Here is a 135,494-nt window from a genome sequence, read left to right as displayed (position 1 = left end):
GTTCTTTTCTTTTTGCAAATTGTTGATTTATATTGTGTTCAGGGTGTTATGTTATATGAGATTTTCCTTTATTTTGATTGTTTGATCTGTTAAATGGTTATTTTTATTTTGTTTGCACTGTGTTGATTTTATTTGAAAACTGTGTAATTGAGTGTTTGGGTTGTTCACTTTTTATTTTGGTCCTATATTGTATTGATGTGTTAAGTGAAGTGTCGTTTTAGAATTTGTTATCGACATCGTATCCTCTCTCTCTCTCTCTCCATTCCTTCTGTTCTTTTAAATTGTATTTTTTATTAAAGACATAATTGATTGAATTATCCTTGTTTGTACATTTGTCCTATCTGAGATCGGCTGTCCAATTGAAAAGAGCCTGGCCCTGGGTATTACAATTTGGCGTAGTCGGCAGGATTGGACTCTTTTTCTGTGCTGATCTCATTTAGGATAGGTGTAATATGTCTAATGAGGAAGCGGGGCCTAGTATAGCTTCTGGGTCAATGATGATGTTCCCGTTTATGATGGGGGCTTCATGGGCCCAAAGATTCAAAGGGGGTAATTGTAGTGTGGGGGATGTGAGTTTAGTAGAATGGAAGTCTAGTCTCGAAGCTATGTTCAGAATCTATGCATTACCGGAGACTAAGCAGTTGGATATTGTGCTCTCTAGTTTAGATGGGGAAGCAAAAAGGGAAATGCAGATTTTGCCAGATGAAAGCAAACGTACAGTAAAACAAGTATTTGAGAAATTAGAAGAACTGTATGGAGATAAGACAACTGCCTCGACCTTACGCTCCCTGTTTTTCAGCTGCAGGCAGAAATCAACAGAAAATATTAGGGAATTCTCATTACGTTTGCAAGAATTATTCTCCAGAATGAAGAAACGGGACTCCAGAGGGATTGGTGAGGAAGACATTTTAATTCGGGACCAGTTCTTGAGTGGTTTGCAGGACGTGATGTTGCGGCGAGAACTACGAGCAAAGATCTTGTTAAATGATGGGTTGTCTTTTACAGATATCCGAAGAGAAGCAGTGTTGCGTGTTGAGGCATTTGAGGGAGAAGAATCTACCGTATTGCAGTGTCAAAGCTCAGTTCAGCAAAAGTCTCAGACTGTGGCGGAAGAAATGCAATTGTTGAGAAGAGAATTGCGTGCTGAACTGCAGAGTGACATACAAGGTAAAATGAATGAACTGACCCAGAGTCTGTTAGGAGAATTGCGTGCGGAATTGCAGAGCTGGAGATCGACATCTATCCCTACAGAATCAAGAGCAGATGGAGTGAGGCCCTCTCATAATAGGATAGAAAGTCAGTATTCCACTAACCGTCGACAGTTTAATAGTTATGATTCCCAAGGAAGGCCAATCTGTAGACGTTGTCATCTGCCAGGACATATAGAACGCTATTGCGGGAGGCCAGTAAGTTCATCGACTGAGCCTTTAAACTAGCCCGTCCCACCTTGTTGGACCGAACGGTGGGCCATACTAGTCAAGGTCCAGAAATACCATTGATGGAGGGAGTGATTGGGGATAGCCCTATGGTGGAAGTTTTAATGGAAGGAATTACAGTACCATGTCTGCTGGACACAGGTTCTCAAGTTACCATGTTACGACAGAGTTTTTTTGAACAACACTTTGGGAAGCATGGAAAATATCTGCAAGACCCTACCGCTTGGCTCTCTTTACGTGCTGCTAATGGGTTAGCAATTCCCTATGAAGGTTGGGCTGTGATGGATATTGAGATTGGAAGTGCAAGAATTCCTCAACGAGGCATTTTGGTGGTACAAGATCATTGTTTGCCATCTACACCTGCCTTGTTAGGTATGAATATTATTCAGGAGTGTTGGGAGGAATTGTTCCAAAAGAAACAGACCAGTAAGCTTCAAGGACTGACATGTCTGAATGATTCTGGAAGAAAAGCTTGGGGACAGGTCTTGAAGGTATGTGCTAAGAGGGCTGGGTTTGCAGATAAAATTGGACGAGTTGGTTTTGTTCGTACGACTAACCGTTTTCCTCTCAAGATTCCAGGATTTAGCGACATGCTCATCCGAGGCCGAGCTAGAGCTGGTCCGGGAGGGCAGGATTACAGCTGTCTAGTGGAACCCTTGGTGGAGCAGCAGTCTTTACTGGTAGGCCGCAGTTTGAATACTGTGGAGAATGGACGACTATTTGTGCGGGTTAGGAATACGGGCAGCGAACCAGTTCTGTTACACAGCCATCAGAAATTAGGGGAATTGTTTTTAATTCAATCTGAGGAGGTGACTGAAGAACATGATGTTTTTATGGCGCAAATAGAACCAGGAATAGTAGACGTACGCCTGCTACAGACTGAAAAGGTTGCGTCAGGAGAAAGTGATTGTAATCATGATGCTTTTGATCTTTCAGATGTAGAATTAAGTGAGGAGCAGCGGATCCAATTGAAGCAGCTCCTGGATAAATATCGAGGCATTTTTTCCACCCATGAAGAAGATTATGGACGGACAGGCGCTGTGCGACATCAAATACGGACTGGAGATGCTGCTCCAGTGCGAGAAAGGTATAGACGGATACCGCCCAATCTTTTCGGAGAGGTGAGAACCCTGTTGCAGAGTATGCTAGGATCTGGGATAGTAAGGGAAAGTAGCAGCCCTTGGGCTGCTCCAATAGTTCTGGTCAAAAAAAAAGACGGGACTCTGCGATTTTGTGTCGACTATCGCAAGTTAAACCTAGTAACTCACAAAGATGCGTATCCTCTGCCCAGGATTGAAGAGTCTTTGACATCCCTGAGGAAAGCTTCTTGGTTTTCTACATTGGATCTCGCTAGTGGATTCTGGCAAGTAGAGATGGATCCACGAGATAGGGAAAAGACTGCTTTCACTACTCCCATGGGATTGTTTGAGTTTGAACGAATGCCTTTCGGCTTATGTAACGCCCCGGCCACATTCCAGCGGCTAATGGAGTGCTGCCTTGGAGAACAGAATTTTGAATCTTTGCTTATATATCTTGATGATGTTATAGTTTATTCTCCAGATTTTGTTTCCCACCTTAAACATCTCGAGTTTGTATTTTCTAGGTTGCAACATAATGGATTGAAGCTTAAACCATCTAAATGTTGCTTACTGAAGAAACATGTGCAGTATCTAGGGCACATTGTGTCGGAGAGTGGTGTTCAGGCTGACCCAAAGAAGATTGAGGTTGTCCAGCGTTGGAGTTCTCCGACAACTGTAAAGGAGCTTCGTTCATTTCTAGGCTTTGTGGGATATTACCGGCGTTATATTAAAAATTTCTCCCGGGTCGCAAGTCCCCTCCATGCTTTATTGTGTAATGTGTCGAAGAAAGGAAGAAAACCAGGGTCAGGGTTTGTTCCGTGGCAGTGGACCAAAGAGTGTGAAACTGCCTTTCAACAACTTAAACAGCTACTTACTGATGCCCCTATCCTGAACTTTGCAGATTTTACAGCTCCGTTCATTCTTTATACGGATGCGAGTAGCCAGGGTTTGGGGGCCGTGCTTTCCCAGAAACAAGATGGTTGTGAGAGAGTAATCGCTTATGCGAGTCGGAGTTTGCATCCCTCTGAGAAGAATGACGCCAATTATAGTTCTTTTAAGCTCGAGTTCTTGGCCCTTAAATGGGCTATTACTGAAAAGTTCCATGAATATTTGGCGGGCTCTCACTTTACCGTCTTCACTGATAATAATCCTCTGGCCCATCTACAGACTGCTAATTTGGGCGGAGTAGAACAACGGTGGGCAGCACAGCTGGCTAATTATAACTTTGATGTTAAATACCGACCAGGTAGAAGCAATGCTAATGCCGATGCTTTGTCCCGATACCCACCTGCTTCAATATTGGCTGAGATGGAAGATCGAGATGGATTGGAGGTTCCGGCATTTTGTCTAGTTGTGCCTGAAGTGGTTAAAGCTTGTTGCCATGGGGTGTCAAACTATGGACGGTCAGATAAGATTTTTTGTGGGGAAGTAGGAAGACAACTTTTTCCCACATGGACTGAAGCGGAGTTGCGAGAGGCTCAAAGTAACGATCCAGTGTTGAGTAGAGTGCTTTATTTTTTTCAGCGGGGTCATCGTCCGAATGCAAGAGAGAGATCTCAAGAGACGGAAGATGTGTTGAAGACCTTGCGCCAATGGGATCGATTTATTTTTAGAGATGGCATTTTGTATAGAACTAGGAGGGACCCTCGGGAGCAGGAGTTAAAGCACCAGCTTGTGTTGCCTGCCGTCTTTCGTCCTCAAGTGTGGGAGGACTATCATGAAAAGGCTGGACACTTTGGCGTGGACAAGACTTTTGCAGTGGTGAGTGCTCGTTTTTATTGGCTCAATTCCCTTCAAGATATTAATGATTGATGTGCGGCATGTCCTAGATGTCAACAGAGGAAGATGCCTGTAAGGCCAGATAGGGCCCCTCTTGTGTCCATTCAAACTTCCGCTCCATTAGAACTGGTTTCACTAGATTATTTGAGTTTGGAATGTTCATCCGACGGGTGTCAGAATGTGTTGGTTATTACTGACCATTTTACTAAGTTTGCTTGGACAGTACCCACCCGAAATCAGACTGCAGTAACAACAGCGCGGGCTTTGTGGAAGTATGTCATTCAGCCATTTGGATGTCCGGTCCGTCTACATTCCGATCAAGGGGCGAACTTTGAATCTCACCTGATTAAAGAATTGTGTCGTTTATATGGAACTGTGAAAAGCCACACTACCCCTTACCATCCAGCAGGTAATGGAAGTTGTGAACGATTTAATCGGACCCTGCTGAACCTTTTAGGGACTTTGGAAGTGGAAAAGAAAGAGCATTGGACAGAGTACATTCAAGAGATGGCCCACGCCTACAATAATAGTGTGCACAGTACTACAGGCTATACTCCTTTCTTTCTGATGTTTGGAAGACATGGAAGGATGCCTATGGACCTGGTGATAAATCAAGATGTTGCTACAGGGCGTGGTTCATCAGATGAGTGGGTAAGCCAACACTATAAGCGACTGGAGTATGCGTATGTCACAGCAGGGAAGCAGGCGGAGAAGGCGAGAGATCGGCAGAAAGAACAGTATGATAAGAAGATAAGAGGGGTCCCATTGTTACCCGGAGAACGGGTGTTGGTTCGTAGGCAGGGAGTTGCAGGTCGGGGTAAGTTAAGTGATTATTGGGAGAGTAATCCATACTTAATTGTTAAACAATCAAATCCCGATATCCCAGTTTATGTTCTTAAACCTGAACATGGTGAGGGTAGAGAGCGGGTTTTGCATAGGAACTTGATTCGCCCCTGTCTGCCTCAAATAGAACCATCTGTGGAGAGAGCACTGGGCCCCGTTGTCCAGGGTGTTGAGGGTAATGTGTTACGGGAGGGGAATGTGGGGGAAATGTTTGGGGGTTTCTTCCCTTTCTTAGGACTCCCAGTTGCAGAGCCTCCTCTGGATGGAGAAGTGGGGGATACTGGCCAAAGAATTGGAGCTACATCTCCCCCAGTTGACCCTGGGCCTAGTGTTGGAGGACCTGTATTGGCTGCGCGAAGGTCTGAACGTACAACAAAGGGGTTATTACCCTCGCGTTTCCGGGATTAGACTTTGATTGGTTTTTTGTTTTGTTTGGGGTATGTCTGTAGATGTGGTTATAATTTAATTGGTTATGTCGTGGGGACACTGACTAATCAGCAGGGAAGGATGTAAACGGTGCTTACTTATTATATTAGTTTGGGATTCTACCTGTTGGTCCTGGTATTATGACGACTTTATTGAAACCAATGAGCGCAATATGTTCTGTCCGGAGTCTATTGGATAAATGAGCTGTCTTAATTGACGTGCTGCTTTAAAAGCCGGCTGCTGGATGGTGACGGGGTGTGCCCTTGATAGAGAGAGGTTGTGTTTGTGAACGCCAGGAAAAGACAGAGCGCCTTTGTTTGCTAAATTTAGTTAAGTTTTGTTTTTAGCGTTTATTTCGGTTTGATTGGAAAGTGAAATGTTCTATCCACGAATGAGTCGATCCGCGGAAGAGTCGTGATCCGTTAATGCTTGCTGTATGTGGTGAGAATAAAGCAGGTTTGTGCATCCGAGAGTTTATGGTTAAATCGACGCTTGTAATATATTGGCTCTCTGTTTTTTCCTCGCGTAGGGCTACTATCTATTGTTTATGGGTTAATTGATTTTATGATGTATCTATTAATAGAATTGAAACCGGTAATTCTATTTTAATTATTGTATTAATTGTGCTGGTGGATATGTTTTGTCTGGGGGGTTAATGGAGTGTGAGCTTGTCTATAGGATTTATCTTATAGTTATTCTTTATGGCACTGTCACTTTGTATACAGTTCATTTGTAAATTGTGGACCTTTTCATTTCTCAACCATTTTGCTTTGCTGTGTTAATGTTGTTTTTGTTCTTTTCTTTTTGCAAATTGTTGATTTATATTGTGTTCAGGGTGTTATGTTATATGAGATTTTCCTTTATTTTGATTGTTTGATCTGTTAAATGGTTATTTTTATTTTGTTTGCACTGTGTTGATTTTATTTGAAAACTGTGTAATTGAGTGTTTGGGTTGTTCACTTTTTATTTTGGTCCTATATTGTATTGATGTGTTAAGTGAAGTGTCGTTTTAGAATTTGTTATCGACATCGTATCCTCTCTCTCTCTCTCTCCATTCCTTCTGTTCTTTTAAATTGTATTTTTTATTAAAGACATAATTGATTGAATTATCCTTGTTTGTACATTTGTCCTATCTGAGATCGGCTGTCCAATTGAAAAGAGCCTGGCCCTGGGTATTACATATGCATACAGTACTTTTCTGTTTCTAGAAGAAAAACCTTTTTTTATTGCACAACTAAATTTCTCATGATCATAGTTTGGAAGATTGTTTCTTTACTTCCTTGGAGGTAGATGTTGAGGTAGATCATATGAATGCTAAATGTTTGGTGGGTTGGTTAAATTGTCATAGCTGATAAAGGATTCCTGGATATCGTTTGGACTGGCTGGACTCTCTCATTCATCGCTGGATCAAGGACTCTTCAAGCAAGCGGATACCCAGGAGTGGTGAGATCGTTTCCATCCATTTTTTTCACTGGATTGTTTTTTTTTTATTTTATTTGCTACTTTGTTTTGATTTAGTGTTTTCTTTTCTTCTCTGTGGTTTTGCTCAATATACCTGTTTGTCTTGATCAAGGCTGAAGGGCTCATTGTCTGTCTGTACACGATGTGTGTGTGTGTGTGTGTGTGTGTGTGTGTGTGTGTGTGTTCGCCTATGAAGAATCAGAAAATGTATTGTCTGGTTTAAATGATCGATTACACTATGTAACACATTTTTTGTTCCTGGGTAGTAAGTGTTATTTCCTAATTGCTTATGCCTCAAAAGTATAGAAAATGGCTATTATTCCCCACAAACTTTGCTTTTGTGACCAGGACAGTGATATTTTGAAATTGACCTATTTCCAATGAGAAAACGGGCGAATTTGTGTCTTTTTGTTCACATAAAGTCAGAAAAAAACAAAATATGAATCCAAATTAACATGTATTTATACTAAAGTAATACAAAAATGACTACAAAAGATTTAGAAGTGAGTAGTTTTTCGAGATTTACGATTATACTGTAAATCACTTTCACGAATCAGCCCCCAAATGTAGTCTACCATCATGTTCTCGTTATACTGTCCTTGGTAGCGGCGTTCAAAGTCCAGTATATCCTGGTGGAAGCGCTCGCCTTGCTCCTCCGAGTACGCTCCCATGTTCTCCTTGAATTTATCAAGATGAGCATCAAGGATATGGACTTTGAGGGACATCCTACAGCCCATTGTGCCGTAGTTCTTCACCAGAGTCTCAACCAGCTCCACATAGTTTTCGGCCTTGTGATTGCCCAGGAAGCCCCGAACCACTGCGACAAAGCTGTTCCAAGCCGCTTTCTCCTTACTAGTGAGCTTCTTGGGGAATTCATTGCACTCCAGGATCTTCTTTATCTGTGGTCCGATGAAAACACCGGCTTTGACCTTTGCCTCAGACAGCTTAGGGAAGAAGTCTTGAAGGTACTTGAAGGCTGCCGACTCCTTATCTAGAGCTCTGACAAATTGTTTCATAATGCCCAATTTGATGTGCAGTGGTGGCATCAGCACCTTCCGGGGGTCCACCAGTGGCTCCCACTTCACGTTGTTCCTCCCCACAGAGAACTCGGTCCGCTGTGGCCAGTCCCGCCTGTGGTAGTGCGCCTTGGTGTCCCTGCTGTCCCAAAGGCAAAGATAGCAGGGAAACTTGGTAAAACCGCCTTGGAGACCCATCAGGAATGCCACCATTTTGAAGTCTCAAAATGCGTCTGCCGGATGTTTGCAGCCTCTTGATGCCATCTCAGAAAAATGCAGATATGTATCCACTTAGGCAGCTGGAACTAAACTGAACTGGTGGGCTTAAGGCCCCTGTATTTATACTACTATTTATATTACTGGAAAGTTCTAGAAGTTACTCCAAGTTTACTCAGCACTGAATCTATCTGGAATGTTCTGGAAAATAGGTAAATTTCAAAATATCACTGTCCTGGTCACAAAAGCAAAGTTTGTGGGGAATAATAGCCATTTTCTATACTTTTGAGGCATAAGCAATTAGGAAATAACACTTCCTACCCAGGAACCAAAAAAAAAAAAAAATTGTTACACGGTGTTATTTTGTTTGGGGAGAAAAGCTGAAGAATTCTACAAGTTTGCTTAAACCCTAAATTTGGTCCCTTTCTATCAGGTGACAGCTTCCCACTTTACCACATTTCAGCAATCAGATTTACCCAAACAACACACTACTCTCAGTGTATAAACCCTTAATCATGAAAAATAATCTCAACCCTCAAACTAACATTTCAGTGGTTACTCACACGCACTCAATCGGCACACTTCACTGCAACAACTGTTTTTTTTTTCCTTGGTACAATTTACACGGTATTTCTTTCTTTTAGTATTTCAGTCTTTTAACCTTTGTTATTTAAGTTTAGAAAAAAACACTTTCTTCAATGCGAACCAATGTCAGTTTAAAAATAATAATAATAATAATAATAATAATAATAATAATTAGTTAAATGGCACACGCAGTAAATGCACACGCAGTAAACTCACTCTACGCTTAGAACTCCAGTCCTGCACACGCAGTAAACTCGCTCTACGCTTACACCAGTCCTGCACACGCAGTAAACTCGCTCAACACTTACAACTCCAGTCCTGCACACGCAGTAAACTCGCTCTACGCTTACACCAGTCCTGCACACGCAGTAAACTCGCTCAACGCTTACAATACCAGTCCTGCACATGCAGTAAACTCGCTCAACGCTTACAACACCAGTCCTGCACATGCAGTAAACTCGCTCAACACTTACAACTCCAGTCCTGCACACGCAGTAAACTCGCTCTACGCTTACACCAGTCCTGCACACGCAGTAAACTCGCTCAACGCTTACAACACCAGTCCTGCACATGCAGTAAACTCGCTCAACGCTTACAACACCAGTCCTGCACATGCAGTAAACTCGCTCAACGCTTACAACACCAGTCCTGCACATGCAGTAAACTCGCTCTACGCTTACAACACCAGTCCTGCAAACGCAGTAAACTTGCTCTACGCTTACAACACCAGTCCTGCAAACGCAGTAAACTCGCTCTACGCTTACAACACCAGTCCTGCACATGCAGTAAACTCGCTCTACGCTTACAAATCTGCTCTCTGCCCCCTCGACAATTTTGACAGCGTTTCCTCAGCAACTACAAAAAAGAAAATATCATAGGGCAGCCATCCAAGATGATTATCGGCACTATCGATGGGCATTTTACAGCAAACATAGCAGACGACTCAGTGCCGTTCACAGAGCGAAGGAATATCAACTAGGCTATTCTTTTGTTTTTATGCTTTTATATTGAAACAAACTCAACAAAAATATACATCACAGGATATCAACTCCTATCAAGACAATACAACGATTAAACTGTATACATTGCCAGGGGCAGTATCTATTATAATCCTAAAATAAAATGATTCACAAACAGCACACAATCTTTTCTTTCTTGTTTTTTCTTGTTTTTCTGGTGTTGATGTAGTGCTCCGTCTCTATTTTAAATAAATCAACATTTGGAGTATAATTTGACCGTTTCATTTTATGAATATGATATCTTCCAAAAAGCAAATGCATAGGGGCATCAAACTAAGAGTCAGGGCATCAGGCGCCTTGCATCAGTGCGCCAGGGAAATTGCTCCAGGGCATCGGGCACCTTGCATCAGTGCGCCAGGGAAATTGCTCCAGGGAATTGCCGATATAATGGCATTGTTATGTTCAGTTGTTAAGCGCCCATACGCTTTGGGGTTCAGACTAACCATAGACATTGGAAACTTGACATTATGCATGTAAAAAAAAAAAAAAAAAAAAAAAGTTTATCTTGCCTTCCACTGAGGCGGTTCGGATGAGATGTAAGGATTCCAAAGAATTAAATATTAATGTCCAGGCTTCATTTAAAAAAAAAAAAAATCTCTTTCAAGGAGATGGTTTATTAAAAAGGTCAGTACTGCCCCTTGTACAATCTCAGAGCAGGCTCCTATCGCAGTAGGTGCTTCTAACAATCTGAGAATAAGGGGAAGAATACTATTCTTCACAAGTAGGCCTTTTGAAAAGTAAATCTTAAAATACTGAAATCACATTCCAAATCAAAACAGAACTAATGATATATATTATCTGTACCATCTATCCTTGATTAATTAAGAACAATAATTTCAGCCATCCCACACCTACAGATAGGTGTCGCCTTCTAGTTAGGATTAAATTATTATAAATTTGGAGCCGGATACCTACCCAGTGATCCATCCTTTCACTTCCACCCTCCCCTGGATTTTACTGAATGACAGATAAAGCCTGTTCCTTCATAATGCAAAATTCAGAGACAGGAATTGAAATGAAATTCAAGAGATTGGTAAGCTAAAGTAAAATGCAAGTTTCTAAAACCAATGATCTGTCTTTCTATTTCCTTTCTTTTCTTTGTTGAAAACAAACACAGAGTACCTTTTGTAACGGAGTCTGAATCAGGAGAAGACCTTAGCACACAGCAACCTAGTATCCTAAAATCTTCTGTTCGACATACCAATAGCATCCCCTTTTATAACAAGCCGAAGTGATCGAATTGGAACGTACCCAAAGAATTTACATAAAGGAATTGGAATATATCCATGTGGCAGGCTGGCGCAAGGGATGAGGCCCAGAGACAGACTGCAGTTCAACAAAAGAACTTTTATTTATAAAATAAAACACAAAATAAACGGCACGAGGGCCAAACAAAAGGTTTCACAAACACAAATAATAAAAGTAAAGCAAAACTTACAAAAAACAGAGTTCCAGGCTGGGCTACCACCTTCACTGGGGTACAAAACCCAGCTTGCTTCCTCAGCTCCCTCCTCCTCAATGAGGAGCTGAGGCCTCCTTTTATGTCAGGTGACTGGGTGCTGATAGATCGTTAATTACTCCAATCAGCCCCCATCCCTGCCAATATTTACAACGGCAGAGCTCTGATCTGCCACAATCCAATATATTTTACATTAGGAGAAAATTTAGCCTTGATTCTAAACACATTATTTACGTTTGGTAGGAACAACTCATACTCATGACAATAGCTATTTCCAGCTAGTACAGTCTTTGAGGGGACACAGACTCAGAATACAGAAAAGTCAAGTTGTTTAAAATCCAGGGTGTTCTTCGCCAACAGATCCAGTTGTATCGCAATCTTTCTTCCGGGCCTGCCACTAGATCCAGCCAGTCTTGCATCTCGTAGTTATCAATTATGATAAATGATTCGCTTCCATCAGAGACAGAATCTCTTTGATTATTGATGTCTTCAGATGATTCACTCACATTTGGCCCAGGATCCTCTGGGTCATTTATTACTCTTGGTGATTAAACATCCAGTCCGAATCCCCCCCTCCCCCCCCCGTGTTTCAATTCCATCTATCTATTCCTGTACCTTCTCTCGGGTGACAGGGTAACAGGGGAATGGATCAGGCTGAACTGGTGCCTCCTGGTTAGGAGTAACAGTTACCCATTTCCCCTTAGTAGAATCCTCCTTGAAGGAAATAAACCTATAGGGAAAACAGGTGTGTGGAGGCGCTTGGCTCTGATCTATGGCGTAAAAATACTCGTCTCTGCTTGCTTCTCCTCCTAATCCTGTTCGGTCTGATTCACATCTTTGACATCCTGGCGGTTCTCCAACTCCACACCTGGAAGATCCAGGGGCTCCGATTTTCAAGTTTTTTTCTGGAATTATATTGAAAACAACACCAGCACGTACACACCATTAGCACTTGAGATCGTTTTCTGACTAACATTCTCTCGGTTAGCCAAGCCTGGTGGGTCTGTCTAACTCTAGCAGAACACAGAGACATTTTCTCAGGGAGAATTGGAAGTAACTTCAGTGCCGGTATTTCCCTGTTGTGAAACATATCCTCAAGCATGATTTCGGGTCCCCAGTCCTGTTCCCAAGACTGATTTCCATGCCATATCTGGATAGGGGGGAAGCCACCACGTATAAAAACATGAACAATATTTTATACTTTTATCATTTAGCATGGTGTCTCTGTTTAACTATTTACGCTTAGTATTTTCATTAACTGTACCTTCATGTCATTGTTTGCTGGTTGTTATTTTACACATTACAGTCTATTTACAATAACTATTTAATATGCATTTCAAAAAATCACAACTCTATATATACACACATTTCTAATCATGATACTAATGAAATTCTATTTACAAATAAAATTAAAAAATCAATGTAACAGAGATTCTATCTGTACTAAATTGAAGGCACTTATTGTACAGCAGGCCAGATAGACAGACAGACTCACGGCCCTACTCCGTCTCACAGGGTGCAGAGATGGAGACACACAGACAGGATGTAGACAGAGATGCAGAGCTTGAGACAGACTCGCGAGACGATTCCACGTCTTCTTGTTGACACATCTCATCACTTTCATGTCTTTTCCTTTCCTGGGGTTTCAATAACTTTTTTTTGTGATGAATTGTTCCGAGCTCTCTTTGCATCACTGAGGTTACAGTTATGAGCAACATGTTTCATAAGCAGCAGCAACAGCAACTAACCTACAATAAACACAAGCGCAAGAACTGCTACTATAACAACCCAGTAGCACGGTCCTTCCAGATTCAGAACAACCGGTTGTGTGCGCACCGCTGGCTCAGGAGCTGCTGTATATTCACCTGGAACCGGGAGTAACTCAGTCAGGCCCGACCCATGCTTTTCAGGAGTGTGAACTTCACACAGGTAAATTCCCACATCCTCCTCTCTAACTCTCCTCAGCAGCAGTGACGCGCCCCCGTGCGGCAGCAGCTGCACAGACTCGACCAGGCTGGTCCTGTTCACGTACCGAGGGAGCTGCATGTCCAGCTGGTCCCTGTTTTTATGATAATCGTGAACAACCTGAGGTTTGTCAGCTCTTGTCCAGGTCACAGCTGACAGCTCGTCCCAGCCCCCCGCAGCGATGTAGTTGAAGGTGCAGCTGAGGATGCAGTCCCATCCCACAGTGCAGTTCACAGAGCGCGGGAGGTTCAAAAAGAGAGAGAGAGACTTTGACTTTTAACAAGCCTTTATTAACAAATTTTGAAGACAATAAACAAATCAGATAAAGAAAACTAACAAAACAAGAAAGCTCCTCTCATAAACATTAAATAGCTATAGATTATGACTAAAAACTACTATAAATACACAATAAACCCTAAAAAATCATACAATTTAAAAGAGCCTTTATAAAAATAAAAACAGTTCCTCATTTTCAATATCACAGAGCACACCACCCACACCCCAAATCAAGATGAATTTGTCCAAGTCTTTAGTCATTTTATAAAAACAAAAATCAAGTTTAATCCTGGACATTACGAGAGTCTTGAACACTGAGACAGCGCTCTGTGCATTTCCATGCTCAACCTGGCTCTTCCTACTTTTCAGGATAGCCAGCTTGGCCTGCCCTAACAGAACATTTGCCAGTTGGCAACGGTACTTATGCTTCTGACTGTACTGCACCCCAAAGATGAAAACAATGCGAGAGAACTCCAGGGAAAAATCAAAGAAGATTCTCTTCAGTGCAGCAAACAACGTCTGTAATCTATGGCAGTAAAGAAAATAATGAAACACTGTCTCTCTCTCAGTGCAGAACAGACATTGATCTCGCACTTGAGGGTCCAGGATATTCAAAAAGGCGTTGGTAGCAATGGTGGCATGGAGGATCCTCCACTGGAGATCCCCTGACCTCTTGGGGAGCGGCAGTTTACAGAGGCTTCGCCAGGCAGGTCTCACGTTCTCCTCCAGTGAGACGCTCTCTCCACGGGTGTCAGGGAGAGACTGCAGCTGTGGAAAATGTTGTACTTTTACACAGACTTCGTACAGCTGCTTTTTATCCACTGTGGAGAGAGAGAGACTAGACAGGCTGTTAAGGTTCAGTAGGTGGCCTGGTTTATCAGGATCCTGAGTAACAGAAGGGGACACTAAAAGAGAGGGGAAATTAGTGTCACTGTCTGGCCAACAATGCTCGAGAAAAAACTGATTTATTCTCTCTATTGCTGCAAGAGGGAGGGACTTTCTGAAAGAAAACTTGTTAAGACTCTTACAGATCTGAAACCTAGACAAGTAGATAGGGTGTCTGCACCTATTAAAACTATTAAAGCTAAAACTATTAAAATCAATAAAATCCCTCACCTTTCTTAAGCATGCTGTAATTAGTAAAGAAATAAAACTTTTAGACTTTAAAAGCTCTATTCTTGAACTGGGATTAAACACTAAGGGATCTTCTAAAAACCAAAAACAATTAAAATCATTAAAATTCCTAGAAATCTTTAAAAGCTGCCAAGCACTGAAAACACTCCTATAAAACCGAGGGAGCAGAGTCAGATCCAAACTTGGTGTATGCAAAACAAACAAGTGTCTATCGTACCCAAGTCTCCCCATCCCCACGCACTGCAGCAGCATCCAGGGCAAGGGGGGGTCAGGGGGGGTACAGGAACCTCTGGGCGACCTGCAGACGAAACGTTGCGATCCTGCTGCTAATGTCAATGAGACCCTGCCCCCCTTCCTGTACGGGCAGGTACAGAATCCCCTTCCTTACCCAGTGCATCCCATGCCAGAAGAACTGCAGCAGCATTTTCTGTATTTCTTTAATAAGCACAGGCGGGGGATAGAGACACGCTAATTTGTGCCACAGCATGGAGGCTACCAGGTTATTAATTACTAGAACCTTTCCTCTGAATGACAGCTGTGGCAGGAGCCAGTGCCAGGCTTGTAACCGACCCCTCAACTTCTCTATCAGTCCCTCCCAATTTCTTTGGAGATCCCTCTCCTCGCCCAGGAAGACCCCCAGGATCTTAGGACCCGAGTGGCTCCACTGTAGCCCTACCGGGAGGTCAGGGGGGCGAGCGTCACCCCATGACCCCACCAAATGGGCACTACTTTTATTCCAGTTAATCTTAGCAGAGGAGACTTTCTCATACTGACGTTGACAGTCACACAGAGTCTCCACATCCTGCCTACTGGACACAAACACTGTCAGGTCATCTGCATAGGCAGAGACCTTGACAGCCTGGGAAGGGTTGGCGGGGATCGGGATGCCAGACAACAACTTCCTAATCCTATGTAGGAGGGGTTCAATTGAAAGGGAGTAGAGCATACCAGACAGGGGGCAGCCCTGCCTGATACCTCTCTGTACTGGAATGGATTCACTCAGGCCACCATTAATCTTCAGTACACTGAAAACGCGACAGTACAACAATTGAACAAACTCTATGAAGCGCGGGCCGACCCCTAAGGCCTCTAACACCGTAAACAAATACTGGTGATCGACCCGGTCAAAAGCTTTCTCCTGGTCCAAGGAAATCAGACCGGATTTAAAGCCGAAAAGCTTGGAGGCTGCCAAAAGGTCTCGAATTAAGTAAATATTGTCAAAAATTGACCTGCCAGGAACACAATAAGTTTGATCTGACTGGACCGCTGACTCCATGATTTTCTTCAAATGGTTCCCCAGGGCTTTCGACAGGATCTTATAATCGAGACAGAGGATGGACACTGGTCTCCAGTTCTTCAAGTAACTCAGATCTCCTTTCTTGGGGAGCAGGGTGATCACCGCCCGCCGACAGCTCAGAGGCAGCAACCCCTCCTTGATGCTCTCCAGCAGCACCATGTACAGCTCCCACCCCAGCAAGACCCAGAATTCTTTGTAAAATTCCACGGTGATCCCATCTAGTCCCGGCGCTCTACCGTTTTTTATTTGCTGCATTGCATCAGTGAGCTCATTATATGTAAGCAGGGGTTGCAGGTCTGCTGCCTCCTCCTGTGGAATCTGTGGGAGATCATGCAGGAACAGTTTGATCTCTTGTGCATTTCTCTCAGCTTCTGCTGTGAATAAGTTTTTATAAAAACTTGTAGCAAACCTACAGATCTCCACTGGGTCCTCCATCACCTGACCTGCAGGGATTTTCAAACAATGAATCACCCTGCTCTTTTCTGCTTTCTTCTCCAAACCGAAGAAGAACTTTGTTGGCTTGTCCACCTCTGTCAAACCCTGGAACCGGGCGCGGACCAGTGCTCCTTGTACCTTCATGTCCAGTAGGTCAACTAATGACTGTTTTTTTATATTTCAGGTCTTCTAACAGCCTGCTATTTGGTTGAGATTCCAGATCTTTATAAAGCCCCAGAATCTCCACCTCCAGCTTTTCCATAGAGTCATTCAAGCTGCCTGTAGCATTCTCAGTGTACTGCTGACAAAAGATCTTTATTTGGATCTTGCCTATGTCCCACCACTGCCTCAGGGATTTAAAACAAGATTTTCTTTTTTTCCCACTCAGTCCAGAAATATTTAAAACAATCTTTAAAATACCCATCCTGTAATAATCTATTATTAAAGTGCCAATAGGCACTATGCATTTTTACAGAAGGAAGGAATAAGGACAATGTAATGAGGCAATGGTCGGACAGGCCACTGGGGGAGATAAAACAGCCTTTAATCAAAGAACAGTAAACACATCACTCCTGTCCTGAGCATTATTAGGAGCATATATATTAATAAAAATAAAAGAGTTATTTTTATAATTGGACTCCACCATTAAAATTCTGCCTCTAAAAAATCAATTACTTTAAAATAATCAGGTTTAAAGAATTCTGAAAATAAAATCGCTACCCCTGCACTTAAATTAGACCCATGACTAAAACAAATTTCTCCCTTCCATTCTTTCCTCCATTCAATTTCATTAGAAATATCAGAATGCATCTCTTGTAAGAAAATAACAGTTAGTTTTTTCTATTCAATAAACTTAGACTGCCTCTCTTTTATTTAAACCACGAACGCCATTTACATTGAGACTACCTATTTTTAAAGAGTTCATGAAAGCAAAAGGGGAGAGAGAAACAAGAACAAAACATACAGTAGATAACAACAATACAACAGAGAAAAAAGGGAGTTTCAAAAAACTAAACATGGTACTTATTTTAAAACACTACGGACAGTACTTAACCATTTCTTTAGTCTGTAACATTCAGCTTCACTAAACTCAGCTAACCCGGCATTCTGCAATATCAGCTTGCCCATCGATTCAAATTGCTTCAAATCAGGAAAAAAATCCTCAATGACAATTTTTCTTTTTCCTTTAGTGTCAGTTAGAAAAGCTTTTATGCTTTGAGCGCTATACATTCTGCTATCATCAACTTGCGAATCATCAGTAAAATCCCCTTCCCCTGCACTGTCAGAGTCTGTCTCACCAGCTGCAGAGCTCAACAGAGAGTCCTTGCGAGAGACCTGCATGCTCGCCGGCCGAGGAGACTGTGCTTCAGTGCAGGCAGACTCCTCCGCCTGGGCAGGAGCCTGCGACAACAGAGCGCCGAGATCCACTGCAGCCCCATTCGTCTCAGCTCTTTGCTTATCTATGCCGACCAGCGCTTTTTTCTTTTGCACTGTCAAATTTTCAGATGATTTTAACGTTCTTTTCTTTTTCCTAGTTTTTGGCATCTTAAACCCCTCCTGATCTTCATCTATATTCATCATATTACTGACTGGTACATTTACAGCGGGGGTTTTCACTGCAGTCTCCCCTAACAACTAACTTTTCCGCCAGGGTCGCCCCGCTGCTCTCAACAGGAGCGGGTTGTAAGTCAACACTTTCAGCTGGGGAATTCACTGCAGTTTCCCCCGCTGTCTCACTAATAACTAACTTTTCCGCCAGGGTCGTCCTGCTGTTACCAGTAGGAGCACCTTGCAACCCAGATGTTCCCTCACCCAGGTCAACATTAATCACCACCTTTCCTTCACCTCACTCACGGTGAACATCTTCTGTGTTCTCCGACCCTGTCTCCTGCCTGTCCGCCCCACCCTCCTCTCTGCTGCGGGCTCCAGCCTCCCCTTTCTTGCAGTTCCTCCTTATATGTCCCTGCGCTCCGCAGTTAAAGCAGCGCATATAATCCGAAGAAGCAAAAACCATATAGTCTATGCCTTCAATTTTATACTTCATTGCAAGGTTTAAATCATTTTCTAAATCATTTAGAATCATAAAAACCTGTCTACGGAATGACAGAACATGCTTTAACTCCGGAGCGCTGGAGCCGAGCGGGACCCTACGTACTGCCAACATGATTTTACCATGCCGGCTTAGTTCATTAATCAGTAGTTCATTTTTTAAAAAAGGAGGCACATTTGAAATGGTTACTTTAACAACCGGAGAGGCAAGGGGAAGCACAGGCAGAAAACTGCCTTTCACAGTAACCCCTGTGTGGCGGAGTGTCCCGCCCCTATTTATTATTATTTGTATTTTTGTTTACGGCGCGGGTAAAAGCGCCGCGTCTTTTATTATTATATTTAAAAACCCCGTGAGGATGCATGGCTGATCAGCTACTGATTATTTAACTAGCTGACAGTCATGCATCCTTACCAAACGCGTGCAGACTCTGGCCGAGGGATAATAAGATAATTAACTACTAGTTAATCCCTCGGCCAGAGTATATAAACCTGCAGCTCTCTGCACTCTGTGTTGGGTGTACAGAGGAGAGTACGGGGAGTGGAGAGAAAGAAGGAAAGTTAAAAAAACAATTGCTAAAACGTGCTGGATTCTCCAGCACGACACTTACTTGTTTGTTTGTTGATTCGTTTGGCCCTCGTGCCCTTTTGTTTTGTGTTTTGTTAAATCTTTTGTTTTGTTTATTAATAAATACGCTGAGTGCCGCAGCATTCAGCTTCACCCGCCCATCCACTGTTTTGGTGTCAGTTACTTCCTGGTCCGTGACGTCATCCACCTCACCACTGCGAGCCAGACTGCCACACCCTGTCTCCACAATATCATTAACAAGAGCTTCAGTCTTTAAAAACATCACAATACTCTTGTTCATTCTTGAGGCAGAGATGATATTCTCGAAACCTACCTCCTTTCCTACGGCCAAAGCACAGTCCTCTACCGACACCTGCTCCTGCGACACAATCTTAAACCCATTTCTCCTGGTCAAAGAATCATATGAAAAGCTGGGAGGTGATCTGCCTCCCAGCGAGGCCATAATGGCCCGAAAACAAAACAACTAAATAAAAAACAAATACTTTAACAATAAACAAACACAACAAAGAAAAAAGAAAAAATATAAATTTCATGCACAGCAAAACCGTACACAAACTCAAACACTCCCGCCACCACTCACTCGCTCACCACAGACTCCCAGCATGCAACGAGAGAGAGAGAGAGAGAGAGAGAGAGAGAGAGATTGATTTTGATTTTAAATCCCTTTATTGAACAACACAAAAGAAAAACAACAAAACATTAAAATAACATAAATAAAACTAGTAAATTCCAGCACTGGTCATAATAGAACAAGAATAAAACACAGATAAATAAATGAAACATTCTAAAAACACACAGAGCATCATCTACACCAGTGCTAGATAATCTGTTCTTACAGGATTTTAAAATCGCCAGCTTTGCTTGACCCAGGAGAAAATTAATCAGGGCACACCGATGACGATATTTAAAAGAATACTTAATACTTAAAATTAATAACTCTTTAGTAAAACGCACCCCGAGGTTCATCAGCAGGCCTTCTAGAAAAATAAAAAAAGGCCGGAGTCGTGGGCAGTCTGTAAAAAGGTGAAACACAGTTTCCACGGCAAGACAGAAGGGGCACTGCTCCCCCACACCTGGGTCAACTCGGCTCAGCCAGCGGTTCGTGGCGACAATGCCATGCAACACTCGCCACTGCAGGTCCCCGGAGCGCTTGGGCAGAGGCAGTTTGTACAGCACCCTCCAGGACGGCCGCACAGACTCCTCCATCGCCAGGTGAGCCCTCCACTTGGTATCAGTCAGGTCTTTAAGTCTGTGATAATGCCGGGTCTTAATCACAGTGCCGTACAGCTGCCTCTTCTCTGCAGAGTGAAACTGTAAATTGGTCTCTTCATCCAGGGATAACAGCATCCCGGGTCGCTCCCCCCCCCTCCTCCTCCTCCTCCTCCTCCTCCGGCAGTGCAGGGGAGAGCAGCACTGAGGGGAAATCAGGCTCACGCTCCGGGGCCTGCCTCTTTGAGAAGCACTGCGCCACGAACTCCAACACTGCTGGGCTCAGGGAGGCTCGGATCTCTCTCAGCACCCTCCCTATGAAGCGCACCGAGCGCAGACCCAACACAGCAGTCAACTCGGCCCCACTCTTCCATCACCACTCAGTCCAGTCTACCAGGTGACCAAGGGTGGTGACTCCGGCCTGTAAAAACACTAAAAAAAGCTGTTTTGAATTAAAAGCATCAATGTTAAAAATTCTATTAAAAAACAAAGGCTCCTCAAAAATAAAACATGTACAGAGGCTTTCATCTGTCCTTAAAATCTTAATTAACCCCCAGGCATTTAACATGTTACTGTAAAAGCTTTCCAGCTCAGTTCTAATAACTTTACTGGGGGTCATTAAAAACAGCTGTCTGTCTAAGCCAAGCCCCCCAACCCTCTTGAGGAGGGACAAAGCCATGCCTCTCCAGCTCAGCTCAGGGGTGTACAGCAGTCTCTGGGCTGCCTGCAATCTGAACGCAGCGACCCGGGAGGGGATGTCAATTAGTCCCTGCCCTCCTTCGTCTCAGGGCAGGTACAGTACTGCTGGTTTCAGCCAGTGGTTTCCATCCCAAAAAAAATTAACTAGTTTTTTCTGGACCTGCTCCAGCAGCCCTGGGGGAGGGTCCAGACACATTAATCTGTGCCACAGCATGGACGCTACCAAGTTGTTAATCACAAGGACCCTCCCCCTGAAGGAGAGGCGGTTTAGCAGCCACTGCCAGCTATGTAGCCTTCCTGCTACCTTCTCCAGCACCCCCTCCGAGTTTCGCTGTATGAATGCCTCAGTTCCTAAGTACACCCCCAGCACTTTTAATCCAGTTCTGTTCCACTCCAGCATCTGTGGCAGGGACGGAGGAGGCTTTCTCAGCCAGCTCCCTGCGAGGAACGCTCCACTTTTGGCCCAATTCACCCGTGCTGAGGAGGCTCTTTCAAAGCTCCTCATGCATGACTCCAGCACCTCCACGTCTTTATCGCTGGTTACAAACACATTCAGGTCATTATTATTATTATTATTATTATTATTAATTTCTTAGCAGACGCCCTTATCCAGGGCGACTTACAATTGCTACAAGATATCACATAATACATTATTTCACATTATACAGTTATCACATTATTTTTACATACAATTGCCCATTTATACAGTTGGGTTTTTACTGGAGCAATCTAGGTAAAGTACCTTGCTCAAGGGTACAACAGCAGTGTCCCCCACTGGGGATTGAACCCACAACCCTCCGGTCAAGAGTCCAGTGCCCTAACCACTACTCCACACTGCTGCCCATGTCATCAGCATACGCTGAGAGATGGACGGGCTGGGCGGAGGGGAGGGCAGGTATGGCCAGGCCAGAGAGACGCTCCCTCAGCTGGTGTAGCAGCGGTTCAATGGAGATGGCATAGAGCATCCCCGACAGAGAGCAGCCCTGTCTAATCCCTCTCTGCACTGGGAAGGGCTGGCTTAGACCATTATTAATCTTGACAAGGCTAAAAATCTTAGAATATCAAATTTTAATATAAGAAATAAAAACAGGACCAAACCAAATGCCTCTAGGGTGCGAAATAAAAAGCCATGGTCTACCCTGTCAAAAGCCTTCTCCTGGTCAAGCGACACCAGCCCAAAATCTAAGTTAAAAAGCTTAGATACATTAAAAAGATCTCTGATTAAAAACAAATTATCAAAAATTGAGCGTTTTGGTACACAGTATGTCTGGTCACTGTGCACCACAGTATCCATACACTCCCTAAGACGGCCGGCCAGAGCTTTGGAAAAAACCTTATAATCGCAGCACAGCAACGACACAGGACGCCAGTTCTTCAGCTCACAGAGGTCTCCTTTTTTGGGCAGTAAAGTCAGTACTGCCCTGCGGCAGCTCAGAGGCAGCTCTCCCTCCGCCACACATTTATTCAGCACCTGGTATAGATCAATTCCAATGCAACTCCAGAAATGTTTATAGAATTCAGCAGGCAGCCCATCCAGCCCAGGTGCTGTTCCATTGGAGAGCTGTGTGACGGCGGTTGTGAGCTCCTCCAGTGTGATGACGGTGTCCAGGCCGCGGCTTTCCTCCTCACCCAGGTGAGGGAGACCTTCCAACAGCTGCTACGTCTCCTGCTGGTCGCAGCCCTCAGCCTGGTACAGTTCTGAATAAAATGTCACCGCGGCCTGACGAAGCTACGCAGGGCTGGAGACCTCTCTCCCCCCAGGCAGCTTCAGAGTAAGCATTTGTTTTCTTTCAGCTTCTTTCTTCTCCAAGCTGAAGAAGAAGGTCGTGGGGGAGTCCATGTCTCTTAATTCCACAAATCTTGCTCTTACCAGGGACCCCTTGACCTTCTCCTCCAGCAGGCTGCCCAGGCGCTGTTTCCTCTCTTTCAAGCTGCGATAAGCCCCTTCCGTGCTCTGACCGCCCAGCTCTCTCTCAATCTCTAAAATCTCATTCTCTAGCTGGCTGGCCACTGCATTCAACTCACTAGTGACGTTCTGGGTGAATTGCTGACAGAATATTTTAATTTGGATTTTCCCCACATCCCACCACTGTCTCAAATTAGAAAAAACATCTCTTTTCTTTTCTCCAGTTATTCCAAAATAGTTTGAATGTTTCCTTAAACTGTGTGTCTTGTAATAATTTAATATTAAAGTGCCAATAGGATTTGGAGTGCTGTGCAGTGGGTAAACACAAAACAGCTGTGATGAGGTGATGATCAGATAGAGACGTGGGATGAATACTGCTGCCAATAATTCTATTAAGGTGGTGCTTTTGGGTGTAAAATCTATCTAACCGTGCTCCAGACAGTTGACCATTATTTAATTTAATCCAAGTATATTGTTTAGATCGATTATGTAAATTTCTCCAGATGTCAACAAAATCAAATTTTGTCAGCATGCCAGCCAGCTCTCTCGCAGATTGGGGATTGGGTTCATCATGATTTCTGTCATAATTAAAATCCAGGGTACAGTTAAAATCCCCTCCCACCAAAATAAAATGCTCTGGATCACACTTCTCTAAAACCTGGTTGAGTTTTTTAAAAAATAAAATCCTGTCATTATACAAATTAGGAGCATAGATATTAAAAAGATCAATAAAAACACCATTTAATTTTAATTCAATTTTTAAAAGCCTCCCTTGTACAACTTCCTCTACAGACACCATGTCTACTCCCAGCCCCGGAGAGAATAAAACTGCCAGCCCCGCACTAACATTAGAGCCGTGACTTAAAATCGCCTTCCCCTTTCACTCTGACAGCCAGTGCGCTTCATTGCTGCTGTCAGAGTGGGTCTCCTGCAATAGAATAAAATTGGCTTTTTTAAACTCAATAAAATTAAAAAATTGGGCTCTCTTAAAATCATCACAGCAACCATTTATATTTAAAGAACTCACTAAAAACTTATCCATAAAGGAAGAAAAATAAAATAGCAATAAATAAATACAAAAAACAAGGGTAAAAGCTTTAAAATTGAATTGATCCATTAAAAACCTTTTGATTGCTCAACCATTTTTCTAGCAGTGCTTACAAACTTTTTCAAACGAAACCTCTTTTTCCTGTCAAATTCCTCTAAACTCGCTTTTCTTAACATTACATTAGCAGAGGCTATAAACAATTTCAAGTCAGGAAAGAAAAGTGGAATTTCAACTCCCCTTTTACCCTTTGTGCAATCCATAAAATTAATAAACTGATTAAGCGAATACAGTTTCTTTTTTTTGGGCTGACTGACCTGGATGTCGGAGAGCATCGAGGTGTCAGAGAGCTCTCCCTCCTCATCCTCGTCGGAGGATCCACTACTGTAGACTGCTCCTCCGCAGCAATCCTCTTCTTAACTCGGGGCGCAGGCACGGGCATCTCCGCTGACTCCTCCACCTGTGCTCCCCGAACACCCTCAGCCTGACCAACCCCCTGCCTTTCAGCGCTGCCCTCCGCCGCAGCCACTGATCTGAGCTTAGGACAGGCTTGCTTCATATGCCCTTCTTCGCCACAATGAAAACATTTCATTGTGTCCGAGGTTGCAAAGATAACACACTCCTTCCCCTCTATAATAAACCTCCAGGCTACATTAAGATCCTGCCCTGGGTTATGCGGCAATACAAACACTTGTCTACGAAAAGACATCACATGTTTCACCTCTGGGTTCTTACAGCCTAGCGGAATCATTCTAAGCCGGGACATGATTTTACCGTATCTTGCCAATTCTCTTTCAATCACTGCATTTGGAATAAAAGGGGGGGCATTTGATAAAACCACTTTCCTTAGAGGAGTTGAAAGAGGTAAAGCAGAAATAAAAGCACCATTGACAGAAAATCCTTCCTCTACAATCTTATTTACCAGTGTTTCTTGACTTAAAAACACAACAATGGCCTTATTCATACGTGAAGCAGATTTTATATTGTTAAAACCAATTGACTTACCGACCGATAACAGTACGTCCTCCACGGAAACTTCATTGTCGGGCACACACCTGAACCCATGTCTCCGTGTCAGTCCCTGTACACCGCCGGAATGTGAGCCCATTTCGGGCTACACAAACTAACTTAGCCTCCCAAACGGCAAGGCCAACAGATAGATAAATAGAAAAATAAACAAACAAATAAATAAATAAATAAAAAATGTAGATGATATAAATATATATATATATTTAAAAGAAACTTATAAAATTCCTTTTAAATTAAGCGTGTAAAAATAGTAAAACCAAGACTGTAAGAACAGACCTGCACTATTCAAACACACTGCTCTCAGCTCACAAGCCCCTCCCACAATCCTGAGAGAGAGAGAGAGAGAGAGAGACTTGACTTTTAAGATCCTTTATTAAACATTCCAATTAAAATCCATTAAAAATCAATAAAGGTAAAACACAACAAAAATAAGACTTATCAATATTAAAAATCTTAAAATACATCATGTTCTCCTTAAAAATAGATTTTAAATAAAAAAGGATCATAAAAAATCAATTGAAAAAACAGATTAAACCAAAAATAATAAAAACACTGTAAAACAATAAAAATAAAATTAAAAACTAGAACAAAAACTGGAGCTCCCCCTCCTCACTCACAGCACACAAGGCGTCTCCCACACACCACCTCTCCTGGAAGCTCTCCAGATTACTGACCAGTTTAAAATACTCAAACTCTACTCTGATCTGGCTGACCACAAGCACCCTAAGCTGACCCACCACACTGGTCAATCCAGAACCAGAGAGCTGGTTTTTCCTTGTCTTTAAAATAGCCAATTTTGCCTGTCCAAATAAAAAATTAATTAGAACACACTTGTTTTTCATTTTAAAACTGTACAGAACCCCCAAAATAAAAAGCTCCTTACTAAAAACAACCCCTAGAACGTTCAGGATTCCCTGCAGTAAATTAAAAAGTGGCCGCAGCCTCTCACACTCACTACAAGCATGATAAATGGTTTCCTCTGCTGAGCAGAAAGCATACTGCTCACTAATACTGGGGTCCACTCTGTGGAGAAACCTGCCCGTGGACACAATGCCGTGGAGAATCCTCCACTGCAGGTCCCCAACTCTCTTAGTGAGGGGCGGCTTGTACAGCACCCTCCACACCGGCCTGCGCCCCTCCTCTACAGATACGTGAACTCTCCACTTGGAATCTACCAGACCCCTTAGCCTATTGTACTCCATGGCTTTAACGCACAATTTATATATAATTTTACTATTCATTGCATGAAAAACAATTTCCTCTACACTGTGCAACGTGAGCAATGTCCCTCCATTCTCTCCACCCCCCTCTCCTACTGCTGGTGACACAATCACCCCAGGGAATAAGGAACACTGTCTCTGCTCTGTGCCTCTGGACAGCTCCTCCCTCAGGACCTCCCTGAGCCGTGGGGAGAGGCAGCCCCTCAGCTCAACCATCAGTCTCTCTGCGAGCCTCTCGGAGTGCCAGCCCAGCTGTGCAGCTAGCTGGGAGGCAGTTAACCAGCAGGAGAGCTCAAGATTGAACAGATGGATCATCCTGGTTATACCTACTTTTAAAAACCTGGCACAAAGCGTCATCGACTGGAGGAACTTAACTGGAAAAAGTGGATTAAAAAATAGGGGCTCATCAAACAGGGCCTGCCCGGTCAGGGACTCTTCATCCCTTTCCACCCTCACCAGCTGCCAGGCACTTAAAATATTCTGGTAAAAACTAGGAAGTCCTGCTTTACAAAAACTGGTGTTCTCAATTAAAAACAGGTGTTTACCTAACCCCAGCCCCCCAACTCTATTTAGGAGGAAACAAGCCAGCCTCTTCCAATGAGCCTCCTCCTCAGTGTACAGGAGTCTCTGTACCGCCTGCAGCCTGAAGGCTGCCACCCTGCTGGCAATGCTGACCAGCCCCTGCCCCCCTTCATCACTGGGGAGGTACAGAACTGCCGGCCTCAAACTGTGTCTCCCGTTCCAAAAGAACTCCAGCAGCACTTTCTGGATCTCCTCCACCAGGCCTCGGGGTGGGTCCAGGCACATTAGCCTGTGCCACATGCTAGAGACCACCAGATTATTAATGACCAGCACCCGACCCTTGAAGGACAGTTGGGCCAGCAGTCCCTTCCACCTCTGCAGCCGCCCCCTCACCCTGTCCAACAGACCCTCCCAGTTCTTTCTCATATAATTCTGCGTTCCGAGGTACACCCCCAGCACTTTAATGCCTGTTCTGTTCCATTCCAGCCCTTCAGGCAGGAGAGGAGGGGTGCCCTCATCCCAGCTGCCAGACAGGAAAGTGTTGCATTTTGCCCAGTTTACTCTGGCAGACGATGCTTTCTGGAACTCATTTAAAGTTTGCTGCAGTGCTTGAACATCAGCATCCCCACTCACAAACACAGTCACATCATCTGCGTAGGCAGACACCTTCACTGTGGCAGTGGAGGGTGTGGAGGGCAAGGAGGGCACTGTCCATCCAGCCAACCTGCCCCTCAGCTGGTGCATCAGGGGCTCTATAACCAACGAATACAGCATACCAGACAGGACACAGCCTTGTCTTATACCCCTGCACACTGGGAAAGGTTGACTCAGCCCATTGTTAATCTTTAAAATACTAAAAATGTTGGAATATAAAAGCTGAATATAAGAGATAAAAACAGGGCCGAATCCGAAAGCCTCCAGGGTTTTAAAGAGGTAGGTGTGGTCGACTCTATCGAAAGCCTTCTCTTGATCCAGGGAGACCATTCCTACATTAAAATCACAAATATCATTTACAGATAAAAAATGTCTAATAAAAAACAGGTTATCAAAAATGGAGCGACCCGGTATACAATATGTTTGGTCCATATGTACAATAGTTCCAATTACTTTTTTTAATCTGTTTGCAATTGTTTTAGATAAAATCTTTAAATCGGAGCATAAAAGTGACACAGGTCTCCAATTCTTTAGCTGACAAAGGTCTCCCTTCTTTGGCAACAGTGTAATCACTGCCCTGCAGCAGCTGAGAGGCAGTTCCTTGTGGCTGAGGCTCTCTCTCAGAACCTGGAGCAAATCCTCCCCTATTATGTCCCAGAAAGTATTATAAAATTCTGCTGGCAGTCCATCGATCCCTGGAGCCTTTCCGCTGGAGAGCTGCTTGACAGCAGTGGTCAGCTCCTGGTAGGTCAGCGGTGCGTCCAGCTGAGCCTGCTCTTCATCACTGAGGCTGGGTAACCCTTGGAGCAGCTGCTCAGTGTTCTTTAGATTGCACTGTTCTTTATTGTAAAGTTCCTTATAGAAACGCACCGCCTCTGTGCTGATCTCCTCCTGGGTATGCAGTTCTTCCCCACCAGGAGTCCTGACACAGCACAACTGTCGGTTGTCTGCTCTCTTCCTTTCCAAGTTGAAGAAGAAACTGGTGGGGGCATCCATATCCCTCAGCTCCACAAATCTGGAATGCACGATCGCCCCCTTCACCCTCTCCTTCAGCAAGCTCCCCAGCGCAAGTTTCTGCTCTTTTAGGTACTCCAGGGTCTGCTCTTTAAAATCTGAGTTTAGACTTTCCTCTAGGAGGAGGATTTTTAACTCCAGCTCTCTCACAGCTGCTCCCTCCAGTTCCTTAGCACCGGCCTCTGCCGCCTCCTCCCTTTCTCCAGCCACAACTGTTACAGGCAGCTGAGATTCAGCCAGCGGAGAGTCTTGCACCGCACCCGGCTCGCCCTCCACTGTGTTCTCTTCCCCCGCTTTATGAGGGACTGGCGCCCCGGCTGGAGCTTGCAGTCTCCCTGTCAGCGCGGGCTCGGAGCTCTGCACCTGCTGCGCTCTACCATCCGGCAGCTCTGCAGCCTTATGTTTAAATCTTTTCTTCTTAACTACTTCCTTGAATGGTTCTTCACCATTCTCAGCAGTTGCTGTATTTTGCTCCGAACCCGTCACTGACAGGCTCTGGCTCACCCTCTTTGTACGAGGCCTTGGCGTTGGTGGATCTGCTCCGGTCTCCTTCCGCGATTGAGTCGCCTCCTCCTCGGTCTGCACGGGCTCTGGCTGCGGCTGCGATGCAGGAGCCGACTCTTCCTCCCGCTCACCCCCAACAGCCCCTACTTCCTCCCCGCCAGCATTGCCCTGCTCCTGTCCTGTCTCGGCTCTAGCCTCCCTTCTCGGGCAGGTTTTCCTCTGGTGTCCCTGCTCACCGCAGAAAAAACATCTCATCGTTTCAGAACTAACAAACACCACACAATTAGTCCCTTCTACATTAAAATTCCAGGCTACATTAATAACTTGATTGGGATCATTTAATAAAACAAACGCCTGTCTTCTAAACGACATTACGTGCTTAACACTGTTGTTTTTGCAGCCTAGAGGGATATCTTTAATTGGGAACACAAGTTTACCAAACCGAGACAGATTTTTTCTAATAACTCGTTTTTTAGAAACGGGGGCACATTAGAAATAATCACTTTAGTTACTGGAGTCACCAAGGGAGAAACCTGAACAAATTCACCTTTCACAGTGAAACCTTCCTCTACCAGCCTGTTTACAAGCGTCACCTCCGCTAAAAATATTACCAGCGCTTTGTTCATTCTTGACGCTGACCTAATATTTTCAAAACCCACCACCTCTCCTACTGCCAGCAGGCACTCCTCCACCGACACCCCGGGGTCAGGCAGGCACCGTACGCCGTGTCGGCGAGTGAGAGCCCCCGACCCTCCGGAATGAGATCCCATAACAGGATCTCCACACACACACCACTAACCTATAAACTAACTAACTAACTAACAAACGAACACACACACACACACACACCCCACAAATAACAACTATGTATATATATATATATATATATATATATATATATATATATATATATATATATAAATAAATATTTTTAAATTTCCCGGTCCTACCGCACCGGCGTGCCTCCTCTCCGCAAGCTCCTCCCACAACCCACAATCCTCCGAGAGAGAGAGAGAGAGAGGTTACCAGAGAGAGCAGCAGCAGCAAGATGAGCTCTTAATTTAAACTAAAAAATTGTTAATCTAGAGTAAATTTAATTGTGAGAATTAAGAATATAAATCAGTAAGGACAAATAAAAAACAAATGGAAAACTTTTACTACAGAAATAAGACATCCAGGAAAAATTAAACAAGAAAGAAAGAAAGAAAGAAAGAAAGAAAGAGAAAAAGAAATAGAAAGAAAGCAAAAGAAAAGAACTGAACTGAAGAGGAAAAGAAAAGAAATGAGACCTCCAGGAAAATTAAACAAGAAAGAAAGAGAAAGAAAGAAAGAAACAGAAAGAAATAGAAAGAAACAGAAAGAAATAGAAAGAAACAGACAAATTGAAATAAACAGAAAGAAAGAAAAAAAGAAAAGAACTGAAGAGGAAAATAAAAGGTAAGCCTTTTTAATACAACAAATTAACTAAAACCTAATAGCTAAAAACTCTCAGTCACTGAAAGCAGCTAAAAGCGGTTGGTTTTTGGCAGTTGGTTTTTGGCAGTTGGTCGGAATGGATAAATGTATCAATTTAGCCCTGCAGAGTGGGAGGGGCCAGACTAGCAGTGTAATCCGATACCCTGATGAGGTCACCAGTGCAAAGGCAAAGAAGCTGTATAAGAACAAGCTAATGAAGGAGTCCCCAGAGACACTGATAGCAGACTGCAGCCTGGCTGGGGGCAAGAGGACCAAAACCAACCTGCTGTTCTATACAGAGCACCCCACTGCCTGGCACACAGCCCTCTGCACAGCACATAGTAATATCAAGCTGGGAGGGATTTGCAAAGGAAGGCAACTGCATATAGGAGATGAAACTGACCCTGACAGCACAAGGCTCAGCATCAATGTGTATTATAATGGCACTATTATGATTCAGGGAACTGAGGCCAGCCTAGAACTATTCGAGAAAGATTTCCAGGCTCTAAAAGAACTGGCTGAGAAGGAGAAAAAAAAATCCAGAGGTACTAGACCCAGAACAGCAGTCAGCTCCCCACATCGTAGACACTGCCCCCTGCAGCCCCCACACTGCAGACACAGCCCCCTGCAGCTCCCCCACTGCAGCCCCCCGCACCCCCCCGCTCACCCCCAGACTGCCCAGCACAGTGCAGCACTTGAAGGAATGCCTCTCACTGCTGGAGGTGGAGTTTGCAGAATTCAAGGAGTTCACCCTGACCACACTGACAGAGAACGACCTCGTGCAGCAGATAAGAGACGAGGTGAGGCAGGTGAGGAACGAGGCCAGGGCTTCCATCAGGGAGCTGGGAGCTGAGATGGGAGAGCTGCGGCAGGACAACGAGGCCCTGAGAAACGAGCTGGCCAAGCTGAGAGAGGAGCTGCAGCGCAAAGAGAGGAGCATACAGAGCCTGAGAGAGCAGCTACTCAGAGTCACACCTCCTCCCCCCCACCCAGAACAGCAACACCACAGCCAGCCCAAGAACACAGGAGCTACAGCAAGCAGGGCCTGTCTGACTGACACCGACACCGATACACACACCACATCATTCCACACACACACTGATCCAAACACACACCCCACTCCCCCAGCACACCCCGACACCGAGACACTCCCCCCCACCACACACACTACCCCCCACTCCCCCACCACACACACTACCCCTCCCTCCCACATCACACACACTGCCCCAGAGACACAGACTCACTCGAGCAGACAGGCTTCTAAAATATACAGCTCCAAGGTAGCCATTCTTATCGACTCCAACGGGAAGTACCTGAACCAGCGAAGACTCTTCCCCAGCAGCCGGGTAGCAAAATTCTGGTGCCCAACTACAGAAAGGGCGATCCAGCTGCTGTGCCAGTCGACCCTGAGAGACCCCGAGCACATTATCATCCACACTGGCACCAACGACCTGGGCTCTCAGGGGTAAGATGTGGCCGAGTCGGTAAGGAGAGTAGCGGAGAAGGCCACAAAGGAGTTCCCTGGTGCAAAGATAGTGATCTCCACCCTGCTGCCCAGAGAGGACGTCCCCCAGCACACTATTCAGAGGATCAACAGTGACATCTCCAGAGGCTGTGCCCTTCTGCCTAATGTCCACTTGGCACACCACCCCACCCTGAGCACGCTGCACCTGTACGACCATGTACACCTCGACCAGGAAGGCGTTAGGATCTTCGCCAAAAACCTAAAGGACACTGCCATGGGCCGAGACCCCGCCAGCCACCCCCGAAACAGGAGCACACCGAACCACCACCAAGGACAGCGCAGCCCTGTGCTTACGAGGAGACCCCCCCAAGAACACCAGCCTCCGCAGCCTGGACATCGGCAGCACACACTACAACAGACCAGCAGAGCCCAGCCCAGCAGAGCCCAGCCCAGAGGGACCCAGCCCAGCAGAGCCCAGCCCAGAGGGACCCAGCCCAACAGAGCCCAGCCCAGAGGGACCCAGCCCAACAGAGCTCAGTCCAGAGGGATCCAGGAACAGCAGCAGCTCCAGCACAGCACTCAGACAGAGCAGCAGCAACACAGCTATGCAGCAGCTGCTTCCAAACCAGGGACCCTAGCCAGCTCTGAGATGGGGGAGATACGGCAGCTCCTGAACTTAATTTTCAAAATCATGAGCTAAGTACACCCCACTCTAAATGTATTAGAGAAGAAATGTACAACTAATAATAAGAATTAGAATAAGAAAATAATACAAATAATAAGAAAACACTTAATAGTGTAAAACATGTTACTGATTTGTGTTCAATGTTTCTGACATTATATTTTATTCTAGATAATAATTATAAATAGCTTAAATTATAAATATGAGATCGCTTACAATTAGCTCCTGGAATATTCAGGGTTTGTGTACGTCAGTGTTTGGGCTGAAGAGCACAGACCCTGAATTCATCAGAAATATAAATAACATAGATATAATTATTCTCCACGAGACGTGGTGCCGTGCTGATGTGTCCACTCACTGTCCCTCAGGCTACAGGGAGATTATAGTGCCCTCCCAGAAACACTCACACGTAAAGCGTGGCAGAGACTCAGGGGGGATCATTGTGTGGTACAGAGAGGAGCTCACCGACTTTATTAGACCAATAAGAACAGGAGAGACCCACCTGTGGCTAAAAATGAGTAATAGTATTGTCACCTGCCAAACAGATATCTACCTGTGTGCAGCCTACATCCCCCCATCGGACTCCCCTTATTACAAGGAAGACACCTTCCATGATCTCCAGACAGAGATCTGCCACTTCCAGGCCCAGGGAAGTGTGCTGCTCTGCGGTGACTTTAATGCCAGAACAGGCACTCTGCCTGACTCCATTAACACACAGGGGAACAGCCACATATTCGGACAATCCCCTCTATACCACACGCACATGACTACAAACAGGAATAGCCATGACAGTGTGGTAAATAAAAATGGGAGACAATTATTGAATCTCTGTCAAGGCCTAGGCCTATATATCATGAATGGCAGGATCAGAGGGGACTCTTTAGGTAGGTTTACATACAGCTCAGCTCTTGGTAACAGTGTGGTGGACTATGCCATCACTGACCTGGACACCTCCTTTACTAATGCAGTCACTGTCAGACCACAAACCCCCCTGTCAGATCACAGCCAAATCACTGTGTTCATAAAAAGAACAGAGCAGATCAACAACACACAGACACAGCCCTGTAAGCTGTACAATCTAAACCATTCCTACAGATGGGCTCCAAACAGCACAGAAATATACAAAGAAGCAATTGGCACCAATGAACTAGAAACCCTAATACAGAGGTTCCCAAACTGTGGTACGCGTACCCCCAGGGGTACGCGAGACGTGTTTAGGGGGTACGCGTGACAAATTGTGTAATGGCGTACATTTTTTTTTAGTTTTTTTTTTTTTTTTTTTTTTTTTTTGCATTTTCATAAGACTTGTCATACTCACACAAAACTTTAAAACGCATTGGAAATTCCTTTCAATTTCTGCCGTGAAATGGAGAAACAAACAGAGAGCCGTGCAAGACAATCTCGCGGGCAACGGGACACTTGGGATCAACGCTGAGGTGTGCTCGTTTTGCAAACCTCCAAGTGGTAACAATGAGAACAAAGATACACAGGGACAGTGACGTACAGAACTCTCACCACCAATAACTGCACAACGCGAATTAAATGTATTATATTTATGACGTATGTTTTTAGTTTTTTATTAATTACATTTTTTTGGTGGTTATGGTGAGCTATTTTCGATTTTTATGTAAATCGTTTTTTCAGAGCTTTCGATTTTTATGTACTGTATGAAATTGTTGTTTTCTGTTACTGTACTTTACAAAATGCTTGTTTTTTTCTGTCACAAAGTAGTAACTGTACAGTACCACACTTTGTTCCTTCTTTCCTTTGTTGTCTTCCACAACGAAATCCTTGTGGTCACGGACACATTCTTCTGGGTTTTTTGTGTTTAGGCATTTGTTTTACATTTCGCCACAATTTGCAATTCTGTTTTAAATCCTACGTATCTTAACTGTAATATAGCTTTAAATCCCGCGAACAAGAACTAATCAATACAGGTTAGGAAAAGGTAGTTTGTCTTTGTTTTTTATGTATTAGGTTTTTGAGTTATGTGAATTGAGTATATTTCCAGTGTTTTTCTGGTGTTCATTATACACAGATTTTTTTTTATTTATTTTTTTTGTATCAGGGGTGTTTTATCGGTTAAACCCTAAAATCAGAAGCCGTAATTATATTATTATAGTCATTTATATTGTAAGTATATTATTGTGTATGTGTATAAATCTGTGTATTATGAAAGCATATATTAAAAACAACATGAACATATAAATCTGAATGCTAGGGGTACGCAGACAGGTGATAGGTCTGGAAGGGGGTACGCGGCAATCAAAAGTTTGGGAACCTCTGCCCTAATACACACATTTCAAAACACACAGTATCAACACACAAAAACAGGAGTAACTCTGGCTGTAAAAGATTTGAATAACATATTTAGAAAAGCAGCAGAAAAATCTAAATTAAAAATAGTAAATCGGAAAAACAACCAAAAGAATAAATTCAAAGAAAAGTGGTTTGATGAAGAATGTAAAACTAGAAGGGAAAAACTAAGACAGCTATCCAATCAAAAACATAAAGATCCAGACAGCCCAGATTTACTCAGATACTGTGAGGCACTGAATCAATACAAACACACTCTAAGAAATAAAAAACAAGACCATATTAATAAACAACTCAGCGAAATTGAGGAGTCAATAAACCAAAATCATTTTTGGGAAACATGGAACAACCTAAAATCAACAAAAAAAGAAGAATTGGCCATCCAAAATGGAAACATTTGGAAAAAACATTTTGAAAACCTTTACAAAGAAATACAAAACAAAGAACAAAAAACTCAAAATGCCATTTGTGAAAAACTAAAAAATTTAGAATCCTGTATTAAGGACAATCAGAACCCCCTAGACACCCCAATCACGGTGGAGGAGCTGAATGATAAACTCAAGGCCCTCAAATAAAAAAAAACAAGTGGACCTGACAGCATCAACGCTGAGATGCTCAAACACAGCAGCCCCAAGCTGCAGGAGGCCCTGCTCAAACTCCTCAATCTTGTACTGAGAGCTGGGTATTTCCCTGAGACCTGGAACCAAGGGCTTATAACACCCATATATAAAAGTGGAGACAAATTCGACCCCAATAACTACCGGGGCATCTGTGTGAGCAGTAATCTGGGGAAGGTGTTCTGCAGTATCATTAACGCCTGGATACTGGCCTTCCTTACCGAACACAGTGTCCTGAGTAAGAGTCAGATTGGATTTCTACCAAAACACCGCACTTCTGATCATGTTTACACCCTACACACCCTAATCAATAAACACGTCCATCACCTGCTTTGTAGACTTTAAAAAGGCATTTGATTCAATTTGGCATAAAGGACTATTTCTTAAACTTCTTCAAAGTGGTGTAGGGGGTAAAGTCTATGACATCATAAAATCGATGTACTCAGAAAATAAGTGTGGTGTGAAAATTGGCAACAAAAGAACAGAATTCTTCACACAAGGGCGTGGGTTGAGACAGGGCTGCAGTCTGAGCCCAACACTGTTCAACATCTATATCAATGAGCTGGCCACAGTGTTGGAGCAGTCTGCAGCCCCTGGCCTCACTCTACATGACACTGAAGTTAAATTCCTGATCTATGCAGATGACCTGGTCCTGCTGTCACCCACAGAGCAGGGGCTGCAGCAGAGCCTGGCACTGCTAGAGCAGTACTGTCAGACCTGGGCCCTGACAGTAAACATGAACAAGACCAGAGTCATGATATTCCAGAAGAAAGCCAGATCTCAGGGAAATAAGTACCACTTCACTCTAGGCAACACCACCCTAGAGCACACCAGCAGCTACACATACCTGGGTCTGACCATTAACCTGGCAGTGAATGCACTAAAGGAGAAAGCACGCAGGGCTTTTTATGCCATAAAGAGGAGGCTTTACAATATAAATCCCCCCGTCAAAATTTGGCTTAAAATTTTTGAAAGTGTAATTCAGCCAATTGCTCTCTATGGCAGTGAAGTGTGGGGTCCAATCACCAACCAGGACTACACAAAATGGGACAAACACCCCACAGAAACCCTGCATGCAGAGTTCTGCAAAACATCATGAAATTACAAAGAAAAACACCAAACAATGCATGCAGGGCTGAATTAGGCCTTTATCCATTGATTATTAATATCCAAAAAAGAGCATTAAAATACTGGATTCATCTAAAAACAAGTGACCCAAACTCACTCCATCATAAAGCCCTGCAATACCAAGAGCTCAGCCCAGAAAAGAGTCCCCTCGGCCAGCTGGTCCTGAAGCTCACTGAGCTGAGCAACACTGACATCAGTCAGCTTCAGGACAGCACTGCAAAAACAATTCCAATTAGTGTAAACCAAATTACAAAACACCTGAAACACTCCTATCTGGACCATTGGGATACAAATACTAAAACACAAAACAAACTAGAGTGCTATCGGACCCTAAATAGAAATTACACCCTGGCAGATTACCTGGTAACTGTCAGAAACACAAAGCAGAGGCAGATCCTGACCAAATACCGGCTCAGTGACCACAACCTGGCCATTGAAAAAGGCCGACAGAGGCAAACCTGGCTGGCCAGGGAGAACAGGCACTGTGATCACTGTGAGACAGGAGAGGTCAAGACAGAGATTCACTTCCTGACACAGTGTGAAAAATATAAAAACATAAGGGACATTTTCTTCCCCAAATTCTGTGATTTAGTCCCAGAATTCCCAAAAATGTGTGATACCCAGAAGCTGTCAATCCTGCTGGGGGAAGACAAACACACAGCCAAACTGGCTGGTCAATACGTGGAGACCTGTCATAGCCTGAGGGACAGACCGTGAACACGTCACACTAGCGAGGGAAAAGAGAGGGAAGGAGGGAGGGATTCTGTTTAATATAGAGAGAGGGAGGGAGGGAGGGAGGGGGTGTTCTGTTTAATTGAGGGAGGGGGGAATCTGTTTAATAGAGGGAGGGAGGGGGATTCTGTTTAATTGAGGGAGGGAGGGATTCTGTTTAATATAGAGGGAGGGGGGATTCTGTTTAATAGAGGGAGGGAGGGGGGTTCTGTTTAATAGAGGGAGGGAGGGGGGATTCTGTTTAATATAGAGGGGGAAGGGGGTACTGTTTGATATAGAGGGGAAGGGAGGGATTCTGTTTACTGTATTAATATAGAGGGAGGAGGGATACTGTTAGTATTTAAAAAAAAAATTATTTGTCTGTATATTTGAGTTGGTTATGCCATGTATGTGCTTTGGCAACACAATTATTTTTATTGTCATGCCAATGAAGCCAATTTGAATGAGAGAGAGACAGACAGAGAGAGAGAGAGACAGAGAGAGAGAGAGAGAGAGAGAGAGAGAGAGAGAGAGAGAGAGAGAGAGAGCGAGAGAGAGATGAACTCGACTTGCAGGGACTGCATACGACTCGACAGTCCGTCACAGACGCGCTGTGCAAACACGCCTTTGAGGCGAGCAAACACACCATTGAATGCGGAACTAACGTGAACTTGACGAAGAACCCGCTGAAACGCGTAGTTTCGCATTCCATTGATGGAATGACATATACGTTTTTTTTATAGACAAACAGGTCTTTTGGACTTCAATTTGTAAATTCGAGTCGGTGGACCCATCTGCGAAGTGAGGGTAAGACCAAACAGACTTTGTGTTTTTTGGTTTAATATACAATGACTTTATCGGCACCTCATTCAGGTAAACCAACAGAGCCCGGATGTTCTTCTTTTGAGTTACGTAAATATATATATCTGTATTTCTCAGTAGCTCTTACATTAGCCTTTACTCGTATATCTCGTACATAAGCGCGTTACTCTTATTGTATATCTCGCACATAACACACTAACACCATACTAATATGGTACTAATATCGTACTATTTTGTACTATTTTGACCCACTATTTTTTATTTTTTTTACATGGTAAAACTAGTAGATTCTATAGTTTCTATTCACTGTTTATAGAATCATTTCCTATAGAAACATATATGACCTGTATATAGGCATATAGGCATATCTATCTATCTATCTATCTATCTATCTAATATATATATATATATATATATATATATATATATATATATATATATATATATATATATATTACAATGCTTTGCAAAAGTATTCAGACCCTTGACCAATTCTCTCATATTACTGAATTACAAATGGTACATTGAAATTTCGTTCTGTTTGATATTTTATTTTAAAACACTGAAACTCAAAATCAATTATTGTAAGGTGACATTGGTTTTATGTTGGGAAATATTTTTAAGAAAAATAAAAAACTGAAATATCTTGTTTGCATAAGTATTCAACCCCTGTGCTGTGGAAGCTCCCAGTTTACACCAATGAAGAAACTGCCCTAACGAGGACACAATTACCTTACCATTGGCCCCCACCTGTGAACCATTAAAGTTGCTGTCACATTTTCTGGATAAAAACCCCACTGTTGAAGGATCATTGGTCAGGCTGTGAATCTGAAGGAAAATGAAGACCAAAGAGCATTCTACAGAAGTTAGAGATAAAGTAATACAAATGCATAGATTAGGGAGAGGGTACAAAATAATATCCAAGTGTTTGGATATCCCAGTGAGCACAGTTGGATCAATAATCAGGAAGTGGAAGCTGCATCACACCACCCAGGCACTGCCAAGAAAAGACCGTCCCTCAAAACTCAGCGCTCAAACAAGAAGGAGACTTGTGAGAGAAGCCACAGAGAGGCCAACAATCACTTTGAAGGAGCTACAAAGTTCAGTGGCTGGGAGTGGAGTAATGGTGCACCAGTCAACCATATCAAGAGCTCTGCATAACACTGGCCTGTATGGGAGGATGGCAAGAAAGAAGCCGTTACTCAAAAAGTATATCTGGAGTTTGCCAGAAAGCTTGAGAGTGACCCAGCTGCGATGTGGGAAAAGGTTTTGTGATCACATGAGACCAAGATAGAGCTTTATGGCCAAAACTCAAAACGCTATGTGTGGCGCAAACCTAACACTGCCCATGCCTCAAGACACACCATCCGTACAGTGAAGTATGGTGGTGGCAGCATCATGCTGTGGGGATGCTTCTCATCAGCAGGGACTGGGCATCTTGTTAAAATTGAAGGAAGAATGGATGGAGCAAAATACAGGGAAATACTGCAAGAGAACCTGCTTCAGTCCGCTAAAAATCTGAAGCTTGGGAGGAAATTCACCTTTCAGCAGGACAATGATCCCAAGCACAAGGCCAAAGCAACATTGGAGTGGCTCAAGAACAAAAAGGTGAATGTCCTACAGTGGCCCAGTCAAAGTTATGATCTCAATCCCATTGAGAATCTGTGGCACTATTTGAAAATTGCGGTCCACAAGCATCGTCCAACCACCCTGAACAACCTGGATCAAATCTGCCAAGAAGAATGGGCCAGAATCACTCCGACACTGTGCAAAGCTGGTACATACTTACCCCAAAAGACTTAAAGCTGTTATTGCAGCGAAAGGTGGCTCTACCAAATATTAATGTGTGAGGGCTGAATACTTATGCAAGCAAGATATTTCAGTTTTTTATTTTTCTTAAAAATATTTCACCTTACAATAATTGATTTTGAGTTTCAGTGTTTTAAAATAAAATATCAAACAGAAAGAAATTTCAATGTACCATTTGTAATTCAGTAATATGAGAGAATTGGTCAGGGGTCTGAATACTTTTGCAAGGCACTGTATAAATATATATAAACTCTATGAAATGTCTATCGAATTTCTATAGAATACGTGATTTCTATCACACTTCTATATATCTTTCTAGAATGTTGATAGAGCATTTCTGTATGGGACAGGGCAGCACTGTGGTCTATTGCACGTCCTGTTTTCTTCTGTCCTCTCTGATGTTGGCTCTATGCTGTCCACGTGTAAGGAATGCTTTGACAATGTGAAGGCGACACAGGCGATAATAAAACAGATTACCAGCTATAGGAACGTTAGAGATGGCACACAAACAATGAAGTGCAAAAGAGACCATCAGTAGCTTCGAGCTATAACTCGCGTTCAGTGTAGTTATTATAGCTCCATATCTTTAGCGTGCATACACTTACAAGTAAACTGTGATGGAACCTTCAAGAGCTTCTAAGAACCTTTGCTTTTTTTTTTTTTACCGGGATTCTAGATTCTCTATTGCAGACCAGCGAGGAATGAGAGGCTCCCAAATGAACCCCCTTACTGAGAGAAACAAAAGTCAGTAATGTGAGGGACTGAAACCTGATTGATTTATTCATAGTAAATATAAATATCTATTAGCAGTTTGAGGGTTCGAAGTGCTCCCCCACCCGGCTGCTCCCTGCTATTTCACCTCCTCCTCCTCATTATTCTCAGGATTACCCTGCCGACCTAAGCCCTCCCAACCCGGGCGGCACTGGGTCAATTGTGCACAAGCTCCCTCGAGACTCCCGACCAAGGTCGTCGATGGCATAGCCTGGATTCGAACCTGCGATCTCCAGGCTATAGCGAACCAGGATGTGCCACTCGGGAGCCCAGTGTTTTGTAGAGTTTTTTTTTCTAAAGGTGTGCGTGCGATGATAAATAAATAAAAACCCATTTCTCTTTTTGAAGGATGGAGTTCAGTAGGAGACGATGCTGCTGCCCAGTTGCCAGGGTTACCGGCGTGGTGCTGCTGCTGTCAGTCCTAGTTTTCCGGGAGTCTGCAGTGCTGGTGAGGGGTGGAACATGACTCTGTCTGTCCCGCGCTCTGTGAAGTGTCCCGTGGGGCGGGACTGCATCCTGAACTGCACCTTCGACTACAGAGCTGGAGAAGGAGGAGGAGGAGGCTGGGACGAGAGGTCAGCTGTAAGCTGGACAAGACAAGATTTACTCAGGAATGTTCATGGTTACTACAACAACGAGGACACGCTGTCCTATCAGCACCGTCAGTACAAGGGCCGGACGTGCCTGTTCGTTTCTGAGATCCCGCGCAGGAACGCGTCACTGCTGCTGCGGAGAGTGACGGAGGGGGACGCAGGGATTTACGAGTGTCTGGTTTACTCTCCTGAACGGCATGGGTCTGGTCTGACTGAGCTAGTCCCGGCTCTACCCCAGCTGAAACCCTCCTGGCCGGTTCCTCTTGTTGTTGCTGTTGTTGGTCTCCTGGTTCTTGTAATCGCAGGTCTTTATCTGTATAAGAAACGTGCTGCTTGTTGCTGGAGACCCAGCGGTGCAGCTCAGAGCACTCGCTACAGTGCAGCACAGACAGGGACAGAGAGAGATCAGCACAGTGCAGCACAGACAGGGACAGAGAGAGATAAGCACAGTGCAGCACAGACAGGGACAGAGAGAGATCAGCACAGTGCAGTACAGACAGGGACAGAGAGAGATCAGCACAGTGCAGCACAGACAGGGACAGAGAGAGATCAGCACAGTGCAGCACAGACAGGGACAGAGAGAGATCAGCACAGTGCAGCACAGGTAGGGACAGAGAGAGATCAGGACAGTGCAGCACAGACAGGGACAGAGAGAGATCAGCACAGTGCAGCACAGACAGGGACAGAGAGAGATCAGCACAGTGCAGCACAGACAGGGACAGAGAGAGATCAGCACAGTGCAGCACAGACAGGGACAGAGAGAGATCAGCACAGTGCAGCACAGACAGGGACAGAGAGAGATCAGCACAGCGCAGGACCACCAGAGACAGAACGGGACAGTGCATAACCAACCAGGACAGAGAGAGATCAGGACAGTGCAGCACCCACAGGGTCAGAGAGAGATCAGCACAGACAGGGACAGAGAGAGATCAGCACAGTGCAGGGCAGACAGGGACAGAGAGAGATCAGCACAGTGCAGCACAGACAGGGACAGAGAGAGATCAGCACAGTGCAGGGACAGAAAGAGATCAGCACAGTGCAGCACAGACAGGGACAGAGAGAGAGAGAGAGAGATCAGGTTCCACTTTTTTTCTCTGCTACGTGTAAAGGTGTTACCATGAATTCAGTGCCCCCTAGGATTCATGTATCCCCAGTGGATGTGCGCATGCGCTTGCAAAAACCTTGCGATCTGCCAACGGGAGCGTGTGATTCCTCGCTCACGACGCAAAGCGCGTAACCTGTCATTGTAATCCATGACTAGACTGTAGAGCAGCGCCTGCTGCAACGTGAACGTGCGGTCAGCTGAAAACGGGAGCGAGTTTATTGCTTCTGGACGGAAGATGTTTGTGTAAGCTTGTGATTTCAGTGATTCTACATCCAGAATAGATTGTTTAAATACACTAACAACAACAACAACAACTATATATTGTGTTTCTTGAAATGTGTATAAATGAGCTAGTTACTTACTCTTATTAGGACAGAAGTATTGTATGTACTCTTGCTGTATTGTGATGATCGAACTGTACGTGTATATATTTTAGTTAAAGTTGCTTTTGCCAGGACTGAAGTTATTGTACATTTTACCTGCTCTTACTGTATTGTGAAATATGTATATTTTGTGACAACTGTAAGTCTCCCTGGGTAAGGGCGTCTAAGAAAATTAATAACAAAAACAACACAACGGTAATTAAATGAAGTCTTGTGACGAATTGTACCAGTATGTTTCACAGACCACAATAAACAAATTGAAACACTCTCGTTTATATTTATTTATTATTATTATTACTACACAACCATGTGTAAATGAATCCAGTTATTTTGTAATTCAGTTAAATGCAGTACAATCTTCTAAATGTTTATTTACTTATTTATTTGTAAGTAATTTCATTCCTGACAGCTTTTCACAACTGTCACACACACACAGATAAACCAATAACAGAAACGTTCAACTTGAAAGGAGATGTGGCAAAGTGGTAAGTGGTAACAGGTGTATAGCAGGTGCAGTGCGGATACAGTGATTCCAAGAACGCACAGACAACAAAGTACGGGTGAAAATGATTGTTTTAATGGTTTATAATCCAATGGTCTGATGACCCGCCAGTAAATAATAAAGAGCTGGCAATACACAACTATGTGTATGGCACAGTAATAAAACGAAGGGTTGCAGTCCCGCAAATAATAGACACGGTACAAAACACACACAATTAGACACACACAATCACTGTTCCAAAGTGAGTGCTCTCAATGCTTGTGGTGAAATACAGTATAATACGTGCTATTAGTGAAACAAGTGCTGATAACAATGTTTATTTGTGACGGTAGTGCAGTGATGATCCGGTTTCGTGCTGGCCGTTGGCGACAGCTCCGGATTTGTGTTTAGCTGTCTAGTGATAACTAGACATAACTACCACCCATAACACACCCTGCAATAAGATCTAGAAGTTATTTTTTTTATTATTTTCTAGCTTTTAAACTCTCCCCAGCCATGTCAACCCTGCCCTTCCATACTTACCCTGCAATACCACACCTTGTCATACTATACACATGTACAATTTTAGTAGTATTATGTTAATATTAAGTCTATGAAAATGCTCTTACATGCAGACAATGTATACTTTTGTGATGCTCCAAATGTAACATTGACAAAACATACATTTTTATTATTCTGTTTGGGAACTCAGCTATATTATTATTACAGATTGCTAAAGAGTCTCAAAATAGCAATGTCATTAATGGCAAAATGAAAGATTTACCTTGCTGTCTCAAGGCACTTCCTCACTTTTTCCTCTCCCAGTGGATCCAAGAAAATAGTCTTCTTTTGGGATGGATCTATAACCTGAAAATAAATGAACTTTTTTAATATATCACACACATGCATGCACATATTCCAGAGACTGGAAAAAACGGTGCCCCCTTTTTCTTTCTCTGCTACGTGTACTGGAACGCCAATAGACGTGTTAGTCCAGTGTTCTCGTGCTGAGCTCCTTGACGTCATTAAACTATTATTGTAGCGTTTCTTTAATTGTTCGATCTTGTCATACTGAGTTTGTATACAATTTGTGTATAGGCCAAATATCTAGATATATTTGTGTACATTTAAATAAAAACACTTTAAAATGTACAGGTTTCATTCATTTTCATTTCATGCAAGTTAACGTAAAGATTGCAATGTGTCCATGACAGAGGCTGAGGCGGGATTTCATTGGCCGTGTTGTTAAATATCGGACAATGATGTTAGTACTGTACAGTAGGCTACTGTAATTATTTCAGAGAACAAAAAGCCCCCTGTCAACCATACCAGCCTAAAACCATCTGCCCCGAGTTAATATGTAACTAGTCAAAGTCAAACATGGCAGCAGCTGATTGATAATACTTAACTGATCAAAGTCATAGACTGAACATGCACTGGAAACAAAAACAAAACCCCCTCAAGTGCATCGAAACGTACAGTGAAAACAGAGTTTAATCTTTAACAAGGAAAGAACAAGGAGAGTGAAACAGAGAGAGATGTTGAGCTGCAGTCCAGTACTCGAGATACACGGACTGGATTCGACACGACAGTGAATTACAGACCCGATGTCCAAACTACAAGGTCAAGTGTGTGTGTAATTAATATATATACACTATATATATATATATATATATATATATATATATATATATATATATATATATATATATATATACACACACACACACAGTATACGTGTGTGTTTTTCAGTGTTGGGGGACTAGCTCGCCAATAGTATCTCGCAACTGTTTAGCAGCTTTGCAGAAGCCAGATGCTTTTAGCTCGTGTTAGCTTTTACAACTAGCGAGTTGTTATTGTTATTTATTTTCTTAGCAGACGCCTCCCTTATCGGGCGACTTACAATTATTACAATATAGCCTATCACATTATTTTTTACATACAATTACCCATTTTTACAGTTTAAAAAAAAAAACACACACACACACACACACACACACACACACTGCCCCGCTGGTCCAAACACTGAGTTTCTCTCAATTACTTCATTGAACCCTTAACTGAACTGATAATAATAAATTGGGGGTTCAGTGAAGTAATTGAGAGCAGCTCAGTGGTTGGAACAAAACCCAGCAGGGCAGGCAGGGGGGTCCCCAGGACCAGGGTGGAGAACCGCTGCTGTATTTTGTACGCTTTTGTAACCATGGCAAGATGGCTAAGGGCGTCTGCTAAGAAACAAATAAAATATTGTTATTGTTGATGTTTGTTGTCCTTGTCTACCAATTACCACACAACGTTTACTAAAACGTTGTTACAGACTTAAAGGCTTTGTTAAAAGTAAAATAAATATACAAATATATTTTTTAAAGTGTCTCTCTCTTTTTTAAAGGATGGAGTTCAGTGGGAGACGATGCTTCTCTGTTGCCATGGTTACCGGGGTGCTGCTGCTGGTAGTCCTCGTGCTGGTGTAACGTGGGGTTACCAATCACGAGACCTGATCACAAACCCCCACGTCAGTGACAATAAAACTCACCTTCAACAATAAGTGTACGGAAACCTTACATCCAACTCAAAAGTTGTAAACCAAAATTCTTTATTGCACCATAAGAAAAATAAAACTTGATTTTCTTGGTGCGGTTTTAAAAAAAAACACATTCATTATTTTGTTTGGGGAGAAAAGCTGAAGAATTCTACAAGTTTGCTTAAACCCTAAATTTAGTCCCTTTCTGTCAGGTGACAGCTACCCACTTTACCACATTTCAGCAATCAGATTCACCCAAACAACACACTACTCTCAGTGTATTAACCCTTAATCATGAAAAATAATCTCAACCCTCAAACTGTAACATTTCAGTGGTTACTCACACGCACTCAATCGGCACACTCACTGCAACAAGAATTCACTGTTTTTTTTCCTTGGTACAATTTACACGGTATTTCTTTCTTTTAGTATTTCAGTCTTTTAACCTTTGTTATTTAAGTTTAGAAAAAAAACACTTTCTTCAATGCGAACCAATGTCAGTTTAGTAATAATAATATAATAATAATAATAATAATAATAATAATAATAATAATAATAATAATTAGTTAAATGGTAACATTTGCTTTTAACACAGTTTGTTTTCAAATAAAACAATTTCAATTGCAGTCCTGTTGCAGCACAATAAATAAAACAAATCATTTGTAGAAAATCGTATACTCTTCAAGAAAGATTCAATACTTCAAAATGCAAAAAAATGTTAACAGTCACGTTCCCCAAAAAACAAAACCGTTCAAGGCAGTATAGGTACACAGACCCTGGTTTGCTTGCACAAAATATTAGCTTTCTAGCTGGAATAACTAATAAGGGATAAAAATAAAAAAAAACAGTTTTATTTATTTTTTTATTTCCTGGCATGTTCTTTTAATAGACGGTATAACTCTAAATAGTTCACTTTTAACACTCCACATTTAACACGGTAAACCTTTCTTCCAAGTCAAAAAAATGTATCTACTACAAAAAAAAAATCCCAAAGCCTCGTTTCAGATCTAGAAATCCCTGTTTCCGTTTAAAATAGCTAATGATGCTGCTTTGAATGAAGAAATAGATCTGACAGTCGGTATAATAAAGCTCAGTGCTTTAGCAAGATAATTGTATACATGCAGCAAAAGTTATTTAACCGGTATATTCCAACTTCAGTGTAGATTCGGTAACCTGCTCCCTTATTACCGAAGGATCACCGTCCCGAATCTCCACACTACACAGCTCCCGCTGGTCTTCTGGATGAACTGCTGTTGAGTCTCCAACTAGCCTTACTGCACACCCGAATTTACCAAACACCGCAACAGTTACTTACCCATCTTGCTTCTCTCTTTAACCTTCTTGTCCCGCCCCTCATTGGCACTGATTCCGGAGATATCATGTCCTCCCGCCGAAAACGGAGATAATACAGTTTTTCTTAAAGAGACGGTGATTAGTTTTGTACCTAATACATGAGGTTCATGTTCCTAAACACTGTGGGATTGGCCGGACTGAGATAGTCCTGGCTGCAGCTGAACCCTCAGCAGCACCTGTTCCAACTCTGCAATGCTCTCTCCTGCTCAGTGAGAGACGCACACATTGCCAACTTTTAAAATGAGGGGGACCTCTGTGAGGTCGGGTCTGAGTTTACAAGTGCAGTCTGTTTATCACACCAGGTAATAATAATAATAATAATAATAATAATAATAATAATAATAATAATAAGGCTATTTATCATAAATATATCTGCATAGTGTTACATCACTGGTAAATGTAAGTTGCATTGGGCTACATTATAACAGAATGTGTTTGTATTGCTCATGGTCAGAATAGCGATATGTAGTAAGGTATGGAATTATTCGTATTTTTCTGGGCAACGTGAATCTGGAGGTTTTACAGAGATAGGAAGGAGCACAGTGGAGTTATTAATAAAATAAACGTATTGTGGAGTAGTGATCAGGCCTCTGGACTCTTGGCCAGAGGGTCGTAGGTTCAATCCCAGGTGGGGGACACCCTTGAGCAAGCAGACAGCTACTTTACCTCCTAGATTGCTCCAGTAAAAACAAAGTAGCTGTTTAAATGGTGATAAGGGCGTCTGCGAAGAAATAAATCATAATAATAATAATTATTAACATGCTTGATGGACAGCCTTATTACAGGCGTGGACAGGAAATTCTTTGGAGATCAAGGACACGCCTATTTCCTACCAACAACCAATCAAGAGACATTCTGGGTCTTTTTAATTGTTCGATCTTGTCATACTGATTTTGAATATATTTTGTGTATAGGCTATATATAGATATATTTTTGTACATTTTAATAAAAACAATACTTTAAACAACAACACGGGTCTATTGTGTAACTTTATTACACAAATCTAGAGACGCCATTACACGAGCATCACTAGTAACACAAGTTGTACTTGTGTTTCTCAAATCAACTAAAACGAGGCGCCTAGTTCTGAAAACTCCAGTTTTCTGAACGGGTTCCCTTTGTCTTCGTTTCAGAATCGGTGTACAGGCGGCGCTGTCTTCATTTATAGCACAGCCCTTTCCATTATTTGGGGAGAGATTTCGAGATTTCGTTATGTATGAAATTGGAATTACCCTGACGAAGGTGTTAGCCGAAACGCGTCGATGAAATTAATCAAGTTTTTCCGCTTTTTAAAAGTTTTTTCCAAAGTGCTGCTGTGCCTTCTTACCTAACGATATTCATTTTGCTTCAAGCACCTTACGAGTTTGCGAAGTTGCGGCAGTTCCTTTCTCTTGTTTTACAGAAATGTTTATGAAATATCATTGCATATCATCGATCGGTGTTTATAAAATAAAAATGGGGGCTTTATTATAAAAACCGTGAACAATCATCATCTCACCAGCAATTTTGATTTGGGTGCTATACTGTAGGCAGCGGTTCTCCACCCTGGTCCTGGAGTTTATTTATTTATTTATTAGCAGAGGCTCTTTCGCTCTTAATTCACTAACCCAGCAACGGACTCAACTTGTATTAAGAAGAGACCACCTGTCTAACGTGATCAGTGTGACCACAATTCTCTGACCCCAACAACGGACTCAAACCTGTATTATTAAGCAAACCATTTCAGTCTGGCTTTTAACTCAAACATTTCGAAACGGAAAGGAGAACTGGTACATATTATTCATTGATTCTTTCACAAAATGATCATTTCTTTGTAAATGCATTAGTATTGTAACAGATCCAGTTAAAGGGCCAACTGGATTTCAGTAGCGTAATTAGCTGCCACTGTGCACTATCTATCTATCTATATATATTGTAACAGCAGGGAGGGAGTTAATTCCTCCCTGCGGAGGAATCCATGTGCGAATGCACAATTAGTGTGGGGTTTGTTTAGTTATTGTAATTGCTTGATTTGTTAATTGTTATGGCAGTTTGGGACGATCAGTGCAAATGAGTGCCAGCTGCACACAGTCGTTACTGTGGGACATATAAGCCTCACAGTTAGCTGGTTCGAGGCTGCTGAGTAGAAGGAGGCGGAAAGGTGCTCTGTCTCCGAGCAGTCGTACAAAACGGTAAGAACTGTGTTAAGCCCGTGTGGTTTTGTGTTTGTTTGGCAGGTAAACGGCTTAGCCGTCCTGCGAGCTAGTCAGGGACTTACCTGTGTAGTCAGTGCTCCAAAACGGAGTTGGGTGTTTTTGTTTTGTTTTTGTTGTTGTGTTCTGTTTGTTAATTAAAAAAAAAAAAAAATTAGCGCAACCGCGCTGGAAAACTATACTTTTAGTCTGATTTCTAAAGGGCTAAAAGAACCGAGCCGCAAGGCTCGTTTTACACTATAATACACATTATATATGTGTGTAGATAGATAGATAGATAGATAGTAAAGGCACGACAGCGTATGTCAGTCTTCTAAGCCCTGCCCCTTTCACACCTTCTGATTGATTTATGACCCTTAAGCCCATCCCCCTTTTCCCACGCTTTGATTGATTTGTGACCCTTAAGCCCCTCCCCTTTTCCCACACTTTGAGTGATTTATGGCTCTAAAGCCTCTCCCCCTTTTTCCAACGCTTTTAGTGATTTATGACCCGTCCCTTTTTAACGGACATCCGTCAAAAATAGTCCTCCCTAAAAATGGCGTCTGTTGTACCCTTATTTTATAGACTATTACAAAGAAAAGACAGAAAGAAAGAAGAGAAAGCAAGTTGTATTGTAATGCATTGTTTTTTGACTATGTTTAAAAAACGATTTAAAGGTATTTTAGGCATTGATAAATGTTACCACTACGTTCTTTGTCTTAATGTGGTTATTTTAAGACATACACGACGTGTTTAGGACTAAGAATCGTCTTTTCTGTTAAACTGTATAAATGCGGGAGGAACAGCCATACCGCAGACTCCTGTCTCTCGCTCATTTTAATATACTAGCATCGGTTTCTAATTATTTTCAAAATAAATATTGTATAAAAGCATGTTTGAAAGCGAAAACTAATGTTTTAATATGAATAAAAGTCTTATCGATAGTTTCAACTCTCCTACATCCGCAGGCTGGAAAAATAGACGCCGTGTAACAAGGTTACATCTAATTGATCATTCTGTGTACTGTATTTAAATGGCGTAGACATCTCTGAAAGAATCTCCAGGCTGTAATTTTTTTTTTTTTTTTTTGTGTGTTACAGAGGGTGTGTGTATTTTATGGTTAAATCCTGGGGTGTTTCTCAGAACTAGTTAAAAAAATATAAAAACACAAGTTATATTATAATGTTTTTTTTTTTACTATGTTGGAGACCCTCTGTAACAATAACTAGAGTTATTAACAAACAGAAAGTCCCTAAACATGTGGAAGAGTTCTCATCAGTGTGTTTATACACATATTACACTGAACAATAACCCACAACAACATCCATCAAATGTGCTGGGGGGGGGGGGGGCCTACATTTCTGTGGGATTTTCAGGCCGTGGTAGGTAACTGTGTCCATACACATGGTTCTATGTAATGGTTGATTTTAATATTACAATATATTCTAAAAAACAATTTAAAGTCGTTTTTGAATCCAATAAAGGTTAGCACAGGCTGAATTGTAAAGGTTTTAGGGTTTTTTTTAGGAGCCTCCCCATAATGCACCTGTATTTGCATACTGGTTTCTATTAACATTACAGAGAACTCTAATAATTATTATTATTATTATTATTATTATTATTATTATTTATTTATTAGCAGACGCCCTTATCCAGGGCGACTTACAATTGTAAGCAAAGACATCTAATTAATGTTATTTTTGAAGCTAAAAAATTTGACCACTACATTCTTTGGCTTAATACGTGATTAGGAGTAAGGGTCATCTTTTCCTGTTAAAACTGAATATATTTTGGGTTCTCAGGACTAGTAAGAAATTAGAGAAAGAAGGAAGAGAGTCTGTTTTTTTGACCAAGCAGCAGAGTTATGGGGAATATGGTGAACAGACCCTGTCTTTTGGCCAAGAAGAAAGAAGCAGTCCTAGAGAAGAAAAGGTACAAAAACCTGTTTGTTATTTAGTAAGACATTTCTTAAATAAGAGTCTTAACTACTATCCTTCAGAAGAATACATCTTACATAAAGGCTTCTTAAGCAATATGTAATATTTTAAACTATTACACTGAAAAAGAACCTTATCTAACTGTGAAAAGTCTATTGAGCCTGTTCTTTTTTCAGGGAGGTAGACTTGGGGGTGGGCTGTTCACTGTGTAATTATTTATTTTTTTATTATTTATTTCTTAACAGACGCCCTTATCCAGGACGATTTCCAATTGTTACAAGATATCACATTATTTTTTTACATACAATTACCCATTTATACAGTTGGGTTTTTACTGGAGCAATCTGAGTAAAGTACCTTGCTCAAGGGTAATGCATGGACTGTTCCCACAAGGCTGTTGGCTGATATTCGAATACGGGGTCTTTCTATCTACTGTATACAGGTTCTCTAATTATTTTCAAATTAAAGTTCTAAAAACAAAAAATAAATGAAAATCTTTCAAAGTTGGCTGTTTGGTCGTGTGTAAATTCAATTCTTTAATAATTACAATTATTTTAGTTAAGATTAAAACATTTACAAAGCGATGAAATTAATAAATACACAAATAAATAAATACATGTCTGCTGTTCAAGTATAGTCTATAATTGTAGACAGTGTTCAAGTTTGGTACAAATATTTTAGTTCAGATGTAAGCAGCGACAAACTATGGACGCTTATCTTTGAATTGATTGAATGGAGGTCAGAAATAGTTTTACAATCACAAATGGTCAGACATTATGTAAAAAACACATGTTTTTAGTACTGTGTTTCTGATTTTACTGGGCGGATAGGCAGCTGCAAATGTGATATGGTTGTATTTTTATGATACACTTAATATGATCTAACTTAACATGATATGGCTTCTATGTTATGATGTTTAAGATTTTACTGTATTTAACTAAGCATTTGCATTATTTTAACATATTCATTTTAGATCTTGAAACAAAATGACACTTAAAATACCTGAAAATCTTATCAAACACCTTTTGTGGTATTTTTCATACATGTGGATAGAAAAATAATTTCTCTACATAAGTTATTTGGGCCTCATTTATTTTGGAATTGTTTCTTTTCTGTTAGATTAAGATTTTTTGCTGTCAAATTATAATAGATATGTTATAAAAGAAGAAAGATTAAACCAAGCATACATTAACTTGTAGAATGACTGGGAATTTACAAACAGTATGAATGAGAACAACAAAGCATATTGCATAAAGAGGATACAAAATACCCTTTACAAAGGGAATCATTTCAACCTTCACCAGGGTGTGTATAAAGAAAATCAGCATATCTCTAAACTAGCTGTTTTAAAACAGAAAGATTCCTGTTAAACATAACACCACAGTCAGCATATCTCTAAACTAGCTGTTTCACATTCTTAAAGAATACAACCCCCAAAGAATAATATATTTAGAAGCCATGCGAAAAACATACAAAGAAGCAGTACCCATATACACGTGCACTTTATTTTAGGGTTAATAGATTCCTTGTATCGGCTCTTCTGTTTATGTTTGACACGTCTGTGGCGTCGGGACAGGCAGCCTCAAAACAAGTCCAGAACAGTTGAATAGGGGTGCCGACACAGCTTTGAACTATTGAGGACGTCTCCTGTCTTTGTAAAGCAGTGTCATAAAACACCTTTGCTTAATTTACATGTTAAGATCTCGAACAAACCCCTGGCTGTTTTTGACCCATGACAACGATGTTACTTTTTTTTTTTTGAACCCTCCACGCACACCCTAGGTATCTCCACTTGTTCGTTCAGTAACGGGGGTGTACACTTTCAATCGGAGGACTCTTTGAAACGCCATAGGTAATTTAATGTTTTTGTGTTTTCTTTATTTTGTGTTTGTTTTCAGTTGTTGTTCATTTGTTTTTAAAAGGCGATCTTTCAGTATAGTTTAGTGAATGTTACTTGTATTCATTCTTTCATTTTAATTAAGTCAATCTATCCTATACATATGGAGGCAAGCTTCCATATGTATCCCTCTATGACGGCTGCACGTTCGAGAAGCCCATCCCTCGCTCCGAAAAACACATTTTGTACACGGAATATTTTAGGAATAAATTAAGGAAGACAATAAAATGTGTTTTGGTTTTTTTTTATTTAGAAAATAAAACTAACATTTTTTTTGTTTTTGGCTGGGTTATTTTTGGTAGTTCAAGTGCGATTTTGAAGAAAACAAAAGGAAGCACGGTCTCTGTATATGCATTGCTGTCGTGCAAAATCAAATACAGTACACCTGTTTACTGTAAAATAAATTAGAAGGAAGTAATAGTGGAGTAGGTTCACGCCTCTATCTTATAGGCCGCCTTCAATTTAGGCCGCTATGATTTCAGTTTACTAAAGACCCTGTATTTATTTATTTATTTTTTTAAGACGTGAGTAGATTGTAGATAAAATATTTCCTAAAAACAATCGCTATACTATAGTTTTATAAATTAGTAAACGATTACTATAAGCAAGTTTTTTCATTTTAAAATTCTGAGCGTCAAAAGTTTTTACAAGTACTATCATGGACCGTCTTCTGTGTTGAAACTCAACAAGCAAAATAAAATGTCGGATGGTAAACAATTTGTGTACGTAACAAAATGACCTATTTCCCTCTTGCAAAAGGTACGAAATCATCCATCTGGTGATATTTTAGAAGAGGTTGTTACAGAGTATGCAGGATTCAGGTAACACCGCTAGGGTAGGAATACATTTGGCCACCCACGAGTATCACCGTTCCCCTTAATCACTTTTTTCATGATTAAAATACACGTTGTTTTAAGTGCATGTAATAGATGATGCTTGCAAACTCTATGCAGTAAGCTTGTATTGCAGGAGCACATCGGGGCCAAGTACAGAACTGCATCTAACTTACTTGGTCAAAACAGATTTAACAGGGACAGCTCCATGAACGTTATCCTTCACGTTTATTTTTCTATTACCATTTCATTTAAGGCTGAGGAGTTTATCAAATGTATTAATAAAGTATCACCAGTACAGAACAGAAATAGTTCATTATGATTATGAATAGTAAATTCAGAGAAGCTCTGAACAACTTTCACAGCCAGTACATAATATAACTCTTTATTTAACATTATTTATAGCATTATCATGTTTCTCAACGGCTATTCTGCACACCATCCAGTTCAAATTCAAACTAATGGAACATATTTTGATGTTTGTAGGAAAAACGTAACTACAGTAAGAGCACTTAAATAAACAGTAACATAGCTGTTATAAAACAGAAAGCTTACTGTTAAAAGTAACACCACTTATATATTTTTTTTTAATTCATGAAAATATTAGTTGACTACAGTGTGTTTCTTTAAATAGTAATTTTAGATGCATGACAGCTTTTTTTTGTTTAAAAATAAGTTACAAGAAATGACATTTCAGTCATTATTTTTACTTCTGTTATAATCTGTGCTTTATCTGTTTTAGCCATTTTTTATTGTACATTTATTTACAGTGTAATTCCGTTCTTATAGGTTACAAAGCACCCCTGTTAACACTATCACTATCCCCTCCTTCATAAACTTTATATTAACAGGCCAAACACACACATACGCACACAGCAATCACTACCCCCAAACTTCATCATTAGAAACAGCCTCATAAATATAAAACTACCCAATTGTAATTACATTTATGTATTTAATTAAAATGCGGGGGCTTTCAAAGTAGTTTAAACTTGTTTAGACTTGTTTGTTTTGTCTCTGTGGCAGAGACGTAACAACACAATGAGAATGTTATCATACAAACACTCGGTGGTGAGGGGGGTGTAAGGACAGTATAGCCTGGTTGATGTAAACAATAGATACGTTAAATCCATTTTCCAGAGCAAAATGATTCGTATCAGGAAGGTACACCTGGACCCTGCAGCAGGTTTTGAATCAGATTTCCTACAGGTTTCAGTGAAAGAGATATTTTTAAATCGGCTTGGGCAGAGGGGGTGCTAGTATGGGGGCCATGCTTTCAGACAATTCGAGAGACGTGGTAAAGATTAAAAAAGCTGTTTTTTAAATATATGACTAGTTAGGATGTATGTAATACATGTGAAATTGACGTGTATATTTCGAAATTTAGACATTGAAAATAAATCATTATGGGTTTTTTTTTCTTTTTTATATATATATATATATATATATATTTACACACACACACACACACAAGTCTTTTTTGTATGTTTTTTGTAACCTACATAAAGGGTATATACTGTATTTCTTGATATGTATTTTTTGTATACAACTGTAAGTCACCCTTGGGTAAGGGCATCTGCTAAGAAATAAATAATATATATTTTTTTACGTTTTATTTGCTGAACAGAGCCTTGCTGCTTTTTCCAGGGAGATAATATTATGTTTTATTTAATTACAGAAAACCAATGGGATAACTTTTCCAGGGAGCTTGTGTTTAGAAATGGATTTAACGTATCTATTGTTTACATCAACCAGGCCATACTGTCCTTACACCCCCCTCACCACCGAGTGTTTGTATGATAACATTCTCATTGTGTTGTTACGTCTCTGCCACAGAGACAAAACAAACAAGTCTAAACAAGTTTAAACTACTTTGAAAGCCCCCGCATTTTAATTAAATACATAAATGTAATTACAATTGGGTAGTTTTATATTTATGAGGCTGTTTCTAATGATGAAGTTTGGGGGTAGTGATTGCTGTGTGCGTATGTGTGTGTTTGGCCTGTTAATATAAAGTTTATGAAGGAGGGGATAGTGATAGTGTTAACAGGGGTGCTTTGTAACCTATAAGAACGGAATTACACTGTAAATAAATGTACAATAAAAAATGGCTAAAACAGATAAAGCACAGATTATAACAGAAGTAAAAATAATGACTGAAATGTCATTTCTTGTAACTTATTTTTAAACAAAAAAAAGCTGTCATGCATCTAAAATTACTATTTAAAGAAACACACTGTAGTCAACTAATATTTTCATGAATTAAAAAAAAATATATAAGTGGTGTTACTTTTAACAGTAAGCTTTCTGTTTTATAACAGCTATGTTACTGTTTATTTAAGTGCTCTTACTGTAGTTACGTTTTTCCTACAAACATCAAAATATGTTCCATTAGTTTGAATTTGAACTGGATGGTGTGCAGAATAGCCGTTGAGAAACATGATAATGCTATAAATAATGTTAAATAAAGAGTTATATTATGTACTGGCTGTGAAAGTTGTTCAGAGCTTCTCTGAATTTACTATTCATAATCATAATGAACTATTTCTGTTCTGTACTGGTGATACTTTATTAATACATTTGATAAACTCCTCAGCCTTAAATGAAATGGTAATAGAAAAATAAACGTGAAGGATAACGTTCATGGAGCTGTCCCTGTTAAATCTGTTTTGACCAAGTAAGTTAGATGCAGTTCTGTACTTGGCCCCGATGTGCTCCTGCAATACAAGCTTACTGCATAGAGTTTGCAAGCATCATCTATTACATGCACTTAAAACAACGTGTATTTTAATCATGAAAAAAGTGATTAAGGGGAACGGTGATACTCGTGGGTGGCCAAATGTATTCCTACCCTAGCGGTGTTACCTGAATCCTGCATACTCTGTAACAACCTCTTCTAAAATATCACCAGATGGATGATTTCGTACCTTTTGCAAGAGGGAAATAGGTCATTTTGTTACGTACACAAATTGTTTACCATCCGACATTTTATTTTGCTTGTTGAGTTTCAACACAGAAGACGGTCCATGATAGTACTTGTAAAAACTTTTGACGCTCAGAATTTTAAAATGAAAAAACTTGCTTATAGTAATCGTTTACTAATTTATAAAACTATAGTATAGCGATTGTTTTTAGGAAATATTTTATCTACAATCTACTCACGTCTTAAAAAAATAAATAAATAAATACAGGGTCTTTAGTAAACTGAAATCATAGCGGCCTAAATTGAAGGCGGCCTATAAGATAGAGGCGTGAACCTACTCCACTATTACTTCCTTCTAATTTATTTTACAGTAAACAGGTGTACTGTATTTGATTTTGCACGACAGCAATGCATATACAGAGACCGTGCTTCCTTTTGTTTTCTTCAAAATCGCACTTGAACTACCAAAAATAACCCAGCCAAAAACAAAAAAAATGTTAGTTTTATTTTCTAAATAAAAAAAAAACCAAAACACATTTTATTGTCTTCCTTAATTTATTCCTAAAATATTCCGTGTACAAAATGTGTTTTTCGGAGCGAGGGATGGGCTTCTCGAACGTGCAGCCGTCATAGAGGGATACATATGGAAGCTTGCCTCCATATGTATAGGATAGATTGACTTAATTAAAATAAAGAAAGAAAGAATGAATACAAGTAACATTCACTAAACTATACTGAAAGATCGCCTTTTAAAAACAAATGAACAACAACTGAAAACAAACACAAAATAAAGAAAACACAAAAACATTAAATTACCTATGGCGTTTCAAAGAGTCCTCCGATTGAAAGTGTACACCCCCGTTACTGAACGAACAAGTGGAGATACCTAGGGTGTGCGTGGAGGGTTCAAAAAAAAAAAAGTAACATCGTTGTCATGGGTCAAAAACAGCCAGGGGTTTGTTCGAGATCTTAACATGTAAATTAAGCAAAGGTGTTTTATGACGCTGCTTTACAAAGACAGGAGACGTCCTCAATAGTTCAAAGCTGTGTCGGCACCCCTATTCAACTGTTCTGGACTTGTTTTGAGGCTGCCTGTCCCGACGCCACAGACGTGTCAAACATAAACAGAAGAGCCGATACAAGGAATCTGTTAACCCTAAAATAAAGTGCACGTGTATATGGGTACTGCTTCTTTGTATGTTTTTCGCATGGCTTCTAAATATATTATTCTTTGGTGGTTGTATTCTTTAAGAATGTAAAACGGCTAGTTTAGAGATATGCTGACTGTGGTGTTATGTTTAACAGGAATCTTTCTGTTTTAAAACAGCTAGTTTAGAGATATGCTGATTTTCTTTATACACACCCTGGTGAAGGTTGAAATGATTTCCTTTGTAAAGGGTATTTTGTATCCTCTTTATGCAATATGCTTTGTTGTTCTCATTCATACTGTTTGTAAATTCCCAGTCATTCTACAAGTTAATGTATGCTTGGTTTAATCTTTCTTCTTTTATAACATATCTATTATAATTTGACAGCAAAAAATCTTAATCTAACAGAAAAGAAACAATTCCAAAATAAATGAGGCCCAAATAACTTATGTAGAGAAATTATTTTTCTATCCACATGTATGAAAAATACCACAAAAGGTGTTTGATAAGATTTTCAGGTATTTTCAGTGTCATTTTGTTTCAAGATCTAAAATGAATATGTTAAAATAATGCAAATGCTTAGTTAAATACAGTAAAATCTTAAACATCATAACATAGAAGCCATATCATGTTAAGTTAGATCATATTAAGTGTATCATAAAAATACAACCATATCACATTTGCAGCTGCCTATCCGCCCAGTAAAATCAGAAACACAGTACTAAAAACATGTGTTTTTTACATAATGTCTGACCATTTGTGATTGTAAAACTATTTCTGACCTCCATTCAATCAATTCAAAGATAAGCGTCCATAGTTTGTCGCTGCTTACATCTGAACTAAAATATTTGTACCAAACTTGAACACTGTCTACAATTATAGACTATACTTGAACAGCAGACATGTATTTATTTATTTGTGTATTTATTAATTTCATCGCTTTGTAAATGTTTTAATCTTAACTAAAATAATTGTAATTATTAAAGAATTGAATTTACACACGACCAAACAGCCAACTTTGAAAGATTTTCATTTATTTTTTGTTTTTAGAACTTTAATTTGAAAATAATTAGAGAACCTGTATACAGTAGATAGAAAGACCCCGTATTCGAATATCAGCCAACAGCCTTGTGGGAACAGTCCATGCATTACCCTTGAGCAAGGTACTTTACTCAGATTGCTCCAGTAAAAACCCAACTGTATAAATGGGTAATTGTATGTAAAAAAATAATGTGATATCTTGTAACAATTGGAAATCGTCCTGGATAAGGGCGTCTGTTAAGAAATAAATAATAAAAAAATAAATAATTACACAGTGAACAGCCCACCCCCAAGTCTACCTCCCTGAAAAAAGAACAGGCTCAATAGACTTTTCACAGTTAGATAAGGTTCTTTTTCAGTGTAATAGTTTAAAATATTACATATTGCTTAAGAAGCCTTTATGTAAGATGTATTCTTCTGAAGGATAGTAGTTAAGACTCTTATTTAAGAAATGTCTTACTAAATAACAAACAGGTTTTTGTACCTTTTCTTCTCTAGGACTGCTTCTTTCTTCTTGGCCAAAAGACAGGGTCTGTTCACCATATTCCCCATAACTCTGCTGCTTGGTCAAAAAACAGACTCTCTTCCTTCTTTCTCTAATTTCTTACTAGTCCTGAGAACCCAAAATATAGTCAGTTTTAACAGGAAAAGATGACCCTTACTCCTAATCACGTATTAAGCCAAAGAATGTAGTGGTCAAATTTTTTAGCTTCAAAAATAACATTAATTAGATGTCTTTGCTTACAATTGTAAGTCGCCCTGGATAAGGGCGTCTGCTAATAAATAAATAATAATAATAATAATAATAATAATAATAATTAGAGTTCTCTGTAATGTTAATAGAAACCAGTATGCAAATACAGGTGCATTATGGGGAGGCTCCTAAAAAAAACCCTAAAACCTTTACAATTCAGCCTGTGCTAACCTTTATTGGATTCAAAAACGACTTTAAATTGTTTTTTAGAATATATTGTAATATTAAAATCAACCATTACATAGAACCATGTGTATGGACACAGTTACCTACCACGGCCTGAAAATCCCACAGAAATGTAGGCCCCCCCCCCCCAGCACATTTGATGGATGTTGTTGTGGGTTATTGTTCAGTGTAATATGTGTATAAACACACTGATGAGAACTCTTCCACATGTTTAGGGACTTTCTGTTTGTTAATAACTCTAGTTATTGTTACAGAGGGTCTCCAACATAGTAAAAAAAAAACATTATAATATAACTTGTGTTTTTATATTTTTTTTAACTAGTTCTGAGAAACACCCCAGGATTTAACCATAAAATACACACACCCTCTGTAACACACAAAAAAAAAAAAAAAATTACAGCCTGGAGATTCTTTCAGAGATGTCTACGCCATTTAAATACAGTACACAGAACGATCAATTAGATGTAACCTTGATACACGGCGTCTATTTTTACAGCCTGCGGATGTAGGAGAGTTGAAACTATCTAAGACTTTTATTCATATTAAAACATTAGTTTTCGCTTTCAAACATGCTTTTTTACAATATTTATTTTGAAAATAATTAGAAACCGATGCTAGTATATTAAAATGAGCTAGAGACAGGAGTCTGCGGTATGGCTGTTCCTCCCGCATTTATACAGTTTAACAGAAAAGACGATTCTTAGTCCTAAACACGTTGTGTATGGTCTTAAAATAACCACATTAAGACAAAGAACGTAGTGGTAACATTTATCAATGTCTAAAATACCTTTTAAATCGTTTTCTAGAGTATGTTACACATATCCACGTCGTAGCCACTGCAATATTAAATTCAACCATCAGATGGCAGTAGGCGGCATGCTTAATCCTGCAGCATTTATACAGTTTTTTAACAGAAAAAAATATTATTCTTATACCTAACCACGTCTTGTATGGTCTTAAAATAATCACATTAAGACAAAGAACGTATTGGTAACATCTATCAACGTCTAAAATAACAGGGTTTTTTAAAAAAAAAAAATACTGTTAACTGAAGGAGGCATAAAACCCCTTACAGCGATTGATTCTTTCAAAGAGATGTCTACCGCATTTGCATACAGTACCACAGAACGATAAATTAGACATGGCCTCGTTACACGGCGTCTTTTTTACAGCCTGCGGATGTAGGAGAGTTGAAACTATCGATAAGACTTTTATTCATATTAAAATATTAGTTTTCACTTTCAAACACGCTTTTTATAAAATATTTATTTTGAAAATAATTAGAAACCGATGCTAGTGTAGCGTTCGAGTCGATGACCTAACTTACTGATGGAATAAAACAAAAACCAAGGGAGACAGGCTTACAAGGTGAAATCAGCAATGGCCGAAACCTTCGTCTTTATTTTTTTACTCTGCGCGGCCAAAAACAACACACAGCTTCCGCTTCCTCTTACCACCTAATACATAACTTTATTACTCCAGTAGATGGCAGTATAACACCACAAATAGCTAGGGGAATAATTATGTATTCAGTACAGTTTTAGATGGCTACATAATTCCCCCGCTCTGTTAAGAAACGTCCTCGTTTCTATTATTCATTTTAATCAAAAAGAACGCTAACAAATAAACATTAACTAAACATTGCCAGTGTAAACATGAATTCAGTTACCTTTACACAGTAATTTATCAAATCAGTTATTAACCAAAGCTGTCAGCTAATCCAACAAAATCTGAAGAAAAGAAGAAAAATGGAAAGAAAACATTAAACCATTACATATGGCAATACAATGCAAAAATGTATTTAAAAGTTATGTAACAGTTTACACAAAGAGAACAATTGTTCAGATAGAACAACAATTAAATCACCAATGAAACACATAGTTTTCGAACTGTGTTGGCAGTCTGACAGTCCTTCCAAAACGTGTGACCCCAGTTATTCTGTTGTCAGGTTGAGGATCGCCAGTGGGCTGAGCAGTCTCAGTGTGGTCAGTACTTAAGTCAGACAGTCCATACAGTCCATTTTGCTGCTCAATCTCCACCGGGTCACTTAAATCAGACTCAGTGTCTGAGTGTTCAGCAGGTAAGTATGGATGCACTCTTAAAGGAGATGTCTGAGGAGAGGGAACTTCAGAGCCAGGCGTCTCCAATGTTGAGGAACCGCGGGTAGGTAGTGGCAAAGTGTAGGGGCGCAGCCTGTCATAATGCACAACCTGAGACTGCTCTTCTGGATCTAAAGGATTGCCAAGCCGGTAAGTAACACCCACTTCACCATCTGTAGAGTCAAAGCGATGCAGAACTTGCAATGGACCCTTCCAATGAGGTGCTAGTTTAAGCCTGCTCTCTGTGGGGTCATTGAGCCAGACGAGATCCCTCACCTGATAAGGTTTGTGTCTTACTTGAATGTCGTAGTACTGTTTCTGCTTTTCACGTGCAGAAGCACTATTTTGTTGAGTTAAGGTAAAAGCTGATTTCAGACGGCTTAGCAAAGAAGTCACATACTCAGCCGGTGTTCCTGGCGTTGGATTTCCTAGGGCAAAGGAACCGATGAAAACATCTGCTGGTACTCGTGCTTCTCTGCCATGGGTCAGGAGATAAGGTGTGTATCCTGTACTTGAATGTACACTGGTGTTATAAGCAAAAGCAACTTGACTAAGAAAACTATCCCACTCCCCCTCACACGTCAATAGGATCTTGGCTAGCTGGTTAATCAAGGTCCTATTAAAACGTTCAACCATACCGTCGGATTTAGGATTGTAAGGTGTTGTACGTGTTTTCTTCATTCCCAGCATCTGACACAGCTTCTGTATTAAGTCAGATTCAAATTGACGTCCCTGATCTGTATGTAGGGTCTCAGGAATGCCATGTTCACAAATGTAATGCTCAAACAAGCATTTAGCTACAGTGATAGCTCTTTGATCAGGAATGGCGTACAGGTTGACATATTTTGTAAAGTAGTCTTCAACTACAAGAACATATCGATTACCTTTTGTTGTTTGTGGTAATTCCAAGATGTCAGCTGCTACTCTCTGGAATGGTCGAACAGTGGAAGAGCTTCCCATGGGAGCTCGGTATCTGGGAACTGGAGATCTCCGTCTCTGGCATGCATAGCATCGCTCACACCAGTGTTTAATGTCCTTGTACATGGAGGGCCAATAACATACCTGGCGTGCACGAGCAAGAACTCGCTCTACCGAAAGATGAGCAGACAAGGGTCCACCATGGAGGTGCTTTAAGAGTTCTGGAACTAACACTGTGGGCATAACAATCTGAGTGGTCCTGGTCCCGGTGCTAGGGAAGTGCACTACACGACATAAAAGTCCATTAATTAAAGATAAGCGATTATACTCTGCCCATAAACGTGTCAACAGTTGCGAAGCACCTTTAAGTCTCCAACGAGGAGGTCTACGAGTTGTGCCAGCTATCCATGACATAACGGTCCCAATGTCTGTGTCCTCGTACTGTAACTGTCTGAGGTTTTGACCATCGTGAGACAAGGAGTAGATCAAGCTTTGATCGGCAGCTGCATCCATAGGTGGGCTCACCTCGCTAATATCACCAGTCTGTGTTCCGGTGGAGCTCTGCGAGGACTGGTGGGAGCTACCCATGTCATGGTCCACCTTTGCAGTTGACCGAGGGTCAATATGGGAATTCTGTAGTGCACAAGCAAGTGGCGTATTGCAGTCACTGACATGCTGACTACTGTTGGCTGAATCTGTGGAGTTGGCTTGAAGTTCACAGTTAAAGGTGGCTGACACCATGGGAGGTCTGCGGGAGAGTGCATCCGCATTAGCGTGTTTGTGACCTACCCTGTGCACTACAACCCAATCATATGGATCTAGTTCTAAGGCCCATCTGCTGCGGCGTCCTGTTCGGTCATTGTCAATAGGAATTCGTCTCAGTCCCAACAAGGGTTTGTGGTCTGTGACTATGGTAAAAGGATGCAAACCAAGATACTGTCTAAATTGACGAACGGCCCACACTACAGCCCACAGTTCTCTATCGTATGTAGACCATCGTCTTTCTGCTGCTGTAAGGGCATGGCTAGCATATGCCACTACTTTCTCAAGGCCATTTTGCATTTGCGCTAACACAGCACCTACAGCAGTCTGGGACGCATCAGTGTAAACAAGGAATGGCTGGCTGAAGTCTGGCAATGTGATGATAGGTTCTGTAGATAGCACATTGCGAAGGTAATTAAAAGCAGATTTACACTCACTTGTCCACTGGAATGGGATGTTCTTCCCTGTGAGGTGATGTAAAGGTGTAGCATGTTGCGCAAAGTCCTTCACGAACCTCCTGTAATACGAACACAAGCCAAGGAAGGCACGCACCTCAGTCGCTGTGCGTGGTGTAGGCCATTCCTTGACCCGCTGTGTGTTTCGTGGATCAGGTTGGAGCCCTTGTTGAGAAATGACATGTCCTAAAAACACAACATGGTCACGAGCTATGTGGCACTTTTTAGAGTTAAGCTTCAGTCCACTGCTTTGAATTCTAGAAAAGACTTCATTGAGATGGGCTAGATGGTCATCAAAGGTCTTGCTGAAAATTAGGATATCATCCAAATAAACCATACACAACTGCCATGGGAGCCCCCGCAGCACCAGCTCCATTAAACGTTGGAAGGTCGCCGGCGCGTTGGTAAGACCCATGGGCATGGCACGAAACTGATAGAGTCCCCTTCCAGTTGTAAATGCTGTTTTTTCACGATCCTCCTCAGCAACCTCCACCTGCCAATACCCATTTGAAAAATCCAGAGTACTGTACCAGGCAGAGCCTGCCAGGGCATCAAGCGTGTCGTCCACACGAGGAAGAGGATGCGAGTCCTTGACTGTGATGCTATTCAGCTTGCGGTAGTCCACGCAAAATCCCACCGCTGCCACCAATGTAGCGTTCGAGTCGATGACCTAACTTACTGATGGAATAAAACAAAAACCAAGGGAGACAGGCTTACAAGGTGAAATCAGCAATGGCCGAAACCTTCGTCTTTATTTTTTTACTCTGCGCGGCCAAAAACAACACACAGCTTCCGCTTCCTCTTACCACCTAATACATAACTTTATTACTCCAGTAGATGGCAGTATAACACCACAAATAGCTAGGGGAATAATTATGTATTCAGTACAGTTTTAGATGGCTACACTAGTATTTTAAAAACGAGCTACAGACAGGAGTCTGCGGCATGCTTAATCCTGCAGCATTGATACAGTTTTTTAACAGAAAAAATATTATTCTTGTACCTAATCACGTCTTGTATGGTCTTAAAACAAGCACAATAAGACAAAGAACGTAGTGGTAACATCTATCAACGTCTAAAATACCTTTTAAATCGTTTTTAAGAGGATGTTACACATAACCAGGTCGTAGCCACTGCAATATTAAATTCAACCAGCAGATGGCAGTAGGTGGCATGCTTAATACAGCAGCATTGATACATTTTTTTTTTTTTAACAGAAAAAATATTATTCTTGTACCTAATCACGTCTTGTATGGTCTTAAAATAAGCACAATAAGACAAAACGTAGTGGTAACATCTATCAATGTCTAAAATACATTTTAAATCGTTTTTAAGAGGATGTTACACATAACCAGGTCGTAGCCACTGCAATATTGAATTCAACCAGCAGATGGCAGTAGGTGGTATGGCTAATCCTACCTCGTTTATACAGTTTAACAGAAAAAGACGATTCTTAGTCCTAAACACGTCGTGTATGGTTTTAAAATAACCACATGAAGTCAAATAATATTGTTGTAACATTTATCAATGTCTACAAATACATTTTAAATCGTTTTTTAGAGTTCTCTGTAATGTTAATAGAAACCAGTATGCAAATACAGGGGCATTATGGGTAGGTTCCTAAAATACCCCTAAATCCTTTACAATGCAGCCTGTGCTAACCTTTATTGTATTCAAAAACAACTTTAAATGTTTTTTTTAGAACATGTTGTAATATTAAAATCAACCATTAGATGGATACATGTTTATTATGGAATTGACACAGCTACCTACCACGGCCTGGAAATCCAACCGAAATGTAGGGCCCAGCGCATTTGAGTCTTGCTATTATGGGTTAATTTTCAGTATAATATGTGTATAATATAAAGCTTATGAGACTATTTTTTTATGTTTATGGACTCTCTGTAAGGTAATAGCTCCTGGTTATTGTTACAGAGGGTCTTAAACATAGTAAAAAAATGTTTAGGAACTCTCAGTATGGTAATAACCTCTGATTATTGTTACGGAAGGTCTCAAACATAGTCAAAAACAATGCATTACAATACAACTTGCTTTTTCTTCTTTCTTTCTTTCTGTCTTTTCTTTGTAATAGTCTATAAAATAAGGGTACAACAGACGCCATTTTTAGGGAGGACTATTTTTGACGGATGTCCGGTAAAAAGGGACGGGTCATAAATCACTCAAAAGCGTGGGAAAAAGGGGGTGAGGGTTTAGAGCCATAAATCACTCAAAGTGTGGGAAAAGGGGGGGGGGGGCTTAAGGGTCATAAATCACTCAAAGCGTGGGGGGAAAAGGGGCGAGGCTTTAGAGAGGGGCGGGGCTTAGGGACATTGTCAGAGCAGAAGGAAGCAAGTTTTCTTCCAGGACAACCTTGTACTTGGCTTGATTCATGTGTCCTTCACAAAGACAAATCTGCCCGATTCCAGCCTTGCTGAAGCACCCCTAGATGAGTCCAATTTTCAGCTTTGCCCAACACCTGGTCGTCTAATGGTTAGACGGAGACCTGGAGAGGCCTACAAGCCACAGTGTCTCGCACCCACTGTGAAATGTGGTGGAGGATCAGTGATGATCTGGGGGTGCTTCAGCAAGGCTGGAATCGGGCAGCTTTGGCATGAATCAAGCCAAGTACAAGGTTGTCCTGGAAGAAAACTTGCTTCCTTCTGCTCTGACAATGTTCCCCAACTCTGAGGATTGTTTTTTCCAGCAGGACAATGCTCCATGCCACACAGCCAGGTCAATCAAGGTGTGGATGGAGGACCACCAGATCAAGACCCTGTCATGGCCAGCCCAATCTCCAGACCTGAACCCCATTGAAAACCTCTGGAATGTAATCAAGAGGAAGAAGGATGGTCACAAGCCATCAAACAAAGCCGAGCTGCTTGAATTTTTGCGCCAGGAGTGGCATAAAGTCACCCAACATCAATGTGAAAGACTGGTGGAGAGCATGCCAAGACGCATGAAAGCTGTGCTTGAAAATCAGGGTTATTGCACCAAATATTGATTTCTGAACTCTTCCTAAGTTAAAACATTAGTATTGTGTTGTTTAAAAATGAATATGAACTTATTTTTTTTGCATTATTCGAGGTCTGACAACACTGCATCTTTTTTGTTATTTTGACCAGTTGTAATTTTCTGCAAATAAATGCTCTAAATGATAATATTTTTATTTGGGATTTGGGAGAAATGTTGTCAGTAGTTTATAGAATAAAACAAAAATGTTCATTTTACCCAAACACATACCTATAAATAGTAAAACCAGAGAAACTGATAATTTTGCAGTGGTCTCAATTTTTGCCAGAGCTGTATATACACATATATATATATATATATATATATATATATATATATATATATATATATATATATATATATATGTTGTGTGTGAAACAATTGCTACTTTATTTTTTACTTTAACTACAGTTTTAGATTGCGTACACACTCAATTTATTAGCATTGATAGAATAAAATACATTACAATTAAAACAGTTTAGATCATTCGTATATTGCACGTTGGAAAGGCCAGTCAGCCCAGGTTTACTATATAGAGAGCGGGAGTAAGAGAGACTTCGCTTTGGTATTGCGGTGTCTGTAAAAGCTACAGAGGACACCCCGCCTCTAGTTTCCCCAGCCGAAATCCACACAGCCAAACGCCCCGCAAACCGGATCCGCGACAGCCCAGCGAACTAGGTTGGCACAACGTTGGTTTATTGTTGGCTTGGTTGGCAAACTAACCAAGAGCCAACAATCTGCAACTTGAATGCTCTCGAGCTCTGTACCGCTATAGACCCGGTATTCTAAAAAAGAGCGCTCTGGGGGGGGCACGGGGTCTCCTTGGGCGGCAGGCAGGAGGGGTTTATAAGGGAGCTGCCGCAGGTGCCTCCGGCAGAGAGAGAAGCGCCAGGTATCGCCCCCCATAGATTGCCGTTTTGTCTGGTAATTCATGTTCAAAACTCTCCTTTGTTTATGTTTAACATTCCAGGTAGGGCCGTCAGAAAAGCCTCACAACAATTATAATATTGTTAATGTATATTGTTAAGTTAGTTTAAGACAGTTTTATGTAAGATTGGAATATGCTCTAAACTCCTACGTGACGGTTCCATGGTTGAGTAAAGGATGCGAGTCTATAGTAACCATGTAGTATTTTATCGTAACGCGCTGTTATGTTTTAACAGTTTCAAATAAACGCGTATTTAAACGTTTCATTTTTATTTCTACGACCCGTCTGTGTTTTCTGTGGCATGAGGCGGCTGGTGCCTGTCTCGGTGCTGAAAGAACAGCTCCACGGATCACTATCAAGACGATCTAGATACACAGGAGAGCAACAAGCCCAGTCTCTTCACAGACCTCTTAAAAGAAACACCACTTCAGTAACACCAAATGCCATCATATTCATGTGAAATGAATGATTTCGTCATCTTGACAGAACTAAGATTTTTGTTTTCGATGTCCTCACAAGCCGCTTATCTAAATTGAGCATTTTGTTCTATCGAGATTTATATATTTTTAGCCAATTTTGCTAACTATGCATCCCAAGTGATCCGTGGTGTAGTCGGCGTTTACCCACTTTTAATTTGGTAATACTGTATAGCGTTTACCCTCTTCTCATATAAGGGTTACAGTTTAGTCCCTTCTATTTTCCTCTGATATGCAATGCTGGGTTAGACGAGATATTTTTACTGTGAGCGGCTGCGCGCGACACTGACAGCTGAACGCGCTCATTCAAACTGCGGCTCGAGCAGGGGGGCGTGGCCACTGCACTGCGTGTTCTGTGTGTGTGAGAGTGTGTGTGAGTGTTCTGTGTGTGTGTGTGTGTGAGAGAGAGAGAGAGAGAGAGAGAGAGTGTGTTCTCTGTGTGTGTGTGCGAGTGTGTGTGAGAGAGATTGTGTTGTGTGTGTGTGAGAGAGAGTGTTCTCTGTGTGTGTGTGTGTGTGAGAGAGAGAGAGAGAGAGTGTGTGTGTGGTGTGTGTGAGAGAGAGAGTGTTCTGTGTGTGTGTGAGAGAGAGAGTGTTGAGTGTGTTCTGTGTGTGAGAGAGTGTTCTCTGTGTGTGTTCTGTGTGTGTGAGAGAGTGTTGTGTGTGTGAGAGAGAGTGTTCTGTGTGTGAGAGAGTGTTCTGTGTGTGTGAGAGTGTTCTGTGTGAGTGTTCTCTGTGTGCGAGTGTGTTCTCTGTATGTGAGTGTGTTCTCTGTGTGTGTGTGTGTGTGAGTGTTCTCTGTGTGTGTTCTCTGTGTGTGTGAGAGAGTGTTGTGTGTTGTGTGTGTGTGTCTGTGCGAGTGTGTTGTGTGTGTGAGAGTGTGTTCTGTGTGTGTGAGAGTGTTCTGTGTGTGTGTGAGAGAGTGTGTGTGTGTGTGAGAGAGAGTGTTGTGTGTGTGTGTGTGTGTGAGAGAGAGTGTTGTGTGTGTGTGTGTGTGAGAGAGTGTTCTGTGTGTGTGAGTGTTCTGTGTGTGTGTGAGAGAGAGTGTTCTGTGTGTGTGTGTGAGTGTTCTGTGTGTGTGTTCTGTGTGTGTGTGTGCGTGTTCTGTGTGTGTGAGAGTGTTCTGTGTGTGTGTGTGTGTGTGTGTGAGAAAGAGTGTTCTGCGCGTGTGTGTGTGTTCTGTTAGGCGCACTGGGCCTGTTAGCCTTCATCCCTGACCCGGGAAAGGACGTTCAGTTTTAGAAGTAAATATGTTCTTATGCCCACTAGACAAAGTTTTGTTGCAGTTCCACTTTTACATTTAATGTATTAACAAATTTCAATGATGTTCAGAGATTGAAAGTAATGGGCTAAAACTTCTCACAGTTCTTGCAGCTATGTAATGTTTTTGAGGCTTTTCTATATAAATAGAAGTGAAAATGTCACACTGAAAATAATTCATTTTAATTTTAATAATTTTAAATGACAAGCTTTAATCTGGAAAACAAGTTTATTGTACATCTTAGTGAGCAATCAGGCTATTTAACATCATTTTTAATACATAAATGTCTAAAACAGACATTTGTGTTTACAGAAATCCTTATAATGTTTCATATTGTTGAGTTCTTTGACTCACAGGAGGTTGACATTGTGCCAATCTCCTAGATGGTAAATGAAGGAGTTTGTAAATTGCCAAATTACACCGGGGGGAAAACTTTAAAAAGGCAGTCATGAATGGCGTCAGAAGAGAAGAAGAGTGGGCACAGTATCAAGTACGCATTCCATATACAACTGGTGAGTTTAAAAATGTACTCGAACTACATTAATAAAGCTTAAACTGCAATGCAAGATTCCCCGAACTGTGCTTGGCTGAGCTGCAGAACTATAATCAATTGTACAATGAAGCGCAGTAGCTATTTTGATATAATAGGAAATTATATGCAATTTAACACAAGTATAAAAGCAGTAAAAACCTTCACAATTGTGTTTGCTCCCAGTAAAACAAAAACACACACAGCTAATGCACTGATATTCATAATCTTTTCTCATACATTTAAAATGTGCTAGTTCTTATAGTAAACAGCAAGTTTTGTTTTTAATATTATACTATTTGTAATAAATTAACATCAAAAATGACCTCCACAGAACACTATGAGAAATCCAGAAGAAAACTTCCTCAGGCACAAGCGACATCTGATTTACAGACATCTGATTTACAGACATCTGATGCCCCTGAGGAAGATGAAGGCCGGCCTAGGCGAAACAGAAAGTGAGGTTTTTTCTTAATTTCTGGTGTTTGCATTCCTTCAAGTTTGTCATCTAGAGCAGAGTTTCCCAATCCTGGCCCTGGGGGCCCACTGTGTCTGCTGGGTTTCATTCCAACTGAGTTCTCAATTACTTAATTAAAGCCTTAATTGAAATGATAATTTGATTAGACTTTTTTTTTTGTAACTTATTTTCAGCTTTTAAATAGTTGTATATTTCATGTTAACTATAACATTTTATAAGTAACTTGAACTCTGCAACTGTTTAAGTTCTGAAAACAATTAAAGGCCTAATTAAGCAAATTATCAGTTCAATTAAAGGTCTGGTTAAGTAATTTAGAGCTTGGAATGAAAACCAGCAGACACAGGGGGTCCCTAGGACCAGGATTGGGAAACCCTGATCTAGAGTAACTCCAGCCAAGTTAGTAGAAAGGCTGGAGTAACACTGCTGTGACTCCACACAAGACTCAACTTTTGGCCCAATCTGAGGTATTGCCACAGCTGCTCTAAATGCTGGAGTGTCCCTATTCTTATGTTTCTGAATGACTTTGGACACTAACATCACATACTAAAGACCAACTTAATATCTGCTATAGATTATATCAAACAGTGATAAAACTGTTCTTTTTATGTTTTCTAAATGAATAATTAAGACACACCTGAAAGAAGCAATGCTTGCCTCTTTTTAACATGCTAGAACAGTGGTACTCTACTCTGTCCCTCGAGATCTATTCCAGTCCTGGTCTTTATTCCAACCAGATCCTAAATTAGTTAATTGCCTCTTAACAGCTTCAATTAACTACATTAGAACCTGCTTGGAGTAAAAAAAAAAAAAAAACCTGGACTGGATTGGATCTCGAGGGCCAGAGTACCACTGTGCCAGAACATCAACTATATCTAGTATTCATTACTTGTTAGACAAAATTGGTCACCTATCAGGTCTGAATTATACAGTCAATGCATGCCCCAAGAACAACAACAGAAGGAGGAACAGCCATGCTTTCTTTGTGTTTTTACCACAGAAATATTTTCAAATCGATTGGTTAACCAGCTGCTGGACATCAATAATACTTTGCATTACATTTCTTCTGTTGTGCAGTTATGGGACACCTCATTCAAAGTCGTATACTTTTAATTAAAAAAGCTTGAACCTATTAAGGATTCACATCAAAACAACTGTTTTCAAATGTACATTTAGAATCCAAGGTAAGCTGTAAAATACAGAAGCGATATCTGATCAAAATATTCCCCATGTACAAAAACAGCCACGTTAGATACAAGGATCAGCCAAATAAAGATGCAATATGAGTCAAAAGGGAGAAGTTAGTAAAATCAGGTCAGCCCAATAAAGGTATGTTTTCTTTTTTAACATGGGACCATTTTGGTTAGATGTTAATATGCAGGTCTACCAACATGTTCATCTCTGTTGTTTAGCTGACAAAGGGGAAGTTTATACTCTCTGGAAGGGCTGCACGTTCATCTGTGGGATCTATTACAGAGATTTTCCTTTGCAGGATCATTAGCTGTGAAATTTGTCAGGAAAAAGAAAAAAAAAAATAGTGCTCGATTTAAAAAGATTCAACTAAAATATTTTATTTGTTTTTCTTTGAAATTCCTAAAAGAACAGTGGTACTTTATCTCCCTCTTATCATTGTTGATACTGAACTGTATCTGCTCCCCCATGATCACAATTTTACTATTTCAGGGCCCATATTCGTCCAGCGAAGATGATGAAGGACTTCCAAGAAACAAATGACCTCGGTCATCTTCGATGCACCGCACGTCTTGCTCCCTATCACCACCACCACCATCAGCATTACCAAAAAGGTTGGTGTGCTGCTTCAGTTTTAGAAATGGATTATTTATTTACAAGAGAACCTGTAGTAAGGCATTGAAAAAGAGCACATAACTTGCAAGGAATATACACTATAGTCTGAAAGTACATGTTATTTCAACTTCTAGTTTACATTTCAGATTTACTAAAACAAACTATATTTACTTGTCCTTAACATTGGATGAAATCAAGGAGAACATTGTCTGCAGTGTTAGAAGTGGAAGCTTTCTTTACCAATAGCCACTCTCGGTTGCATTCGGCTCCGCTTCTCCACAGCACCGCTGGTCAAAGTTTTTCAAGTCCTCTCAGCTCCGCTCTCCCTGTAGGCACGCACGTCTAGTCTCAGTCTCCGCTCTACCGATCCCGATCTCCCTTTAATTTTCTACAGGTGTTTTTATACTCTGCTCACCTCTCTCTCAATTAGTCAATCTGGGTTGAATGAGCACCACAAGCACCTCCTCCCTAATTGCGGTGCGTTTATACAATCAAGTCCATGAAAGTATATAAATGAATGGAATTCAATTCCAGTAGGGCCTACTTCTTTTTGTTCATATTGCATCTTCTTCGAGTCTTTTACAGTGTATTTTAGATAGACATAATTACAGGAAGGCATGTCGAAGACAAATAGAAAATGTATGAGGGGTGGGGGTGGAGGTCCCTCTTTTAAGAAAACACCTGTGTTAAGAAGAGGACCCTATGGCCCCAAAAATCAAAGTCGGAGAGGGCTGTTTTTGGCGGAATCAAAGGTTTCCGACTGTTTTTAGTGCTCCGACCTAAAATCAGAAATGGTCAGAAACATAAAGAGTCAGAAACCCCAATTCCGACAGTTCGGGAAATGTTATTCAAGTGAAGTGAGTGCCCAGTTAGCATACACACCGCCCCAAAATCAAAGCTGTTAGCGAGTCGTTCCCCGACCAAAAATATATCCGCCTGTTTCAAGTTGTGCTAAAGGAATCGCACACCTGAAAGAGGCAATCCCCACATCCACTACAGCGCACAAATATATATATTTTTGATTTTCAGGGCCTATTTGACTGTCCCTTGAGTGCAGGTCTCTTAATACAGGCTTGACTGTACAATGTATGTATATGTATTATTATTATCAGTATTATTAGCCTATTGTTGTTTGTCATCCTTATATACTAATTACCACACAGTGATGTAAAGATATTATTGTAAAAGTAACATAAATAAAAACTCTTTCTCTCTAGGATGGAATTCAGGAGGACCGAGGAGGTTTCCAGGGTTACCAGGGTGCTGCTGCTGGCAGTCCTCGTGCTGGGGTGTGTCTGCAGTGTCAGTGCCAGTGAGTATGTGAAAGTCCCGAGCTCTGTGAACTGCACTGTCGGGCAGGACTGCATCCTGAACTGCACCTTCAACGTCACAGCTGGACGAGGCTGGGATGACAGGTCCAATATGTTCTGCAGAAAAACGGAAACAGACTATGATCACGGTTACTAATGGCTTTCCGGTCAACATCCTCGGTACATGAACAGGACCAGCCTGTTCCATACAGAGCTGCTGCGCGGGGAAGCGTCACAGGAATTTACTAGTGTCAAGTTGTCGCTACTAACCGGATTGGATTGGGTCAGATTCAGCTGGTCTCGGTTCCAGCTGAACCAACAGGACCAGCACCTGTTCCAGCGGGTCCCACAGAACCATCCATCCATCCATTATCATTAACCGCTTACTCCTTTACAGGGTCATGGTGAGCTGGAGCCTAATCCGGCAGGCACAGGGCGTAAGGTGAGACTACACCCTGGACGGGATGCCAGTCCATCGCAGGGCACCACACACACACTCACTCACACACTCGCACAGAGGGCAATTTACAGTGACCAATCAACCTGGACAGCAACCTGGAGAACGTGCAAACTCCACACAGACAGTACCCTAGGCCGGATTCGAACCTAGGACCCTGGCGCTGTGAGGCAGCTGCACTAATCACTACGCCACCGGGCCGCCCCCATAGAAGCAGATGAGCTGAAATTCTCCTGGCCAGTTCTAGTTGTAGGTCTTCTTGTTGCTCTTCTTTATGTTGTTGGTGTTGGCGCAGGTCTGGTGCTGTCTAAGAAACGTGCTAAAATGCATCTCAGGCAGCGCGGGACAGTGCAGTAGACAGATCTATTGAACACTGAGGAGGACAGGAAATCACAAGAGTGAAGCATGTGAAAAGCAGGCAACTGTGTAGAACTCCACTCTTAAAATGAATATATTGAAATTCTACACAAAACCTGTGTTAATAATAATACTAATACTTTTGTGTAGATTTTTGGATGGTGCAATGTTTCTAAGTTTCTAATATAAGACCCTGGGCTGCTAACAGTCTCTTTGGTTTCCTGAATGAATTAAATGCTTCATTGCACTCAAATGTTGTTTTTTTTTTTATTATTATTCTGCGCTCCAGAGGGCTTTGCTATGAAATGCACTTTATAAACACGTTTGTATTTGATGTTTAGATCTGCAATGTATATATTTGAATGTGTTCTTTATGTGTAGGTAAGTCGAGTTGGATGGAGGTTTCTGCTAAACTATAATAATCACTTTTTTCGCGTCAGATTTTTTTTTTTGTAAAAGTAAAACTTGCTGCATTGCCTTGTTAAATAAGGCACGTCACTGGTGTATGCTAGCGGGGTACCTACGGGATGCGTGTATAGACAGTAGACAGTATGTCGTGTGATCTGAATGAATTGCTGTTGTAAACAAATGTGAATTGAAATCATCCCCCCCCCCCCCCCCCACAAACACGTTTATCACGAAGTTGAATGACGTCACCAATTCCAGTGAAATAGTGATATTTTATTCTAGCCATTGATGGCACACATGTATTGCGTCACTAAATTGAATGACGTCACCATATACTGGATTAGTGAAAGTTTATTCTTGCCACTTCTGATAACGGACTCATCCAGCTCTCAACAGCGCCACCACGACAGGACAGTATGCGGTACTGCAGCTTCGAGGAACTGTAATGCTTTCTGATAAATCAGCTGCGTGGTTTGTTATTGTTATGACGGTACCAAAACACTCGAGGCGGGGGCGGGTTATATAAAAACAAGTTTCAAAATCCTAAGAGACAGACAGAGCTGTACACCCCACTGAACTCGGACTGGATTCGACCCGACAGTTAATTACAGACATCAAGGTAGGTCAAATTACAGACGCGATAAAGTGGTTTGAAAGTTTGCTAAAAATCTTTTTTCGTTAAAGAGAATTGTCGTGCAGACTTTTTCGCACTTGTAATATTATTATTTATTTCTTAGTAGACTTACAAGTGTTACAAGATATCACGTTATTTTACATAAAATTACCCATTTATACAGTTGGGTTTTTACTGGAGCAATCTAGGTAAAGTACCTTGCTCAAGGATACAGCAGCAGAGGCTGGGATAAAACAAAAACCAGGACACTGAGGCTCTCCAGTCTTCAGCTAAATGTCAGAAGAAAAAACAAACAGTGAAATGTTATTGTTCTGGTACAGGGGCCCCGATTGCTTTCATTTCCATTTTTTATTTGACTGTTCTAAAAATATCAGTTTAAGTCTCGCTGTGAATTTTCTTTCAGTTTTAAGGACGGTTCCTGTTTGTTTCAGTTTCATTTTGATAGTAGTTTCTCTTTTAAGGAATGATCTTTTATTGATTATTTTACATTCAAACCCAGTTTTATTTTTACATTTTCACATTTCTTTTCAAGATGACAAAATACAAGACATACATGTTTTTAAAAACATTTAAAATACATTGAAAAACACCAAGACACTTACGCTATGTACATGGTTAAAACAAACACAGTGTTAAAATGAACATGATAAAAAAAACAAACCTGTGCTGTTTGAAAAAGTCACTGCAAAAAAAGAACCATCAAATAAAAAACCAGTGCACCGTGATTAAATAAAAAACCAGTGCACCGTGATCAAATAAAAACCAGTGCACCGTGATCAAATAAAAAACCAGTGCACCGTGATCAAATAAAAAACTAGTGCACCGTGATCAAATAAAAACCAGTGCACCATGCTCAAATAAAAAACCAGTGCACCGTGATCAAATAAAAAACCAGTGCATCGTGATCAAATAAAAAACCAGTGCACCGTGATCAAATAAAAACCAGTGCACCGTGATCAAATAAAAAACCAGTGCACCGTGATTAAATAAAAAACCAGTGCACCGTGATCAAATAAAAAAACAGTGCACCGTGATCAAATAAAAAACCAGTGCACTGTGATTAAACGTGCTCACTAAAAGTTCAAAGAGGGAGAACATAAAACAAAAACTAAAAGATTAAACTAAGGGGACCTGGGAAATGGGACATTGTGCAAATTTGTGCTTTTAAAATTCTAAAAAACTTTAAAATGTACACTTTCTCTTTTTGACAGGATGGAGTTCGGGAGGAGACGATGCTGCTTTGTTACCGGGGAGGTTGCCAGGGTTACCGGGGTGCTGCTGCTGGCAGTCCTCGTGCTGGGGTGTTTCTGCAGTGTCAGTGCCAGTGAGTTTGTGACGGTCCCACGCTCTGTGAACTGCACTGTGGGATGGGACTGCATCCTGAACTGCAGCTTCGACTACAGAGCTGGAGGAGGCTGGGATGACAAGTCAGAGATGAATTGGAGAAAAAAAGAAACAAACGATCTTGTTCACGGTTACTATGGCAACGGCGACTGGCTTTCCGACCAGCACCCTCGGTACGTGGGCCGGACCCGCCTGTTTGATTCTGTGCTGGAGCCGCGCTGGGACGCATCGCTGCTGCTGAGGAACGTCACGGAGGAAGACGCGGGATATTACAACTGTGAAGTTCGCGTTTCTCAACAGTGGGGGACCGGCCGGACTGAGTTAGTCCTGGTTGCAGCTGAACCCACAGAAGCAGGACCGGTTCCAGCGGGGCCCACAGAAGCAGCTGAGCTGAGCCTCCAGTCTGTTACAATTCTATATGTTGCTCTTGTTGGTCTTGTTGCTCTAGTTGCTCTTGTTGTCATTGTTGCTCTTGTGGTTTGTGTTGTAACATTAGGTCAGAATCTGTATAGGCATCTTGGTTTTATTTACATCAAGGCCAAAGATGCAGCTCAGAGCGCTCGCTACAGTGCAGCACAGAGAGACAGATCTGGACAGTCCAGTGCAGGGAGGGACAGTGCAGCATAGACTGGGACAGATCAGCACAGTGCAGTGCAGACAGAAACAGAGAGAGAGAGAGATCAGGACAGTGCAGCACAGACAGGGACAGAGAGAGAGATCAGGACAGTGCAGCTCAGACAGGGAAAGATCAGGACAGTGCAGCACAGACCGGGACAGAGAGAGATCAGTGCAGTGCAGCACAGACAGGGACAGAGAGAGAGATCAGGACAGTGCAGCACAGACAGGGACAGAGAGAGAGATCAGGACAGTGCAGCTCAGACAGGGACAGATCAGGACAGTACAGCACAGACAGGGACAGAGAGAGATCAGTGCAGTACAGACAGCGACCGAGAGATCAGGACAATGCAGCACCGACAGAGAGAGAGATCAGGACAGTGCAGCACAGACAGGGACAGAGAGAGATCGGGACAGTGCAGGACAGATAGGGACAGATCTTGACAGCGCTGGTTTTTGCTGAAATAAATAAATATGTTTGAACTTATTTTTGGAGTGCAAATTGAGTGTGCGACTTTTTTCTTGTAATGATTGGGGCTTTCCCCCCGTTAGCCTGCACCTCTATTGAGTTTGGGTGTGCATCTTCCTTTGTTCTTCACAGGTAACAAAAACCAGCAGAGACACAAACGATTTGCCCCTAATCAGAGATTATATATATATATATATATAGGCATATATATACAGCAGACCTGGGTTCAATTCTAATTTAAACTGCAATTACAGTTAAAGGGCAATTGTTTACTGAAATTGTATTCCATTACAACTACATTTCCAGTTCTGCTGCACTAACTGCAAGCAGAATTACACCAAAAAGTAACATGAACAGCTCCGTGCATTAACAGGTTTACTGTAGTAAGCCAGTAAAACAGACACAGACATGACCTCATCAGAGTGAGACAAAATAGACACAGACATGACCTCATCAGAGTGAGACAAGACACTTTTCCAAGCACCTCACTGCTCCCATTGAGACTCTTAAAATGTATGTTTTAGGGATCTCCAGTGGCGCCTCCAGCTAAGGCGCTTCACTGGAAGTGCAAGGTGTGCCCTATAGCCTGGAGATCGCTGGTTCAAATCCAGGCTATGCCATCGCCGACTGTGGCCGGGAGTTCCACAACAAATCTGTTGAAATTGCAAACCACCACTTCTAATTCAGTCCACTTTCTTTCTGTCTTTCCGAGTTCAGTAACTTGAATTCTCTCATCTCTGGTGAGACCTTTCATTTCTCAGTGTTTTCTCTCTTCCTTTACAAGAGAGCACTGTTGTTTTAATAGTATGATTATTGATTACAGATAAAAGCCAGACTAAAATGGTTTGCTTAATAATACAAGTTTGAATCACAATGTTAGACAGGTGGTATCTTCTTAATACAGGTAAATTAAAGGACAGATATCACTGAGAGGAGTTTAAAGTGATCACATGAGCAGGTTTGACTGTAGTTTCACTTCAAGAGGAACTGACAAAGAAGTAGTAGAATATTGAGAAACATCAATATTACAGAACTGCTGGTTTTGATGATTTTGAGACTCTTACAAAACAACAAGAAGCTGCTGCAGGATTGATTGAGGCTCGATCCCCAGGACCAGGTTAGGGACAATCCCGTTTTATATGATGTTTTTTTTTTTCTTTCTGTGCTTTAACAAGTTGCTGAGTGAAACCACAAGAGAAGAGAGACTTCCTGTTTGGAAACCACCGAGAAGTGCAGTTTGTACCGCACAGAGAAAGAGGAGGGCACATCGCATTACAAACTTGAGCTGTGCGGACTTGACCCTGAATTCATCACAAAATCCTGTTCCAAGGATTGCAGTTACATTATAAATCTACAATATTAATTTACAAACTGACTTGATCTGAAGGATTTTAAACAAGTGCATTTTGCAATAGAGGAGTGAGGAACGAACCGTCACCATTGAGAAATAAATCAGCAATAGAACCCTGCGGAGGGATCCTTGAGCAAGCAGGTTCTGAACTTGAAAGAATACACAGGAATGAATTACAGAATAAAGAAAATGAAACAAAAGAGATCTTATAAATACAATTGTAACTACACCAGCGCTGGCTTTATAGGTCAATGGTTCTCAACTCTGGTCCTGGGGATCCCCCCCTCCCCCTCCCCCTCCCCCTCCCCCTCCCCCTGCCCGTCCTGCTGGTTTTGTTCTGTATTCCATCCTTTAAAGAGAGAGAGAGATTGCATAGGTGGTGTGACAAAGACCGCAGACAGAGAGCGCTGTCTACAGCAGTGGTTCAACCCTGGTCCTGGAGCCCCACTGAGCAGCTCTCAATTACTTAATTGAAATCAGAGCTTTTTAATTGTTTTAAACAGTTGAGGTTTCAAGTTAAACATAAAATTATATAACAAGGAACTTGAATTCGTCAACTTTTTGTAAAGCTGCTAAAGTCAAATTAATCAAATCATCAGTTCAGTTAAGTAATTGAGAGCTGCTCAGTGGGGCTCCAGGACCAGGGTTGAACCACTGCTGTAGACAGCGCTCTCTGTCTGCGCTCTCTGTCGCACCACCTATGCAATCTCTCTCTCTCTCTTTAAACGATGGAATACAGAAGCAGATGGTGCTGCCCTGTTACCTGCGTTACCACGGTTGCCAGGGCTGCCTCGATGCTGCTGCTGGCAGTCCTCGTGCTGGGGTGTGTCTGCAGTGTCAGTGCTGATGAGTTTGTGTCATTCCCGTGCTCTGTGAACTGCATTGTGGGACAGGACTGCATCCTGAACTGCACCTTTGACTACAGAGCTGGAGGAGGCTGATCAGGGCAGTGCAGTGCAGACAGGGACAGATCAAGACAGTGCAGTACAGACAGGGACAGATCAGGACAGTGCAGTACAGACAGGGACAGATCAGGACAGTGCAGCACAGACGGACAGATCAGGACAGTGTAGCACAGACAGGGACAGAGAGAGATCAGGACAGTGCAGTACAGACAGGGACGCACAGACAGGGATTTCCCCTTGAAATCAAGAGGGGGGGTTATCTTGTGGCACTGCCACATAAATTATAAAAAACTTCAGTTCTTTATGGTGCAATAAGCGCACCATGTGCTGCGTCTTAATTGGGCAGCACGGAAGCCTGGTAAGGTTCCAATTACGTTGTTTAGGTTGCCAGTATAAACAGTGCCTTTGTTACGCCATGTGTGGGCGCTCTTTCTCGTGCATAGGTCGACCTCGGTGTCACATGCCGAGGTATGACACAGGCCCGGTTTTTGGGACGGAACCGCATAACAGTCTCGCGTTTTGATTGGTCCATCTCTGTCACATGAATATGTCGTCACGCGAGCGGAAAAGCGTGCAGGCATTTTTAACATTGTGATCAGAGAGGGAGAGGTCTGCTTTCCACAACCTTACCATTCAAATAAAATTTGGTATTACGCTGTACTGATATAACAAACTATGGGTGATTACTTTATATGAATTATCATGTTATGCACGAATGTAAGAATTGGCTTTCTGTGGTGGTGTACTTTTTTCTTTCAAGTAGCATATATCTATAATCGTTTTTGCGATATATTTTAATATAAAATGTATACACTATTGCAATTTTGTTACAGGATACATTAGTTTATCTCTAATGTAATCACAGTTTTACATATAGACTGCACCTGTTTTCATTTACGTCGCAAATTCTGGGCCGCTTTGCTTTTCAGACAGTGTCCCAAATTCTGGGCCGATTTGGTTTGCAGATAACGTCCCAAATTCTGAGCCGCTTTGGTTTTTAGATAACGTCCCAAATTCTGTTCCGCCTTGGTTTTTAGATAATGTCCCAAATTCTGGGCCGCTTTGCATTTTCGAATTCAGCCCAGTTTTGGGGACTCAGCTGACAACCGAGTTTCTAAGTCATCCATGCAGTTTACCATAAACTGGATCGTGAATTAATTTGAGAGTAACCCTTAGTACATGAATCAAAGTTAATGTATTTTTTACTCTCCCCAGAAATCTTTTTTATTTTTATTTTTATGAAAAAACAGAAATAAAATGTAAATGTTAAAAAAACGTATTTCTTATTACATGAAGAAACTACATTGCACTGAAATAGATACGTGAAAATTAATTAAAGCAGTCGTTTTCCTTTATTAAAGACTACTTTATTAAAGACTAATAGTGAAAATAAATGATTGTAGTAATTTTTCTTTTACCCTACCCTTCCCAGTCTTTTCCCCGCCCCTCTTTTGCGCAAAACCTGCACTCAAATTCCTCTCCACACACGTGTACCACCATGCAACCCCGGCACGCACACACCCACCATGCAACCCCTGCACGCACACACCACCATGCAACCCCTACATGCACACACCACCATGCAACCCCTACATGCACACACCAATATACAACCCCTGCACGCATACACCACCATGCAACCCCTACATGCACACACTACCATGCAAGCCCTACATGCACAGACCACCATGCAACCCCTGCACGCACACTCCACCATGCAACCCCTGCACGCACACACCACCATGCAACCCCTGCACGCATACACCCACCGTAGCAATTCTTTGCAAAATATATTTTTGGGTATTCAGCCCCATTCATGTCTATGGCAGTGTTAAAAAACACATTTTCAGTCATATCTCTCGAACCAGAGCACGCAGAACCACCATTCAAAGTGATATAGACTCAGGGGAGCACCCAAAAACTCATGTCATGACGAAAAAATTCACTTTGCCAAGCCGTCCTGGCATCTGAACCATGAAAATGGTGACTCCTTGTGTGCCACAAAAAAAAAATCAAGTTCCTAACCCCCACAGAACCCGAGATACGCCCTGTCAAAAATGTCCAAAAACTACCCTTTTTGGGGTCATATCTCCATGACCCTGGGGCCTAGAAACCGGGTTGAACTTCCTAGGGTCATGTCTGGGGGCCCTCTTTCACAGGGAGCCACCCATTTTCAAATGCTACATTTTCAACAAATTTACACATTTTCAGCATGATGGCATGTCAAGGTTGCATTTCCAATAGCTTTTGAGCTCCAGGTTGGAAAAAAAAGTCTAAACTGGTGTCCTTTCTAGCTGGGGACACGTTGCTTGGAGGGATCGACAGGGGCCCCGAGGTGGACCTCCGTACCGATTTTCAAGTCTCAGGGAACCCGAGATATAACACCCTGAAAAATGTCTATGGGAAATCCCATTATAAAACCCCTTTGGGGCAACGCCCACCATCTGGCGGTGGGGTGGCGTATGAACCCGTGGTCGATGTCTTTCTTTAGCTAAGACTCTTGTGCACGCAAAGAGTGCCCTTCCGAGTTCATTGGCCCAGGGGTCGTGGAGATACGGGTACGATAAGAGACCACCCCCTTCCCTATGGCAAATCCAATTATAAAAACACCAATGGCGGTCGTGGGTCGTACGAACTCGAAGGAACCCATTTTCTTTAGCTAAGACTGTTGTGCATCTAAAGAGAGTACTAGCGAGTTTATTGGCCCAGGATATGTGGACTCATGGGGTACGACAGGAGGACCCCCTCGCCCCGACTACGATTTCCTATAGCAAAATACATACAAAAAATGTCCATTATATATAAGACCTGAAATGTTCTCATTTTGTAGTGTATTTATGCAACAGAAGCACCAATTTAAGTCCATTCCAAGTGTTTTGTGATCACAGTATCAGCTTGAGTGTATCGGAGCATAGTTTTGCACCAAAAGCGAACAGAGGCGAAAAAAAGCACTATATACCCTATGCTTTAAAATATCACTTTGCAGTGCAAATTTGAGGAACGCAACCACTTAGCAACTTGCAAATTGGTACTGCAATTTAAAGGCCTGTAGTGTCAGACTGGTAGTCCCTAACTGATTCAAGTGTTTCTGGAATGATTCCTGCAAAGACTGATTTATAAGAAAAAAGAGAGACTGACAAACAGCATTTTGCTTTATATGCAGAAATGGGCAACTACAAGAGGGTGTCAAACAAGCTGTGAATGTCCTAGGAGGCTACAGAGTACCTCTGGTTATGAATCCAGATGCTCGCAGTACCTGTTCTTAGATGTCCGAAACCACTGTATCGCTGTATAACTGTATACCCTATAAATATCACTTTTTATTGTGTATTTGAGGAACACAACCAATTACAAACTTCATTTGAATTGCTGTGCTATCAGAATATCAGTGTATAACTTTGCTGGGTATTGCAGTGTATGCTGGGTATCAAAAGGCCTTCACTTTTACAAAAGGCTGTCAAAATTTAAAAAAGGCCGTCAAAGTTACAAAAATATAGGTGTGCTCCTAACCCCAATACTTGTCTTTTTAATTCTGTTATTATTATTATTATTATCATTTATTTCTTAGCAGACGCCCTTATCCAGGGCGACTTACAATCGTAAGCAAATACATTTCAAGTGTTACAATACAAGTAAAACAATAAGAGCAAGAAATACAATAACTTTTGTTCAAGTGTGACAAACCACAATTCAATAATACAGCAGATAATAGTGATAGTTACATCAGGATATGATTAAATAGTGATAGTTACATCAGGATATGATTAAATACAAAATACTACAGGTTAAACACTTGGCAGATTACAGTATTCTGAAGTACAGGATTAAATGCAGTAAAATAGGGGGCAGATAAGAGCAAAATAAAGCACATTTAAATGAAGGGTGATAGTGTCCCAGGATACAAACAGAGGAGTTCTACAGGTGCTGTTTGAAGAGGTGAGTCTTAAGGAGGCGCCGGAATGTGGTCAGGGACTGGGCAGTCCTGACATCTGTAGGAAGGTCATTCCACCACTGCGGAGCAAGGGTGGAGAAGGAGCAGGCTCTGGAGGCAGGGGAGCGTAGCGGAGGTAGAGCCAGTCTTCTAGTGCAGGCGGAGCGGAGAGGTCAAGTGGGGGTGTAGGGAGAGATGAGGGTCTGGAGGTAGCTGGGTGCAGTCTGCTCAAGGCATCTGTAGGCTAGTACAAGAGTCTTGAACTGGATGCGAGCGGTGATCGGGAGCCAGTGGAGCGAGCGGAGTAGTGGAGTAGCGTGGGCGAAGCGAGGCAGAGAGAACACCAGGCGGGCAGCAGAGTTCTGGATGAGCTGGAGCGGACGGGTGGCGGACGCAGGGAGGCCAGCCAGGAGGGAGTTGCAGTAGTCTAGGCGGGAGAGTACCAGGGCCTGGACCAGGAGCTGGGTAGCATAGTTGGTGAGGAAGGGTCGGATTATTCGGATGTTGCTCAGGAAGAATCGGCAAGTGCGTGCCAGAGTGGAGATGTGCTGGGAATAAGAGAGGCAGGGGTCTAGGTTGACTCCAAGGTTCTTAGCGGAGGAAGAGGGAGAGAGTGTGGTAGATTCCAGAGGAACAGAGATAGAGAGATCAGAGGAGGGGGAGGAGGAGGGAAAGAAAAGGAGGTCAGATTTAGAGAGGTTGAGTTTGAGGTGATGCGAGTGCATCCAGGAGGAAATAGCAGACAGACAGGTAGAGATACGGGAGGAGATGGTGGAGTCAGAGGTGGGGAAGGAGAGGAAAATCTGAGCATCATCAGCATAGAAATGGTATGAGAAACCATAGGATGCGATGAGGGGGCCCAGGGAGTGGGTGTAGAGAGAGAACAGGAGAGGACCCAAGACTGACCCTTGGGGGACTCCAGTTAAGAGAGGGTGAGGTGTGGAGGTTGCTCCACGCCAGGTTACCTGGTAAGTGCGGTTGGAGAGGTAGGAGGAGAACCAGGCCAGAGCAGTGCCAGAGATCCCCAGGTCAGCAAGAGATGATAGTAGAATAGAGTGATCAACAGCGTCAAAGGCAGCAGAGAGGTCGAGGAGAATTAGGACAGAGGAGAGAGAGGCAGCTCGGGCACACTTAAGTGAGTTGGTGACAGACAGGAGGGCGGTTTCAGTGGAGTGAGCAGAGCGGAAGCCAGATTGGAGAGGGTTAAGCAGAGAGTGGTTGGACAGGAAAGCAGAGAGCTGGCGGTGTACAGTCCGCTCGAGGGTTTTGGAGAGGAAGGGTAGGAGGGAGACAGGACGGTAGCTCTGGAGGGAGGTGGGGTCAAGAGTAGGTTTTTTGAGGAGGGGAGTGATAGAGGCTTTTTTGAAGGCAGAGGGAAAGATACCAGAAAGTAGAGAGGTGTTGAGGAGGGAGGAGATGAAGGGGAGTAGAGCAGGAGCAGCAGCTTGAAAGAGGTGAGTGGGGAGGGGGTCCAAGGCACACGTGGTGGGTTTGTGACCCTGGAGCAGGGAGGAGAGGTCAGAGTCTGAGAGGGTCAAGAAGGTGGAGAAGGAGGGCGAGTTAGTAGGGGATGTAGTGGGTGTAGGGGTTGGAGCAGGAGGGGGTGCGGGGGAGGGAGAGGTGTTAAAGAGTTTGCGGATATCTGAGATTTTAGAAGGGAAGAAGGAGGCGAAGTCATCAGGGGAGATAGAGGAGGGAGGAGGAGGGGGGAGGGTTTAGGAGGGAGGAGAAGGTAGAGAATAGTTTACATGGGTTGTTAGCGGAGGCTTGGATTACAGATTGGAAATAAGCACATTTAGCAGAGGAGAGAGTAGAGGAGAAGGAGGAGAGGAGAGTGCGGTAAAGGTCTAGGGCAGCAGGGAGTTTGGTTCTCTTCCATTTCTTTTCAGCAGATCGCAGTGTGATTCTTGCCGAGCGGAGCGCAGAGGAGAGCCAGGGATGGGGAGGGGAGGGTCGAGCAGGTCGGGAGGTGAGGGGACAGAGGGAGTCGAGGGAGGAGGTGAGTGAGGAGAAGAGGGTGGAGGTAGCAGAGTCTACGGAGAGTTGTGAAAAGGAGTCGATAGGAGGGAGGTGAGAGAGAGCAGTGGAGGCAAGGACAGAGGGGGAGAGAGATCTGAGGTTACGGCGAGAGGTGACAGTGGGGGTAGGAGGAGCAGGGAGAGGGGGGAGAGACAGAGAAAAAGAGATGAAATAGTGATCAGAGAGGTCCAGGGGGGTGACAGAGAGGGTGGAGGGGCAGCAGGCCCTGGAGAAGGTGAGGTCCAGTTGACGGCCAGCTTTGTGGGTAGGAGGGGACGGAGAGAGACAGAAGTCGAAGGAGTGAAGGAGAGGGAGGAATCCAGCAGAGTGGCTGGGGTTGGAGAGATGGATGTTGAAGTCACCCAACAGGACAGTCGGGGTAGACAGAGAGGGGAGGGAGGAATTCTGTGCATCCAAATACTTGTAGTTAAAAGTTTTAAGAATTAAGCCTACTGTTTGTTGTTCTGTCCTAAACCAGCAGTTTGTCACCCAAATTTATTAAACAAACAGGGGGGGGGGGGGGGTCATCAGATTATTCTCCATTTTACTGTAACTGAGGTACCGTTCAGTTGAGCGAAAATTGTAAAGGGGTACTCGAGCTGAAACCTCCAGATAGAAGGTGTACAGTTCCAAAAAAAAGGTTGAAAACCCCTGACCTACAGTATAAACTATCAGGAATAGATAAGGGAAATGCTGACTAATACAATACAATAGGATTCATCTGAAGTTGTTGAAGGGCACTGGTCTCTTAAACCCAGAAGTTCTGATAAACCCCTATGCCTCACTATATATTGATGGACATTACATAAGCAAATGAGATGTCTTTTTTTTTTTTTTTTTTTTTTTTTTTTTTTGGTATACCATGTTCCTAAATGTTTTCTGGGGAGAGTAAAAAATACATTAACTTTGATTCATGTACTAAGGGTTACTCTCAAATGAATTCACGATCCAGTTTACGGTAAACTGTGCATGGATGACTTAGAAGCTCGGCTGTCAGCTGAGTCCCCAAAACTGGGCTGAATTTGAAAATGCAAAGCGGCCCAGAATTTGGGACGTTATCTAAAAACCAAGGCGTCCCAGAATTTGGGACGTTATCTAAAAACCAAAGCGGCCCAGAAATTGGGACGTTATCTGCAAACCAAATCGGCACAGAATTTGGGACATTATCTGAAAAGCAAAGCGGCCCAGAATTTGCGACGTAAATGAAAACAGGGGCAGTCTATATGTAAAACTGTGATTACATTAGAGATAAACTAATGTATCCTCTAAGAAAACTGCAATAGTGTATACATTTTATATTAAAATATATCGCAAAAACGATTATAGATATATGCTACTTGAAAGAAAAAAGTACACCACCACAGAAAGCCAATTCTTACATTCGTGCATAACATGATAATTCATATAAAGTAATTACCCATAGTTTGTTATATCAGTACAGCGTAATACCACATTATATTTTAATGGTAAGGTTGTGGAAAGCAGATCACTCTCACTCTCTCTCTCTGATCACAATGTTAAAAATGCCTGCACGCTTTTCCACTCGCGTGACGATATATTCATGTGACAGACATGGACCAATCAAAACGCGAGACTGTTATGCGGTTCCGTCCCAAAAACCGGGCCTGTATCATACCTCCACATGCCTGTGGAGGTCAGTCATGGCAGAACTGTACTGTTTACTTCGAGTGTATAAATGGGGGAGGGAAAATGTAGGGAAAAATGGAAAGGTCTGATGGATGTGTTGGATGGCTGAGTTTTATTTCTGTGTATGCATGGGTAGATGAGTATTGGTATGTGTTATAAAATTGAGTTTTTTTGTATGGTAAAATTGTAATGGGAAAAAGTGGTTAATAAATTAAAAAAAAAAAAAAGTTTACTTCGAGTGTTTTTGTTCTTGTTGGAAGTTTTGTTTTTTGCATCAGCAGGAGCATCGAGCCAGTTTCGAGCTGTTTAGCCGTGTGTCGTCCGCCTCTTTAGGGACGATTGCCAAAGCCTGGAGCCTGTTTGGATGCCCCACGTTTCTGACGGTCTTTTTCAAGTTCGCTTTTCTTATCCTGTGGATTACTTTTCGAGTCGCCTATCGAGCGAGGAGGCTCTTCAAGCAAGCGGGTACCCAGGAGTTTGTTTGCTGAGGTCGTTTCTTTTCGTTATTTTTGTTGCGGGACTGTGTTCTTGTTTTTGCAGTGGAGGACTTGCCGCTTCGTTTACTTTTTGTTTTCCTCTCTGCTCGGGAATTCTCTTTTCTATTTTTTGTTTTGCAGTAAAAATCATTTTGACCAATAAATGTTTGAGGTCATCCCTTTTTTTCTGTCGTGTATTTATTGGGATCTCGCGTCCTTGATGCACGGTCGCTTCACCCTTTATCGGTAATTTGTTTATTTTTAATACCGGGAGGTAATCACTTCGTAGGGGCGAGTCGTTACAGATTGGTACTACGGGGATCCCAATAAATACACTAGAAATAAAGGCATGACCGCAAACATTTATTGGTTAAATTCTCATCACTACAGCTCTGTGTGGCCATTTGTGAGGCTCCAGGTGCGATGAATGTTGATATGAGGTTGATCTCTGATTTTAACAATTTGGTATTTGTGTTGCAAGGATATCAAACGTGACTCTGCATCATTGTATTATTGTAATAGCGACAGTGTTTATATGTGTGTGTGTGTGTGTGTGTGTGAATTCAGACGCGGTTAAACAGCAGTGTGCAGAATTAAGAGTTGAAACGACCTTTTCTGTCTTCACAGCTGAAACTAGGGGCTTTTCTCACAGGATATATTGTACTTGTTTTGTTTCTCTGCACAGCTAAAAAAAAATGATACTAGCTGAAAATTTAGATACGGATATATCTGCATTGTGTTATTTGTACAGTGTGATGTGCGCGTATATCTGCGTTGTATTCTGTTATTTGTACATTTAAGTTTTTAACACTATAATAAATTGATACAAACTTACAGTGTTTGTGTGTTTTTGTGACTTTATCAGTTAACAGATAAGAGACCTCAAGCAATTGCTTTAGTTTTAGAATGTGCTTTAGAATCCCCCCTGTCTGTCGGTGTCTCTACAGAGAGAGATTGATGTAATACAGGAACACTTCTACAGTACATACAAGAGGGTGAGACAGACAACATGGGAGCAGCTCCTGCAGACCACTCTCCTCCAAAACTTTACAAACAGGAGATTCTAAATACAGTGCTTCTCACACACACACTGCCTGCCTGCCTGCCTGCCTGCCTGTCTGTCTGTGTGTCTGCGGGTTTTTGTTTCAACTGAGGAGCTGCTCTCAATGACTTCATTGAACCCCTTCACCTGAACTGAAACAATCCGGAGTTGAGGACCAGTGGTGTATAAAGACACGACTCAGTCTATTACAGAACACCGGCTCCCTCTTGTGGACAAAGCTCGAAAAACATGTAGAAAATTTAATTTAAAAAAAACAAAACAAAAAACCAACCAACATAGCGGATAATGTTGCTAATGTAATTATTTCAGATTTAAAAAAAGACTTTCCCGTTTCAAACATACCAGACATAACGCTGATTGTCGAGATAATATTTAACCTGACAGTCATTATTATTATTATTATTATTATTTATTTCTTAGCAGACGCCCTTATCCAGGGCGACTTACAATTGTTACAAGAGACCACATTATTTTTACATACAATTACCCATTTATACAGTTGGGTTTTTACTGGAGCAATCTAGGTAAAGTACCTTGCTCAAGGATACAGCAGCAGTGTCCCCCACCTGGGATTGAACCCACGACCCTCTGGTCAAGAGTCCAGAGCCCTGAGATTTTATCTACAAAAATCGATTTTTGACCTAGCAGAGTATATTTTTTCCCACAGTTTCCTTTTTGTGATATATCCCTGTGTTATCCAGTTTATGGATCCAGGCTTTTCACATTCTCATCCCTGATTTCTGTACTTATAATTGACACAATTGATTGCTCTTAGTTTTGCTGTTTCTTGCTGGAACATGAGGTTTAGTAACGACTCCCTGGGTTGGGGTCAGTTGTAACACGTGTTACAATTGAACCCATACACCATTAGCTGAACCATATTTGGGCACATGACTCTTGTATTATTATTATTATTATTATTATTATTATTATTATTATTATTATTTATTTCTTAGCAGACGCCCTTATCCAGGGCGACTTACAATCGTAAGCAAATACATTAAGTGTTACAATACAAGTAATACAATAAGAGCAAGAAATACAATAACTTTTGTTCAAGCAAAGTACAAGTGTGACAAACCACAATTCAATAATACAGCAGTCATAGACCTTTGAACCACGTGGGTAATGTAAAACCAAACCCCTCCCGCCCAGGTGTGGTAGAATCGACACGCACCGCCGCGCTGAAGGCAGAGCTGTGCAGGTGTCGCCGTCACTGAATCAACACAGCCTTGAACTTGAACAGAGCATGTCCAGCGAGGAAACAGGGTACATTATGTTCAGTGCCAGTTGCAGCATTATAAGTCATTACAGGGGAAATGCCTCTGTACTTAAGAAGGAAAATGTTCAGAATTGGGTATTGGGATAAAATAATGAATGGAGGAGAAGGTAATCCTCATAGAAGCATGTTTGAACCATGTTGGGAGTATGAGGTTATGAAGAGGAAGAGGAGTAACTGTGATAGAAGCATTGAGGTGAGAATAGAAAACCGTATTGAACATCAGGTAATATTAAAAGAATGTTTAGGAGAGGTGAGATTGAAAAATATAAAGTCCAGCATACGCCCACGCCGGTGTTTTAAAAGCACAATAATTGGCTTTAAAGAAAACGAGGTTAAAGTTAAAGAAAACGAGGATAGAGTATGTTTTTTGTAAACAGGCGGGGAAATGAGGTAATACTGTCTGGGAAAATTATTTCAAGATTTTTACAGATGGATCAGAAAGAATAGAAAATGGCAGGGTTGGAGTAGGGCAGGGTACTATATTCCAGAATTTGAGGTTGGAAAGTGTCTTTGCATTACAGATAGGGTGTCAGTGATGACAGCTGGAATGATGGGGATTATCCTGGCATTGCAATGGATTGTTCAGGTAAAGGGGAGCAGGACACTCATTCTAACAGATTCTTTATCAGAGTTGCCAGCAGTTATGAATGAAGGGGAGGGGGGTAGAAGAGATTTAGTGCGGGAAACCATGTATTTAGTCTCAGAAAATGTGTGTTTTGGTTTGTATGTGGTGTTTGCATGGATACCAGTGCATATAGGAATAGAGGGGGATGAAAGGGCAAATGCTTTAGCTAAAATGGCAGTGAAGAAAGTGTGTATTATGGGATGACTGAGCATATAAAATCATTGGTAATCTGATGGATGAGTGGCAGAATGTATGAGCTAGAAGAGAAAAAGGTTGTAAGTTTTATAAAGCATGTAGTAGGGTTGGTATGAGGGAGGGGTGGAGTAGACAGGTGGAGGTCATTTGAATTCGATTGTTGATAGGGCATTCTACCAGGTGGAGGTCATTTGAATTCGATTGTTGATAGGGCATTCTACTTTAAATTTATTGTCTTGGGACTGCCAATGAAAACTAGCCTCTGGCTAACTTGGGTGCAGTGCAACGCATTGTCACAGATTTCGATAGTACCCTATGATATAAGAACTCTTATTGAAATATTCAACGGCTATCTTAGTTACAAGAAACTAACTGACATAAATTATTTATTACTTTTAGGACTCGTGGCTCAAAAGGTCAACCCGCTGATGGGCTGTATTTTTGATGAAACTTCCTTGTGTAAAGAGTTTACAATATTTATTTTTATATTACCTAACAACCTAAATCTCAGCGTGGATATCATAAAGCAATACATTCAAGAAGTTTATATATTATCCGATAAAACCTTTTTTTTTTAAGCATCAATGTTATGTGTTATCCTCTTACGGACCAGAGTCTATGCACAATAATACATACGACTACGAAAATCCTACAAATCTAACACTAAAATACTGATTCTAAATGTACCATATTCATTCAATCAATTAATTAATGCTGTAAATTTATAACAAACACATATACAAAATAATTTCAATTTCATACAGCATTAACTTTCCAAACTTAAAACTTTAACTAACTTAAAAACTTATATTTTAATGTAAAAAACTTAAAATTCTATCCTAGAAAATTAAACTTCTTAAAAACTTGAAGTACTATCCTAACTTAAACTTAAAGTCCTATCCTAAAAAGCTAAACTTTAAAACTTAAATACTGAATAATAATGACTAAATTAATCTTCAATATTGCCCTAACTATTACAAACACAAAATCTGAATACAGAGTTTTAAAAATATCACAACAAATGAAGTCTAAAACATAAGTATAGATATCAAAGGATGAAATTTAGAAAGATAGTGAAACAAGCATGTAATTAATTTCCAAATTTAACTAAGTCCTTATCTTCAAAATGGAACTAAGTCCTTATCTTCAGAATTTAACTAAGTCCTTATCTTCAGAATTTAACTAAGTCCTTATCTTCAGAATTTAACTAAGTCCTTATCTTCAGAATTTAACTAAGTCCTTATCTTCAGAATTTAACTAAATCCTTATCTTCAAAATTTAACTAAGTCCTTATCTTCAGAATTTAACTAAGTCCTTATCTTCAAAATTTAACTAAGTCCTTATCTTCAGAATTTAACTAAGTCCTTATCTTCAAAATTTAACTAAGTCCTTATCTTTAGAATTTAACTAAGTCCTTATCTTCAGAATTTGACTGTCCAAACTAAAATCTAAGTGTAAATTCATAAGTGGCTCATAATTACAAAGTCAAACCCCAACTGCTGAAAACTGTGTCTCCGCTTCAGAAAAGCACCAAGTGTTGGTAAACTATCTAAGTAAGAACTGGACCACCGTCCGGGAAGCTCGAAAGTTAAGTGCGACACAATCGCGTGTTTCGGTTTATAGACCCCATGGCAGACAAGTTCTTATCTGGTGTTTACTTAAAAAAAACACACATCTTCAAGAAAGCCAGGCCCATTCTTGTGTCACATGTCACACTTTAAATTATAGCCTCCTAGTGATGCTCTAGCTAAAGACAAGAGATATCTTGTTACACAGAAAGAACTTCAGTATACACAATGCTTAGCACACCCCAACATAAACAAACACTTAAGATTATAACACATTGTATTCTAAACAAATCAGTACACTTTTACATCATCCACTTTTTGTCCAAACAGATCTCTATTTTCATCTAATAGTTGAACAGATACAAGATCAATATTCTTTTCAAAGTTATAATGTCCACTCATCAGCTGAGGTATTCGAGTCACATTAGTAAGCAGCGGATTATAAAGTAATCCAGAAGATTTCATTGTCCATTGGTGCTATCAATTGCCAGTTAACTAAGGTTATTAGTCAATTCAATATAACTAGTAGATTCAAGGGCAAACAGAGAATAATGGTGTCTAATGGTGTCAAATTCAGAAAACTAAAAACATTATCCTCAGTTATGAAACAAGACAATATGGGAGAAATATCAGAAATTACAGATAGAACAGACAGCGCACCCAAATCTTCCCTACCATGACTCTGCAGTTCAATAGAAGGCTGAAGAGTGTCTGAGCTGCCTTCACCTATCAGGGACCTGTTTCTTTTTGTGACAGCATGTTAAATCATGAATGGGGTTGTTGCACATTAATTAAAAAAAAGGAATGGACCTTTGAAATGTCTAATCTATATGTATATCTAATATAGTAATATGAAATAATTCTACCAAAATCTATTAAAATTTAATGTAAAAATAAAAAATATACACCAAAATCATTATATATATAGAGAGAGAGAATGTACTTTCTTTAACATGTACATTATACACTGTTTTTAAAACATTAATACGTACATTAAATGTACATTAAAACATTAATATAATTGAGATCCACTCCAACTCATGGGTTATTATTTATGAATCCCTTGAAACTCCAAATAGAGATGTCCGCAAGACAAACCATGCAAAGATTTCTTTTGTAGTAGGCTGTGTGTTTTTGTTTACTTCTTATTATACAGTTTCCTTACTTTTTGCTTTTATGTTAATAATATTTTTGTTGCCATGCGAAGCATGGGGTACCTGTGTTCTACACTGCAAATGCAGAACAATAAATATTTTGTTTAAAAACAACAATTCATAAACTCTGTGTTTCCTTTTGGTTTTCAAACATGCATAAAACTATACAGCTTACCGTGTCAGTCATGAAAGTGGTAATACTAGGGTCCTGTTGTAGAAACACGCAGAAAAGAAAAACGAGTTCTAAATATCTGGGGACGTATCTTCCTCCCGTCTCTTTGTCTGGCCAGGTAAAAATGCCGAGAAATAGCTTGGAAAGAGGAAATAAAAAAATTCACTCCCCCAACTAGCACACCGCTGGTCAGAGCCACACCTAGTCAGCTCACATGGGATCTGTGCATCCCTGATTTGACTTTAGAAGGACCAGTAGCTGCTACAACACCTATGGGTTTCCCTATCCCTCCTGTGGCTGCACCTAGAAGGGGAAGTGTGACTGTGTTCCGAGTCTACTAACACACAAGCAGCAGCAGTGAAACAAAATGCAATTTAGAAATGTAATATTTGATTATAAATAAATTGATAAAAGCACTGACGGAATTTTTATTTAGACATTTTTGAACAATGTAATAAAGAATCATGGAAGCGGAGTGGAGGCCCTGGGACTGTCTGGATCAGAACTGCAGAAACGGAAGCTGATGAAGTACCTGGCTGCTAAGGGCAAACTGAAGCCTCCCAATCCCAAGCCCTATCTACGAGAGAACCAGGTCCATCAGGCACAGAGTCCTGCCCAACCCAGACTCAAGCCAGGTCCTAGATTCCAGACACAACCCCAGACTACAGGGTGGGCAGCAGCGCACCCCTTAGACGGGGTGGTGGGAGAGCAGGGGGGTCCTGCCCCAGGAAAGGAGAAGGCCGGCAGCACAAGAGGAGAGGATGAGGAAGCTGGAGGAGTGGCGTCAGGCTCGGGGCAGGTCCTATCAATGCCCCCCCCCCCCCAGAAGCAGCCCCCCACCAATCCTTTTTCTCACTGGCGCTCCTTCTGGACAGCCATCGAGGAGGAGGATGACATCAACAGCCTGGTCACCAGCATGGAGAGCGCGCTGACAGACTGCCTGAGACTGGAGCAGGAGGCCTGCCCAGCGGAGGAGGTGTCTGCAGTCCTGGATCGCCTGCCGCTGGCCGAGCGCTTCGCCAAGTTCTGGATCTGCAAGGCGTGGCTGATGGAACGGCAGGGGAACTGGGAGATGATGCCACTGTTCAAGGAGGCAGTGGAAGAGTTCCAGACTGTACTCTCCGAGATCCTGAAGAGGAAGAAGAAGCAAGAGGAGGAGGAGGAGGAGTCCAAACCTGCAGTGCGCTTCCACCCCGTCCTGGAGGAGGTGGAACCCCAGAGCCGTGAGGAGGGGTCGGAGGTCAGGGAAGGGGTCCCTGCTGACCCCATGACCCCCAAGGTCGTAAGCGCCAGGTTTCGGACAGAGAAAGACGGCTCTTCTGTGGTGAAGTACCGGATCACTGCCACACCAGGCAGTAAGGATGCGTGCCGGTCAGAGCCCCTCGTCCTGGACGGTCAGAAGCTGCGTTTCTTCACCCCGGTGTGCCGCTTGGTCCGAATCGAGCGCGCCTCCTGTCGCCTGTCCCCCGTGCTGCAGGACCACGACCCCTGCGTGACCTCCTTCCAGCTGCTACTGGAGCTGGAGGAGCTGGAGGTGGGGGGGGGGGGGCCGTGTTCGTGTACCGAGAAAACACCGCGCTGCAGGGGAAGGTACACATCCAGTACATTGAGGAAGAGGGGGAGGACGACGGGGAGGGCTCCCCACACACCAGCCACTCTCCCCCCTCCCGAGCCAGCTCCAGTGAACTCTACACCATGGACTGATCCACAACACCGCAGGCACAGCCCTCCAGGTGTCTTACTGGATAGGAGCTCTCCAGGACCAGGGTTGGCTACCCCTGTCCTAATGGGGTAGCCAACCCCACTGACTTGGGTACAGCCAAATCAGACTGTACAAAATGAAAGGGTCTTTGGTAGTAACCTATCCTTATTCTGGGAATATTGGGTTGGCCTTGGGGTCAAAGGTTGTTTGTTACAGGGCAAAGAATAGATTTTAAGATCCTGTTATTCACATACAAAGCTCTGAATAATTTAGCACCAATCTATTTAAGAGAGCTTTTAATTTTCCATGCCCCTGTACGTGCATTAAGATCTGGGGACCAAAGATTACTGGTTGTTCCAAAGACGAGGCTGCGGTCAATGGGAGATCGGGCGTTCTCCAGTTATGCGTCTCGTCTTTGGAACACTCTTCCCCTAGCATTAAGGGAAGCTCCGTCCCCAGATATTTTTAAATCTCTTTTAAAAACACATATTTTTACTTTGGTTTTTTAAACTGCTGTTAGTTCTATGCGTTTTTTTCCTCTCTGTGTTTCATTTTTATTCACTCAATATTTTTGTAGTGCTGTTTTATTGTTTCCTTTATTTGTTTCATGTATTATCTGCTATTTGTGTAAAGCGCTTTGGGCTTTTGAGAAGGTACTATATAAAATTAATAAACTATTATTATTATACACTGTTTCATATGGTTTTGTAGCTTTGCAGTTTCTGTGTTTTTGTTTTATCATGGCTAAATCGAGATATATTTTTTAATTCTATGTGTTATTTACACTACGGAGCATCAAAGTGCTTAGCTATTTCTTTTACGTTAGAAATAAACAAAAAAACATTTTTTGGAAGTTCTTCTGTCTTTGATTCTGTTGGTGAATGTTTTCTCTTTTTGTAAATGTAAACAGTGACTTGGCCTATTTGCCATTTTTTACTGTTTTATTGCTGTTGAGACTCAGTCTCTCAGCCTGTGTGTACATGCAGCTTTCCCTCCTTCTCCACCCTCAACCCGCACTGGTGGAATGACCTTCTTACAGATGTCAGGACTGCCCAGTCCCTCCCTGACCACCTTCCGGCACCCCCTCAAGACACACCTCTTGAGACAGAACTCTTCCCTTCTGGACACTAGAGCACACTTCCTTAAATGCTCTTATCTGCTCCGTTACATTATGTATTTAATCCTGTACATTCAATTTGCCACAGCTGTTACTCAATCTGTATTTCACCTCTTTTTATTCCACTGCACTCGTGTCATATCCTCATATAACTATCCACACTTATCTGCTCTAACTTGAACTGCCCCCATATTGAATCATACTTTGTTTTGTATTTGCTCTTATTAGGACTAGAGTCAATGTATTTTGTATCTTGCTTTTTCCTGTATTAATAATTGTTCTGTGATTCTTGAAATGTATTTCTTGTATATGACTGGAAGTTATCCTAGGTACGGGCGTCTGCTAAGAAATAAATAATACACATTTTAAATACTCATTCACCTTCTATCTCTGTCACGGTTATTTACTTACTCTGTACAGTAGCCTACAACATTATATTGTTGCAGTAGTTCGGTGTATACCTGCAAGACGGGTGACCCACGGCTGGTACAGATAATGGTTTGATGAAGTTTTTCTTTCACTTCTATTTTGTATGTATCTATTGAGTACAGCAGCGCTTTGAGAATTCTCCGAAAGGCGCTTTATAAATGTAATAAATTATTATTACAAGTATAAGTGATGTCAAAATGTCATATTCCTCTGGACGACTATACTTGACCTCTGGCCTAATAAAAGACGCATGCAAAAATGTGATTACCGTTTATTAATTTCTAATAAATGTATTTATTAAATAGGTGCTCCCTTGAGCTATGTAGAAATCAGATATTAAAAGCTGTTTTTTTTGGGGGGGGGGGGGGGGGGGGGGATTTTATAAATGTTGCTAATAGTCAATTTCCCAAATAGCTGATTGAACAGCAAACTTCTTCTTTAGAAGATATTATACACTTGATTTCTGGAAGCGGGGAAGCTCAGTAATAATAAAGTAAATTCAACATACGGTATTACAGATGTTTCCAGGAAAAGAGCCCAGTAATAATGAAAGTGAAAGTAAAAGCATGCTTGTGCACTGTATGCAGATTAAATAAATGAAGGGGATGAAGGAAGGAATGAATGGCACGCCCAGATTGTGCAGTGAAGCCACCAGTGCCTGTCTAGAGCTGGGAGCTGTAGAGACTCAAACTGTAAGTGTGTAACTTTCCATTTTCTATTCATGCTCACAACTGCATTTTAAGTGAGTTATTGAAAGCTGATTAACCTTTTTTGTAGTGTGTTCTGAATGACCCGTCCACCCTTCTGGAGTGACGTGTTTTTTTCTCCCACTCTCCACGCTGGAATATATTTTTTTTTGCTCGCTGTACATGCAGGGCAGGAGTTAACGGTAGAGATACGATTAAATACTCTACAGCAATCCGACCCCCTTTTTCATATTGTTATTTAATTATATACCCTACGTTCTTATATTAACTGTTTTTAAAAAAGTTTCTCCCGAGTCCCGAGGAGATGACGTAGGCGGAAATAAGTGGCCTGTCTACATCTGATGCCGATTGTGTTGGGTCAATTTATTATTATTATTATTATTATTATTATTATTATTATTAATAATAATAATAATAATAATAATAATAATAATAATAATAATAATTTTATTTGTTTCTGTGTGTAAAACGATGGATAGTTATAGGCGCAGTGGTCAGTTTAGTATTCAGGTATGGTTTTATTACTTGTAGAAGTTCACTTTTTTTTTTTTTTTTTTGTACCGGTGATGGCTACTTGCTATTTCCTCTTTCAGTACTAATATAATCAACATCTATACTCACAAATAAGTTACTGTTATCACAAACAGAATAATATTACGTTTGCAGTTTCACTGTCTTACACAGCTGGTCTGCAATCGCCATTCCGGGTCTTTTTTGTAAAATAGTGCATCTCAAAACCTTGTCTATCTCTGCAACTGTACGAGCGATTTCAATTCTTATTTCTGATTTGAAATCCTGATACAGCTCTTATATTCTCCTTTTTTTCTGTATCGCTCGGAAAGAAGTGGAAATTTGCAGGCTCTAGAAATATTATTTTATTGTTACACATTTAAAAAAAGTTGGGAAGCGTAGCATATGAAAAAATAAAAATAGATCCAGTGGCGCAACTAGCAGGGAATTTGGGGGGGGGGGCAAAGGGGGGGGGGGCAAGCCCGCTACAAAAATAGAAATAAAAACACCGGTACCGTTTACAGACGTAATACAGAATAAGAAAATAATAATAATAACGTCGTTATCATTAATATCAGAATAATAATAATTAGCCTGTCGCTACTGTATAATAAAAAATAACAAAAAAATAATAATGAGATTATTTTTACTAGTATTATCGTTATCATCATGATAATACACAATAATAACAGGCGCATAATAATAATATATATTATATCACTTGCTCAGAAATCTAGACGGCGGTTCTTCTTTGCAAGTTCATCGATGATGTCTTCAACTTGCGGACAGGTGATAATAAGTATTAAGAGTGGACATGGGCACCCTCAATATAAATGACCCTTGCTTGACTAGGCTGCCCTTATAATGTTAGGTTACCTACCGTAACCCTGGTTCCCTGAAAGAGAAGACGACAACCAACATTAAGTATGGGATATTCCTGCCCTTGAGGTAGGTAATACTGAGCTCTCTATATCAGAGCTGCCGAATGCCCCTTCCTGTGATGACGCACTCGGTCCCACCTACCGAGGGTATAAAACCGTCACTCACCGGAAGATCTCCCTCTTTTTCCGCCGAACCCATGAGGGCGACCGGAGCGACCTCATGGTTGGTGGTCGTCTTCTCTTTCAGGGAACCAGGATTATGGTAAGTAACCTAACGTTCCCTTTCAAGTCGAAGACGACCACCAACATTAAGTATGGGATAATGTATACCAGAGCCGTCGCGAGGGAGAAGGAACGGCAGCATATGAGGGACGCACAAGCGCTGTCTAACCCAGAGGTTAGCGGTGTGAACTTACACCCTCAAGGACCCTTGTGCCCACAGATGGCACAGCAGGATCTACATTAATGCGGTAGAATCTGGTGAAAGTATGCGGCGTAGCCCAGCTAGCCGCAGTACAAATCTCAGACATCGAAGCGCCCTTAAAAAGGGCCCACGACGTAGCCAACCCTCTAGTAGAATGCGCAGCTACTCTGCCAGGTGGGGATAACCCAGCACCATCATATGCAGTCAACACCGTGTCTGCAATCCAGTGTGACAGACGCTGCTTAGAGAGGGGCTGTCCCAAGGTCCGTGTACCATAACAAACAAAAAGCTGATCTGATTTACGCAAAGCTTTTGTCTTAAGTACATAAAACCTGGCTCCCGAGTGGCGCATCCAGTAAAGGCGCTCCGCGCAGGATGTGCCCTATAGCCTGGAGATCGCAGGTTCGAATCCAGGCTATGTCACAGCTGACCGTGACCGGGAGTTCCTAGGGGGCGGCGCACAATTGGCTGAGCGCTGCCCGGGTAGGGAGGGCTTAGGTCGGCAGGGGAATCCACGGCTCACCGCGCATCAGCGACCCCTGTGGCCGATAGGGCGCCTGTGGCTCTGCAGCGGAGCCGCCAGATCTGTGTTGTCCTCCGGCACTATAGGTCTGGTGGCATTGCTGTGGATCTGCAGTGCGAAAAATGACGGCTTGGCAGGAGCACGTTTCGGAGGACGCGTGTTCCAGCCTCCGTTTCCCGAGTCGGCGCGGGGGTTGTGAGCGGTGAGCCGGGGATACAGATAATAATTGGGCATGCTAAATTGGGGTGAAAATCGGGGTAAAACAATTGGCGACGACTAAATTTAAAAAAAAAAAAAAAAAAAACATAAAACCTCAATGCCCGCACTGGGCAGAAGAAATTTAGTTTCTCATCCTCCTGTGAAGTAAACGGAGGCGGGTGGAAAGACTCCAGTTCCACAGATTGGTTAACATGAAAAGCTGTGATCACCTTGGGGAGGATAGCGGGGTTGGTGCGCAGCGAAACTCTGCTTCCATCCTCCCACACACGCATGCAGGAGCTGTGCACAGACAGCGCCTGCAGCTCACTGATCCGCTTAGCAGAGGTGATAGCCAAAAGGAAGGCTGTCTTCATAGACATGTACTTCAGCTCTATGGAGTTTAAAGGCTCAAACGGGGCCTTTGTAAGAGCCTGCAGTACAATGTTAAGGCTCCACTCAGGAAGAACAGTCCTCCTCAGAGGATGTAATCTCCGTGCGCCTTTAAGAACGCGCGTGGCCAAAAAATGCGCACACGGAGACCTAGAATCTATGGGGGTATGACAAGCAGATATAACTGCCAGATACACTTTCAGTGTGGAAGGGGACCTTCCAGCGTCAGACAGTTCCTGCAGGAACTGCAGTATAACTGGCATTGGGCAAGTATCGGGGTCATGGCTCCTAGCCAGACACCAGGCTTGAAAACACTTCCACTTGTAGGTATAAACTGACCTAGCGGAGTCTGCCCTAGCATTCTGCATAGCGCTCACAACTGCGTCCGACAGCCCCAGGGCTAGCCAGCGGTCCCTTTCAGGGGCCAGGCCCACAACTGGAACCTGCCCGGATCCGGGTGCCAAAGGGAGCCCTGTGCCTGAGTGAGGAGATCCAGGCGAAGCGGGATCTCCCAAGGCTGGCCGTCCAGCAGCTGGCACAGGGTCGCAAACCATACCCTCCTGGGCCACCTTGGGGCCACTAGAAGAACTGACGCTTTTTCCGACCGGACTTTCTCCAGGAAAGCCGGGAGCAACGGTATAGGAGGAAAAGCGTACAAAAACGCTTTTGGGCCAAACGTGCGCTAGGGCGTCTACGCCTAGTGGACCGCCTGAGCGATGGAGGGTGTACCATAGGGGGCAATGTGTCGTCTCCGCCGAAGCGAACAGATAAACCTGTGTCTTCCCGAACTGTTCCCAAATGCGCTCCACCGTCTGGGGGTGGAGACGCCACTTTGACGGATGCGGACCTCTCCTGGAGAGGAGATCCGCTGCCAAGTTCACCACTCCCGGAATGTGCATCGCCCACAAGTACAGCAGGTTGGCTTTGGCCCATACTAATAGCCTGAAGGCTATGCGATGTAACCCCGGAGATCGAAGGCCTCCGTGGTGGTTGATATACGCCACTACTGTTGTGCTGACCGTTCGGATCAGCACATGTGCAAGGCTCAGCACTGGAAGGAAGTGCTGGAGAGCCAGGAACACCGCCTGCAACTCCAGCATGTTCACGTGCAGGGGTGCCCAGCGGTCCGGCCAGGATCCGCTGACTCCCCTGCCCTGCCAGACTGCTCCCCAGCCCTGGCTCCCTCCACCAGCGTAGGGCCGCTGAGCATGTGCGAGACACAGTCAACCTGCAGTGTTTGTCGCGTTTGGCATTGAGGTGAAACGCATTGAGCCACGCTTGCAGCGGGCGCATGCGAAGCAGACCCAGCTGGATTACAGTACAGCGTCTACGCACTTTGAAAACGTATGCGGAGCTAGGAAGAGCCCGAACGGCAGCACAGCAAACTCGTACACGCTTCCTTGAAAGGAAAACCGCAGGTATCTCCTGTGTTCCTGGACGAATGGGGATATGAAAGTATGCGTCCCGCAAGTCCACAGTTGTGAACCAGTCACCCGGCCGGACAGACTGCAGGATGTGACGGTGTGTCAGCATTCAGAACCTCCTTTCTTTCAGAAACCCGTTCAAGAGCCTCAGATCTAAGATGGGGCGAACCCCTCCATCTTTTTCGAGTAGTACCCCTCCTCCTGGGAGACGGGGTCTACTCGACAAATGGCCTGCTTGCGCAGCAAGGCGGCCACTTCTTCTTGAAGTACCGAGGCTTGCAAGGGGTCTGTTACGGAGGTGTTTATGACACCCCGAAAGGGAGGAGGTCCCGAGTGAAACTGAAGCGCATAGCTGGTTTGCACGGTGGCGAGCACCCAGGCATCCGTGGTGCAAGCGCGCCAGTATTGCAGCTGTTGGCCCTGAGGGCGACCCCTGAGACGCTGGTACGTGGATCGACCACGGCCTGCGTTTCCTTTACCTGCTGGTTGGGCTCTGTTACTCTGAAGGCGATGCCTTAGGTCACCCCTTGGGGCTGTGGGAACTGGAACCGTTCTGGTAACAGTTTGTGTCCTGGGAGCCAGCCAACGGCTCGACCTATTCCACACCGGAGCGCAGGGAGGGAGCAGCACAGCCACCTGACGGGAAGCCTCCCGGTCTCGAATCTCTTCCACAGCTGGCCCAAACGTATGTCCCGGGGATATGGACGCATCCAGCAGCGCAGTTTTATCTGCGTCAGGGACCCTGGCCTGTGACAGCCACAGCTGTCTACGCGCCACAACTAAGCCCGCCATGTTTTGGCCCAGGGCTTGCCCCTGCAGGCCGGAGATCTGCAGCAGTGTATCAGACAGGAGACGCAGCTCTGAAGCCACCGGCTCCAGGAGCGGGGCCTCGCGCAACACTCCATCCAGATACGCAGTCAGCACACTCGCCGTGTTAGCCAAGCAGGTTGCCTGCGCCCCTGCTGCGTACACTCGCTTTAAATGCATCTCTGTCACCCTGCACTGAGGGTTAGGACACATTGGGTCTCTAGCGAGCCCCCCCACCGGCGGGGCCCTAACCAGGGCTGCGATAGTGGAGTCTACTGGTAGAAACCCTGCCAGGCCAAGCTTATCCGCGCTCTCCAAGGAGGAGAGCGGCGTAGCCTGCTTGGAGATATTAGGGGCCGAAGCCGGTCTATCCCAGGAGGAGCGCACTTCCTCCACAAAGTCTGGGAAGACCGGGAAACACTGCGGGCGGGGAGCCAGCACCTGCGTCCAGAACACGGAGCGGCGCGGCTGTGCCGCCGGTGTCCAGGGAACCTGCAGGAATGCTGCAGCACGTTCCATAAGAGCCAAGACCGAGCTAGTCAACGGGGTGGAATTGGCTTCCGACACACACTCAGAGCCGGGTTCTTCCTCTGTAAGGGTGTCCCCCACCTGCATATCAGAGGAGAATGAAGCTGCCTCACCGGAGGCGGCTATGGACAGCGCGTCCTCCTGTGCCAGTTGGGGCGAGCCTTCCCACCCTCCTTGCGCTCCCTGCGGGGAGGGGAGATATGGTGCTTGGGGCTGCAGCGTAGCCTGGGCAGGGACCGATGCTGTGGCCTGTTTAGACAATAGCTCCAGGACCTGGGCCATCTGGGCCTTCAGGTCCATAATATCCCTTGCCTGCCTGGAGCGTTTTACCCGCTTTGCGGCTGGAGACGGAAGCAGCTGTATATAATTACATGATACAGATTTGAGTAGATCTCCACATAGATTGAAATATAATAATAATATTGATAATAATAATAATGATAATACTGGAGGTCATTTTTAAAATATGTAATTACCTGATGATAGCAGACCTTCCATGTAGAATAGAATAATAACATTATTAACAATAATAATATTAATAATAATAAAAAACAATCTGAAAAGTTTAATATTTCGTCAGTGGTGTTGTGTTTGTTTTTCTGCTGCTTCTTTCTCTTGTCAACCGTTAGACGAGGATTTTAAAAAATATAAATTTGACCCCGTTATATGAATTTGACAGTACTAAGAGACGTTCCGGAAGTGACATGGCGTTCCGGAAGTGACATGCGAAAGTAAGCTTTAGCGGAAGTTGTTGCTGTTGCTTATTGTTGCTAGCTTCACATTGCTGGGATGTTTGTACTCCCTGGGGACCAGTTCGTACCACTCAAAAGGTTAAACAGTTGCCATTATGTATATTTTTTTAAACAGCAAAAACCGTAATCAATGTAAATGAATTGTAATAAGTTTTCGGGCTCTGTTTAAGGGTTCTGATTTTCAGGAGAAATCGGTTAAAACCCTAAAATCAGAACCCCTATTTATTAATTTCTAATAAATATGTTTAATAAAAAGGTGCTCCCTTGAGCTATGTAGATAACACATATTAAAAGTATATATATATATATTATAGCCTATGGTCAATTTCCCAAATTGTGGATTGAACAGCAAAAAAAATGATTCTCTGTCTTTTTTAGAATGTATTATCCTTTTGATTTCTGGAAGCTGGGAAACTGCATAACAGCTATTTCCGAAAACTGAGCCCAGTCATAATGAAACTGAAAGTAAAAGCATGCTTGTGCATTAAATAACTGAAGAGGTCGGAAGGGCAGGCAAAAAAGAGGGTGGGGGCTCTTTTTAAGGCACAGATGGTTTGCGATTGGTTTATTTCCTGTGTGAAAGGCCTTTTCCAAGCAAAGCAGCAGCACAAGTGATCCAATGTGCAGGTGGGAGGAGGGAGGGATCCATGTGCATACTGCAGTTTGTGATATTGGTTGTTTAAAACATTAGGGGCTACATGTTGAACACATTAGTTGAGGGTACTCCCGGGTAATCCCCGTCTCGCCACGTATCAATGACTCCTGTGGATGGCCGAGCGCATGCAAGCCAGCTGTGTTGTCACCGGATCTGTGTAGTCCTGTAACGTGATAGGCCTAGTGACTTTACTGTGGGCTTGAGTGTGAAAAAAGAAGAGCTTGACAACTTGCATCTTGATCTTGACCTCTTCACCTCTCCTGAGTCACTGCAGGGGCTGACTCATTTAATGAAACTCAAGTAAAAGCATGCTTGTGCACTATGCTTTAAATAACTGAAGATGAATGAAGGAAGGGCAGGAGAAAATGAGGGTGGGGCTCTTTATAAAGAACAGATTGTGCAGTGAAGCCACCAGTGCCTGTCTAGAGCTGGGAGCTGTAGAGACTCAAACTGTAAGTGTGCAACTTTCCATTTTCTATTCATGTTCACAACTGCATTTAAGTGAGTTATTGAAAGACAATTATGGGGTAGTATTATTTAATTAAATAATTTGGGGTTAAATCGGGTGGATTTCTTTTATAATCAAGAATGAATATTTGGGTAGAAATCGGGTAAAAATGTACTTTACGTCAAATTCTCTTATAGAAGTACAAAATCTTTATCTAAATCCTACATTTTTTTCTTGTTAGATGTTACATTAAATTCAGTTGCATGATCGGATCCAGTGTGCAGTAGCCTTAAGAGCACTGTATTGGCCCGAATTGAAATGTACAGCAGATCAAAGGATTTATTATATCATTCACATTCTTGAGGCAGAGCTAGTTTGCACATGTAGGGTGACTGTGTCTACTGTAACACTGTTGTGGGGTGAAGCATGCTTTACCTATTATTGTCTTTGTGAGTGGCACATGCTGTTCTCAGTGGTGCTGGTTATTCTAGCTCTGCCGCTTGACATGATCGCCACTTCTACATTCAACATCGGAGCCTCCCAGTAACGCAAGCACATTCTGTCTCTTAAGAGGATTGCTGCCTGGCAATGATTGGATAGAAGATTCCCTGACCTGCTCAGCATTGATTAGCTGAGCGCTTTCACTCGCACAGGGTTTTTTCATCAGAATTGCACTTTTGGAGAACCCACTCCTTACAGGGCTGACATGTTTGACTTTAACCACTGCGTTTGTGATTGCACTCATTTAATCAGAATAGGGCCCTAGGTCTTAGGTATTGGGTATTAGGTATTGGTATTGGATATTGAGGTATTGGTATTGGGTATTGAGGTATTGGTATTGGGTATTGAGGTATTGGTATTGGGTATTGATGTATTGGTATTGGGTATTGAGGTATTGGTATTGGGTATTGAGGTATTGGTATTGGGTATTAGGTATTGGTATTGGGTATTGAGGTATTGGTATTGGGTATTGAGGTATTGGTATTGAGTATTGATGTATTGGTATAGGGTATTGCGGTATTGGTATTGGGTATTAGGTATTAGGTATTGGTATTGGGTCTTAGGTATTGGTATTGGGTATTGATGTATTGGTATTGGGTATTGAGGTATTGGTATTGGGTATTGATGTATTGGTTTTGGGTATTGAGGTATTGGTATTGGGTATTGATGTATTGGTTTTGGGTATTGATGTATTGGTATTGGGTATTGATGTATTGGTATTGGGTATTGAGGTATTGGTATTGGGTATTGAGGTATTGGTATTGGGTATTAGGTATTGATATTGGGTATTGATGTATTGGTATTGGGTATTGAGGTATTGGTATTGGGTATTGATGTATTGGTATTGGGTATTGAGGTATTGGTATTGAGTATTAGGTATTGGTATTGGGTATTGAGGTATTGGTATTGGGTATTGAGGTATTAGTATTGGGTATTAGGTATTGATATTGGGTATTGATGTATTGGTATTGGGTATTGAGGTATTGGTATTGGGTATTGAGGTATTGGTATTGGGTATTGATGTATTGGGTATTGAGGTATTGAGGCAGAATAAGTAAGGGATAACATGACAGGGCATGGTTTGTGTTGGATTAACATACGGCCGTGGTTGGGTGGAGGCACAAAGAGAAGCTGAGTATGATTATGAAACACAACACACAAGCCCTGGAGTGTGTTATTCCGCTTATAAAACAGATACAGTTTTCAACATTTCCAAGAACAATACAACAAATACAATACTTTCTGTTATCCCAGCTCCTTCCCTGAAATGCCTGAAGCTAGTTAAAATGAGAGTACAAGCAGACGAGAAAGTGCTGGACCCGAGGGAAAGGCGGAATTGAATTGCAGAGTTTGCAATGCTCCAGGTCGCAAAGGGGCGGTAACTAGCTGGCTGAAATAATAATAAAACACAGATAAGCAGCTATATATATATATATATATATATATATATATATATATATATATATATATATATATATATATGTAATAAGGCACAATAGAATAGTAATAAAAAACTATTCACAGATTCTCCAATGTGAGATTGATTATTGATCATTTATTAATCGATCTGTAATTAGACAAAAATAAGTTACGCCATGCATTGTACTAAAAGCCCCTCAACGGCCAATCAGCATGCAGCAGCCAAACATTCCATTTTATAAGATAATTTATATGAGCTGCTTACAGGTATTATGATGAAAAGTGAATAAGAAATATTAATTGAAAAAATGTTATTTTTTTGTTTGTTTTAGATGCAAGGTGAAATGTTAACTTGAGGAGATTGCTGACACCATCTACTACTACAGAGAAAGAATTGCTTTAAAATGGAAAACTATCCTTCACAATATTATGGATTTAGTTACAAATGTAAGAAGAGGAGAGGGAGAGTGGAACAGAGGGGAGAGTTGGAGGAGATGATGAGGCAAGCATATGAAAACTTCCACCTTTTGCAAAGAGAACTAAACAGTTTGCAAGAAACTATAGAAGCAAGAAAGGAGAGAGAGAGGAGGAACAGAGTCAGGGAGAGGAGCAAAAGAGGAGAGAGAGAGGAGCAACCAAGGAGGCAGGAGGAGCAGCAGTCAGAGAGGCATAAAAAAGAAAAGTCACAGCCTTTGTCAAGAAAAATAAAAATAGTTTGCAGGAAACTAGAGAAGCAACCGAGGAGACAGAGAGAGGAGCAACAGAGGAGACAGAGAGAAGAGGAAGAGAGGAGAGAGAAGAGGAAGAGAGGAGACAGGAGGAGCAGTCAGAGTGGCATACAAAAGAAAAGTTGCAGCCTTTGTCAATAAAAGTAAAAACAGTTTGTAGGAATCTAGAGGAGCAACTGAGGGACGAGAGAGAAGAGCAACTGAGGAAAGAGAGAGAGGAGCAACAGAGGAGAGAGAGGAGACAGAGAGAGGAGCGACAGAGGAGAGAGAGAGAGGAGCAACAGAGGAGACAGGAGCAGCAGTCGGAGAGGCATAAAAAAGAAAAGTTACAGCCTTTGTCAAGAAAAATAAAAATAGTTTGCAGGAAACTAGAGAAGCAACCGAGGAGACAGAGAGAGGAGCAACAGAGGAGACAGAGAGAGGAGCAACAGAGGAGACAGAGAGAGGAGCAACAGAGGAGACAGCGAGAGGAGCAACAGAGGGGGCAGGAGGAGCAGTCAGAGAGGCAAACAAAAGAAAAGTTACAGCCTTTGTCAATAAAAGTAAAAACAGTTTGCAGGAATCTAGAGGAGCAACGTAGGGGAGAGAGAGAGGAGCAACTGAGGAAAGAGAGAGAGGAGCAACAGAGGAGACAGAGAGAGGAGCAATAGAGGAGACAGCGAGAGGAGCAACAGAGGAGAGAAGAGGAAGAGAGGAGACAGAGAGGAGCAACAGAGGGGGCAGGAGGAGCAATCGGAGAGGCAAACAAAAGAAAAGTTACAGCCTTTGTCAATAAAAGTAAAAACAGTTTGCAGGAAACTAGAGGAGCAACGTAGGGGAGAGAGAGAGGAGCAACTGAGGAAAGAGAGAGAGGAGCAACAGAGGAGAGAGAGAGAAGAGGAAGAGAGGAGACAGGAGGAGCAGTCAGAGTGGCAAACAAAAGAAAAGTTACAGTCTTTGTCAATAAAAGTAAAAACAGTTTGCAGGAAACTAGAGGAGCAACTGAGGGGAGAGAGAGGAGCAACTGAGGAAAGAGAGAGGCACAACAGAGGAGACAGAGAGAGGAGCAACTGAGGAGGCATGAGGAGCAGTCGGAGAGGCAAATAAATGAAAAGTTACAGCCTTTGTCAAGAGAACTAAAACCTTTTTGCAGGAAACAAAAAGTTCTCAATGATGCCCTTCACCAAACTGAAGAAAAAACACAATTCCAGATTACCTTTAATGAGTTTAAGCAAGAGAGCAGTGAAACAGAGGCCACTTACGAAGAGGAAAACCTGCTTGATATTTTTTCCACGAAATTGAATTCAGATGTTTCTAGTTCTGAACTCCAGAAACTGTCCCCTAAACAGGCAGAGGAAATGATCCAAATCTTGAGGAAACTTCTCTTTGACTGGACAGAGAAGGCTCCAAGCCAACACATCCTGGAGCAGCTGCAGGTGCTTCTTATAGAGCTGATGGTAGAATACTGGGAGTTAGATGAGGACACTGCTCTTGTGTTGGAACTGGCAGATGAGCTGCATGATCTTATCCGCACCATGTCAGACTCAACACAGAGTGTAAAGGAATGCCTTCATTTAACTCAAGCTCTGTTCCATCTTTTTCAATATGAATGTAAAACCATTACAACCTCAAGCAGTACCAATATGAATTTATTACACATTGCTAAAATATGGGCTAAAGGTGATATTTTAATCAAAGACACATTCTTGCTAAGATTTCTGGAAACACTCTTTTATAATTTAAAATACTTTGAATGTTTATCAACTGGATATATTTGTTTTGAATTACTGATTGGAAGAGTTATGCTACTGGAATGGAGAAGGTGGAAGTGACATCACAGAAAAACTGTTAGGACTTGTCCAAACCCAGCTCTGGTCTCCATCAAATGTAATAGAACTTTTAAGGATTTTAAGTGATAAACATCCGAACGATATTCTGAAAATCCTACATTTGATTGAAATATATTGTGTCTCTGACACATGGAAAGACAGAGATGGAAAATCATTAACTCAGATAGTTCAACTTGACAGGATGACTATCAAAAAGCTGGATCTTGCTGTGGCTCGGGATGAAGCAAAGGGCCTTGATGAAGTCATCAGTGAAATAAGAAAAGGAAATCTGACTGATGAGGTCATGCTTAATAAAGTCAGGAACATTATTATAGATGTCCAATGTAACCTTGAGAAGAATCCAGCTATGCCCAAAGAGGATATATTGCAGAACTGTAGAAACTGTAGAGAATTGTTAACCAATAGACATGAAACTCCAGAAGTTACTGGAACTGCTGTGTAGATCCGTGCATGAAGTTAAAGGGTGGTGGCCTCGTGTCACACAGATGGTCAGCTGGTGTCTCCTCGCATTGACAAATTCTGGTAAACTTCTGGAAGTTGCTACAGGAGAGGGGAAGTCTTGTATAATAGCCATGTTTGCAGTTTTCCGTGTTTTGAAAGGAGAGAAGATAGATATTGTCTCAAGCTCCTCGGTTTTATCTGAGAGAGATGCGAAAGACTGGAAAGATTTCTACAGTCTCTTTAATATTACAGTGGACACAAACACTGACAAAACTGAGGATGAAGATCGAAACAGGTGTTATGGTTCCGATGTTGTGTACGGGACAGTTCGTACATTTGCTGCTGACTACCTCCATCAGAATTTTGAGATGAAACAGATATTTCCTCAACCACGATTTCAGTGCATTATAGTGGATGAGGTTGACTCCCTCCTGCTGGATGAAGGACTTCGGCTCACTTACATATCTAGTGACATGCCTGGTATGCAGCACCTTGGTCCCATTCTTGCCATGATCTGGAGTTCCGTTAGCAAGTATGCTTATGTTGCATCTAAAACTCAAACCTTCTTGAGGGGCCCCCCTTTACCCTTCTACAAGGCTCTTCATGAAGGGACTGATATTGACAATCCCCTGCTGATTCTACAAATTGCTGAAAAGAAGGGACTTGTTACTCCTGGAGCTACTGACAATGTCTTATCAAGCAAGCCAGAGATTTAAAAAAATATCTTAAGCACTATCGATCAAGAAGCAATGCTAAACATTGTAAGTGAAACCGAAGAATATTTTCCATATAAATGGCTGCCATACACACTGGATGACAAAGGTACCCTCCAACTGAGCATGCCTCCTGGTAATGAAGGTTTGGAAGAAACTAATCAAGACATCCCCAATCTACCCATTTTAATTGTTGAAGATGGTTTATGTTGTGCTCTTTATGATGCTGATGAAGACTTGTGGCAAAGTGGGTGGTGAGGGTAGCTGTGTAGCAGTGATGCGGTGCAGGAGTAATGGGCAGACAACGGTAGTCCAGTGGAAAATAGGCTTTTATTGCCAGCACTGGTCTAGTGCTCAAAAATAATAAGCCCGGCAATACACAACGATGTGTAAAGCTCGGGCTGACAAACACAGGATACAGTCCTGAACAAGAAACCAAAAACACGGTCACCCGTCTCGGGTGCGTGCAGTCGTGATTGTGGTGGGTGAATACACGGGATGTTGTGACAGTACGTGATGAGGTGATCCGGCTTGTGCTCGCCCAGTGCGACAGCTCCGGATATGTTTTTAGCTGTCTGGTGATTCGGAAAAAAGACAGACAGTTAGTTTTCAGCCAATACAGCACACAAACCCACACACACAACTCTTTTAGAGTAATACAGATTTTTAGGTCCTTCTCGGTCCTTGGTTTAACCCAAACGAAGGAAAAGAACAGCGTTACCCTGGCCCCTATATGTAATCCCGCATGATATCTAGGTAAACGGTTGCAGCTGCCTTATTACTTGCAGCTGCCCCTCGTTTACCTGTCAAATCAATACGGTCTTACAACAGAGTCTCGCTTCCTTCCAGGCTGACCCACTTTCCGGTCCCGGAAACGAACTGTCAGGCCAGCCCTTCCAGATACTTCTCCTCCCGTTCTTTAGCGCCCTCACAGGTCGGGAGGAAGATTTATCACCAGAACTCATTGTATTTCTGTCACAAGACTACAGTGAAACTTTGGCAGAGAACATTCAAAAACATATCCAGTATACTCCATGTGACGAAAACAAAGGTGATGCATTATGTGTACCAGGCTTCCTCAAAGATCTGGTTGAAGCAAAACTACAAACATGGGTGAAAAATGCCTTTCTTGCGATCAGGCTTCAAGAAGGCAGAGAATACTTGGTTGAAGAGAACAGGTTTCCCCTGTAGATTTCAAAAGTACTGGCATTGTTCAAATGAACATGACATGGAGTGATGGGCTGCAACAGTTTCTTGAGATGAAGCACCTTACCAAAGTGAGAACCTTGACTACCATCACAAACTACATCTCCAATGTTAGATATTTTAGAATGTATAATGGACAGATTTATGGAACAACAGGCACACTGGGAACAGAATCAGACCAGGAGTTCTTAAAAAAGCTGTATTCACTCTCTGTTTGTGGCGTTCCAACATTCAATCGAAAGAAGCTGTTTGAAGAGAAAGGCCTAATCAGAAGCACAAAAGAAGAATGGCAAGAAGCTATCTGTTCAGTGGTCCTGAAAAAAGTGAAATCCACTTCCTATAGGAAAGGACGAGCAGTTCTAGTGATATGTGAAGATATCAATAACGCTAATGATCTGTATGAACTAATTCAAAATCTGGCAGAGTCAGAAAGTGAAAAGACTATCAAAGTCAGACACTACACTCGTAATGATGGTCAGCTGGTCGAGGCACTGACATCAAGGTTTCTGAAGAGGTTGTAAGAAGTGGAGGTCTGTTTGTGGTTCTCACATTTCTTTCCGATAATGCAAGAGTTGAACTGCAGGCTTTTGGAAGAACAGCTCGCAAAGGACAACCTGGCTCAGCGCAGGCGATTGTCTGTTCAAGCTACACCCCTTTCATTCTTACAGCAGATGCAAACATTGACAAGCTGAAGGATGCGCAAGACTATAGAGCCATACAGAAGGTTGAACACATCATGGAAGATGACATGCCTGAAGTCAACCTGAGAGAAAAGCTATTCTTGAAATACTGCAGTATTCTTTCCGGAATATATAAGAGCGTTGCTAATAAAGGTGATAAAAAAATTATGGCTGCCATCATGAATGAATACTGGGGAACATGGCTACAGATTAAATCTAAAGATCTAGTTCAGCTTAAGGAAAAAGAATTGGAAGAAAGCCTAAAAAATGACATAGAAATGGCTAAACATAAATCACAAAGCAGCCAGTCCCCTTCATCAAGTATCTATCACTACATTCAATTTGGTTACAACTTGCTCAGTGCTGGTAAAAGAATGTGTCAAGCTTCTAGAAAAAGACATGAATTTAGACCCTTCTTGGGCTGCCATTGCTTTCTACAATCATGCTTACTGTACATTAAAGCAAAGAAAAGAAAACTACCTGGACACATCCTTGAAGGATCTTGAGAAGTCTGTGGCTTCTCTGTTCACACTCAAGGAGCAGTGTCTGGTAACAGCGAGTCTATTGCAGCTCTCAGTTTCACACGTCAAGACTGAAAACAAAACAGAGTTTCAGAAGAACATCCACATCAAAGTGCAGGTGCTTGATTTCTTTGAGAAAAACATATTGACATCAATTGAAAAGCTGAAGAACATCAAGTCCAGAGATCGTGATGCTGAGGCAATTCAGTCTGATGTTTTTTCTCTTGGTCTTCAAGATGATCCAGATGTACAAGAAGAATTGTATGAATTGTACAGACTGGGTCTCCTAAATGTGTTTTCTGTAGAGGAAACCCCGCTTCTGCTGGGAAGGTCTTGTCGTGTTTTTACTGGGAGTCGTACAAATAGTAGGAGGGGTACTTCTAACTGCTCTAACGTCTGGCACTCTTTCTAATATTGGCATGGCACTGATTAGTGAGGGTATAGCTGACTGCATTGATGGAGCGACAGCTATGATCACAGGAGAATTCAGTTGGGAGTCTTGGGCCACTTCCAAAGCAATCTCTATTAGTGTGTCATTGATTGGCATTGGAATTGGTAAACTCATAAACAATGGTTTTAAAGGTGTTAAAGGAGCAACAAAGACCTTTGTGAAAGATTTGAAGGTCTTACCCAAAATGTTTAAACAAGCAGGAAGTGGATTTACTACAGTTATGAAGGTAAACCTGAATCAGGCTTGGAAATATGCAGGTAAAGAGCTGGTACAGCAACTCGTTATGTACGAAATAGGAAAAGGTGAAGAGGTAATTCTGAATAAGATTCTTGAAGCAATCAAGACAAAGGTTAAAATAAACACACAAGAAACTGTGAAGAAAAAACTACAAAGGGAGCCGCTGAAATCTGCAGTTGATCGTTTAGTTCTGTCTCAGTTGACGGATCCAAAAGAACTGAAGCTGATCCTAGACCCTAGGAAGCCGCTTGGTGGATCTGTGAATAACGTATTTGGTATGTTTTTCAGAACAATACTGGAAGAGTACTACAGAAGTATTGGGTGGCAGAAGCAGCTGTGTGGCTCTCTAATGGATGTAATTAACAAAGCCAAAGCAGAGGTCCAGGGTGGGAAAGTGGCCCTTCTAAACATTATTAAAACTTGTTATTTAGGTGCACTTGGTGTCCATGCAACTTATGCTGCAACCAACCTTCTCGATGACTTTGTCTCTAAACTAAGTGCCAATATAAATTCATTCATGGATGAAAAGAAAATGCAATCATTGAATGCATGTGATCTTTCTGAAGAAGATAAACTTCATTTAAAACAGTTTAGGGAAACCCTTGCTGATTCCATTTCTGAAGAGCTTGGAACTCTCTTAGTTCAAACTTTCCATCAGAAGTTTTCAGGGCACCTTGTGAAAGAAGCTCAGTCGAAAATAAATCAATATGCAAGCAGCTTCATAAGCAACAAGCTGAACACCAGCAGAACTGTAGAAAAGTTAAAGGCCGGATCTGCATCACTCTACATAACACACATGGCACCCACCACTGCATCTAAGAAGATGGACCCAGTTGATCAGGCTAATTTGGACAAATACATTGAAAAGATTAAACAGTCAAGTACAGCAGGCTCTGTACTGGATTTAAAAATCTTATCAGAAAAAACAGGCACAAAGGTAATAGTTTCTGAAGAGGACAAGAAAGGGAAACTGCAGACAAAGCATGTTTTAGAACCAAGCTCGAGCAGTGTACACAGTACAATACATCTAGTCTACCGGACAGCCAGCAAAGACTACCCTGAAGGCCATTACAATGTTTGTATAAATAATAGAATCTATCCAGTCAGGAGCGAAGGGAACAGCTGCATGTATCACGCCTTCGCACAAGCATTGCACCCTGAAGCACAGGACTCCGAACTCACGCAGAAGGCAACAGCTCTTAGAGAATTAGAAGCAAAAACGCTCCAGGATGGAGACTTTCAGTTGAACAGTTTCTTGAAGAAAGAAATATTGATTGACAGTACTAGGGGAGGGGATTACTTCATGTCTATTGGATCTATAAGTGTATCAGCGCAGTTAGCTAAATTGAGTAGCGAAAAGGGCAAAGAAAAATTGAAAGAACTGCTAGATAAAACAGGAAGTATAGCCCATTACACAGAAAATCAAGAAGTTGTGAAAGGTGATGGAGCTATTTTAAATGCAAATCACCAGCCTCCTTTATCCAGCTTACTCAATGCCTGTGATCAAAATCAAACTAGTCCGCTGGCTAAAGCTATGCTGCAGGTGGGCGTTGGAGACAAGTACACAAGTGAAATGACGGTTAATGAACTAAAAACTGTGGTGAAAAACAGAAGTGGCCCTGGATTGCCGTCTGTGATAGTGCCGTATGATTTGCACTGCGAATTACTCACAAGTGGCAATTCACATGTTGCCAAAGAATATCGTGCCATGATAACGGAAGCCATAAAAGCAAATGACATTGTCAGGAGACCACCCCCCAAGCAGCCTTTCCGCTGCCAGGACTGCCCCGGCTGAAGGAGTCAGTCTGGGAGCTGTCAGCACATCTGCTGACAGCATGGCCAGTAGCAGCCTGGCTACTGGCAACATTGCCACCTGTGGGCCCCTTGAAGCCTCTGGTCCTGGCCCAGGACTTTGTGTTGGACTTTTGGGCTTTTAAGGGGGGAGGTGGCCGTTGAGGCCATGTGTGCTGCGCACAAGGGGGGGTATATGTGGCAATGTGCTCCGCCCTGTGTGCATTTCTGTGTTGTATGATGCGTGCGTGTGTTAATGTTGGTGTATAGAGATGGGTACACGGGATATAAACAGGTTTGTGTTTCACGTGGTATTTAAATTGTATAATTATATTTAGGCACGGGATTGCACATCACTTCACGTGCATTTAAAGTATGTAATAATATGTGAGCACGGGGTTGCACGTAATGAATTCACGTGCTGGGATTCAAGTGAATAATTAATTAGTAATTGAATCCCAGCACAACAGTATATATAGAGACACGTAGCACTCTGGGTTGTTGGGTGTTCGTGAGTGGAGAACGGGTGTGGAGAGGAGTTAAAATAAACGGAAAGGATAATAAAAATAATAGTAAGTGTTTTCACTCACCGTGTTTGTTCGTTTGTCTGTTTAGTGTTTAGTACGTTTTGTTTGTCTATTTTATTTTGGCGTACAGTGCCGTGCCCTGTGTTTTGTGTTACAACCTTTTTATTTTCTGTTCTGTTTATTAAATGCTGAGCGAAACCATTCGCTCAGCTCCACCAAACCACACCTCTCTGTCGTTTTATTTCCTGGCTCTGGTCTGACGCCACCCACTCCGGCCGTCTTTGTGACAAAGTAATAATACAATTAAGAGCAAGATAAAATACAATGACTTTGGTTCTAGCAAGTACAAGTATATGACAAAATACGATTCAATAACGGAGCAGATAACAGTGTCAGTGATAGTTACATCAGGATATAATTAAATACAAAATACTACAGATTAAATAATACTTGTGAAAGATTACAGTAATCTAAAGTACAGGATTAAATGCAGTAAAATAGGGGGCAGATAAGAGCAAGTAAAGCACATTAAGGAAGAGTGATAAAGTGTCCCGAGGGAAAAGAGTATCTGATGCTGTGGCCCTATTGATTACGTTTACTGAATATTTTGCTTGGCGATTCACTTTTTTGATCAAATGTTCTTTTTTATTGACAATAAAGCATGTGACTCATACAATATAAAACTCTTTTTTTGTCTTAGTTCTCCCCACCCTCCCCCCCCCCCACCCCACCCCCACCCCACCCCAACCCCACCCCCACCCCACCCCACTCCACTCCACTCCACTCCACTCCACTCCACCCCTCCCCTCAAAGGACCTCAGAGCCTAAATTAGTCAGTGATAGCTGGAGTTGGGTTCAGAACAGATTGAATAGATTCTGCAGCAGCTCTCCAGACCTCCACAGTCCCCTCCCTAGCGCCATGGATCCGAGCTGGAGAAAGTTCTAAATGTAGAATGTCCAGAAAAGAAAGGATCCATCGCTGCCAAGGAAGGGAATGCGGGGCTCACCATCAATTTCCTGATCTAAAGTTAAATCCCTATTCCAAGTAGAAATAGCTGCAAGAGGTTTCTACAAAGCCTTTAAGAGGTATACATAAATAGTAGAAACCACTCATCTAGTCTTACCCCTTGTTTCCAACATGTTATGCAGTGTATGTGAAGGCAGCTCTGTCCCCCAGGGCACCCGTAGGTGTGCATTGCTGAGCAAAGTCTAAGATAGAAAAAAAAGAACCTGGGAGATCAAGCTGTGATTGTAAATCCTGGAACGAGCGGATATAGCCATCATTAAAGATATCTGAAAGAATATGTATACCCCTATCTCTCCATTGAGGGAATGAGAAGGGACGGCCACCTGATAGAAGCAAATAGTTATGAAAGATAGGTGTGTGAGGATGCCATTTAATTTTGAGTTTTGCATGTTTTTCCACAAAACGCCAAACTGTAATTAAATGTGTAATTATGGGGCCAAAACGTAATCTGCACTGTCTGAGAGGGATACCTGTGTATATCAGATGTTGAAGCCTATTTGGAAATTCCAGAATCTAGAGATCTGGATCTGGCAGATTTGGAAGCCACGGGGGAATAGATTTAGCCAAAAAATCAATAGCATCTGTACCTTCGGCTCCCTCCTTCAGCCCCACTAAGCGAAGGTTATTGTGCCTGCTTCTATCCTCTATATCGAACATTTTCAACTGGTTGATCGACCCTGGATTTGCAGAGGTTTGCAGCTTTTATGTTATCAGCCACCAAAGTACTGACGGCAGATAATTCCTTTTAAATGTCTTGAACTCGAGAGAGAAGGCTGAAAACTGCATTTCTATGAAAATCATTTTGGATACAGTGCTCCGCCCCATTTCTTTAAGTCCAGTAAGGTGATGCTCAAAATAGTGCCCATTCTTTTCCATACAGGCCTCTATAGTGGCGGCCGTGTCAGAGTCCAGCTTACTTTTTTCACCCTTACTTGGTGATGAGAGCTGGGCCGAGGACCTTTTCTTCTGATTATCTGGCATTGCACGATGTTTCAGAAGTCGAATAAGGACAAGTTAGGTAAGATATAAAAAATTGAACTTGAATAATAAACAAAATAGGCGAAAACTCTAAGCTGCCATCACTAGCAGCAGGTCACATGATCCCCTTGCTACACGATTCACAATGTCAAAGGAATGCGTTTTGTTTTCTTCAAACTGAGATGTGCATTGATTTTAAGCACAGACTGACTTCAAATGAGTTGGTAGAAAATGTGTGCTTTAGGATTAATATGTTGATGACATTTTGAAACTTTTTGCGAGTTACGTACGTTGCAGAACAAGAATAAGAATAAGTTCAGCAATCATGACCTTGCTGTGATTTATTTCATAACATCCTCCCATTAAAACATTGTCACAAAACTACTGCTCCCTGCTTTAAAAGTGTTAGCATTGAGATATGTAAGCAATAAGGTATGATGAGTAATATACTCAGTTATTAAATGAGAGAAAAGGATATGACAAAATGTGTACTTTCTAATTGGCTGGTGAGCTTCTCCTGATATCCAATGCTAACACGTTTCTTTAATTTACTAACAATAATCTCCATGTACTGAATACTGAATAGGCAACCCCATATAAGAGTAATTATTATTATAATTATTTATTTCTTACCCAGGGCGACTTACAGACGTATACAAAAATACATTTCAAAAATCACAGTACAAGTATTAATACAATTAAGAGCAAGATAAACTACAATGACTTCCATTTTGGCAAGTATAAGACATAATACAATTCAATATCGGAACAGATAACAGTATCAGCAATAGTTGCATCACGATATGATTAAATGCAAAATACTACAGATTGAATAACACTTGTGGCAGATAACAGTACTCTGTAAAGTACAGGATTAAATGCAGTAAAATAGGAAACAGACAAGTGCAAGTGAAGTGCATAAGGAAGAGTGATACAGTGTCCAGAGAGAAAGAGGAGTTCTACAGGTGCTGTCTGAAGAGGTGAGTCTTGAGGAGGCGCCGGAATGTGGTCAGGGACTGGGCAGTCCTGACATCTGTAGGAAGGTCATTCCACCACTGCGGAGCAAGGGTGGAGGAGCGGGCACTGGAGGCAGGGGAGCGTAGAGGAGGTACAGCCAGTCTTTTAGTGCAGCGGTTCTCAAACTGGGGGGCCACAGACTGTATCCTGGGGGGGGCGCGAGAAGGTTTAGGGTTTTTTTTTTGGTTTTTTTTTTGGTTTTTTTTTTATAATTTTAAATTACAGTGCACACCTTAACCTAGGCTATACCGTATAAAGGGTGGATACTTTATTTGGGCTTTATTAGCTATTTTGATTGGATCACCAATAATACTTCCACCAATCAGAGGGTTGCATGCCATACAGTACTCGTACCGATCCCGCCCTCTGTCAGACTGGTATACAGAACAGATTAAAGAAGCGCTGGACAAGAGAAATAATGACAGTGATGAAGTCAATTCGCTTGAAAACATTAAAAGTAGACCGGACATTTCCATCAATGGATTTAAAAAATGTGGAATTGAGGATGCGATCAGAAACTGTCTGCTAGTAGGACTGTTCTTTTTTATGTTAAGCATTTTTGTGTTCTTTTTCTTGAAGGGTTTAATACGAATATTAATGCAGGCATCATGCAGGTATCGCAAAGTCCAGAAACAAAACAAAACGTTAAAACGTTTTGCACCGTATAAAACTGAGCTGATTTTACCAGTGCTTACTAGTCTATCAACCAGTTAGAAATGATTTCGAAGCAAATAAAAGCATTTTCGTTTCTGCTTTATTGTTAAAGATTTCACACGTGCCAATACTGCCCTGCAATTACCGCATGGTAGTACTGTGATCGTTGCACTGTGTTATGTTGTGAACCATAGTTAAAACTTAGTGACAGCAAATGCTTATCATAAAAGTTTACTGGTTCTTAAAATGAAGGGCCATATAAGAACGATAAGTACTGTAACTGGGTCAAGAGGCCTTCTTTGTTGTTCTCCAAGTTGCTGCAGTTACATTGCAGATGCTATAACGAGTTACTGTAAATAATACTGTTTTAGCAGACATATTTAATTAAGTAAACATTTATTTAAATGTTTTGGAATTAGAAGTATAAATGCAAAACTGTGACTTTTTTTGTGAACGTGTTGTGAAAAAAATCCCCCAAAGTATAAATCCGCCAAATTTAATACCAGCCAAAATGTCCCATTATAGGCTACTGTATATAACTTAAAACAAGTCTTTATGCTGGCACCTCCAGGCATGTCAAAGTTTGTAGATGGTGCTGTGCATCTGACTGGTGCCTTTTAAGCTTGCATATTTTCGGATGAAGCCTGATGCCATCTGGTAATGTATGTTGTTTATCAGCTTACTATGTAGTAAGCGTTGGTTTGTGCATCAAAAAAAAAAAAAAAAAAAAACAGCAGTGACATACAGAGAAGCCGCAGGCATGTTGGATTTTTTTTTACCAGTACATGTATGTGTGTGTGCGTGTTGGGGGGGGGGGGGGGGGGGGGGGGGCAGTCCTGACATCTGTAGGAAGGTCATTCCACCACAGCGGGGCGAGGGTGGAGAAGGAGCGGGCACTGGAGGAGGTACAGCCAGTCTTCTAGTGCAGGAGGAGCGGAGAGGTCGAGTGGGGGTAATTCTCACCACCTAGCTGCATTTTTGAAGCTTTCCCATGATTTGAAATTCAAATGCAAATTCTTATATTTCAGAATATACAAATACCAAGTCAAATGCAAATAGTTAAGCAGATTGCATTTAAATTATTATTATTTATTGATTAGCAGGCACCCTTATCCAGGGCAACTTACAATTGTCACAATTATATCACATTATGTTTACATGCAATTACCAATGTATCCAGTTGTTTATACTGAATCTAGGTAAAGTACCTTGCTCAAGGGTACAACAGCAGTGTCCGTCACCTGGGATTGAACCCACGACCCTCCGGTCAAGAGTCCAAAGGCCTAACCACTACTTCACACTGCTGGCCCCAAAGTAATGGTTTTGGAGACATTTTGTAGGGGAGACAGAAAAAAACTACTACAGATAATTCAAGAAAACAAAAATTGTTTAAGCACATATAGTACAGTGGCTAAGATAGGAGTGTGTAATGAGCAAAACCAGGTGTCTGACCTTCATACATTTGGGTAAAATGTTGAGTTTGTGAAATAATAGAACAAAAAGTGTAAAAGCTACACTGTAAAACACTTATTTGTCACACTTTTAAAACACGTCACTGGGTTTATGATTTTAAATGTGTTTAGGATTTAAACACCGTGTGGTGTTTATTTTATAAACTCTTGGACGTGTTTACGATTTGTAAAACTTTTTAAACATTCATACGCATTTATAACAGGACTGGTGTTTAACATCTAAACATAAACTTAGCAAAAATGGCACAGATTAAACACATAACGTTTAATAATTAGAGTTCCAAATGACTAAACACCAGCGTTACACCTAATGAGGTATAAACACTGTTGTTTAGGAATAGAGCACTTCTGTTTTTTTTTTTTTTTTTTACTATACACACATGCCATTTACATACAAACATTTCACAGTGTAAATGTATGAAAAGAAGACAGATGTAGCCATAATACAGTCACATTTAATGTCACTTCTGTTAATGTCACACTCTGCTTATTCTCATCAAATTGAAATGTCCTGGCCCGAATATAATGCATGCTGTGACTTTGATGTTTTGTGTTTTTAAAATGTATTAATGTTCAATGCATTGCTGAGTTTGTTGCGCTCACGTATCAGGTGGTGTCTGGAATGATCCAAATGCAATTAAAACAGCGGGGGAGGCGTGAAATAAATATATTGATAACTTCTCTTATGCAATTATTTCAATAGCAATTAATACCCTTTGCAGTCCATTTATTCAGCGCGTCAGGTCCAATTTATTTTCACATGCGCACTTTATTTTAGACATGCTGTTTAAAAGTATTTTTTTCCACAGTAAAACAGGTTTAAAAGGCACTGCATATCAACAGGACACTCAGTACTGCATCTCCAGCCCCGCCCCACCCCTTGTTCGCTGTATTTTTCACATACCTCTTCATAGTCGTGCATACTGATAAATCATCTCCTGATCGCTCGTTTTATCACCAAACTCCTCAATAATGCGATCCAAGCCATTATTTTATTACTATAACATCGAAAAAGCTCTGCAAATTTCTGTGATGTTCTTTGAGCGCTGGATACAGAAGCAGCTGTCTTGTTTGTTTATGTTATTATTTATTTCTTAGCAGACGCCCTTATCCAGGGCGACTTACAATCGCAAGCAAATACAAATACATTCAAGTGTTACAATATAAGTCATACAATAAGAACAAGAAATACAATAATTCTCAAGTGTGACAAACCACAATTCAATAATACAGCAGATAATAGTGAAAGTTACATCAGGATATGATTAAGTAGTGATAGTTACATCAGGATATGATTAAGTACAAAATACTACAGATTAAACACTTGGGAGATTACAATATTCTGAGGTACAGGATTAAATGCAGTAAAATAGGGGGCAGATAAGAGCAAAATAAAGCATATTTAAATGAAGGGTGATAGTGTCCCAGGATACAACAGAGGAGTTCTACAGGTGCTGTTTGAAGAGGTGAGTCTTAAGGAGGCGCCGGAATGTGGTCAGGGACTGGGCAGTCCTGACATCTGTAGGAAGGTCGTTCCACCACTGCGGAGCAAGGGTGGAGAAGGAGCGGGCTCGGGAGGCAGGGGAGCGTAGCGGAGGTAGAGCCAGTCTTCTAGTGCAGGCGGTCCGTGTTATCTAGTGCTATCTAGTGCAGGCAGTCCGTGTTATCTAGTGCAGGCAGTCCGTGTTATCTCTGTGGTGGAGAATAGTAGCCTAGTGAGTAGCTGGCGAGCGCAGCGACCCGGGAATCTTTTTTAAGGTGAGCAAAGCGAGGTGGGAATTATTTAAGACGAGTGCAGTGAGCTGGCATCAATAAATTAAAAGTAAATCAGCTCATTTTTGCTGTTTAATCTACTATTTGTTAATTAAACAAGTAAAACTTCAAAGAAAAGTTTGAAGTACCTGGTATTGCCAGACAGTCTCCCATCAAAGTACCAACCAAACATGCATATTATTTATTTATTTTAGCAGACACACTTATCCAGGCCAACTTACAATTGTGACATACAATTACCCATTTATACTGTCAGGTTTTTTACTGGACCAGTCTAGGTAAAGCAGCAATATGTAAACCACCTGTAATTGAACTCACAACCCTCCAGTCAAGAACAAAGTGCTCTAACTGCCACTCCACAGATGCTGCGAGCGACGGATCACTAGTGTCACGTTGTATAAGGCCACGGAAAATTTACGATTTCACGTATTTGACTGCCTACCGTGAAAAATGTAAATATTGGTGATTTCTGGCTGAGGTATATAATCAGATTCCAAAACATGGCGAGAGATTGCACGCTGTTTTTTGTCAATTCCACCAAACTCTGTGGATGCAGCACGAGCAGTTTCTGCATATGGACAGGTTTTTACACAACAAAGACAAACCACGAGTGTTGAAACTGCAACAAGATCCACGGTGCTGGCCTTCAACAAACAGCGTGTAACTAGTTTTCTGCTCACGGGCCAGATAATTGCGTGTGTGTGAGAGAGAGAGTGTGCTTGCGTGCGTGTGTGCGTGCGCGCAACACGCTAGATTGATAAAAAGTTGCATACGATTTCTTCTTGTTTTTCCTGTTCTTCAGATTATTTTGTATAGGTTGATTCGCTCAAGTAGCACGATGTTATGTGGTTTAAAACGTCATATATAATTTAGTGTGTGTAAAGAAAAACACAACGTTTCAGTTTTGTCACTTGCATTTAACCCTGTTTTTAATATTTTGTTTTTCAAAGTCAGCATAACGCTATACAACACAGTCCATTTAATTACTGTATGAACATAGCCTAAGTTTTAAATGTCAAAGTCAGCATAACGCTATACAACACAGTCCGTTTAATTACTGTATGAACATAGCCGAAGTTTTAAATGTTGCCGAATTTGTCATTCAAACTTGTTTTGTTTTAATCCGTTTTGTCTGCTTGTTACTTTTTTCAGCCAACACATTTAAATGATCCTTGTTTGTTACATTTTAAAAGATTGTTTTAAACGTTACAATGTAAATGTTGACTCAGTAGCTACCATTAAATGTTTCAACCTCGGTTACTTTCTTTGATGCGCTATTAATTTTAGGCAACTTAAAATAGAAACTTATTTTTTGTTGTTGTTGTTGTTGTTGTTAATAAAATGGCACTTCCGTGACAATCCGTGAAATGTGTTTTTTATTATTATTATTGTGATTCGTGAACTACCACGTGACCCTATGTATAACTAAATCATGTGACCCTATGTATAACTAAATCATGTGACCCTATGTATAACTAAATCATGTGACCCTATGTATAACTAAATCTCGGCAGTTTCCGACAAGTTTTTCTAAACTCCTCTCAATATATATATATATATATATATATATATATATATATATATATATATATATATATATATATATATATGAAACTTGTACTTTTTATATACACTACCGGTCAAAAGTTTTAGAACACCCCCATTTTTCCAGTTTTTATTGAAATTTAAGCAGTTCAGTCCAGTGAATAACCTGAAATGGTACAAAGGTAAGCGGTAAACTGCCAGAGGTTAAAAAAAAAAAGTTTAGGTTACCAAAAACTGAAAAATAATGTACATTTCAGAGTTATACAAAAAGGCCTTTTTCAGGGAACAAGTAATGGGTTAACAACTTACAGCTGTTCTGCAGCAATGGAATTAATTAAGCCTTGAAAGTTGATGCTAACAATTCCTACAGGTGTCCCAACTTTTGTTGATTACTTACAAACCCTCTGTCTGTATAAAAGCAGTGTTGGAACAGACTGTGTTACTACACCCTCTTAAGCATTATTTGAACAGTATTGTACTGCAGGAAGTAGTATATTGCTCTCATAATGGCGAGAAAAAGGCAATTAACAAAGGAAGACAGACAGACAGACCATTATAACCCTTAAAAGTGTAGGTCTTTCCTTTAGAGAAATTGCAAAGAAAGCCAAGGTGTCAGTGAGTACAGTTTCCTACACCATCAAAAGGCACTTGGAAACTGGAGGAAACTCTGACAGGAAGAGGTCTGGCAGACCCAAAGCCACAACAGAATCAGAAGACAAGTTTCTGAGAGTCAACAGCTTGCGTGATAGGCGGCTCACAGGACAACAGCTTCAAGCACAGCTTAACACTGGTCGAAGTAAGCAAGTCTCAGTTTCAACTGTGAAGAGAAGACTTTGAGCTGCAGGTTTGACAGGTCGAGTGGCAGTAAGAAAGCCATTGCTAAGATGGCAAAATTAGAAAAAGAGGCTTGCCTGGGCCATGAAGCACTGCCAGTGGACTACTGAAGACTGGAAGAAGGTCTTATGGACCGATGAATCAAAATTTGAAATCTTCGGTTCATCACGCAGGGTTTTTGTATGCCGTCGAGTAGGCGAAAGGATGGTTCCTCGGTGTGTGACACCAACTGTCAAACATGGAGGAGGAAGCGTGATGGTTTGGGGCTCTTTTGCTGGATCCAGAGTCGGCGACTTGCACAGAGTGAGTGGCACCCTGAACCAAAACTGCTACCACAGCATTTTGCAGCACAATGCAATACTCTCTGGCATACGCCTAGTTGGTCAGGGGTTCATCCTACAGCAAGATAATGACCCAAAACATACCTCCAGGCTATGTCAGAACTACCTTAGAAGAAAAGAACAAGACGGTAGGCTTCAAATCATGGCATGGCCAGCACAGTCTCCAGACTTAAACCCCATCGAGCTGGTTTGGGATGAACTGGACAGAAGAGTGAAAGCAAAGCAACCTACAAGTGCAACACATTTGTGGGAACTTCTGCAACAGTGTTGGGAAGAACTTTCCGAACAATATTTGATTTCCATTGTAGAAAGAATGCCACGAGTGTGTTCGGCTGTTATATCTGCAAAAGGTGGCTACTTTGATGAGTCAAAAATTTAGATTAAATTTTGTTAAACAAAACGATTCCATGATTTCTTTTTTATCTCCAATTGTTTATTTGTTCTATGCTTTAATTTCAGAGTACATTGAGACATTAAACTGCGTAAATTTCAATAAAAACTGGAAAAATTGAGGTGTTCTAAAACTTTTGACCGGTAGTGTAGGTATATAAATGTCAATTGCTGTGGATAAACGCTACAGCCATATCAATTATGTAGTTTTCTAGCTTGCTATTTATTAATTTATTTATACATTTATAATATAAACATGTATTCATTTCTACATTTATTTATTTAAAAATATTTATTTCTAAATGTATTTATTCCTCTATGCATTTGTTTAAATTATTTATTTATTTTTACCAAATAAATTATTCTATTATTTATTTTTAATTAAATGAGGAACTACAATTTATCAGAGCTCAGAGATTTAGACAAGGACGCTACATGCCACTCTTGTGTACAATTCCATTCTATGGTATCTACCAAACAAACAGGAAACTGGAAATTTTCTAAAAGGAAATAGAAAATTTCTAGAATGCAGCAGAACCTTCAGGTTTTCAGCGAAAGCTGGTCAAGCTTGGATGTAAGCTTAAAAAATGAACAAATTTCAACAACCGTGCAGTGGCGCAGTGGGCTAAGATCGTGTGCGCTTCAAGAACATCATGTTGCAAGTTCAAACTACGGTAAAAAAAAATTTCCTGCAATATGTGCTGTTTTAAAACATAAATAAATTGTTTAATATAAATGGTGTGGATATCAAACTGCTTGCACACCCTGGTTTGTTTTGACGTTGACCAACATGTGGAATAACATGATTGGTAGATGTCCAGTTATTTAGCTTTTCTGTTTGAAAAGTCGCTACACACCCTTAAAAAGTAGACAGAAGAAGAAAAATTATTATTTTACCTTAGTTTGACGACTTATATCTCATTGTGTATAAGAGGTATGTACGTTTTTTTTCACATTTGAGGTAGAAAAGTTTTAGACTTTTGATACTGGTACAGATGGTAAGTGATTTAGTTTTGCCGCTGCAACGTTGTGAAAACAGCTAAACTCTTTGAGCTGTATAGAGACTTGGTAGTTTCAAACAAGTTTTTCTAACTTGTACGAAGAACTACCGTTACTCTCAATTCCCCCAAAGTGTGTGTCCCATATGCTCTGATTAGTGTAATTAATGGAGAGTTGTGTAAACCAATTTCACATTACTGTTTGTTAGGTTATTTATCCAAGAGAGAAAAAGGCACTGTATCTAAACCCGCTTATAGAAAATGCATGGCAAATTGAAAAGTGCAAAGCTGTTACCAGGTATGTCATTGTCTTTATTTTAATGCATGCAGGTAATTGCCCAAGGTTTTTTATAGTGCAGAATATACAAAGTAATGAAAAAGTCTGTTAAATCTGTGATGCTAGGTATTTAGAGCAAGATGTTTGTATTTTTTCTTTTCAAGAAAATGGTTAAGATAAATTCTACTTTTAGGGCTTTTCTGTGGAGTATTTGTTTGTAAGGTAATATTTCAAACACTTGCCTCCGGCCAGGATTTTTTTTTTTTAAATAACATAATTAAGTAGTACGTTGCTTTTAAACTTTAATTTTATTTTTAGAATACACTTGGAAAGAGTCACAAATGGTTTTACACTATATTGTCTTCCTGGTAGTTCATCCATTAACCTTTTTTTCTAAATGTTTTGGATTTATCCAAAATGTCTCGCACTTCAGTTTGCAGAATGCATTTTGAAAGAGGAGCCAATCTCATTCCAAGAGAGCGGAGCTGCAATTACAAACGTGCATCGAGAGATTGCTCACACATTAGTAAATTAATCTGGTACTTTGAAATATACAGGAACAGAAGTGAAAATACATGTTTGTATTTATATGTAATCCAGATGCTTAATTTTCATGTGTATATACAATTTTTATAATTATATGTGAAAACATTCAGAACAATACTGATTGAATACAAACATGTATTTTCTTTAACTACAAGTTCAAGTTCCATTGTGTTCTATTGTTCTAACTGTTCTGTTTGGTTCCTTAGTAAAAGGTGTTCGATATTCTATATAAGGAGGGGTTCTGATTTCAGAATGTTATGGGTTCTGGTTTTTTTTTTTTTAAATCCTCCCCCTACTTGTCCTATATTCAATTCAGGAACCAGTGACCACTGGTTACTTTTGAGATTTGTGTTTTATTTTACTGGACCTGAAATTTGGAATAAAAGCTTCTGTATTTACCCTATAAATTAAGTCTGAACCTTGACTAATATGCTGACATTTAATTTCTCATCTTGACTTCATAGACAGTTTAGATGATGTGTGCCGCTATTGTGGTGAAAGGACCAGTTCTTCAGGCATGGAGACTAGAGAGTCCATTGAGAAATGGGTATTTGTTTTTCCTACAAACTTTCTGTAATGATGTGCTATTCAAAAGAAACTGCCACTAAATATTCAAGGAAGACTTATTAATAACATTATAATGATGTATCACACTATGTTAGATACATTTTTGTTAATAAGGATATAATGTGTGTTTCACTGCGATGGACTGGCGTCCCGTCCAGGATAGTATACCAGCTATAATATTTGGCATCCCCCCTTCACCTCCTTTTCTTTCCCTCCTCATATTTCCCCTCCTCTGATCTCTCTATCTCCATTCCTCTGGAATCTACCACGCTCTCTCCCTCCTCCTCAGCCAAGAACCTCAGAGTAACCCTGGACCCCTGCCTCTCCTCTCCACTCTAGCACGCACCTGCCTTTCTTCCTGAGCAACATACGAAGAATCCGACCCTTCCTCACCAACTATTCCATGCAACTCATCGTTCAGGCCCTGGTACTCTCCCGTCTAGACTACTGCAACTCCCTCCTGGCCGGCCTCCCTGCGTACGCCACCCGTCCGCTCCAGCTCATCCAGAACTCCGCTGCTCGCCTGGTGTGCTCTCTGCCTCACTTCTCCCACGCTTCTCCACTGCTCCGCTTACTCCACTGGCTCCCGATCACCGCTCGCATCCAGTTCAAGACTCTTGTACTCGCCTACTGATGCCTTGACCAGACTGCACCCAGCTACCTCTAGACCCTCATCTCTCCCTACACCCCCACCCGGCCTGTCTGCTCTGCCTGCACTAGAAGACTGTCTGTACCTCCTCTACACTCCCCTGCCTCCAGAGCCCGTTCCTTCTCCACCCTCGCCCCGCAGTGGTGAAATGACCTTCATAGATGTCAGGACTGCCCAGTCCCTGACCACCTTCCAGCACCTCCTCAAGACACACCTCTTCAGACAGGACCTGTAAAACTCAACTCTTCCCTTCTGGACAATATAGCACTCTGCCTTTAATGCACTTTAACTTGCACTTATCCGCTCCCTATTTTACTCTATTTAATCCTGCACTTAACCAAATCTGTAGTATCTTGTATTTCACTTGCACTCGTATCTAACCCTGATGTAACTATCAACACTGTTATCTGCTCTTGAACTGATATCAAATTATACTGTGTTTTGTATTTGCTCTTATTAGGACTGAAGTCATTGTATTTTGTATCTTGCTCTTAATTGTACTGTAATTCTTGATATGTATTTTTTGTATACAACTGTAAGTCGCCCTGGGTAAGGGCGTCTGCTAAGAAATAAATAATAATAATAATATTATCATGTTTTATTTTTCACAGCACCAGGAAAGCTGAAATATCTTGTATACCCTTGCCTTGAAGATTGTCTGAACGTAATAGCATTCCAGTACTATACCATTTGTATTCTCTAGGGGTACCCCCATATTTTATTACAGGGGGGGTACCACATTTTTCAGCTGTATCCTCTGCCTTGAAGACTTTCTAAATGCAATAGGATTCCAAGTTTGTACCTGATGTGTTCAGGGCTTCTAGACATGCTCATACAGGTCATTTCTATTCTCTAGGGGTACCCCCATATTTTTTGTACAGGGGTGATACCACATTTTACAGCTGAAATATTCTGTATCCCCTGTCTTAAAGACTTTCTAAATGCAATAGGATTCCAGTATTAGATTACAAATGTTTAGAGGATACCAAATTTAAGCATATGGCATAATACATTTAGTCTACCAGAAAGCTTTTTGTAAACAATACACATGATAGCTTCTCAATCTGACAGCTGGGAAATATGTTTATATGTATATGAAGTAAATCATAGTTAATGTGCAGCAAATAAAGCATACTAGTGGGGGTGAAACCATAATATCGAGTTAATTAGTTGTGTATCAAAGATATCAGAACAAGACACTTGCTTAATGTGTATACTTTTTATCTATTATTTAATGGGGGACCAATTTCTACAGCACAAAAGTTGTAATATTTTACACACCTTTAATTTTCTTTTTTACTGAAAAATTCTAAAAACTTCATTTATTATTTGACGTGGCTTCTTATTCGCTTCATATTCAGTCTAAGTGTGAAATGCAATTCTCAAACTTGCATAATTAGCACTGCATTTACAGGATTAAATTGAGTTGGGCCACTTATTTCTCTGCTGGTACACGAAGGGGGGTGTCCCCTCTATAGAAATGACCTGTATGAGCATGTCTAGAACCCCTGAACACATCAGGTACAAACTTAGAATCCTACTGCATTTAGGAAGTCTTCAAGGCAGGTGATACAGAATATTTCAGCTGAAAAATGTGGTATCCCCCATGTAATAAAATATGGGGGTACCCCTAGAGAATACAAATGACCTGTATGACCATCACTGGACCCCCTGAACTCATCTGGTATAGTACTAGAAAATCCTATTACGTTCATATATATATAAATATATATATATACCCCCCCCCCCCCACCCCCCATAAATTACTCTGGACTTACAGCAGACAGTGGCCTTTTATCATTGAGGTGACATTATATTATAATTGTATGTGTATATCTATGTCGACAGTAGAGAAGTCAAGAGAAAATATACAAAAAACAAACTGACTCTTACAAACAGTTTTCATCGACTTTAAACATATCTGGAAATAAAACTTCTGTATCTAAAAATCTATATTTTCTCTTGACTTCCCTACTATAAATGATCAGTAAACAAGGCTCAGACTTTAAGAAGTGTGTTTGAAAAGATAGTTGTGACAACTCTGCAGTCTAAAATGGAGAATCCAAAAGCTGCAGGACCAGTTTTTCATCTAGCCAAGCACTCAGCATTCCCTGCATAAACTAGTTTGTACTGCCTTGATCTGACTGCAACAGCTCAGGTTACACCAGGCTTGTGTCCCCACAAAACAAAACCTAAAACTTACATTTTGCATTGTAATGTAATATATACTGTATGTAAAACACCCTAACAATGCATCGATTACAGAAACATTGGTCTCTCTATCAAAGAATTTTACACAGATTTGCTATTATTGACACTTTTTCTAAAAGGAATAAAATGTAAGAAGTTACAGCACACATGCTTAATGTGTGTAGATGTTGTGTATGAGGAAATCGTACTTCATAACTTGCATTTTATGTTATTTACAGCGCTAAAAAAAATGATGTAATACAAAATTTGCAAAAAATGCTTTGAGTATAGAGGCCATTGAATATACCTCACTGTACCAATATACATCAGTGTTTTCTAAATTTCACATTAGCTACAGATCATCCAATCTCAATGTAGATACACTGATGTATATTAATTGTAGGTTATTAATCATGTTGTAATTTGCTCTTTGTATTTCAGTTACATATAACAGCAGTGAAAGGAGGAGTGTTGCCTGAGGTGAAACGGTGTACCCAATGCTGCAGATTGTACCACTGTCCATTTTGCATATTTGCCAAGCAAATATAAACCCAATAAACACCACCATTTAAAAAAGCACTTGGATGTCCATCTAAAGGGTGCAGTGTAGTGTGATGGTTTGTTATTTAGTGGTTTTTAGATGTAACATTGTTGAAGGTTGTTTAATATATTTAGTGAACAATATGCATTTCAAGTAAAATATTGTGCATAAAGTCATTAATACTTATTGTTTACATATGTTTATTTAAATGTTTATAGAGAATGCTCAGGATTACTCACTTGCAAATACAGTAGGCTCCATAATTATTCATACCCTTTATTCAGTGTAAATGAAATGGGGGAATTAAATTAAAACTTGACCCACCAGCTAATCGCAAAGTCAGAATTTAATGGTGGTTGTTTTTATTAGTAGAAGAAAGTACCCACTTATGAAAAATCAAACTGCTATTAAGTACATATTTATAATTTGGTTTTAGTGGATGGGTCTAAATGTTGATTTAACCCCCCCAAAGCTGGTTTAGAAGCGGTTTAGAAGACTGTGCCTCTTTGCATGGCTTGACAGTAAGATTAGATTGATAATACTTTTCAATACTTCCATTGAGTCAAAATATATTCCTGTTAAGTAGAATCTGTTTTATGCTGCTTTACTTTAGCCATAGGGACCGAGCAAGCCCGATGGGCTGCATGTCTATTCATGAATGTCTTGTGTTATTATGATGCCCCTGATTAAATGTCTGTTCCTTTACAAGTTGTTTAAAAGTGAAAATCAGCTTTATGTATTGGCGAGTTTAAGAGAGGCTTGTTTTGGGTCTTACAGGTGTACTAGGGAATGACCACAGTTTAGGTAATGGCTATATGTGGGTAATGATTCATGAACACATATTTATTGATGTCATGATGATTCTTGCCTAACATGAACAGTTTAATATGTATATATTTCCTACTTGCAGGCATTTCTGATTGGACAGATTTGGAAAAAAAAGCTATGCATCACAAGGATTTTTTGATTTCCGAGTGGCTGCATTGCAGCACTACATTTAAAGACACTCCACCAGGTTACGAAGGTAATGGTAAAAGAGGAATCCTCAGGGGCTTCTATAATGACCAGTCTTTCATTGGGTACTGCTTGCAGGACTGTGGCATGCAGTATGAAGATGTAGGAAGGAGCCAGGGTGACTCCCCAACAGACCCGGGACAAATATTGTTCATTGAAAATAAAAATAGTTTCAATGGTTTAACTTGAAACCAAAAGTAAATACGATATCCAAACTGCATTATATATTTGTAATAAAGTTTGCTTTGTTTGCAATTTTGACCTCCTTGTTTGTTTTCATAGTACTTTTGACAGGAAAGTAGGACTTCAATCAAAACAGATAAATAAGTGCTTTTAAATAAAAATAATAAAAAAAAAAACCTTCAGACAACTGTGAATGAATGACTGTGTTATATCTACTTTGTCAGGGGTGCAGAATTCTGGGACAAGAAGGTTTTCATTTTTTGATCCCCCTGAGGCCTTCATTACCTGATTTGAATTAATTTGCTTAATTGGACAAGTTTACCCTTTGATTTGCTCTTAAGCAGTTGGAGATTTACAGACAGCTACAAAAACCTGCTGGACTGAGGAGCAGAATTGTGCACCACTAAATGTATATATTATACTTGATGGGATTTTGACAATTTATGGGTGGGAAAATTAAACATATTCAGTCCAAATGTTTATTAATCGGTGAACATGTGGATGTCAATAAATGCATTATTACAAATATTAACCATCCATCCATCATCAATAACCACTTCATCCAATACAGGGTTACGGTGAGCTGGAGCTTAACCCGGCAGACATGGTGCAAGGCAGGACTACACCCAGGATGGGACACCAGTCCATCACTGGCCAACTTTCACACTCACACAAGCATGCACACAGAGGGCAATTTAGAGTGGCCAATCAACCTGACCAGTATGTTTTTGGATGAGGGGAGGAAACCGGTGTGCCTGGTGAAAACCAACACGAACACGGGGAGAACATGCAAACTCCCCTGAAACGGGAATCAAACCTGGGACCCTGGAGCTGTGAGGCAGCAGCGCTAACCACCACACCACCATGCCACAAACTATAACCTAATATACATGATAAATCATAAGAGCAAAGATTGTAATCAAGTTCTTCGTTAAGACCCCCAGTGGTTACAGAACTGCTTGTTATTATTATTATTTCTTTCTTAGCAGACGCCCTTACCCAGGGTGACTTACAATTGTTACAAGATATCACATTATTTTTTACATACAATTACCCATTTATACAGTTGGGTTTTTACTGGATCAATCTAGGTAAAGTACCTTGCTCAAGGGTACAGCAACAGTGTCCCCATCCCCCCCCCCCCGGGATTGAACCCACGACCCTCCAGTCAGGAGTTCAGAGCCCTAACCTCTACTCTACACTGCTACCCTATGTGTATGTTGTGTACGTAATCAAAAAATCTACCAATTTTAATAGGAACAGATAAAATCCACTCCCTTTCTACTAATTCATTT

The 135,494-nt window shown here is 41.5% G+C and overlaps 4 protein-coding genes across 6 annotated transcripts; all 4 read left to right on the top strand.

Moving 5' to 3' along the window:
• Positions 1–37,788: 37,788 nt before the first annotated feature.
• Positions 37,789–42,986, top strand: LOC131697751 (uncharacterized). Its single transcript, XM_058988951.1, has 2 exons — positions 37,789–38,044; positions 40,988–42,986. The coding sequence occupies exon 2, from the start codon at positions 41,009–41,011 to the stop codon at positions 42,077–42,079; it is 1,071 nt and encodes a 356-aa protein (XP_058844934.1). The 5' UTR covers positions 37,789–38,044; positions 40,988–41,008; the 3' UTR covers positions 42,080–42,986.
• A 31,637-nt stretch (positions 42,987–74,623) lies between these two features.
• On the top strand, positions 74,624–78,294 carry LOC117412622 (uncharacterized). 2 transcript variants are annotated; one of them, XM_058988950.1, is made up of 2 exons: positions 74,624–74,698; positions 77,060–78,294. In XM_058988950.1, exon 2 carries the CDS (start codon positions 77,061–77,063, stop codon positions 77,817–77,819), a length of 759 nt encoding a protein of 252 aa, XP_058844933.1. In that variant the 5' UTR covers positions 74,624–74,698; position 77,060; the 3' UTR covers positions 77,820–78,294. The 2 variants fall into 2 exon arrangements, with proteins under 2 accessions (XP_058844933.1, XP_033877026.1); XM_034021135.3 differs by lacking the exon at positions 74,624–74,698 and adding an exon at positions 75,682–75,833.
• Positions 78,295–95,187: 16,893 nt separating this feature from the next.
• On the top strand, positions 95,188–96,368 carry ckap2l (cytoskeleton associated protein 2-like). The gene is given in 4 exon segments (XM_034020965.3): positions 95,188–95,333; positions 95,377–95,471; positions 95,474–96,190; positions 96,193–96,368. Coding segments are annotated over 4 exon segments (1,134 nt in total).
• A 2,129-nt stretch (positions 96,369–98,497) lies between these two features.
• On the top strand, positions 98,498–117,870 carry LOC131697750 (uncharacterized). Of its 2 annotated transcripts, none has more exons than XM_058988949.1 (2): positions 98,498–98,604; positions 108,412–117,870. In XM_058988949.1, the coding sequence occupies exon 2, from the start codon at positions 114,617–114,619 to the stop codon at positions 116,678–116,680; it is 2,064 nt and encodes a 687-aa protein (XP_058844932.1). In that variant the 5' UTR covers positions 98,498–98,604; positions 108,412–114,616; the 3' UTR covers positions 116,681–117,870. The 2 variants fall into 2 exon arrangements, with proteins under 2 accessions (XP_058844932.1, XP_058844931.1); XM_058988948.1 differs by lacking the exon at positions 98,498–98,604 and adding an exon at positions 106,103–106,163.
• The last annotated feature ends 17,624 nt before the right edge of the window (positions 117,871–135,494 follow it).

The sequence above is a fragment of the Acipenser ruthenus genome, chromosome 16, assembly GCF_902713425.1.
Source record: "Acipenser ruthenus chromosome 16, fAciRut3.2 maternal haplotype, whole genome shotgun sequence".
In the NCBI taxonomy this organism is placed as follows: Eukaryota; Metazoa; Chordata; class Actinopteri; order Acipenseriformes; family Acipenseridae; genus Acipenser; species Acipenser ruthenus.
This window is presented reverse-complemented; position numbering and strand designations above follow the sequence as displayed.

Coding starts and splice junctions, on each gene's coding strand:
- LOC131697751 (XM_058988951.1), top strand. CDS start 41,009: ATGCTGCTGCCCAGTTGCCAGGGTTACCGGCGTGGTGCTGCTGCTGTC.
- LOC117412622 (XM_058988950.1), top strand. CDS start 77,061: ATGGAGTTCGGGAGGAGACGATGCTGCTTTGTTACCGGGGAGGTTGCC.
- LOC131697750 (XM_058988949.1), top strand. CDS start 114,617: ATGGCACTGATTAGTGAGGGTATAGCTGACTGCATTGATGGAGCGACA.